General features: G+C 37.5%; 1 long non-coding RNA gene across 7 annotated transcripts; it reads left to right on the top strand.

Annotated features, from left to right (window-relative positions):
- Positions 1-26988: 26988 nt before the first annotated feature.
- On the top strand, positions 26989-143315 carry LOC149217029 (uncharacterized). Of its 7 annotated transcripts, none has more exons than XR_016251182.1 (6): positions 27042-27375; positions 37405-37777; positions 39024-39307; positions 91954-91997; positions 92094-92165; positions 143151-143315. It is a non-coding gene; the product is annotated as an uncharacterized LOC149217029 (long non-coding RNA). The 7 variants fall into 7 exon arrangements; XR_016251180.1 differs by lacking the exon at positions 143151-143315 and adding an exon at positions 133609-134090 and having other exon boundaries at positions 39024-39291; XR_016251179.1 differs by lacking the exon at positions 143151-143315 and adding an exon at positions 133609-134090.
- The last annotated feature ends 864 nt before the right edge of the window (positions 143316-144179 follow it).

The following is a 144179-nucleotide window of genomic DNA, read 5'->3' as shown; positions in this document are numbered from 1 at the left end:
TTACGATTGGATTTTGAATTTGTAAAAAACTTTGTATACTAATTCAAATTAGTATAAAAATTTTGTATGAAAACATATAATATTAAAAATAAAATAATTAAGAATGAAAGAAAAATATATAAATTTCAAATAATTTAATAAAAGTTTTACAAAATAAAGATAATTTATTAATTAAGTTATAGGAATATAATATTTTATTTTAGCTTTTACGTACTCTTCTAAATTTCTGTATGTGTGGGGACCTCGTCATGGAAACCATTACATACGTTATGTTATATTAATGACCCATATGATAGGATGTAGATTTCATCTACTTTGAGTTGTCATGTTGGTTCCTCATTGAGGGTCTTTTTGGTACGCACATCCCTTCCCTTATCAGATAATGGTGTCTCAAAGGAATTGAATGAGTACTTATCCCTATCACCAGTGGCCTTACTGATTAATGTGTCTGAAAACATAAATGTATTCAAATTATTATCATCTACCACTTAAAGGACTGGTTGATATGACTTTTCAACCCACTGGTTCTTTTTAGGTTTCTTGCCCATGTACAACATTCTTGCATAGCTAGTAGAATGAATTGACTGTAACAAGGAGGAAAACTGGAGTTATGGTAGAATTTAGCAATTTGGGACTTATTTAGAACTATGAAACGGGACAATTATTGAAACTAAGGCTGAAATGAAGGATATTAACTATAAGAAAGAAGTGGTTGTATGTAGGACGATACTGACATGGACGATGGATAAACTTAATTTAAGTTGAAATGACCTATATTTACTTATGGAGACATTGTTATTAAACAAAATATTCAAGTTAAACATTTGATTAATCATTCATTAAGATTAACCCTAATTTGTGTCATGGGAGTAAGGCCAGGTTTAGGTAATATGTTATAAGAAGGCCACGATGAGACAGAATTGTCTGTCGAGAATTTTAGCATATATGTACAAAGAATATGGCTATTTGTCATATATTGACGTGGCATAATGTGATAGATTGTAGCATCTGATAAGAGCATGTCTAAAGCATTCCGTGTAGAAACAATGGCCATGTCATCCCACGAAGGATTTCTCAAGTGGAAGTTAGGTTTCAACATCTAAAAAGGGCCTAGGTCAAAGAACTAACAGAGTCTAAGAGACAAAATGTTTTAAGAGATTTGTTAGAAAGTTTTGTCATCCTACCATGAGGCTCTGTGTAAGGTAAAACACTTGACAAATAAATGGCCTAGAATGAGATTGACATAAAATTTTCTGAGAAAATATCACTAATATGTCGGGAAATTTTGTGTCTTGCCATGCGATGATCAAGAAGTAAATGTGGAAGGGTCAGCTCAAGAAACAAGAGTCGGGATGGGAACAAATATTGTTAATTAAAAAACAAGGTTTTGTCACACCTCGGGGTTTGGCCAAAAGTATTCCAATAAAAGAGAGTGTGTTTCGAGATATTCATGTCTTGGGAGACAAGAAGAATTGTTTATTGATGGCACACTTAGGAACTTAGGCATTTTTTTTTTGAAAACTTTATAAGTGATTTGTCTATGAAATATGTACAAGGTGGAGAGCGATTGAGTTATATATATAAGTAGGATATAAAAACTTAAAAAGGTCCCCATTTTTTATGGATTAAGTACAAAATGGGGAATTGTTGTCTTACTACAACAAAACCCTAAACTATTTAAAGTATTAATCTCTTAATCTATCTATGTATTGTGCTTACCCAATGACGACCACCACTAGTATACCAACATAATATGTATTTAATATATGTTACTACTACATGAATGTTGGTATGTATACTACTATATATATAAACATAATATGTGAGTATATATTTGTATATATATGATGCAGGAGCAATCAACTCAACAATATCATTGTATTTTAGTAAGGCATAGGGGGTCTTGTGTTTCCAAGGAGGTTGGTTTCCTAAGTGTGAATTAATGTAATTATTTAGGCTTTTGAGTTATTTTAATGAGAATAGGATTTAATTGAATATTGTGAGACATATTTGTAAATATTCTCGAATGTAGGAGAATATGAGAGATTTAGGATAGTTGAGAGATTGAGGGATTTGAGAATTAATTGTAAAACTCAGATTAGGAGTTAGTTCATGATCTTGAGGATTGGAGAGGATCCTTAGGGATGAGGGAGAGATTTTAGGATTTCGTTGAGGATTTTATGGATCTAAACTGGGAATTGGTTTGAGAATCCCTTTGTATAAATGTAAGCCTAAAAGGCATAATCAGAGGTTAGAGAGATTGGATATGTTAGCTAGTTAGATAATAAAGCTACTTAGAGTGTGACTATAAGCCTACGGGTAGATTGTAAAACAGAGGCCATTGACATTAGAAGATCAGGCCAAAGATAGAGAAATTGTATAACTGTGTGTTTATATATATACAAAGGATTAATTCAAAACTGTATAGATGTGTGATTTGAGTATGGCATTATGAATTATGAATGAATCAGAATTCAGTACAATATATGTATGCAAGCAGAGTTCAACAAAATACACAATGAAGAAGAATTAGACAAAGGATCGTAATGGAGCGTGAACCGATTACAGGATCAAATTAATATCCAAGAATGACAGTGATTAAATAATATGTAGAGTTAAGCTCAGGAGGGATTCGTGCAGCGGGACAGTGGAAGGACGAAGAACCATTGAAATAACTGAAACCACAGAGAAACATTGGAGAAATGGCGTAAAACCCAATTGGAAATAAGAATGAAAGAATGAAGTGTTAATGCACAAGCACCGTTGGATCTACCAGATCAACGGATGGGATCAAATCGCATGGAAGGATCGTTGTTAAAATCCCGCATCGCAACATTTAAATGGTAGGGAATTAATCTTGGCCCACAAGGATTTGCGACATGCGACATCATTGTGAACCGTTGGATCATATGCCCTGATCAACAGTGGAGGAGCTTTAATAAATATCGCATCGCAATGTTTCATTGATTAGTGATTTAACCTCGGCCATAAGCGATTGCAATGTCCGATGCGATGGGAGATTTGATCGCATCGCAAATATCTATGGGAGATAGACCTTAGCCCTTAACCAATAAGACATGCGATATGCGTAGTGCGATAGAGCAGACCCAATAAGGAATAGACATAGTTGTATAGTATTTGAAGTCCGACTGTGTTATCGCATCTCGGATGTGATAAAGAGTCATGTGTTAGTATTACCCACGAAGAATTGCGATTGCGATAAAGGGAAACGTGAATTACTGTGCAAAGGTTGTGGAAAGTGCGGAAAAGGTATGGTTATGTATGCTTTGTTAATATTTCTATTATAAAAGGATTATAATAGATATAGAACCGATAGAAGGTTGTGAGGTTTAAGTCCGTGAATAACCAAAGAGTAAGAGTGGGGATTGGATATATGTGCGGCATAAGAATTAATGGGAGTTCATGAGGGTGCATTAGATAATAACGAAAAGTTAATGAAAACGATGTGAATGAGTCTGATGAAAGGATGAATGAAGGGCAGACTATGTTTAATTAATAAATCGTTCTACAAAAATTGATAAAGGGGGCCTTAAACCATTAAGAATTGATGATTTGACTCGGAAGAGAGTTAAAATTTCTAGGGAAAAATAGATATATGCATTTTACATGCATACTGTGGGTATACGCGGGTTATCCTGCGCCAATATACAACCATAATATGTTGATATATAACAAACGATATCTATATGATATTATTTTGGTGTATATATACCAGTTTATACATACTTTTACATATATTGGTATATATATGTTGGCATATATATGAACATAATATTGATGTATCTATGTGTATATATACACATATCCCTAAATTTGGCTATTAACCTAAGATTGCATGAGGACTTGCAAAGTCTCAAGCGTGAGGAAGACACTGGACTTTCATTTTTGAGGCCTTTAATACTATCAAAAGTGTGAGTTTTTCCCTTTAGACTCCCTCTTGTAGCCAATGATCATTCCTATTTTTTCATAATTACTATTATGGTCATGACATGCTAATGTGTGATGTTAAATTCAAAGCTCTTCCCTTATTTTTAATTGAGTTATTTGAGCTAGAGCTTGCCTTTTCTAATATGAGTATGAGATCTTATAACCCTAGTAAAGATCAAGTAACCAAAATCATTAGTTGTCATATATATGCATCCCTAGGGTGAAAATTTCCACGTGGTTTTCATTTTTAGGTAGCTTGAGATGGATCAATGTTGGTTGGATTTATCCTAGTTTAAACAAGAAAGGCGTTGACTTACAATTAATGCTCTAGTCAAACGCATGGTGGAAATGCATACAACACAAGCACAGTTGGATAATTAATCAATTTCAAGGTTTTGGAAAATGGCATAGATATTTTCATGCATGCCATGTCATGAAAATATCCTATGCCAAAATACAAGAAATTACCCACATTATTGAGAGCTATATTTGCCAATGGCATTACACCCTACTCTACTTTTGGGATGTAAACAATTAATAAGTATTTGTGTACTCTAGAGGTATTCATGGTTCAATACACCCTCCCTATGCTATATAACATCTATAATAATTAAAGTTCAAAGGTCGATGTTTATAATATTACAGGATTGGTCAAGAAAGCAATCAAATTGTGTATTGCAAAATTGTTCAAATGGTCCAATATGAAGCCCATATTTTGGTGTATATTGTGGTTCGATGAAAAGGCATATGTGGATCTATGCTAAGTATATGCAGATTGCCTTTAAAATTGTAATGTGAACTTGTGTATTCCTCTTTTAATATAAATGATGTTATTCTAAGTTTTATTTCATAGAAGCACTTAGACTATTGATCCAGAATGGATCTTGTTAAGTCAAGTCGAAGTTTTCTATATGTTTGAAGTCCAAGATGGACATACGTAGAAAAAATGTTCTTGACATGTGTAGAGTTTTAACATCCCAGTTGCTCACGGAATTAGTGCCAAGTCGAAGAGTTTGACGCACCGATTCTGGTGGTATCTCTGGATTCACATTCGGCCTCCGTATGAGGGGGAAAACAATCGTTGAAGTTTATGGTGAACAGGTGAAAAGGGGAATTGTTGACCATGCGGCATTCACGCAGTTTGACACGTGGCGATGGTCAATTCAACAAGTCAAAATTCATCTCTGGTGCATATCTCAAGGTGAATGGTGAGATTTTGGGTTTTGGTTGGTTAAAGATTCATATTATAATTCATGGGTGCATTAATAAGTTTATGGTGCAGTTGAAAACCTGTGGTTTCTAAACCATATGACATACCATATACGAAAATAAAGGTGCGCAATTTTTTTAATGTTAAAACATGCCTAAGGTTCAAACTATGTGTAAAAACCATGGTGGGCGCAAGGGATAGATATGTTTTACAAACCATATAGCTATATGATAGGTGGGCGCAAAGAATTATGTTATCAAACCATGGTGGTAGAATATGTAATGAACCTATGGAAAATACGCAATATGGCGGAGTAAATAAAAACTTATGGAAAAAAGGTTATAAACTATGGTGTAGAATTATAACAAGGTATAAACAAGTTCATACATGGCAGATCCCAGTCTAGTCACATGGCACGAAGGTCCAGTCACACGGTGGCAGAGTTAATGGCCATGACCATCGGAGAATGTGAAACTCGCCAAAAAAGTGCCGAAGATATGGTGTTAAACCATATTTCAAACATATATGTTAAATTCCGATGGAAAATATATATTAAAACAAAAACTATGGCTTTTATACAACGCGAAGGTGATAACCATGTGGCTCGGTGATATAGCATGACAAGGATGAGAACACATAATATGTGGTCCAGTCAACAAATCGGAGCAAGTCGAGACCACCGGGGTTAGATTCCAAGGGTTTGTGGTTCTATAGATCGTTGGGTATGCGGTTACATCAAGAGTTATCTGGCATGGAGATGTGTCACATGACACAGAGATGCGGGCACAATTAAAACAACACTGTTGAGTTGTTGCCATGACCATCAAAGGTTGTGAACATGGAGTACTGAGTCAACATTGCCATGGGATATGCCATCGAATCATCGGGAACAGGTAAGGAGTAGGTCCAATTCACGTGGAAAACGATGTACGACTATGTGGCATGGGGTTACCGCTGAAAGCAGTTCACATGGCTGTGGGTTGCCATAACACTTGACCACCACACCAACTGGAGCTGAGTTATGATATGGTCTTTCACCGAGTTATATGATAAAAATTTGGATTATAAGTGTAACAAAAGCCACCGGTCCAATCTATATGCACCATGAATAAACCTTAGGATAATACATTACATCAATGCGCGAAGGATATTGTATTCAGTCCAACCTTTGTAAACCATATGCATTATATGGTTAGACCATACTAAAACGAAATGCGCCAAAGTTAATAGTTGTTATAACTATAGTGCTAAGTGTAATTTTGTTATTGCACCGAGTATAGGTTTGTCCACCTAATTAAAAAAACTTGCCATGTATAGCCCAGTAGGTTCGAACCTAGAACCTGACCGAGGCATTATAAAAGGATTACCATTGCACCACTGCAGAGGAGGAGTTGAACAGTGAGCTCCATAACAGAGTCATATTGGTGCCTGTAATGTTCATTTGAGCATATGTTGGTCATCCTTGGGCCTTTTTGCGAATGGAGACAGGCGTTGGAAAGCTGAGATAGAGGCCTCCTTTTTGACAGTCACCAACAATGCTTGTGTGCATAGTTCAGCTGGGTGAAACTCTATGTAAAGAAGCAGTTCGAAATCATTTCAGAGGCAAGAATTTGTGAAGATTGTTTTTGGATTTATGGAAGCATTCGAAAGTTGATTTGGAAACTTGAAGAGCCGAAACAGGGGTTTTGACAGGTTCTGGATTCAACGAAAATACTTATTTGTTAGTAGCAGTAGTGAATTCCATAGAATTTTGTACCTGAATTGTGTCTCACTTAGACAAGTGGAGACGAGGTAAATAATCAATGTATTGATGACACTCGAATTCTCGATTTTAGTAGAGGTCAGAGTTATTGTTAGAGACTCTATGTTTTTGCTGCAAATGACAAGTCCTTTGAAGAATGTCAAGTGAAATTGCGAGATTTTGCTAAAGGAGAGCATTTCCATACTGGGGAAATAGCTGCAATTGTATCAACAATTTTGATGTACCTCTTCTTATTCATTGAAATACGAGTGGCCTAGCCTTTTAGAGTAGGGCCTAGAGAGGTAGCCCAAGGGGGGTGAACTCTGTCAACAATCTTGGTGTCTTTCTATTTGACATTGCATGCTTATGTGTGTCATGTCCTTTTTGGATAACTTGTTGAGATGTATTTAATTCCTGTTTCAAAAGGCCCATTTAAAACTTGCAAAGTGTCAGGTAGCGATCTAATTTCGCAATTTCATATCAACTATAGTTTTCTTTTGTGGCACAAATCAGTAGGTAAGGCTCCCTACCTAGTTTGCGTTGTGAATTCATTTATTTCTTAGTTAGGTTATCTAATTAGATAATTTGTATTTCTATTTATCTATAGATTAATATTTTAATTCTCTGTAATTTTAGTTCTTGAACTTTCATATGTTCTTTATTGAAAAAGTGTGGATTCCCTATAGAGGTTGGGCACTGAAGGTTGATGAAAAAAAGTGCTTTTTAAGGAATTGTAAAACTGTTTGATGCTTATGCAAAACAAAGTATTGTGATCAGAGATCATAAAATTGTTTTGTAAATGTAATCCTACTGATCACGCAAGCCTGTAGCATTTTACTTTCTTCCTGATTGAATTCTATCTTTCAAGTGTAAAGTGTGGATCCCCCCCTACAAAAGTTAGGCATTGAAGGTTGAAGAATGAAAGTGCTTCTTAATTAATCATAGAATCATTTTACGACAAAACATGGAATATGATTGGAGTCCACAAAGTTGTCTTGAAAACATAATCTCATTAATCCAACAAATCTTTTTATCCCTTTAATTTTCAGTCTGATAGTCCATTTTATTGCCAATGCATGCCTTGGAGCATTAGATTGTAAAAGTTCTTTCATAGCTTGAGAATATTTTATGTACTAGTTCCACACATACAATGTTATGTTTAAAAGTTTATGACCATAGATTGACAATTAAATATAATGGAATTTAAGTAGCTAAATTTGTTAACAATAACCTTCTCAAACTAAAGGTGGTTGTATACAGTCAATTTTGAGCAACCTCCTCAAGTCAAAATAGGTTAGTATAATGTAAATTTCCTCAAATTTGATGTGGAATCTAGGAACCCTCTCCAAATTTAACAATAGGGGATGACACCAAATCTATTTTAAATATCCTTCTCAAAAATCAATTTTGAACAACCTCCTTAAACACATTTTATGTGGATAAACTTTCGAAAATCTAGGAAACCGTTCAAATTTTAGGATATAATCTTAATATGAGGCATGTCTATCATAATAAACACATTTTAATTGAGAAAAAATACAAAAGGACTCATTCTTCCTATCGATTTCAAAAAATCTCAAGAAAGTCACATTAATTTTATATTAGGAATTGAACAAATTGCATATGTCTCTTTTTATTATTCTTATTAATAAATAACTAGTTTTTTCTTTATTTCAATTATTTATTTTCTTTATACATTTAAATAATTTACCTAAATCTTATATTGAAATATCTTTGTGAAGTATACTAATTGTATATCTTCCACACTCAATGAAATATGTTTACCACTTTTTTGAGCTGTAATGTCAATAATAAATGGCGCTAGCATAGTGAGAATAAGATTATTAATATTTTATATTATTATAATTAACCAAATTGATATATTCACTTTTATTTTTAATTATAGTTGGTATTTTCTTATTTAAAAAATATTTTATTTTTCTTCTAAAAGGTACATGTGTCAACTCGATACACATAATGTGTTTGTGAGCCTACTACTATTATTTTTTACTCTTAATTACTTTTATCCTTTTCAAGTTTGATATAAAGTTATATTATTTCACATGAACATTGAAATACTTTATTTATGTTTAAGAACAAGAATGAAATATTCTTACACACCTTATCTTTTGAGTAGTAATAATGCATTTAATTAAAATTAACTCCTAATATATATATATATATATATATATATAGTGAACATTTAAAAAAAATGAATTTTGTTTAAAAACACTCAACTAAAAAGTTTAACATTGAACACATTTACCTTATTAACTTTCTAAAAAATAAGAAAAAAATATTATAGAAATTTAATATTAGATTTTTTTTTTTCAAATATTAAAAACCTTCTCATAAAATTTCTAAAATAATTATTAACATATTAATAATAATTAAATTTATAAATAATATTAAACATGAGTTTTCCGTAAATCTAAACTAATCATTCTTTAAATTTGAAATAAAAAATTCCAATAATTAAATGTAAAATGGCTTCACATGAAGCCAACAATATATATTATTTTTTTACCCAAAATTACAGTTTTAAAAATTTCGCTATGCGATTATTTCTTTGCAGGTAGTAGGACACGCGGGACGCTGTAGCTCCTTAGGTTGAATTGATTTCCCTATGTTGAGTTTTCCACTAGACGGCCCAGAGACAATGACAGCCTGCGGATTCCGACCATCCGCAGTCTGGTCATCAACCTTCAGTGCCCAACCTCTATAGGGAATCCACACATTTTCAATAAAGAACGTATGAAAGTTCAAGAACTAAAATTACAGAGAATTAAAATATTAATCTATAGATAAATAGAAATACAAATTATCGAATTAGATAACCTAACTAAGAAATAAATGAATTCACAACGCAAACCAGGTAGGGAGCCTTACCTACTGATTTGCACCACAAAAGAAAACTACAGTTGATATGAAATTACAAAATTAGATCACTACCCGACACTTTGCAAGTTTTTAATGGGCCTTTTGAAACAGTAATTGAATACATCTCAACATGTTATCCAAAAAGGACATGACACACATAAGCATGCAATGTCAAATAGAAAGACACCAAGATTGTTGACAAAGTTCACCCCCCTTGGGCTACCTCTCTGGGCCCTACTCTAAAAGGCTAGGCCACTCGTATTTCAATGAATAAGAAGATGTACATCAAAATTGTTGATACAATTACAACTATTTCCGCAGTATGGAAATGCTCTCCTTTAGTGAAATCTCACAATTTCACTTGACATTCTTCAAAGGACTTGTCATTTGCAGCAAAAACATAGAGTCTCTAACAATAACTCTGACCTCTACTAAAATCGAGCATTTGAGTGTCATCAATACATTTATTATTTACCTCGTCTCCACTTGTCTAAGTGAGACACAATTCAGGTACAAAATTCTATGGAATTCACTGCTGCTACTAACAAACAAGTATTGTCGTTGAATCCAGAACCTGTAAAAACCCCTGTTTCGGCTCTTCACGTTTCCAAATCAGCTTTCGGATGCTTCCATAAATCCAAAAACAAACTTCACAAATTCTTGCCTCTGAAATGATTTCGAACTGCTTCTTTACATAGAGTTTCACCCAGCTGAACTATGCACGTAGGCATTGTTGGTGACTATAAAAAAGGAGGCCTCTATCTCAGCTTTCCAATGCCTGTCTCCATTCACAAAAAGGCCCAAGGATGACCAACATATGCTCAAATGAACATTATAGGCACCAATATGACTCTGTTATGGAGCTCACTGTTCAACTCCCCCTCTGCAGTGGTGCAATGTTAATCCTTTTATAATGCCTCTGTCTGGTTCTAGTTTCGAACCTACTGGGCTATACATGGCGATTTTTTTAATTAGGTGGACAAACCTATACTCGGTGCAATAAGAAAATTACACTTAGCACCATAGTTATAACAACTATTAACTTTGTCGCATTTCATTTTAGTATGGTCTAACCATATAATGCGTATGGTTTGCAAAGGGTGGACCGAATACAATATCCTTCGCGCATTGATGTAATGTATTTTCCTAAGGTTTATTCATGGCACATATAGATTGGACCGACGGCTTTTGTTACACTAATAATCAAAAATTTTATCATATAACTCGGTGAAAGACCATATCATAACTCAGCTCCGGTCTGTGTGGTGGTCAAGTGTTATGGCAACCCACAACCATGTGAACTGCTTTCAGCAATAACCCCATACCACATAGTCATACATCGTTTTCCACGTGAATTGGACCTACTCCTTACCTGTTCCCGATGATTCGATGGCATATCCCATGGCAATGTTGACTCAGTACTCCATGTTCACAACCTTTGATGGTCATGGCAACAAATCGACGATGTTGTTTTAATTGTGCTCGCATCTCTGTGTCATGTGACACATCTCCGCGCTGGATAACTCTTGATGTAACCGCATACCCGATGATCTATAGAACCACAAACCCCTGGCATCTAACCCCAGTGGTCTCGACCTGCTCTGACGTGTTGACTGGACCACATATTGTGTGTTCTCATCCTTGTCGTGCTATATCACCGAGCCACATGGTTGTCACCTTTGCGTTGTATAAAAGCCATAGTTTTTGTTTTAATATATATTTTCCATCGGACTTTAACATATATGTTTGAAATATGGTTTAACACCATATCTTCGGCACTTTTTTGGCGAGTTTCACATTCTCCGGTGGTCATGGCCATTAACTCTGCCACCGTGTGACTGGACCTTCGTGCCATGTGACTAGACTGGGATCTGCCATGTATGAACCTGTTTATACCTTGTTATAATTCTACACCATAGTTTATAACCTTTTTTCCATAGGTTTTTATTTACTCCGCCATATTGCGTATTTTCCATAGGTTCATTACATATTCTACCACCATGGTTTGATAACATAATTTTTTGTGCCCACCTATCATATAGCTATATGGTTTGTAAAACATATCTATCCCTTGCGCCCACCATGGTTTTTACACATAGTTTGAACCTTAAGCATGTTTTAACATTAAAAAAATTGCGCACCTTTATTTTCGTATATGGTATGTCATATGGTTTAGAAACCATAGGTTTTCAACTGCACCATAAACTTATTAATGCACCCATGAATTATAATATGAATCTTTAACCAACCAAAACCCAAAATATCACCATTCACCTTGAGATATGCACCAGAGATGAACCTTGACCTGTTGAATTGACCATCGCCACGTGTCGAACTGCGTGAATGCTGCATGGTCAACAATTCCCCTTTTCACCTATTCACCATAAACTTCAACAATCGTTTTCCTCCTCATACGGAGGTCGAATGTGAATCCAGAGATACCAACAGAATCAGCGCGTCAAACTCTTCGACTTGGCACTAATTCAGTGAGCAGCTGGGATGTTAAAACTCTACACATGTCAAGAACATTTTTTCTACGTGTGTCCATCTTGGACTTCAAACATATAGAAAACTTCGACTTGACTTAACAAGATCCATTCTGGATCAATAGTCTAAGTACTTCTATGAAATAAAACTTAGAATAACATCATTTATATTAAAAGAGGAATACACAAGTTCACATTACAATTTTAAAGGCAATCCGCATATACTTAGCATAGATCCACATATGCCTTTTCATCGAACCACAATATACACCAAAATATGGGCTTCATATTGGACCATTTGAACAATTTTTCAATACACAATTTGATTGCTTTCTCGACCAATCCTATAATATTATAAACATTGACCTTTGAACTTTACTTATTATAGATGTTATATAGCATAGGGAGGGTGTATTGAACCATGAATACCTCTAGAGTACACAAATACTTATTAATTGTTTACATCCCAAAAGTAGAGTAGGGTGTAATGCCATTGGCAAATATAGCTCTCAATAATGTGGGTAATTTCTTGTATTTTGGCATAGGATATTTTCATGACATGGCATGCATGAAAATATCCATGCCATTTTCCAAAACCTTGAAACTGATTAATTATCCAATTGTGCTTGTGTTGTATGCATTTCCACCATGCGTTTGACTAGAGCATTAATTGTAAGTCAACGGCTTTCTTGTTTAAACTAGGATAAATCCAACCAACATTGATCCATCTCAAGCTACCTAAAAATGAAAACCACATGGAAATTTTCACCCTAGGGATGTATATATATGACAACTAATGATTTTGGTTACTTGAGCTTTACTAGGGTTATAAGATCTGATACTCATATTAGAAAAGGCAAGCTCTAGCTCAAATAACTCAATTAAAAATAAGGGAAGAGCTTTGAATTTAACATTACACATTAGCATGTCATGACCATAATGCAAGTAATTATGAAAAAATAGGAATGATCATTGGCTGCAAGAGGGAGTCTAAAGGGAAAAACTCTCACTTTTGATAGTATTAAAGGCCTCAAAAATGAAAGTCCATTGTCTTCCTCATGCTTGAGACTTTGCAAGTCCTCATGCAATCTTAGGTCAATAGCCAAATTTAGGGATATGTGTATGTATATATACACATAGATATATCAATATTATGTTCATATATATGCCAACATATATATACCAATATATGTAAAAGTATGTATATACTGGTATATATACACCAAAATAATATCATATAAATATTGTTTGTTATATATCAACATATTATGGTTGTATATTGACGCAAGATAACCCGCGTATACCCACAGTATGCATATATCTGTTTTGCCCCAGAAATTTTAACTCTCTTCTGAGTCAAATCATTAATTCTTAATGGTTTAAGGCCCCCTTTATCAATCTCTGTAGAACGATTTATTAACTAAACACAGTCTGCCCTTCATTCATCCTTTCATCGAACTCATTCACATCATTTTCATTAACTTTTCATTATTATCTAATGCACCCTCATGAACTCCCATTAATTCTTATGCCGCACATATATCCAATCCCCACTCTTACTCTTTGGTTATTCACGGACTTAAACCTCACAACCTTCTATCGGTGCTATATCTATTATAATCCTTTTATAATAGAAATATTCACAAAGCATACATAACCATACCTTTTCCGCGCTTTCCACAGCCTTTGCACAGTTATCCACGTTTCCCTTTATCGCAATCGCAATTCTTCGTGGGTCATACTAACACATGACTCTTTATCACATTCGAGATGCGATAACACAGTCGGACTTCAAATACTATACAACTATGTCTATTCCTTATTGGGTCCACTCTATCGCACTTCGCATATCGCATGTCTTATTGGTTAAGGGCTAAGGTCTATCTCCCATAGATATTTGCGATGCAATCAAATCTCCCATCACATCAGACATCGCAATCGCTTGTGGCCGAGGTTAAATCACTAATCAATGAAACATTGCGATGCGATATTTATTAAATCTCCTCCACCGTTGATCAGGGCATATGATCCAACGGTTCACAATGATGTCGCAAATCCTTGTGGGCCAAGATTAATTCCCTACCATTTAAATGTTGCGATGCGGGATTTTAACAACGATCCTTCCATGCAATTTGATCCCATCCGTTGATCTGGCAGATCCAACGATGCTTGTGCATTAACACTTCATTCTTTCATTCTTATTTCCAATTGGGTTTTGTGCCATTTCTCCAATGTTTCTTTGTGGTTTCGATTATTTCGATGGTTCTTCATCTTTCCACTGTCCCGCTGCGTGACTCCCTCCTGAGCTTAACTCTACATATTATTTAATCACTGTCATTCTTGGATATTAATTTGATCCTGTAATCGGTTCACGCTCCATTACGATCCTTTGTTTAATTCTTCTTCATTGTGTATTATGTTGAACTCTGCCTGCATACATATATTGTACTGAATTCCGATTCATTCATAATTCATAATGCCATACTCAAATCACACATCTATACAGTTTTGAATTAATCCTTTGTATATATATAAACACACAGTTATACAATTTCTCTATCTTTGGCTTGGTCTTCTAATGTCAATGGCCTCTGTTTTACAATCTGCCCATAGGCTTGCAGTCACACTCTAAGTAGCTTTATTATCTACCTAGCTAACCTATCCAACCTCTCTAACCTCTGATTATGCCTTTTAGGCTTACATTTATACAAAGGGATTCTCAAACCAATTCCTGGTTTAGATCCATAAATTCCTCAACAAAATCCTAAAATATCTCCCTCATCCCTAAGGATCCTCTCCAATCATCAAAGTCATGAATTAACTCCTAATCTGAGTTTTGCAATTAATTCTCAAATCCCTCAATCTCTCAACTATCTTAAATCTCTCATATTCTCCTACATTCGAGAATATTTACAAATATGTCTCACAATATTCAATTAAATCCTATTCTCATTAAAATAACTCAAAAGCCTAAATAATTACATTAATTCACACTTAGGAAACCAACCTCCTTGGAAACACAAGACCCCCTATGCCTTACTAAAATACAATGATATTGTTGAGCTGATTGCTCCTGCATCATATATATACCAATATATATACTCACATATTATGTTTATGTATATAGTAGTATACATACCAACATTCATGCAGTAGTAATATATATTAAATACATATTATGTTGGTATACTAGTGGTGGTCGTCATTGGGTAAGCACAATACATAGATAGATTAAGAGATTAATACTTTAAATAGTTTAGGGTTTTGTTGTAGTAAGATAGCAACTCCCCATTTTGTACATATCGCTTTCCACCTTGTACATATTTCATAGACAAATCACTTATAAAGTTTTCAAAAAAAAATGTCTAAGTTCTTAAGTGTGCCATCAATAAACAATTCTTCTTGTCTCCCAAGACATGAATATCTCAAAACACGCTCTCTTTTATTGGAATACTTTTGGCAAAACCTCAAGCTGTGAAAAAACCTTGTTTTTTAATTAACAATATTTGTTCCTATCCCGACTCTTGTTTCTCGAGATGACCCTTCCACATTTACTTCTTGATCATCCCATGGCGGGACACAAAATTTCCTGACATATTACTGATATTTTCTCAGAAAATTTTATGTCAATCTCATTCTAGCCCATTTATTTGTCAAGTGTTTTACCTTACGTGAAGCCTCATGGTAGGATGACAAAATTTTCTAACAGATCTCTTAAAACATTTTGTCTCTTAGACTCTATTAGTTCTCAGACCTATGCCCCTTTTAAATGTTGAAACCTAAATTCCACTTGAGAAATCCTTCGTGGGATGACATGGCCATTGTTTCTACATGGAATGCTTTAGACATGCTCTTATCAGATGCTACCATCTGTCACATTACGCCTTGTCAATATATGAAAAATAGCCATATTCTTTGTACATATATGCTAAAATTCTCGACAGACAATTCTTTGTCTCATCGTGGCCTTCTTATAACATATTACCTAAACCTGGCCTTACTCCCATGACGCGAATTAGGGTTAATCTTAACGAATGATTAATCAAATGTTTAAATTTAATATTTTGTTTAATAACAATGTCTCCATAAGTAAATATAGGTCATTTCAACTTAAATTAAGTTTATCCATCATCCATGTCAGTATCGTCCTACATACAACCACTTCTTTTTTATAGTTAATATCCTTAATTTCAGCCTTAGTTTCAATAATTGTCCCGTTTCATAGTTCTAAATAAGTCCCAAACTGCTAAATTCTACCATAACTCCAATTTTCCTCCTTGTTACAGTCAATTCATTCTGCTAGCTATGCAAGAATGTTGTACATGGGCAAGAAACCTAAAAAGAACCAGTGGGTTGAAAAGTCATATCAACCAGTCCTTTAAGTGGTAGATGATAATAATTTGAATACATTTATGTTTTCAGACACATTAATCTGTAAGGTCACTGGTGATAGGGATAAGTACTCCTTCAATTCCTTTGAGACACCATTGTCTGATAAGGGAAGGGATGTGTGTACCAAAAAGACCCTCAATGAGGAACCAACATGACAACTCAAAGTAGATGAAATCTACATCCTATCATATGGTTCATTAATATAACATAATGTATGTAATGGTTTCCATGACGAGGACCACACACATACAAAAATATAGAAGAGTACGTAAAAGCCAAAATAAAATATTATATTCCTATAACTTAATTAATAAATTATCTTTATTTTGTAAAACTTTGATTAAATTATTTGAAATTTATATATTTTTCTTTCATTCTTAATTCTTTTATTTTTAGTATTATTTGTTTTCATACAAAATTTTTAAACTAATTTGAATTAGTATAATTTTTTTTTTTACAAATTTAAATCCAATCATAATACACGGTCCATTTTTTATTTATTTTTGAACAATATACTAAACTTGATTTAAATAATTCACTTTTTTTAAATGACAGAGAAAATTTAAAATAACGAATGAAAAAAATCCATTCCATCACCACATAAAACCTTACCATAATATATATCATATATTATCATATTGGATTGAGTTGTTGGCTTCCACACTCGCACATGTGATTTAAACCAATTTACATTTAATTATTGGAATTTTTTATTTAAAATTTAAAGAATGATTAGTTTAGATTTATGGAAAAGTCATATTTAGTATTATTTATATATTTAATTATTATTAATATGTTAATATTTGTTTTTTATATTTGAGAATTTATCAAAAAAATCAAATATTAATTTTTTATAATTTGATGACTACCCCTACGCCAGAATGGATTTCCGAGGAGATCCATATTTAGTATTACCACCACATGCAACATGGGGTGCTATAGGTAACCAATTTTTGATTTTTTGAATTCATTAAGATTTTTTGGATTTTTAATATAAATGAACTTAAATTTTTTTTTTTTTTTTTTTTTTTTTTTTTCCACAAAGAGAGTTCTCCATGCAGTTTAGAGGAACTTGGTGAGACTAACTCACCAAGTACCCATGATAGCCATAGAGGACTTACCCGAGGAGATGCAACGTCGCGTGGTAGGAGTACCACGGGACTGGGTGTGACTGTTCTGGCGTGTGGCCAATGCCGTTGTTTATTTTCTAGCTACTCATCCTAAGCCAGCCAGATAGATGATCAAATCTTTTTATGATTAGACAGGATGATGGGCATAAGCCCAAATTTTGTAAGGCATTTTGTCCCGATTTTTGTATATTATTTTGGACACAAACACTTTATCTATATACATGCAATTTTATGATGATCATATATACAGATGATACTTCGATTATTTTTTATGTTTTTCAATTTGATGAATGATTTATATGCCAGCCCAATGCTCGATTAGCAATAGAATTAGCTAAGGAATTTTCTGTCCGTGGAATGTGAACATATGTGATATAAATAAATGACCATTGCAACAATCGTACTCTCAGAAATTGGCGATACAAATAAGGATCTTGTACCTGATAAATGTTATTCAGTTGAGATACCACCAGTTGTGAGTCTAAATAAACCACTAACGAATCAATATCAAGAGATATCGCTTCAGATAGCAAATTAATAAGGACAATATATTCGACAATATTATTCGAAGCAGGACTGATACATACTCCTCTCTAAACCATCAACTGGCTAGATGGATAATAAATCACCCAAGCCACAGAAGCAAGGTTTTGGGTATGCCTACTCGCACCATCGACGAATCCTAAATATAATGAATCGTTCATCAATATCTGCCAAAGCAGATAAAAAATATTGACATCACTAAAACCGATAGATCGATATGTACAAGCATACAATATATACAAACAAATAAGTGCTCAGTTGAAGCCTAAGCAAAGTACTTCTTAAGGTAGAGCCCATTTCTGGGCTCTGCCAACTTGTTTCCTTAAAATTCAATTAATTCATAAGCTCCCTTTTTCAAAACTCGCTTGACTATGAAGGGACCATACCACATAGACTTAAACTTGCCTACCCCCAAGGCGTCTTTGTCTTGATCGTAGACTAGGACAAGGTCACCTTGAGAAAAACTTCTAGGATGGACAACTTTATTGTATTGATTTTTTACCATCTTTTTAAAGGGTTCGTTTATTGTGGCTACATCTCGACACTGCTCATCAAGATGCTCCAAATGGACGAGGTGCTCCTCAAGGCTAGAAGTCTTTGGTAGAAGTTCAACAACTAGTTTAAGGGAAGGAATTTCACATTCAATAGGAAAGATAGATTCCAACCCGTAAACCAGTTGAAAAGGAGTAAATCCAATGGCAGTCTTAACTGATGTTTGGTATGCCCAAAGTGCCGGATACAACATGATGTGCCGATTTGATCTAGCTTTGTTAATCATCCTTTGCAGGATGATTTTAAGGGATTTGTTCACGGCTTCAACTTTCCCATTGGCCTGAGGATAATACAAAGATGAATGCTCCTTCCGGAAACCCAACTTGATAGCCAATTCAGACATCAGTTGATTTTGGAAATGACTGCCATTATCAGTGACAATCTGACAATCTCTTTAGGGATACCAAACCGGGAAATAACTTGATTGAATAGAAACAAGGCTGCTATTTCATTATCATTCCTAAAAGTAGGCATGGCCTCAACGCACTTTGTAAAGAAAAATATTAGAACCACCTTTAAACCCATGAATACCATCAGCAGATACCTTAAATCGGTCAAAGACCCCGTTGATCCCAAATGCCATAGGATTTTACATAGTTCCTTGTTCATGTGGCAAAACCTACATGGGGGAAACCAGTCAGTCTATCCTAACTAGGATTCAAGAACATGCCCCTGACATAAAACACAACCACTCAAAAACCTCAGATTTGGTTGAACATTCAAGTAAAACCAATCATCATGTCTATATTGAGAACTCTAGCGTGGTGGCCAAAATTGATAATTATCACCATAGAAAATTTAGAGAAGCCATAGAAATAAACAAACACCCGAACAACCTCAATCGTGATGAAGGATGGAAAATAAGTGACAATTGGATTCCTACATTAACCTCCTGAATCACCCTCTCCTAACATATTCCCTGCCTCTTTTCAGTGGACCTTTCACCCTCATCTCTAACCTTACCCCTCTCTCTACACCCCACACTTAATTAATCACAACCCTAATTTTAATTTTTAATTTAATTAAAAAAAATTAAAATATTTATATATTCTTAAAAATTTCTATTTTTTTTTAAGAATTAAAAAAATAAAATAACGATATTCTTAATAAAAATTCTATATTTAAATTAATCATAATTATTTTACTTAATCTTAAATCCAAAATATATTTAATAATTTTAAGTAACATTAATATTAACATTAGCATTATTAAATTAAATTTGATTAGAATTATATATATATATATATATATATATATATATATATATATATATATTATTTTTTTTTTTATATTTTTTTTTTCCGGAGAAAAAATATGTAACCTTTTATTAAAAAATGAAAAGTTACAATTGCAGATGCATGATGCATTTCCATAAGCTGCCCAATGGACTCGAGTGCGATGGCACCCTTCGCAACGTTACAAAACTAACGTGCAAAAAATGATGAGCAAAGAAGAGAGAGAGAGAGGAGAGGAGTGAAAGTAAAAGAAAACTGAGAATCATATATGAGTAAGGCTCATGCTTCAGGTTTTCCTTCCTTTTTTCTTTTCGACCTTGCGCCACTCTCCTTGAGTGGGCTCGATTGAGGCTATGACTAGCTGCGTTTCTGCTTTCTGTGTGCCTAATTCCTTGTCTGAATCTGATGTGTCTGATTGATGGTGCCGCTTTATCCCTCCCATGATCTGGTCATCAGTAGTCTTCTCTGCCTGATTTGGGTAAAGCTGTGATGCCTTGGTATCTGATGTGGTTCCCTTCTGATTTCCCATTTCTTGGGAGACCTCCACTTTCTCTGTGGTGGTATCTTCTTCTTCGGCTTCTGATTCTTCATCTTCTGAGACCGGAGGGGAAAAGAACCATCCTTTCTTCTGTTTTCCTTTCTGCTTCCTTTTGCTGTTTACTTTTTTGGCTTCTAGACATGTGCTTTGCAGGTGCCCTGTTTGTCTACAGAGTCTGCACCTAAAAGCAGTATTTTCGTAGTCTAATACTTGCAACCAGTTTTGTTGTTTGTAGATCAGCCTTATGTTGTCCGGTAGCCCTTTGCTTAGATCCACTTCCACACAAATTCGTGCAAAAGTGAAAATCCTTTCGTCAATCCTTTCCGTATCTGTTTTGATGTATTTCCCTATGCTGTTCCCGATTCCTTCTAACACTCGTTCGCTCCAGAAATGTAGGGGAAGGTTGTGTAGGTGGACCCAGACCGGCATTTTGGAGACTGTCATTTTGTTTGGATCGAAATCTGTAAACCATGGGGTCATGAACAGCCCCGTCGTTCCCCAAAACCAAGGCCCAACATTGATGATTGTATCTCTGGCTTCCCTGGATGCAAATCTGACTATGAAGAAACCTTTGGAGCATAAGTGTATCTCGCATTCCATGGTCCAATTGACAAAGATCCAATGAAATAGCTTCGTAGGTGTTGGCCAAAAGCTGTTGAATCGACATATTAGGGCCTGCGATTCAAAAGTCTCAACATAGTTATCCAACCCTATGGAATCAAAATTAAGGGCTGGAGTTTGCCCTAGCTGGTCTACTATGTATGGTCGGGGTGTGTGTCCGCCTTGATCTGGGGAGGATCCCGATTCTCTGTTGCCTTGGAGAATATTTTTATAGGATGGAGCTCCTTTAGATTTATGCTGGGGTGCTGTTTTCCCCTTTTCCCCTCCTGTGCTGCTTGACTGTCCCTGGAATGGTGCCCCTCCTCTCAGCCTGAGATTCAAAGCAATGGTTTCTCCTGGGCTGATCTCGTAGCTTCCCAAGGTTCTGTTGTCCTAGAGAGACCACCTGCCACTGACTAAATGTTGGATCTGGCTAGGATAGCCAGTCAAAGCACAGATTTGCTGCTTTAACAGCGAAACATAGCTATCTCCACTTACCCAGATTAAGATAGATTTCTTTTCAGGGGTTTTAATGAAAATCTGGAAACGATTATTGGTTACCTGATGTCTGCTGTTTATCTGAGCTCTGCCTGAACCGGTGTCTGTGCTGGTTGCCAGATGGTCCAGTTGTGTGTGTTCTTCCAGGTCGTGCCTCTTATTGGGTCGATCTGCCTTCAGGGAAGCGTGCCCTCCGCTCATTTGATGCCTAATCCGGCCGATCTGGTTCCTTGGTTCTGAATAGACTTGTAACTTGCTCCGATCTGTTAGATCCGACCTGGATATGTGAAATTTAGGCCGAGCATTTGTGAGGTGGGTTGGATCTGTTGCATGCAGTCCCCCATCATTACATGCAAGGTATGGCAATGAGGCGATTGGCCTGAAGAACGGCCTACTGGCTAGATCTGCATAGATCGGCCCAAGCCCTAACGATTCTCCGCCCCCGAGTAGGATTCTGAGCGAAAAAGTAAAAATTGTTTGCCGGCCTCTGTCCTCGCTCGGTTTCCCGGTCTCTTCCTTCCGATCTACCTTTGTTTTGTTCAAACCTTCCAATATATCTGCTGTACCCAGAGCATCGTGATCTTTCCTGGCGATGGACTGAGTGAAAGCGTCCTTGCAGGTTATTCGAAGGGGTTTCGGGGGTTTCGTCACCGCGCGTTGAAGACCAGATCTGCGAAGGCCAGAGACTATGGCCGTCCCTTCTGCTTCGCCTCCAACATTCACCCAAACGATAGCTCCAATTCCGGCACAGGGGAGGCTCGCTGCCATAGCCATCTTCCAGTTTCAGAGCCGAGCGTCGTCCTATATATATATATATATATATAAATCTTAAATTCTATTAATTCCATCGAAAAATTGGATTAAATACTAATATTGTAGGAATTTTAATAATATTCTTAATAAAACTCTTAATTATAATTAAATTAAAATTAAAATTAAAATTAATTATAATTAAAATCATTTCAATCTGAAATTAAAAATTCGATTATTTTAATAAAATTATTAATTATTAAACTAATGCCAAAATTATTAATAATATTCCTAATAAAAATATTATAATTGAATAAAACCAATTATAGTTATAATTAATTATTTTTTTTTTTCAATCCTAAATTCAATTAATTCTATTAGAATTATTTAAAAAAATTAAGAATTTTATATATTTCTAAGAATTTTAACCATATAGTAAAATTAATAAAAAATGGAACAAAAATTTTGGATTAAATATTAATATTATAATTTTTTTAATAAAATTCTATATTATAATTAAATAAAATTATAATTAAAATTAATTATAATTAAAATCATTTCAAGATTAATTTAAAATTCAATTATTCTTATAAAATTACTAACTGTAATAATTATTAAGTTTTATTAATTATTAATTAACCTGACCTAAGGCATGTTGGCTAACATCATTCCTATTCCATCACTATCTCACACCTCTATTTATCCATTCCATTGAGATCTAGTTGATATACTTTTTTATCTATTCTGATGATGAGCCACGGTGGATGGCTCAAAACATCGATACAAATAATTATGGATGTTATAATCCTGGAAGAAAACTCTACACACTATGATATACTTGTGATTTCCTGCCGAAGGCGAATTATGAGTAGTACAATCAATGCCCCACTTCATGAAAGGACCGATGGTGATAATAGGGAAAAGTGGAGCTAGATGTGCACGCATTTTCCGAGTATAGACTTGACAAGGATGGCATCTTTTGACTGCTTCAATAAAATCTTTGAAGATCGAAGGCCAAAAGTAGCCTACTCGCAAATTTTTTTAGGCTGTTGCAAACCCAGATAGATGACCACCGCAAGCTCCACTGTGGAAATCATTAAGAACTGACTCGACTTCTTCCAAGGTTAAACAATGTCTAAGGATTGAAAAAACCCCGCGATGATATAATGTGTTACCTATAATAACATAATTCTTAGTGAGGTGACGCACCTTTCTACACTCATCTTTGAAAAAAGTGGGTGGGAACTTTGAAGTCTGGAGATATATAATGATATCCCCATACCAAGGATCTTGTGAAGAAATAAGAAATAAGTGTTCATCACGAAAACTTTCCTCGTGAATAATTTCTTCCTCACAAGGCAACTCTGATATCAACTCTGCAAATACTAAGGATTTCTTAGATTTGGCCGATATGAATTCGAGATCAAATTCTTGCAAAATGAAAATCCATCTATTATATTTGCCCCCAATCACTCGCCTACTGAGAAAAAACTGAAATGGATTGACGATTGCTAAGACGAACATTTTTCGAAGTAGAATGTAATGCCGAAGCTGTTGGACAACATGGACATCTACCAAAGCTAATTTCTTGATGGGAGAATAGCGTAGTTCAAGACCTACCAAGCCTTAACTTAGATAGTAGATTACATGCTCACATAAGGCATCATATTCCTGAACCAGAACCATACCAATGGTTGATTCTACTGCAGCGAGATACAAGAGGAAATATTTTTTATAATCAGGTGGACTCAACAATGGAGCAGAGGTTTATGCTTTTTTCAAAGCATCAAAATATTGTTGCGTGAAATCACCCCATAAAAATGGGACTCCTTTTTTGAGCAAACGCATAAATCCTTTTGTGATCTCAACGTAATTGGCTATAAATCTCCTCAAGAAATTTTCTTTTCCTTGGAGACATTGAAGTTGACATATGGAGGAAAGGGAGGCAATTGAAGTATTGCCTCAACCTTGAAGGGATCAACACGAATCCCCTCTGTTGACACGATGAATCCTAACAATCGACCGGATGTGACTTCGAACATGTAGTTATTTAGTATGAGTTACATCTGAGACCTGTGATGTGCTTACTCCTTTGTCCTATTCTGTGCTCTGCTGATTGAGTTTTACTAGCTTTGTGGACAAGTGGGAGATCATTTTAGTCCCGTATTGATTGAATTAAATTAATTCTTTGGGGCTGAACTGCGCTAATGTGTCTCTCTCAACCTTTGCATAGTTGGAAGTTGACTCAAATAGGTCATCAAACTTATCATGCTCATTTGTGAACTACTTGAGTTTTGCCTGAGTGTTAACATTCTTGGCAGTATCAATGGGGTCGAACTGCTGATTCAGAATGGTTTGAAAGTTCATAAGCTGGATTTCGTCCATTTCCTTAACAACATGCTTGAAATTCTCAAGAGAATAGGCACCACAACGAAAGGGAAAGACATGCCACATTATCTTTTTGTTATCTTTCATGACCTTAGATATGCCATTTCCTAGAATGTGATAGGCTATTTCCTGGGCGAGGAGCTTGTCAGGAATATATAGGGGTAATACACGTGGCTATGCAAGGCTGCCAAAAAACTGAACATAGATAAAGGACTCTTCTTCAAACCATCTGCCAACTGATAAGAGGTGGTTGTTGGCTTCAGGTGAGATTCTAGGGCATTTTTCATTAAACACAAACTACTGGATTGGAAGCACAACTCCATGACAAATTTTGTAGAAATGGGGCTGATATTTTGACTCCCAGAGAATACTATGATAAACGTGGATAGACATAGGGTCCTGTATGGTCCATTTCCATCCCATGGATGGGAAATCAGAAGTAAAGCAAATAACATCCATTACATAGGCACCCATGTAAAATGGGGGAACAATGTTTTCTAGAAAAAACTACATTTCTTCCTATAATCTAGGATTTGGATACTTAAATTATTGGATAGAACAGTGCCCCAGTCCATAACATAGCTATCACAGGCTACATCAATCAAGGGTACCCAATGGTCTGAAAACTTTTGGGTATTGTGATAACCAAATAATCTACATATCGTGGTGGCAGCGTAACAATATGGACCGACAAGAGAAGCTATAGAATACATACCCTTATTCTCTCGCTTGTGCTTGCTGACATCTCTTCTCCATCCTTTGATGACTTCAGATTGATCATGATTTTCCTTCATGAATTTCTCAATGAAGTCTTTATCATATTTCTTCTGAGGTGTCGACAACTGGTACATTTGAGTCAAATCTTTGCTGGTGAAAGAGCCGATGATTGTGTTCCTCTTGGTCATAAAGTTTCTGTCAACGATGTTTAGATGGTCAACAACCCATTTGATCATATGCATGTAAGGAAGGATGTTCGGCCGAGCAACAATTCTATGGAGGAATGAATTGGCCAGATCACTATATGTAGTATCAGAAACCGGGTATGAATCTTCGACTATGACTACTCTTTCTGTGACTTTCGGCTCTTGATTTTCAAAAAGTTGATACGTGGCCTCCCAGGTAGATGTTCCAATGTTTGAGGTGCATGTGGTATCGGTAAATAATGCAGGTAATTCTGCAACGTCAGGGGGAAGAGCAACTGATTGTTGTTGAACAACAGGGTTCTTCCCGGGTTTGGTCGACCGAGACATTTTTGTTGAATTATGCTTGTCGGGACTGACCTGTTAAGAGAAACACAAGGGTGAGAGAACTAACATTCAGAGCGAATAACTTAGCAAATAACCGATTACGTAATAATCCAAGACTTTTATGAGCGAAATCTCAGGAAACCGTTAGTAATAATGAATGCATTTATTATATCAAAAACCATTAATTCTCCACATTTGGCCATTAATATCGCATTCGCCATATCTAAACTTTTGAAGCCTTGTCACTTTGAAACCTCCGATTGCAATACGTGTTGCGGACCCGACTGCTCCATCATAGCAGACCTTAATATAATATCACATCTGCCACGTCACACCCTTCATATCACAAGTTTTAAAGCCGTGTGTTTGGTCATGGGCATTAAAAGTCGCAATGGTTATGGTGTAAATAATTAAATTGAATAGATATGGTGTAAATAAAGTCACAAGTCAGAGGCTTCGGAAGTCTGGTCATGGACAATAAAATTAAAACACCCCTTGCGAGATCCCAATATGCTATGTGGCAGTGTTATGGGGTTAACCTCTTTATTACTATTTACATATATATGCCGGCTTTTATTATATTTAAGCTTTAAACCTTTAAAATTTATTTGGGAAAGGTTTTAATCCCCATTTTTTTTAAATTTTTTTTTAAGGATATTTTGACATAAGAGCGTTGAGGCTTTAAAATTAAACCTAAAATTTATCCCTCTTTTCAAACTAATATTACCCGTTAATTTTTTAATCATATCCTAAATTTTAAAACGATAGCCATTCTCTATTATTAACTATATAATAAAATTATTAAATCATATCCCCACTGCTCCTATCACGTTGCACCGGTTGGTGCAAATGCTAGTTTTATATACGATCTAGGGTTTCAGGGTCTTTTAACTTTTTAAAACATTATAATCATAAAATGGGTTGTTATATCGGATGTAGGGTTTTAGGTCCGCAGATATATCCTTCTACGAGGGGTTTCAGGAGAGCCTCTTACGCCGCGCCCCCTTTTCAGGTAGGCGCATTTGCAAATATTTGCATCGTGCTATTTTTCTTTCCAGGCGGCGGATTGACTTGATCGGTGCTGGTGCTAAGATGCCTCTGGATCCGCTTGAAGAAGAAGAAGATTAACACTGTGCTCCAAATTGAATTCCCAGATTCCGTAATGTATACGGACAAAGGTGCATTTGTGGATAATCCGATGCGGCTGGTTCAGATCCTCATATGCAATCGGATTGAGGTGAGTCTAAGCCTTGATTTATTTTGTCTCTCTCATCCCATATTCTCTTATCACGATGTCTTTTTTGTTTTGTATTTCTGCTTCACATTTTCCAGAAGAGGTACTGCTTATATTTGCTTTCACAGACTCACAGCAGGCATATTTTTTCAATCTGTGTTTCTTTGGTGCATTTATTGGCTTACATATCGATTGATATTGATATATTTTCCCTCAATTTTTCTAATCTTTTATTTCATCCGAGTATAAAGAGATACATCCTGTAAATGCTTGAAGCTTCGAGAAATATCAGAACGAAAATATACATTCTTTGCTAAGCCTGAAGAAGGCATTGATATTGATTGAAGGGTCATCTTCAGAATACTGACTGTCATAAGAGTCCCCATTCGAGGATGGAGAAATATGTTACTGTGAGATATGACAATCCTTGATTTCCCTCCATAACCTTGAACCCTCAGCCAACTGTAGTCCTTCCTTCCTCAAGGTGTGTCTTCACCATTTAATTCTTTGTAGACATGTTCAAAGCACTCTGAAATAAAAACGGACAGAACGTTTGATTTCATCTTCTACTACTGCCATTCATCCAATTAATTACTAACAACAGATGAAATTTAGTAACACTTGTTTAACAGATTCTTCTCCTACAGGAAAGTAGCACAGTCTGAATTTAAAGGCTAATCGAAACTGTAATCTGAATCTCGTTTGAGCCTATAAACGGACACAGTTAGAAAACATACACAGAACATGTAGATCACTGTCGAGAACCCTTGTTAATGCTATTCCATTATCATTGAATAAAAAGCTGCATCACTAACATATCTCAGTGCAAAATGCACTGCCCCCTTCCAAGTATTAGAGCTTGTGTTTTGTGGCAACCTGATGAACTTGCCTAGGCTGCACCATGTACTGAAAGTGTTGACTGCAAAACAAATGTTACGCCTTGTGTTAACTAAGTACGTGAGGAAACCTATCAATTCCCTGTATACAGATGTTCATCAAATCTGAATTAGAATCAACAAAGTACAACGGATTTACTACCAGAGGGGAGTAGCCATGGGTTTGCAGTACATCATTTGAAATCTCATCAGAATTTCAATTGCATACAGGGGAGTAGCCATGGGTTTGCAGTCCATCATTTGAAATCTTCTAAGAATTTCAATTACATACTTATTCTGTCCATGGAACACTTCACTTGCACTTTGCTACACCCCTAGAGCCAGCAAGTAGTGCTTCAAGTCATGACAAATTCTCTTGCCAATTTTGCCCTCCACCATTTTGTGGATTCCTTTTAACTTCCTGTGAGTGTAAGATTGTCTACATATAGGACTAAAACAAGCAGATTAGAATGATCTACCAAATAGTAAAAATTAGAATCTGCATCTGTCTTAGTGAAACCCAAATCTGAAAGTTACTCATCGATCTTGGAGTGCCATGCAAATGGTGCCTGTTTCAACTCATAAAGGGCCTTCTTCAACTTGTAAATATGGGTCTCAAGCCTATTTACCTAAAAGCCTCTCGGTTGGTTTATTCATATAACTCCTTAATCAACCTATTAAGAAATGTTGTCTTTACATAAATTTGATATAAAATCCAATGGAAGATTGTTGTGAAAGACATAGTAAATCTGATAGAGGTATATTTAGTAACAAGAGCAAAAGTCTTCTCATAGTCAATTCCTTTTTAATGGGAGAACCGTCCAGCCACAAACCGAGCTTTGCAGTTTTCTATGCTGCTATCTGCTGCATGCTTAACCATGCATGATTGTTGTAAGACAAACTAGAGTCAAACACTGACTTCTCCACTAGTCTAGGCACTATCTCCTACCCATCATTCTTTAGGAGGAGATGTATTCCTCCATCATGGCATTTTGCAGTACTTGCTTCCTTACTGCCGTTACTAGAAGGTTTTGTTTCAATAATGGAAGATATCAGCGCAACATAACTAGGGAACTTTTTAGGAGGGTGGCTTACTTGAAGGGAAGTAGTTGGAGCACCAACTTACTCTGTTGCCTCTTGTAATGTCTAGACTAGCCATCTAGGCTTTCTAGCTGAACTTGAAGGTAAAGAGGCACCCCTTGCACTTCCAAAAGTTTGCTGATCTAAGTCTGCTTTTCATGATCTTTTTGATTTCTGCAGATCTGTTTTTGGGATACCAAGCTCTTCTGCCTCCATGGTCACTATTGGAGGTTCTTGAGAGTTAGAGGACCATGCATTTTCTTCAAACTTGGTATCTTTGCTCACAACTACTTTATGTTGAGATGGAATGTATATTTCATAAGTTTTTGAGGTTTCACTCTAACCTACAAAAATGCCCTTCAAACTAGAAGGTTCCAACTTGGTCCCTTTCTCATCTGGAATATGAATGTAGATAGGACAACTGAAAAACTCAAAGATGTGTTACTTGAGGTTTCTGAATTCCTCCATTGATGTCTTATCCTTCAAAATTCTGTGAGGATACCTATTCAAAATATAGACAATGATAAGACATATTTATACACAGAGACACATGAGCGGAACTAGATCATGAATCAAGGATTTGACTGTTTTATGATAGATCTGTTCATCCTCTTTGCAACCCCAATCTACTGAGGGTTGTAGGGAACTATCAACGTTTTCTTGATTCTTGATTTCATGCAAAAGGTATCAAACTCCTTTGGGGTATACTCCTCTCCATTGTTGGACCTTAAAACTTTAATCTTTATACTTATTTGATTTTCTATAAGACCCTTAAACTCTTGAAACTTCTCAAAGTCTTCATCCTTGGTTTTTGTGAAGTAAGTCTAGGACTTCCTAGAAGAATCATCAATGAAATATTCATAGTAAATGTTACTTGATAAGGAAGTTGAAGAGATGGGCCCACATACATTTGAGTTGATTAGGTCAGAAACCCCTCTTGACCTATGTTCACTGCCAGGAAAACATCCTTCACATGCTGGCCAAGTGCACAACCTTTGCACACTCCTTTCTTCTCAGCCTTGAAGATTGGCAATCCCCACACCATGTTTTTCAAGATTGGCAACATTCACTAGTGCAAGTGACCTAGTGTCTTTTGTCAAAAAGCTCACACATGTTGTCACTATCATACCCTAAAGTTCTTAAAGGATTCCCTTGCAATTTAGGATGAGGACTTGTTGATCTTCAAAGTTAGCCATATATGTAGGATCTATCATCATTGAAATTGGAAAGAGATTTTTAGTTAAGCTAGGTACATACAAAACATCAGTAACTTAGTAAGCTTAAGGATATCACTTGATGGATCCCACTCTTGCAACTGGATATGTGGCATCATCACCAAGTTCTACTAAAGGTACTCTTGTTAGAGGTTGTATGTTTGCAGGCTCCGCTGTCCACATACCAGTCCACATCAGATATGATGTTAGATGACAGGCATGAGACCACTGAGAAGTGTATCTCGAGATTGGATGAAAGCTCATCCACTTGAGCTGATGCTTTTGTACTCTTTACAAGTTGCTTCCCCTTCCCCTTCTTTTGATGACATTGGAAGCAAAGTGCCCAAACATTTGACACTTGAAGCACACGATGTGGCTCAAGTCCTTCTTTCCCTGGTTACAAGAACCTGGCTTCTCTTTCTTCCCTTTTTAAGTTTTAACCCTTCTTAGTTCCTCTTTTCTTGTTTCCCTTCTTCGTCTTACTAATGAGGACAACATTCTGCTCCTTCTAGTTGAAGTATTTCTATAGCCTCTTCAAAATGGGATGTTTTAACTTCTTTTTGGCCTAGATGTCATAGCCAAAATGTTTCCAAAAAGAACAGGACCTATTTAATGCATTGAGTACTAGCTTTTCACCCTTCACCTCCTCTCAATTGCTGCAAGCTGATCATGGAGATCAATAATCTTCATTAAGTATGCAACTACAATATCCTTTTACTCATTTGCAGGGATTAAGCTTATTTCTTAACAATGTCTTCTGTTTGTTGTTCTCACTCTGATAGAGTGACTAGAGCATCAAACATGTACTTTATTGTGGTCTTTTTGGTGACGCGAGGGATCTAATGATCCTTCATAGATTCAAGTATGACTCACTTGACCTTGGCCATCTTCTTTTTATGATTTACCAATTACACAGGTCTGGGAGGCTCTACTACCAGTTTCTCCAGCCTGGTATGGAAGAGATGTTGTAATGTCGAGTCCTGTTATGTAAACGTTTTGACTCGGTCAAATTGCATAAAATAGAAATGAAACAAAATAAAAAATAAAATTAATAATTAAAATAAAATTGAGGTAAAATAGTCAATTTATTGTTGGTGGTTTTTGGGCTCCAGGTTTTGACAACCCATGGTTTTATCAATGGTATTCTTATGTAAGAAAAATTTCTCCCACTCTAGATCCATCTCAACTCCAGATCTATCGAGTGTCGAGAGGGATCAAATCTATTGAGGTGCAAACCTCTTTTAGAGTGAAAAGAAATTTGATCCTGCCAAGTGCTTGGTAGATCTGGAGTTAAGATGGATGTAGGCTGGTTACCTGAGACTTCCCTGGGATGAAGTTTAAGAGGGACCTTCCAATCTGTCCTTGTATTTGAGATTGACTGTAGCCATACTAGTGCATTGGAATATCGCCTAAACGAAAGTTAAAACAGATTAGCAGCCTAACAAAGAACTCGACAACCTGAAACTTCACTGTGCTTTTCTCAAGCATGGATCACAGCATCCGATCCTTGGAGCCTCGTGACAGCTCCCTTTCATAGGTAGCAGTCCTACTATCTATTCAAGGATTTTTAGAATGTTTCAATAAACCTCTCTGATACCATTATGAATTTGTCTAACGCATTGTAAACAGATTCTTCTTCTAGTGGAAACTAACACTGTCTAAATTTAAAGGCTAATCAAAACTGCAATCTGAATCTCACTAAAATCTAGAAACACAGCTGGAATACATACATTGGAACACATAGATCAATGTCAAAAACCCCTGTTATTGCTATTCCAATACTGCTGAATAAAAATCTGCTAGAAAGGATTTTGTGTAAGAACTGAAACTAACCCTATTACAGATCCATACTCTCACTCTCTTATAAGTGACACCTAGGGTTTATAAAAATAGATTTATTGCTTAGATCTCTGGATCTGCGCTCTATCTAATTGATAAAAAATGAATTCAGAAAGACTGTGAAAAATAAAGCAGAACTGACTCATCTAACCTTAGCACTTTATCTTTAACCTGAAGTCTAATGAAAAATTATCTTATTCTATTTATGGCTGGTGCATACATGCATGCGTGTGCCCTTATTGCTGGAATACTAAAATTTGTGATGTGCTCCTACTGTCTATTTATTGCTGCATTCTCACCAACAGATCATTATTCTGTTTGGAATTTAATGCTGCATGGATTTGTGTAATGCTGCTGTAAGGTGCCCAGATCTGCCATGTGTGCTCCAACCTAGTAGAAGATGATCTGGGGTACACTATCTAACAACAATGAGCGACCAAACACTGGTATTTTTTTAAATGCCACTGTGGGCTGCTAGTTTTAAGAAGTATTGTTAGGGAAATAAGCTTGGTGTAGTTATTTGATCCTCACCTAAATCTATTTTAAATCTGATACAGTGAGAGTTATTGAGATATAGAACACCTATGGCTTCCCATTTTTGGGGGGTACCTTGACTAGGTCCATCAAAGTAATGCCCATGTTCCAGATTTGTCCATAGGAACACGAATCAACTTTTTCTGTGTTGGGGTTGATGAAAAAGCTTTGAAGTTTGAGAAGATTGACTGACCTTGGAACGCACATTGAAAGAGTTATATAGCTGTCTTCAAAGATTTCAACATTTCTATCTTTCTAGATTCCCCATGATACTATTAGAGGAAGGCCTTTGAGGACTGAGTTTTGCTACCTCTTTTTAGAGCACTCTTCAGCATAACCTCCTTGTCCACATTCCTTTATCCTTGTCAAACCATCCAGATTCCCTTTAGTAAGGACAAAATATCGGTAAGTGGTCTATGTTCTTTTCAACTCTTTTACACATGATTTCCAGATGTGCTTCCACCATGAGAGTGTGCATTCTGGTCTGTCCAGGGTACACGATTCTTATCCTAAGTTTGGAGTGTAAATCCCTAAGGCTGGATTTTAGACCAGGCATGTTCATCATCAGAGTCTTTTATATAGGCATGGCACACTTTTGATTTGTTTATAAATCCTTTCGATTGAATATTTTCTTGGCCTTTGAGTCGTCTCTCTGTTCAGCGCTATTCCAATCCTGTTGCCAAATGGATAAGTTTCCTGGTCCAGCTGCCTGGTCTAGATTGAAGAGAGTTTATCACTGCTTCTGGCAGCTTGTACTCAGCTCCACTGCTTATCCATGGGTCTACACTGATATTCGCCTTAGCATCATTGCGAACCTTCCATGCCAGCAATTTTTCTATTAAAGGGAAAGTTATAGTCAGTACTCTCAATAATATGGATGCATTGTTGATTGACTTGTTTGGGTTTCCAATCCTGTCTTCTGCGGAATTGGGCTCAATATATCTCTGAATGTGAATATGATTTCAGAGGTCCTCTTTTGATGTTAGTCTCCACACACACTTGGCTTTTAGGGGTTTCCCGAAGGAATGATATTCGATATGTAACGCATGTGGGCTTTTTTTGTATACCTTTGTTTTTTTAGCAAAATATAGTCTTATATTATAAAAAACTGATCAAGTACTGTAATTGCTTTCTCTTTGCATCCATGCTAGAAGAGGCAACATATCAGATTGGGCATCGTATTTGGAATGTCTCGTGTCATTCTAAGGACAAAATCCACAACAGTGATAAGATTCAATGTTTGCTTTTATTTTTATTGTGCTCTTTCCAACTTTGTGGCTGGAATGAGTTGTAGGTCCAATTGAATCTGTATTGAGTTCAACCTGATTGTAATTTTCTAACTTTTTGCAAACGTGTTGTTTATATCTAGCATATGCAGATGGGGGATAAACTCATAGAGTACTAGGCTTGTGCAGTTACATCCTGTAATTAATCTATTAAGATTGGTTCTGATCTCCTTAAGTCCATATCTAGATGGGTCATGAGGGGAATGCAGAAGTTGATTATGTATTCTTATCGGCACTCGGTCATAGATCCCATGATCCTTCATTTAATGTCTAGTTTTTGTCAATAATTAGGTTTTGTTCTTTAGATACTCCAATCTTTAGTTTTAACTTTTAATGTTTAGTGTTCTTTTATGGTGATTATTTTTTAGTATTTAGATCCTGTAATGATCCTTCTACTATGATTGGTTCTTTTTAAATTCTTTTCTAAATCCTTGATGTCAAAGGAACATAATTTCTTTATCGAGTCAGGCAAGTCTTTGTTCATTGGAATTAAAAAACATTTTACGGAAATGAGAGTGCTACCAGGAAAAAATTTAGATAATATAGTTCTGTAGTTTGATGCTACAACAAACTTTGTTTGTGCAGTCACTGCCTTGTTTGGTTATTAGTATCAATTTTACTTTGGTACTGCATTTAGATACTTTAAGCTACATCATTTCCACATAAGATTGATAGGAATTCGACTCTGTAGTGATTATAAAAAACACTGTTGTTTATCTATCCTATTTTAGTACTACCACACGACTTGCAATTGTGCTAAACATAAAATACGAAATAGTTAAAATTTTGATCCATTTTTTGCTTTTGAAAGAAAGCAATAGTTTATTTTAACCAGTGTTCCATGAGGATGTGTCCCCTATGGTGGGGTGCACGCACCCATGCTTCCCACACACCTAGGATGGGAAGATGCTCAGGGAAACGTTTCCCCACACCCCCTTTTAGGGAGACACGGGGAGACGCAGGGGGAAACGTTTCCCTAGTGTGGGGATGTGTTTCCCCAAAAGTGGTGCTTGTGGGCAGCTCCCCTAAAAAAGGGCTAGGTGCTCCCCCTTAATTTTGGTTGAAACAATAATTTATGAGTGGGAAAGCTTAACATTCAACCCTAGGGCCCTATTAATTGACTTAGGATGTTTGAGAGTGGTTCTGACCTCATTTTATTTCATATGGAGAAAGTTAATTTTAGATTCCACTCAAAATATATCAGACATAACAATTTTTAGGATTTCAGGAATGAGGGGATTGAGATGTTTCTATTGGGCTGTATTATATATAAGGGTTTGGAACTAGCATTTAATCAAGAGCACCAAGCCCAGAAACACCCCTTTTGACGGGGGCCGTGTTCTGCTTAATTTTTTTCTAGTAACTGTTGTAATATAGAAATTAAAAAAAATTATAAAAAAACTATAAAAGAATTAAAACTAAAAAGAAAAACACATAACAAATATCAAAACCTAAACTAATTTGCACTCTCTAACTCACTCATTCGAGTTACCAAGCTTATGTCTACTCAGCTTACTGCGCAGCACTATTTGACTTACCAGTTAACTGTTGCACCTCCTCCTCCATGGCACTCCTTCAATGCTCATTGGCCATTTTTAATTGTCACTTTTAACTTTCGAGTCTTGACTTTAGATATGGATGACCTTAGACTGATTCTTTGACTCTCACTCTCTTTACTTTTTTTGAGTTTGAGTTATATCAATTTACTATTCCAATCTTCAGGCTTAAGTATCTACTACAGTCTATTTTGCTTAGTACTAATTAGATTCTAGAATCATGAATTTAAATTTTAAATCAATTTAGAATCTAGAATGATGAATGATGAATTTAATTTTTAAATCAATTTAGATTCTAGAATGTTGAATATGGATCAATCTAGTTCATTATTGAATCTCGTTGTGTATGAATGAATGATGTATGTATTAGTATGAATGATGAGTATGGATCAGTGTATTTCATTATTTAATTCAAACATGTACGGATCAATGTATTTATGCTTTCATTATTGAAGATATATATATTAAAAAAATTATATAACCCCCATATCCCCCTGCCCCCCCTAATTTTCCCTAAAATTTGAGGGTACTCCCACACGCCCCCCCTGTGCATCACCCGAAACATGCGTCTCCCTATCCCAGAGTCTTGGTGGAACATTAGTTTTAACTTGCCAACATAGAAGGGTTGAAAATATAGTATGACTTCATATTGAAATACGACCATTTTTAATTTTCTGTTTTAACTTTCGAGTCTTGACTTTAGATATGGATGACCTTAGATTGATACTTTGACTCTCACTCTTTACTTTTTTTGAGTTTGAGTTATATCAATTTACTATTCCAATCTTCAGGCTTAAGCATAACACTCCGCCAGCCTGTATGGATTCTCTCTTTAACACTATAGTCTATTTTGCTTAGTACTAATTAGATTCTAGAATCATGAATTTAAATTTTAAATCAATTTAGAATCTAGAATGATGAATGATGAATTTAATTTTTAAATCAATTTAGATTCTAGAATGTTGAATATGGATCAATCTAGTTCATTATTGAATCTCGTGGTGTATGAATGAATGATGTATGTATTAGTATGAATGATGTGTATGGATCAGTGTATTTCATTATTTAATTCAAACATGTACGGATCAATGTATTTATGCTTTCATTATTGAAAATATATATATTAAAAAAATTATATAACTCCCATATCCCCCTGCCCCCCTAATTTTCCCTAAAATTTGAGGGTACTCCCACACGCCCCCCCTGTGCATCACCCCAAACATGCATCTCCCTATCCCGGAGTCTTGGTGGAACATAGGTTTTAACTTGCCAACATAGAAGGGTTGAAAATATAGTATGACTTCATATTGAAATACGACCATGCCCTTCAAATTTGATCCCAGGTGGAAGAAGTAGTTTAGGAAAAGTATTATTTTGAAGTGTGTTCTAGTGTTTGGCTTTTAGAAAATGTTAATATTTTTTCAAGCTTTCTTTTCAGTTCTTATAACTGATTTGTTTGTTTTACTCTAGTGGTTTGTTTATAATAGTTAAAAAGGCTTACGAGATTTAATGGAAACCTTTTACACCCACACCAGATATGCCAAAAAGGCCTTAGACGTGTGAATGGCAATTTGGATGCACCATTCATATTGTGCAGTTGTGATGTTTTTTGTTAACGATTGTGCTGAATAGCTGTCGAATGATGCAGGTACCTTCAAGACAATTTATACCACATACGGGAATCACATGAGATGGATCTGGATTTGAAGATAGAATTCTTCAAACATGTTAACTAATGCATTCAACTGTCCAATGTTCTTAGGTAGCGGTTTTGTAAGATTTCTTCTGACAATTTCTGGTAACAAGAGTATTATTGTAATCTCTTAAGATGTTGTAAGAGCTAGTCCTAAGAGCTTATGATAACCCTTTTGTTGTCAGAAATGTGTGAGGAGTGAATGTCACAGGGTTGGCATTTAGTATATTGAACAGTTGAATGATAGTTAACATGTAAGCAGAGTTCAGTTCTGTATGGGAATCAGATGAGATGGGTTGAGAATGGAGATATGGGTACAGATTCAATGGTAAAATTCTACAAACATGTTAACTGATTCATTCAGCTCTCCAATGCTTTCAGGGACTGATCCTGTAACTTTTATGTTGACAATTTCTCGAAACAATAGAATATTTCTAAGCTCTCAAGATTTCACATAAAGTCCAACTCTTAAGAGCTTATGATAATCCTTTTGTTGTGAGAAATTTGTGAGGAATGAATGCTAACAGGATCAACACTTGAGAGCATTGAACAGTTGAATGATTAGTCAATGTGTAAGCTCAGTACAGTTCAGTATATTCCTTTATGTAACCCTCTGAAAAGGTATAGCAAACACACATGGTGAATATAGAATGTCCCCATGTTTTGCGTTGTGAAATTAGTCATGTTTTAGGGTTAAAATATTGGTGAGCATTGTCATCGTTTGTTTATATTATTTTTAGTGGACTCATAAGTCTTGCTAGTCTTGATTATGATACTGAAGTGGCAGTCATCTGTTATTGTGTGGATTGTCATGTTACTTGACAATAATCATCTGAACAGGCTGTTTGCAAATTGCTTCAGTTTACCAAATGAAATGATCTTTTTATGCAGTATCTTGGAAATATCTAGGTTAGTCACCTTCAAGTGCACCTATTATCATTGCATTTCTTACCAGTGGCTTTTAGGTTTGTTTTGTATTGTAAGCAGAGTCTGTCTTTGCATATATTTTGACATGCATGTGGTACCTGGCAAATGATCCTGGTTTTATATATTTTGGCAATCATACAATACCTTGCAATTGATCCTGCTTTTTTATATATTTTGGCCAGAATATGATACCTTGCAACTGGTATTTTGTACAAAAGGAAATTTGGGGGGGGGGTGTATAAATCTGGAAAGGGAAGGTTGAATTGATAATCTGATATGTTTTAGTGTTCTTGTTTTACTGGGGTAGAGCTAAGGTAAGACCATTGAATCTAATAATCCATGCAGCAAGATGTGAACATCATTTCAATATTGGCGAGATGGTTTCCTGGCTGGATAATTCTGTTCATTTATGCCTTGTAGTTTTTCAAGAGTCTGTGCAAAATATGAAGAGAATGCGCTAATGTTAGCTAGAGAAACCCTTCTACTAAGCCACCAATGATTCCCCCATCACTAGGCCTGACAAAATTAAATACTACACTTGCAAAGTGCATGTATATTCTAGATATTTTCAATGGCAATGCGTATGAATCACCATTTTCAAAACTCCATAAGCTCATGGCAAATAATTCTCACCTGTTTTTTGACAGGCTACTCCAAATCCAGTTAACACAGTTGCTTTCTCAAGGGATCTACACAAGAGCAGAACCATACCCATCATCTTCTGAGTTACAAGAGCAGAACCATATCCATCATTTTCTGAGCTGCAGGAGCAAAACCATACCTGTTGTCTTCTGAGTTGTAAGAGCAGATTTATTACATACAAATGGATGTATGTCAAGTTCATACACTTCCAGAGCTTTAACATAATGGAGATTAGAAAACCAAGGACAAAGCATGCATGCACAGACCAGGATGGTAAGCCAACAAGGAGGTACAGCAAAGTTGCACAGTAAAGCATTATCTCATAAAATAGAAAATTTGTAAATGTCAGCTTTTTCTGTAGTTTGGATAGGCCATTTCAAACACACACACACACACATGCTTAATTGGTATTGCCATGTGTACAGAATTTGTAGTGTCCTCTTCAAATTAATTGCTTGAGGGAGGACACAATAGCCTACTTAACCTCGTAGGCTAGAGTCATTCGTAAAGGGGGACTATTATTTGATGTTACTTGGGTAATATTGGATAATGATAGTCAATTTGGGGCAAATGTAGGGAAACATTTTAGCCACTCAAAATTAAAATTAGGAGGGAAAAACTACAAAGGGATATATGAAAAGGAAAGAGGACAATGATAGTTAATTGGGGAACTATTATTTGATGTTACTTGTGTAACATTGGATAATGATAGTTAATTTGGGGCAAATGTGGGGAAACTTGTTAGCCACTCAAAATTAAAATTAGGAGGGAAAAACCACAAAGGTTTATATGAAAAGGAGAGGATATTCATTGTGATCATCATGGTTTTGTAACCTTTCTGATTTTGAGCTGAAGTTCTTGGATGGTTTAAGACCCCTTTTTTCTTTTGGTTTCAGTGGTGAAAGATTCCACCTTGGACAATCCCTCTATGTCATCTCGCTACAAGATTGAATTCTGGTTGGATGATAATCTATCCGTGGCAGTAAACTATCTTTCTAAGGCAAGTATGGACTGATATCTTAATTTTGTGGCAGTGAGGGATAAGACCTAGTTTCAGTGGTAGTGATGGTAGAACGATGAGTAGCGAGTTATTATCTGTGGTTAGCGAAGGTTGTAGGTTTCTTGTTGATGGGCATTAACCTGCAACAAAGTTGGAACCAAACATTTATGTGCAGCAATTAGTGTAAGACCAACTTCCCAAGGCCAACAAAGTGTGGAGCCGAACGTTTTGAGTCCGCGAGGGCTGGAAGGAAGGTTGTGGGTTAGCTGGCAAAGAGCGGCGGGTTGCTTGAGACTGGTTCAACCTACAACGAGTGGGCATTGGGCAAATCTGATACACCCAATGGCTAAGGAGGCTAAATTTAAGAGTCTAAGATTGCGGTTGGCTGAAAACAAGAATCTACAGGTTAATTTACGGTGCCGATTGAGATAGTAGGGGTAGATTGACATCATAGTATAGCAAGCAAGGTCTGCGGGTGTGATTTTGTGGCAATAGGGGGATAGCTACATTTTTGGAAGACTAAACACTACATTGATGTTGATATCCTTGTTGGGAAATTGTGGAATTTGCAAGTTTGTTATTTGTTGATGAATTGGACCTACTTCGTAGCATTTGCTGGTGGAATTAACTGTTGTTTGAGTTCTTGTTTATACTTCTTATGCAATCAATAAAAGATCATCATTATTTTATAGATTGAAGAAGCATTATATTACTGTAACCCTAATGCATAAATAAATCCCGACGATAATCTCTTTGAGAGGGATACCGTAGTGGTATTAGAGCTGTGCAACCTGCCAGCTTATGAGCATATGAACTCTAGATGCTTCTGGAAGATAGGGAAAACGTTACAACAAGGAAAAAGAAGGGTACACACAACTGAGTCATGGCAAACAGGGAAGAGAAACCACTAGAAACTAACCCTTTTGACATCTTAGGGGAGTTAGTTAGCAAGAGGGCAACAATAGTTAACTTGATAGATGGCACAAGGACAACAACAGATAACTCAACTGTTGACATCAAGGTAGCAATAGATAGCCCAATTTTTTTCCCATGTTGCGGCAAATTAGAATAATGCAGACAACAATGTTGGTAATAGATCTAATGAAGGTAGTAGGAGTTTTGCAGAAGGAAGCAACAATCCTGCCCCCTTTAACATCTCTACACCAACTAACATAGTGGCAATCAGTAAAAAGAACCCTAGACCTCTACTACCCTAGTTTCTAGATGGTTCGGGAGCTGTAAACCAAGGACTTGTAGAACAAAATAAAGCTTTTTTCAGAATATTTCAGGGAGTATGCATCATTAGCAGAGGATGTTCGAGCAACCTTGACCTTTATTGAGTTCAGTAATGTTAAGTACAAAAATAGGACTAGGGGCACACAACCGAACTATGACCTACTATGTAAGGTTTAACAATTGTTGACGGGTCATCCAAGTGTTTCGCAAGGTGTTTAGTACAAAAGTTAGATACCTACGTCCAACTTAACCCAATGTTGATAGTAGAGGTTATCAAATTCGCCACCTTGCATTTGGAAGCACAAAGGCATGAATGGTGGCACCACAAATTGGTTACCTTGGGACATTCCCCCGCGATCCTGGGTTGGATCAAGCCTGCAAACCCACCACTCTATAAGATGCCATCACCAAGATGTACAACATGGAAGATGCAAAACCTAAAGCTAAATTTCCATCCAAACCACTCATTCGTTAGAAAAATAGAGATAAGAAGCCATTTCAGAGAGAATGAACTAGGAAGGATAGGTTGGATGATGAAACTTGGAGTGAGATGAGAAGGAAGAAACTTTGCTTCACTTGCAAGGAGCCATGGGGACCTAGTAAAAAATTGCTTGGGCAAGGGGAAGGTCCACTATATTGAGGTGATCTTAGACAATGATGACGAAGAGGATATAATGCTAACACCTAACGGTGAGCCTAATAGTTCATAGGTGGAGCACTCCCATGAGGAGGTTAAAGGGGATGAGAGACCTTGTACGAGAATTAGGGGTGGCACTATCAACACTATTTCTAGAGTCTCTAAGTATTACACTTTCAGGATCAGGTGGTCATATAGGGACAATGAATCACAACTTCGGTCGAAGGCAGGGAAATACACAATTTCATTGATGCAACTTTAGTGGCAATGAGAGGTATTCCCACATAAGAGTTTGAGGGCTTTAGTGTTGTAGTGGTTGATGGGTACAACATGACATGCTTACAAAGGATTCCTCGCTTGAGTGTGACAATATGCAATTACACAATCATCGATGACATCTATGTAGATCTTGCGAACACCAATGTAGTATTGGGGCTATAACAATTATACTTGTTGGGAAAGTTCTTAATGAACTACCAGGTAATGTAAATGGAATTCAGGGCATCAAATTGTAGCAGGGTACTGTTGAGAGATATGTCCAATGGCAGTCCTCGAACTGTGTAATCTAAGATAATGGAGGCTCTACTTAGGCATGGGATGTGGCTTATGCAGTGAAAAGTTTGATTACGAGTTAGAAGTTGTCAAATAGCAACCAACAATATCAGGTTAATATTCAGTTATTGCTAAATAAGCATGATTAGGTTGTTGGAGAGATTCCCCCATGGAGACCTCCTGATAGGGGTTTTGAGCACACCATAATGCTAAAGGGGGCCAGGTTAATGATAACGACACCTTACAGGCATCTGAAGAAATTCAATGATGAGATAGAAAAGGCCATCATAGAACTGCTACCATGGGCCACATCAGACATAGTTTGAATCCATTTGCCTCATTAATAGTTTTGTGAAGAAAAAGGATGACACATGGAGGATGTGTATTGACTACTGAGCACTGAACAAGAAGACTATCAAAATAAGGTACCCCATCCCTAGGATCTGTTCTAACACAAAATTACTCAACCAAAATTAATTGGAAAATACAAGTAGTTTTAATCCCCACCCAAACATGCCAAAATAAACTTGATTGGTTTGCAGGTCAAATGGGTAGTATCACCTTGTTGGATGCAAGCAGGGAAGTAATGAGTGTGTATCTTATCAATTCGAAATTATTATTGATCTTTAGATATGAAACAACATTTTTGAACCTAAAAAGATTTTCACAGGTATTGTTGATCATCCTTGAGCTGAACCTCTCATGATGATCATTTGATACTAGGCTTAATGTTTGAAACAATGCACACAACTTAACTGTTGCTATTATATAACATTATTATGGGGTGATCAAATCATATTCGTAACCCTCACAACATTCATCATTATGTAATTGTGTCGCCCGAAACTAATACAATTTATTTTAATTGATGTGGACACTATGGGCTAGAATGCAGGTTTGAGACTCCGTTGCATAGTTTTAGGTTGTTTTTGTAAATGTTGGTGATCTGGGTCACAACTTTATCAAATATGTGGGCAAACCAAATATCTCTATTACTAGTTCAGAAATGAAAGGTCCTATAATCAATGATTCATCAAACATTTTTGGTAAATAATAATGCCGAGGGATTTCCCATTGAAACCCATATCTTCTTCAACCAATTGCATGGTACCAAATTCAACCCCTGAGTTTGCGCAAAAATATACGAAGCAAGCTTAGCAACAACACACTTCATGCAATAGTAAGGATGATCCAGTCGTGGTGGACATTAAAGGTAGGGATGTTTTGAAAGAGTTGAAGGAAAACTCATTAGGAGCACGACTGCAATGAAATCTGTTGCTCCCCGAGTGGTACCTGAAGATTTTTGACGACTTCAGTCGTCAGATTCCGCAGCCATACAGGGATATTGTATAAATGTCACTAGCATGGTGAATAAAGCCATGTAAAAGCTGTGGTGACGACTTGAAGGTTGAGCCCCTAATGCATCTTAGTGTCTAGACTTAATGTATGTTACCATGCTAGGTCATCTTTGAAATTCACGGAATTTGACTAGGACTAAGTAGGATTTTTTAATAATTAAATATTCCCGCAAAATGAGACTTTTTAATTAATTTCCATGTAATGATGTAAATAAGTGGTCTTGAGAAATGTTTAGGTTCAACTAATCTGGAAAAGATATTGAGCTGATTGTGAAAATTGAAATAAATTGCTGTAGCATAGAACATACCTAAACTTAACATGGTATCAGATCTGAGGTGAAGACAAAGCCTAAGCAAGAGTGAAAGAGCAATCATCAAAGACAATTGGGAAAGGAAAAAAGGATCCTCATCCCTCTTCTAATTCACCAAGGGTGAAGTCGAAGCAGAGAAAATTATCAGAATGACGCAACAGAAGTTTCTGATGGCCTACCTGAAGATCACTTCTATGCGAAGTCCGGATCTAAGGATGGAAGGAAAGGCAGCTCGATCATTATGCGAAGGAGTGTCCGACTGGCAGGGACACATCACTTGATGATGATAACAATCATTCCAGGGACATCTTCAATGATCAGAGGAATGACAGGTAATGCAGGTCATCAAGGATACAACCGACTCTTCAATGAAAGCAAGGAACCCCAGGTATGAAGAATCAAATGTTGTTTTTGATAAGATAAAGAAGCGTTATCTTGTATTGGGCCTATCCTATAGATTCTTTGGGAATCTGGCTTATTGATTGTAGTGATTCAAGGCACCTCATCGGATAAAGGGTGCTGTCTCGAATTTGGTAGAGATGGAAACTATCGTGGGATTATACTTGGAGCCGATGCCACCTATTCCGAAAAGGGTGTAGGATGTTACTCCTCAATTGAATGAGGGTAACTTGATTCATTTACAGAATCTCTTTTTTGTACCTGATTGTAAGAAGAACCTGGTGTCCATTTCGGCAATGGATGTCAAAGGTTTCGGGGTGGCATTCATCGATGGAAAGGTATGTGTTTGAAAATAGATTTTTCAAAGATGCTTTTACTTGTGGATTCAAGGTTGCCAATTTATATCAAATTGTAGAAAGTCCATTGGGGACCATGTCGGTTGACACATAAGCACCGGAGGTCTGTGAGTCAAATGATGACAGGGATGCTTGAATTCAAAACGAGCATGAAGGTACATGTTAGAGATGTACTGAAGGAAAATCTCACAAGGGGACCATTCCCCTCATGTAGCAGGTCCATAGGTTTGGAACAACCTGTGGGGTTTGAGATTCATTAGGAATTCATTAGGAAATCCCTCTATGGCTTGAAGCTAACCACCCCAGGTTTGATATGAGAGGATTGATATCTGTTAGATGAAGTTGAGATTCATTGAGAGTGAAGTTGATCCAAACCATTGTTTAAAGGTTGTGGATGATAGACCTCTCATACTGACACCTTCTGAGGACGACCTATTTCTGACAGGTGCAGACCCTCTCACTTGTAGAAGTAAGAGGGAGTTGGATTTTGATTGTGGAATGGTAAACTACAAGCCAATGACTACCTCGAGGATCTTAACTTTCAGATGTTATATGGTGGTGATGACGGACCAGATTTGGGAAATGCCTCCGAGTTTCATAAACTCATTTGCATTGATGTTCTTGGTGAATTTCCGTCCGGATATATGTTTTGTAGTTTAGCATGGTGAGCTCATATTTGGTTGAGCCTCATTCGATTGGTGCCAAGAATTTTCTGAGATATCTTCAGGGCACAATCTCTCATGGATTGAGATACATTGTCGGAAATATGAAGCTGCATGATTATTCGAATGCTGACTGGGCAGGCAGTGTGGAGGATCACTAGAGCACTTCTTAGTGCTGGTTGTCTTTGGATTCTGCTTCGATATCATGGATGAGCAGGAAGCAGAAGTCGGTTGCTATAAGCATCGCCGAGACCGAATACATAGCTACGAGTATGATCTCGTTTACAGTTGCCTAGTTGTGGAACCTCTTCAGTGAGCTATTTGTACACATGATGAATACAACTGTGATTCTCTGTGACAACCAGGGGGGATTCGATTGTTGAGGAATCCTGTATTCGATGATTGCTCCAACATATAGACATCAGAGACTACCTTATCTGGGATATGGTACGTCGATGAGCAAGGAGGCTCCATCGCATTGAGACTGATGTACATGTTGCAGACATTTTGTCAAAGCGTCGGGGACAGGTCAAATCTGTGTCTTTCCTGAAGGACTTGGAGTCGTTGAGAGACCTTCTTATAAGGGTCTTGCATGTTGCATGCATTGAGCTCTGGGAGCTCTGGAGGGGGCTTGGGGTACTTACTGGAGCAACACACAACCATAGGGCGACTCGCTCTCCATTAATGGTGCGCTGTGTATAGGGTGAATGGCTTAGCCTTGCCCTGTGATACCTCGTGGCGACTTTGGGACATGATGATTCGTTCTCTTGTGGGACAAGATGATTAGTTCTCCTGTGGGACAAGATGATTAGTTCTCCTATCGAGGCATCCTACCCATGCAGTCTGGGACTCATGGGAAGTACCTCTCATCTGATCAATGAGCAGGGAAATGGGGTTAGGGACCATAGTAGTACTATTGATGGACACATCGTTGTATCTACCGTACTCCCTATGTTAGGATGACCTCTGTTGAGCTGGGATCAAAGAAACTGATCTGGGATTAGTATGAGTGGTTTGAGACACTCTCTTGCGATATTGATTTGGGATCAATAGAACTGACTTCGGGTCAGTAAGAGTGATATGACACACTCTCTTCATATGGAACTGACTTTGGGTTAGTAGAGAATGGTATGAGACATTCTCAATCAATTCTTCTTGTTCATGGTTCAACAGAGCAGAGCAGTGCAAGGCACTGATGGCAGAGATATAATACAATCGGACATATGGATCATTGGATGGAGTTCTCCCTAGTTGAGAGGGATTGTTAAAATTGGCAACTAGGGCCAAATTCCATGTGGATCATCTTATTAATGGCAGTTGATATTTTTCTTGGATCCCTCTCATCGAGAGGTGTAGGATTGATCTAAAGATCATCCGATTCTGATAATTATTCATGGAGATATGAATTTATTTGTGTTATGGGACAATTTGTCAAAGTCGGCCAACAACCAAATAAACCCCACTTGTGCTCAACGTTTTAGTATAAATGGAGGTGGCCTTCATGTCATTTCGACACACTTGGGATCTCTTCCTCTCTACTTGTCTTTGGGTTTTAATAGGAGGAGAGATCCTAAGGGATAACACTGCCCTAATCTAGGGGGAGTGACCTAGGCTCTATGCTGCCCTATTGAAGAAGCCTTAGACGTAGGAGGAAAGGGAGATTTAGCACGGTGAAGGAGGCCTAACATCAAGCCCTAACGCTGCCCTATGGAGAAGCCCTAACGCTACCCTATAGAGAAGCCCTAACGCTGCCCTATGAAGAAGTAATAATACGCAACTATGGAAATGAAGGCAGAAACCCTAGTCGCAGGTCTAAGGAGAAGAGATGCCCTAAACCTAGTTGCTACGCTGCTTAATGGAGATGGCACCTAAACGCTTTCCTAGAAGAAGTGCTCTACACATGGAATGCCCTTGCTATCATGAAAGGAAAAGCCCTTATCCTATACGCAGTCATGAAAGGAATACCATTGTTGTCATGGAAGGAATGCTCTCACATGTAAACGCTGAGATAGAGAAGCCACACCTTCAGCTATCCTTAATGCTGTTCTAAATAAGGATGCTTTATCTGTCGTTTGGATTGAATCACAGTCATGAATGATAGATCCAAGTCTTATGATGAATACTGTAACATTATAGATAACATTGTATATGACAACAAGATGTATGGTGCAACAATGGTGCAGCAGTATGGAAAACAAGAAGTATGGTGCAACAGTGGGACAACAATGCTACATGGTGTTGCAATGATAAGCAATTGGACAACAAAGGCAACTTGGTGCAGTATGGCGCAGCATATGGGACAACAATCGGACAACAATGGTCAATGGCATATAGTGCACAACGAAACAACAATGGTACAACATGGGACAACTAGTATTTAGTGCAACAAATTCATGGTGCTGTTATGGTATGGCAAAGCACAACGAGACAACCATGACATTGTGTAGCAGTGGCATAATGGTACAACAATGTGCAAGGGACAACAAACTAACATTGGGACAACTGTATGGTACTTAGCAGCAAGTACGCCAAGCATGCAATGGTACAAGCATGCAAGGGACAACAAACAAGCAATGGGACAACTAACATGGACAACATGGCTCAATCATTGACACATGGGACAACAGTACAACATTAGGTGCAATAGTCATAAGGTCCAGCATTGTGATGATGGGTGCAGCATGGTGCAGCACGGTGAAGTGCAACACCATGATGAGATGCAACACGATGATAGGTGAAGGAGCCACCTTGGAGAATCAGTTGAAGCAGCATGTCTTCAACTGATCTCATGTATCATCTTCTTAGAGATGATCTATGCTCTCATTTAGATAAGTCAAAGTGTTGACTTCAGTTGTAAATGCACTATCTCTCTCTGCTAAACTAGCAAAGGGTGGGATGACCCTTGACATTCTCCTTTGACTCTTGGACTACCCTCATGACTCTTCACATTACAATAATGATTGTTCACATTCCAATAATGACACTTGGAATTTCACTTACAACATATTTACAATAATAGAATTTCCAGATATACCCATGTGGGATAAAAATAGGCTTTTGTCAGCTTGAGAAGACAAACAACATCACTCAGGGTCTTGTAAAAAGCCCAACTTGGTAACCTCCTCGCGATGGTCTTTGGTGATGAACTAATACCAAGCTTGGTACTGCGCTATTGTGTCCCCGTACTATTTGATGACATCTTTGTCGAAGCAAACTATTGCATCCATGGCTTCAATGTAGACACTCACAGCAAGCAAATGTTAGTTAAAAACACAAGGCACTTCAAGGATCAATCATGCAACAAACTGGGTGACTGCTAGGCAAGATTGTGTAGTAGTGACTCTAAGAGATTGGACACTGTTAGCTAGAATTGCGCGTTGCGTAGTCTCAGGTGCCAGTGAGACTTCCTGCTGACTAGAACTGCGCAATGCACAGTTCCACTATGGCTTAACTGCTGGCTGAGACTTCACATTGCGCAAACCTAGTGGGCAAGACTGGGCACTGTCTCCCAGAATCGTGTAGAGCATAGTTGGAGGCCAGTGACAAGCAACCTTTGCTCAATTCCTAGGGGCCAAGGCAGAGCCTTGAGTTCTGAGAATGCGCAGTGGATGTCGGGCAAAGCAAGATTTGAGCCAAGGCATCCCAGATCTGCCCAAGGGCAACTTGAAAACGAGTATATTTGAATGCATGAGCGAAGGATGGTGCAGATAGGAGTGAATGATCATGCATGCAATCAAAACCAATGCAGGAATCAGTTAAACGGACGAACAACGAAGCTAGTGGAGAGGGTGTCCGTAACGATGACCGCTAGTGCAAAAACAATGTTATGCATGCGATGCTTAAGAAATACAATGCGAAACTTGAAACAACACTTCTACAAGTTAAAACAAATCGAAACGCCAACGTTCGTTCAATAAACATGCAAAACAACACTCGCATAAGCCAAGGAAATAAAAGCGATAGAAAAAACAACAACAGGATTAAAAACAAAACTTACCTGAAAAAGCTGTGCCGATTATGCCGAAGGTTCCTAGATTCCTTAGGAATGCTAGAGCTTTAAGATCGGATGTGTGGAATGAGCTCTGGGTGTCGTTTAAATAGATTTGGTCGATTTAGGGTTTATGATGCGCATGGCAAAAATCTAGGAAGAAATGACAAGTGGCGGGAAGTTTTAAAAATCAACTTGAATGTGACTCCTAGTGCTAAAAAGTGATCCCTATTTTTTAGGGATGCTTTTTTCGCTTTTTTTCCTTTTCAGGAAAGGTTGCCATGCATGCATAGGTAGATTGCACAATGCTTCTGTAGGGAACCGGGCAACTTGCCAGCACATGCATCAGACAACAGCTGAGGGAATGATTTTTGCGCAATTCTTGGGCTGAGTGGTTCTGGTTACCTCTTATGCTCTGCACGATTTCCTAGCTGAAGACAAGCTGCCAGCTGGGTATGCGTAATCCTTGAGATGAAGCCCAGTATACATGCTTAGCTTTACACATATACATGCTTAGCTTTACACATAGCATTTCCATAATAATTAGTACAACTTATCAACCATTAACGTTTATCACTACTTAGTAATGGGAACAACTGAGGTACATAAGATACGTGATGTCATATTAGTACTACTCGTATCAATGTTAGAACTAGGCAATGGGTAAGCTCTTACATATCGTATACGTGCTCTATTCACATGTCACTACTATAAAAGCTTGTATCATATTACAGATATAAAGCAGGTTGTATATTGGTATTCAACTTATTACGTTTATCCTTATCATATCAACATATGTGTATTCAATGCTAATTACCTGTGTTTCCCTAATTGATAATGTGATTCCCATTGTTTAACCCATAAGCTGTGGTTAACTATGCTATAGTGTTCAAGCGTTGTTCAAAGGCTTTGTCAGCTTACTTAACCCAGAGCTAATCCCATATATTATGTACATACCTATACTTGATGTAATCGTAATCAGTTAACTCGTTATGTGCATTGATTTGACCTAATTGATAGCTTACATAGGTTTTATTATTAGTAGTATTATGGTTCAATTCCATATGTATCACTATTGCTTATACTAAGGCTATACTTTCTTATCCATATTCAATGGGTGTAATTAGGCTGTGTATGGAATATGCTTGATTGAACAAGGGGATCAAATACCGTATAATGATAAAGGTAACATGATGTAACAGAATAGAACGGGTATGTACTGTATTCAAGCATGATACTTAGAACTAATACCATATCCATTACAAATTCCAGGTTACAGTGTAATATAGGTTAAGAATGATTACTGGTACTTAATGCTTATCATTGATTATGTAATGATAGTGATAACCAAAACCCCATATAAGGTGTAAAGCACACTAAACACACTTATACTACTCATATTACGATACAAGTTATGCTTAGTTCATACACTGTGTTAGTACTGATATTGAATATGTACTATTAGTAATACTACATACTCTATTAGTCTTGTTAAGCTTTGAGAACTAGTTTGAATACCATTTCTGTACTCTCATAAGAGGTTTGATAGGAGAACATGTTATTAGCTGTATTAAGCTTAATGGGCACTATTACTTACCTGTATCAAGTAGCCTCTTGCTTCATTAGTAGTATTACATTTATATCGATGGAATAGGGTGTGATATGTGTTATGACTTTAATGTCACACTTGTACCATGATATTAGTATGATCTCCATTTCATTGTATAAGCTCAACTACTGTGCTTTCTTGTTATTACTATAAGCTTAGTAAGTATGAGTCATTCTACATAGATATGGTGTTACTTACCTCATGATGGTACGAAGATCATGTTTAAGCTGGTCATATGATATGTGTAATAGCTTCTACCTTATCCTATTCAACCAATGTGAATAGAGCTCGAATCTCATTATGGAAATTCTGAAAGGTACGATATTATTAATAGTGATAATCTGTAAGCATAGTGTGATAACTTAAGCATAGTCTGTATATGTTGATTACTAGTGCAGTATTAGTAATAAGCTTTATTTGATTAGGGGATCACTTAAGCATTATCCGTATATGTTGATTACTAGTCTAAGCTTTGTCATATGTTTTATTACAGTAGTGGTTTTATTACTTACATACAATGAGAGTAACCTTACTATATCATATGAAGCTATGACTAAGGTTGATCTTATGCTTATTCCCCTAATGTGTCATGTTTATGTTCCCTTTATTCCCATTGTTATGGAAATACGGTAATCATACAATACCCAATATGGTTATGTTGCACTATTCCACACTATCTATCATTACAAGTACAATATTCCCATATGGAAAAGAGGCTTCTATTACCATTACTTACTTATTATAGGGAAAGTTGTATGGAGTATTACTAAGAACTATCACATTATCCTACATGAAGCTCGTACTAGTTGAGTGATTAGTGCTAGTAGTGTTTCCATTACTTCTATAAGCTTATATCATGAGGTTAGCTCGAATCAGTAGAGTGATCATACCAGCCTAAGGATTACCCTAATGATCATGCTATTATGGTAAGTATTATATATCAGTGTTTCATATTAACTGTAAGGGTGATATAAGGATATAGCACAACTTAACTAGTACCAGTGTAAGCAAAGGTTGAGATAATTGCTTGATTAAGCTCATATCACATTCTTTTTATAAGTATGAAGAGGTAGTGTAATGGAAAGGCTCGTATCATATTCAATATTCAGGTTACTTATTGTGATTCAACCCCTATGAAATGTATAATAGCTTGAATACATCTCTTTCCATATTCAATGCTTGTTTCAATGGTTATCATACTATCATGTCTTGTTCTATCATTACCATTCGTTTTCACTGCTAACTTGTGATCACATGTTACTTATACGTATTGGATTAATCATACTAGTATCAATACCATTAAAGCTTGATCAATACTGCTTATGTGTTCTATGTTTATGCTTTGACTATGTTTATTGAGATAGTAGCTATCATGATGCTTTCATTTCCATAACATATGTCATACGTAAATCACATATTGCTACCAGGTGTAATCACGGTAATCTAGTATTCATACATCATTAGGTTAAATACGGTCATGTTTACCCATTGCATTCAGATTCAATACCTATTGTAAGCTGATCCTTACATTAGTCTAACCACCATCATTATTGGTCCCTAGCTAAGCAGTGGAAGTGTAAGCTCTTGGTATATCATAGCCCATCATATTCATGGAATAGAGATTATGGAATATACTATCATTATGAACCGTATCAAGCTTATGGATCTCTTGTTAAGCTTGTGTTAGAAAGGGTAAAGCACATACCACATCACTTAGTATTAGTTCCATAAGTAAGCATGAAGCTTAGTTTGAACACTCTCATATATGTAACCCTAATTGTCACTAGCCTTATATGATTACTAGCATAGGTCAAATAATCCCCTTGAATCATATCCTAGCTTAGTGGAATGGTAATAGCTCGTTATAGAGTATATAAGGCATATGGAATAACTAGCCTTTGTGATAAGATCATCCTTGTCGTGCTTGTTACTATGATTATAGTATGTTTGATCCATAGATACCACTCAAAGCATATGAAACGTTTGACTATTACATGTGTCGTATATCATTCATAAACCTTATAACATGATTTAGTAATCCAGTGTATTATGTGATTGATTACCCTTATGATCATAGTTAACATCATATCAATGGTTATACTAGTATCAATGAACAAGAGGTATTACTCTGAATATTGGTTAGCTGTATGCCCTAATCATGCCCCTGACATGAAAACGGATATCACTGCTATATCAACTTGTTAGAAAGTTGGAATCAAAATCAACACATGGAATTAGATCATCTAGAGTCATGTTTCACCACCATATTGGCATTATGTAATATGGAGCTTACATTTCCATTACTTAGATATCGTAAGTGTTACCCTATCTTATTAAGCAGTACCAGTATTAGCTTTATCTCACTCGTATCTAAGAATTCTATTCCATGATTCTGTGTATGCTATTATCTCAACATCATTCATTACTATTACTTAGGGATGATACGTACTTACTGAGTGCATTACCTGTATAAGCTTTATCTTGGATAGTTGCTGCTATAGTCATCATTAGATTAGGGTTCAATCTATTTTAACTAGACATACCGTATTTGATCTAAGTAAGTTGTTGTTTCTGCTACATGAGCTTACACTTGCTTGCCTTTGTTCACTATGCTCACTAGTCAATCTATGTAATGTATGTGAACAAACTAGGGATATAGAATACACCCTACTTATAATGTTTCCATAATGATTCAATCTATATTATACATAAACCTTACTAATCATGTTTCCATAATGATTACATCTATATTATATATAGGCCTTAGTTCTAGTAGCATGATGTGATAGACCATACGAGTAAGCAATACGAGCAAAGGGATAGCTACAACATGGCCTACTACATAAGGTTATCAATGATTATACTATGATGATAGTGTTACGTATTCTGCCTATTCATTAATAGAGAGTAACTATCAATACAAGCTGGACTCAAAGCTAGAGATCAGACTAGTATCACCTTGATTCCTTATACCAATACATGAGCTTATTAGTAAGGATGTAATCCCATTGATTTATTCTTATTATAAGCTATGATATAGAGTTATAATGTTACCTTATACATGCTTGATTCATAAGGGTTATTGATTACATAATAGACGTAATAACCACATAGATGTCATTGTATGCTTTATCCCAATGAGTTACCCTTTCCTGTTTATTGTAATCCCATTCAATATGATGTAATTAGGGCGATACTGTACTCATTATCCACATTGTTACTTTGATGATAACATTTGTGTAAGTTAAAGTAGATGCATGGTATTCATTCAATGGTGTACAATATCCTCATTAGCTAATCTAAGCATGGTTTAGCTCAGTCTTCATAGTTATGGAAACTAAGCATGTATCGATATTAGTATAAGTCAGATCCATCATGTAATCTGGAATCAATATAGCTTAACAAGCTCAGTGGATTGGTTATATAGAAATGACCGTAATCATCAAGTTATAAGTATAATGTAAACGTAACCAAACCCATTGATCTATAGGACATATTGCCTCATTATAACAGTTGGTTTTTTATTATTATATAAGCGTGAATATACACTGTTTCATTAATGTGATAAGATGTTGAATAAGATGGTACTCATAGTAAGCTTCTTATTATTGAATGACTTTAAGCTTTATTGTATGGCTTATGATATCGCAACTCTATTCATTACATAAATACATTATACCTAAGAGTCAAGGTAATGGTGATTTGTTCACTAATCTAACAAGCTTACTACAGGTTTATGTTTCGATAACAATCACTAGTATGTATACCCTTATTACTAGTTGAAAGAGGTAAAGAGCTGTGATCAGTATGAATTTCATGTAAAGCACGTAATACTCGTGTTTCTTACTCAGCTTGTTTGGCTTCTATGGAGTTTAATCACACATATATCTCTCTAATTAGTACAATCGTTTGTTCACATGAAGTAAGGTCTAAAGTACAGGCAAGTGCTATAGGCTCTTTCACACTACTCTAATTAGCTCTATTCCACAGTGTTTACATAATTAGTGGATACTTGTTCTCCATAAGTATGGTTTACTTGTTACCAGTAGTCTCCATGATAAGTTGAGCTATTGTCACTAGTCTAATCATGAAGCTTGATTACTCTATTCTACTAGTCTGATGGTTACTTGTTCTGATTAACTTAATGGAATTGATCAGGTTAGGATTGTGAACAAAGCTTGATTATGCAAATAAGGGTATAGTAATAACCATAATGAATATGGACTCTACAAGCTTGTACTATTCATATATAATAACAACAGGATGTTTCCTGTATTACTAAGCTTCTAGCGTTTAGCTAGCAATAACCTTTATGGGATTCACAGTATTCCAACATCAACTTATGTGTGATCCTAGTTATAGTATAATTCCCATTAAGATAGAATATGGTACAACAATGTTTACAGCCTATACAAGTGTTATGCTAAGCTATGGTTCTTATCCATCTTCAGTAATATCGTAATAAATACACCTCTATGAGAGTGATAAGTAAGAATGGTCACTACCACTTGCATGGTTCATATTCATAATAGTGATACAAGTATCTATCTGACTAATCATGATACTTTTGTCCCTTAATCAATGTGATGCTCTGTATATTCAAATGAATATGAAAGATAGATGGCTATGGGTAAGCGTAGAGGTTGGGCAAGTTAGGAGACCATCACCCACTGTGTAATTACTGCTCAATGGAATCTTAAGAGCCAAGTATTATTATTGTAGGCAATCCCCATAAAAGCATACAACAGATTGGATTCTTTCTACACACACTGAATAGCACTAGTAGGGTAGAGTACTCCGAGGGAGTGTTGAGCAGATAACTTCCTTGTGTTGTGTAGGGAAGTGGAAGTGAGTGCCATGGCATCATTTTGATGACTAGTAGTTATGCCTGTAATTCCCTGTAGTGAGTGGACTGGCCAAGCATGAGAGCAGGTGGGTTTGGTTGAGAGAGATAGAAGCCTGTGTCTTGGTAGCTTTGCCCTGGTGGCCTCATAGCCTGGCTTGGGGTTGGTATTTGCACTGGATACCTATGGTTGTGTGGAAAATTGCTCATACGTAGCCAGTTTCTAGACCAATTTCTATGAAAAGAGAAGTGGTCAATTGTTATTGATGAATATACAAAATGAATGTTGTTTTATGTTATGAAAATCTTTGTATTTGCATGTTACGTGTGATTATACTTGAATCTGGTCATGGGGATTTTATTTCCATGAATTTATGTTAATCCATGCTAGTTTATTTCCATAGTATTTTCAATTTTGCACCCGTGCATGCATTTTTTTCATTCTAGTCCTCCCTAGGATACTTGATCTCTTGGTATTGGGGAGATTTGGTCTGTGAGGGTCATAATTTGAAAGCCTGGTATGGTGGCTACCCGTCCCACGACTGGGAGTGCTGGGTGGGGATGTCACAAAATCCATGCAAAGATGACTTCTAGTTTCGTTCAAGACTGTCGCCAAGACTCAAGTTCGTGGAATGAATTCATAGCTTAAGATTATTCATAAGTCTTTATTTATTGCATTATGAAAAAACTGCGAATAAATAAGTAAATGCCAGAGGGAGGGAGTAACAGAATCTTATTTAGATTAAATAACGGAAATTGAAAGCTCTCCGAGCCGATACAATTAAGTAGATAAGTAAGCCTCGATCCCCTTTTCAAATAGAGAGGGGCCTCTTAAATGAAAAGGGGCCGATATTTGAATTTGAGATCAAATCATTTCAAACTACTAGATCATAACTACTGCATTCTGCACGCAAGTTAAATAAAGGTAAAGGCCGGACCAGAGATTGGAAAAACTTGGAGAAGGAAGAAGCTGTCGCTAATCGTCGAACCCTTAAAATTTATCCGTGCGTGAAGGTGACAACGTAAATAATTAGTGCGTTTTGCTCTTCGTGCAATGCTCTCTTACTGTTTTCGAGAGAGCATATATTATGCTGCAGATTCAGCATACGCTCTGATCAAATTTGGTTCAACAAGAGGCAGATGCTCCCAAAACACGGCCAAAAGCTCCCTGCATTCACGTAGATCGTTCTCCACGCGCGGGATTTCTTGTCTAACGTTCAAGAGCCCGTTAATCAAATCCTCCATGATGAAATGAATTAAGCGGGGTTGAGACGAGACAGAGACTATTTGATTCACTAACTAAACGGAATTCGACTGAAAATAGAGAACTAAATGAGCCTCTATTTATAGTCATTTTGGGGCCCTGGTACTTATAAGTCATGGGGGTGAGGATGCGTAAGCAGGCTCGACTATAAAGGAGAAGGGAGAGGTGGTACTCAAAGAGTAAAAAGGACCCATGACATGTATGGCTTGACATGAGTACTTTGGTCCGCCAAATCGTTGGCCAGATTCAATTCGATTCGATAGGATCACCTAAAAGACAATACTCTTCATCGAATTGCATGAGGGCATTGCTAGATCCGTGGTATGTGGAACCCCAATTACCCAATCATGAATATCAAATAATAGAAAGCGACTACTTTATGCATTCTTTTTCCGATGCATGCTAAGTACACCTGTAAAGAGTTGACGATTGACTCCCTTAATGCGGCTACGGTAGGCAGCGCTGGGGCATGCTGTCAATGCTTTTGATGCCACCTAGCCCATGCTCGAGCCAATCATGTCGCATTTATGGTCTAGAAAAGCCTGAAAAAAGGGAATGTCATATCTTGTAATGATGACTAGATCCAGGAGGGAAAGATCGATGGCTCCTATGTCACGTGCTTCAGGTTGCATCCATCCCGAGGAATACACTAAATCATATATTGAAGTCCGGCCTGTTAACAAATTGTTGCGGTCACTACCTAGAGAGTTTCATTCCCCTTGTTATCTTAGGTTAACTCCATGTTGAAACATGTGTACTAGTTATTGTTTTACAGAGAGCTCGAGAAAACATGAATGCAGTGTAATTACATAAGATAAAGCTATGTGATCTACAACTAACACGATAACATAAGTCTATATGTACTGATTAGTAATGCCGACGTTTTCAATGGTTCAGAGTACAAAACAAGACATGATTCTTATGTATATATGATAGATTAGTCTTAAACCTTGAACACGTTCGAGGTTGATCCTTAGTCTTATAATTCTCATTCCCATTGGTTATGTGTGCTTACTCTTATTGATATGAGAACATAGCCATTACATAGCTTAACTGTCAACATAGAGCTGGACCCCACAGGGTTGTACATACAGAACAATGGTTTTTACTTGCTCCACACTGAACCTACGTAACCTTAGTTTTATTTCGATCGGATGACATGAACGATACATTCATTACTTACTATGCACCTGTTGATAATAACATAGTAAGTAATGAATGTATGTACAATTATGCACCCGTTGAGGAGAACATAGTAAGTAATGAATGTATCGTTCATGTCATTTGATCGAGATAGTACTAAGGTTCTGTAGGTTCAGTGTGGAGCAGGTAGGAACCATTGTTTTGTATGTACAACCCTGTGGGGTTCAACTCTGTGTTGATAGTTAAGCTATGTAAGGGCTATGTTCTCATATCAATAAGAGTAATCACACATAACCAATGAGAATGAGAGTTATAAGACTAAGGATCAAGCTCGAACATGTTCAAGGTTTAAGATCATATATATATAAGAAATCATGTCTTGTTTCCTACTCTGAACCATTGAAAGCTTCGACATTACTAATTAGTACATATGGACTTATGTTATCGTGTTAGTTGTAGATCACATAGCTTTATCTTATGTAATTACATTGCATTCATGTTTTCTTGAGTTCTCTGTAATAGAGTAACTAGTACACATGTTTCAACATGGAGTTAACCAAAGATAGCAAGGGGAATGAAATTCTCTAGGTAGTGACCGCAACAGTTTGTTAACAGGCCGGACTTCAATATATGATTTAGTGTATTCCTTGGAATGGATGCGCCTTGAAGCACGTGACATCCAAGCTATCGATCTTTCCCTCCCAGCTAGCAGACATAAACCCCCCCTACAAATATTCATGGATCTGGTCATCATTACAAGATAAGACATTTCCTTTTTTTCGGGTTTTTTTGGACCATAATGCGACATGACTGGCTCGAGCGTGGGTTAGGTGGCATCAAAATCATTGTCAGCATGCCCTAGCGCTGCCTACTGTAACCGCATTAATGGAGCCAATCCTCGACTCTTTACAGGTGTACTTAGCATGCATCGGAAAAAAATGCATAAAGTAGTCACTTTCTATTATTTGATATTCACGATTGGGTAATTAGGGTTCCACATGCCACGGATTTGGCAGTGCCCTCATGCGATTCGTTGAAGAGTACTGGCTTTTAGGTGATCCTATCGAATCGAACTGAACCTGGCCGATGATTTGGCGGACCAAAGTACTCATGTCAAGCCAGACATGTCATGGGTCCTTTTTACTCTTTGAAAACCACCTCTCCCCTCTCCTTTATAGTCGAGCCTGCTTGGCCATCTTCACCCCCGTGACTTATAAGTACCAGGGCCCTAAAATGACTATAAATAGAGGCTCATTTAGCTCTCTATTTTCAGTTGAATTTCGTTTAGTTAGTGAATCAAATAGTCTCCGTCTCGTCTCAGCCCCGCTTAGTTCATTTCATCATGGAGGATTTGATTAGCGGGCTCTTGAACGTTGGACAGGAGATCCCGCGTGTGGAGAATGATTTGCACGAATGCAAGGAGCTTCTGGCCGCGTTTTGGGAGCATCTGCCTCCTGTTGACCAGATTTGATCAGATAGCGTATGCTGACTCTGCAACATAATATACACTCTCTCAAAAACAGGGAGAGAGCGCTGCACGAAGAGCAGAAAGCACTAATTATTCAGGCTATCACCTTCGCGTGTGGATAAACTTTAAGGGTTCGACGATTAGTGACAACTTCTTCCTTCTCCAAGTTTTTCCAATCTGAAGGCCGACCATTACCTTTATTTAAGTTGCGTGCACGATGTAGTAGTTTGAAATGATTTGATCTCAAATTCAAATATCGGCCCCTTTTCTTTTAAGAGGCCCCTCTCTATTTGAAAAGGGGATCGAGGCTTACTTATCTACTTAATTGTATCGGGTCAGAGGGCTTTTTTTACGCTGGCTTCCTCATGTACTAGGAAATTGATGTTGAACCGATGCTGAAGATTCCCCTTGATGTACTCTTTCTGTCTGATGGACTTCCCACCCAATCTGCATCTTTGAAGCCTTCCAACCTCACTCCTTTCTGTTTGTATGAAAGAAGAATCTGAGTGGTTCCTTTGAGGTCTCTCAACACATGTTTAGTTGCCATCTAATAGAGTTTGGTTGGTTTAAGCATTGCTTGACTAAGATGGTTAACCCCAAAACACATGTATGCTCGTGTGTTCACCAAGTACATAAGAGAACCCACGAGCTTCCTAGATACATGGAACTAGTCCTGAATCGTCGGTTCAACGAAGCCTGTTTAGTACCGAACCGATCGGTACCATTACAAAACCGGCCGGTTCGGTATCCAACAAGCTTATTCCGATTCAGAGGCCTGGTTTGAACCAATTTTGGTCCAAAAATGGTCGAACTGGCTGGTAACATTGGTTCCGGTCTGGTTTTGATAACATTGCTCTAGAGTTTACATTGTTGTTGGGAGTGAAGAACAATGCATCCATGTAGTTCACTGACTGTGGCAAGTGATACATCTGATGATAGTTTTCCGCCCTAAAGGTGGCACGCTGTGTCCCACTGGTGCTACTCAATGTCATCGTCTCGGGATCGGTATGTGAGACAACCCACTGAATGATATTCACGCATGGGAATGCGGGGTACCTTCATGCAACCCATAGTATTCAAAACCGGCCCAGCTAATCGGTTACCGGTCCAGCTAATCCGTTACCGGTCTAACCGGTCGGTTAGCAAGCCCATCGGTTGGAATCGGTCAAAAAACTTGGTCAGACATCCTATTTGGCCAAAAATTGGAGCTAACCGGTCCTAACCGGTCGGTTTAGGACGGAATCGGCGGGTTTGTGGTCAAACCGACCAGTTTATTTCCAGGGCAAGTATAACCCCCACAAAATGCATTTTTGTGAGTTTTGAAGCTGTTGTGAGGGAAATTTGGGGTTGTTTTCCTCCAAAAATAGTCCCTCCAAGAAAAACATGCCTACCCTCTCATTTTCCTGACACATTTCAACCCTAACAATGTTGGCAATTAATGGTAATGTTAAATTCTTAAAGTAAAAGGATGAAAATGAAAATTAAAGGAAATGTCACTTTTACTTAAATTTTTAACATTACCATGAAATGACTCAGGATGTTTGAGAGTGGTTTCGACCTCATTGGATTTCATATGGAGAAACTAGAATTTTAGATTTCACTCAAAATTCAATAGACTCAATGGTTTTCAGGATTTCATGGTTTGGGGGTAAACAATAAATGCAATCGGAGCTCCAAATGATGAGCAAAACTCCTGATCTAGATCCCATTGTGTTGGACGATTTTGATCCAACATCAGAATGGGTGGAGGAGATTGAAGAACCTCTGTTTGAGTCTGATTTTGATATCGACATGGCTTTAGCAGGGGATGAAGAGGATTAGTAGCGGCATCAGAACCAGGATTAGTAGCGGCATCAAGGAAAAGCAAAGAACCAATGGAAGGCACTAGTCATGCAGGTCGACAAACTCGTGCTTCCAGTAGGTCCACTTCTATTGTTATTGGTGGCATTGATACTGAGGTTGCAAATCAGGCTGAGGCATCCTCAGACTCTAAACCAGATGATGTCTATGTAGCTCCTAATGATGATCTTGTCACTAGTAGTGGTGATGAACTTGATGATTGATCATGTGTACATTGTAGACTTGTAGTAGGCCAATGGCCTCATAGCTTGCAACATTGTTTTTGGACTTTATAGGCCATTTAGAGCCTCATTGATTATGTATTTTGCTATTTTGTCGATCATACCTATTGCACTCGGTGCCATTTTGATATATTGACCTTTACATGGTATATAAATGAGCAAACTTTGCATATTTTGTCTCTATTGGCTTGGAATCATGGTTTTAAATCTTAAAAATAGTTTTGTTTCATTAAAAATTAATTATTTAATGTATTTTTCTAAAACCGGTTTGTTTAGACCAAACCAGTCCTGGTTAGACCGGTTTCGGTCGGTAAACCGGTTCATTAGGTGGACCGGTCTGGTCACTGGTTCCGGTTTTAATAACTATGATGCAACCTTGTACAAGCTTGACCTGTGAATGTTGACATAGACTTGTTGATCTTCCAGATCTTTCTTGAAACTACTTCCAAATATGTCCTTTATTTCTTGCCATGTGATCTTCATGTCTTTCTCTACGAACAACTTCGTGTTTGCATAGATGGGCAAGTTCATTGGCACCTGTTCAACTACATCTCCAGTGCTGCTCTGTATAGTGTCCTTTGATCAAGCTCTCTTGGAAACCATGATGCCTGTACTACTGAGAGATTGCTCAACTACTGATGTACCTGGAGACAGAGCAGACACTCACAACAAACAAATGTCAGTTAAAAACACAAAGCACTTCAAGGATCAATCATGCGACAAACTGGGTCACTGTTGGCAAGATTGCGCAGTAGTGAATCTCAGAGGCGGGACAATGTCAACTAGAACACATTGCGCAATCCCAGCTGCCAGTGAGACCTACTATTGACTGGAACTGCGCAGAGCGCAGTCAGTGAGGCTCACTGTGGAGTGGAACTGCGCAATGCGCAACTCAGTCCAACTTGACTGCTGGCTGGGACTGCACATTGCACAATCCCAGTGGACAAGATTGGGCACTGTTTCCCATAACTGTGCACAACATAGCTGGAGGCAAGTGACAAGTAGCCTCTGCGCAATTCCTGGGGTCAAGGCAAAGCCTTGAGTTCCGGGAATGCGCAGTGCATGTCGGGCCAACCTAGATCTGCCCAAGGGCAACTTGAAAGCGAGTATATCTAAATGCATGAGCGAAGGATGGTGCAGATAGGAGTGGATGATCATGCATGCAATTAAAACCAATGCAGGAATCAGGCAAACAAAAGAACAACAAAGCTGGTGGAGAGGGTTGCCGCAACGACGATTGCTGGTGCAAAAACAATGTTGTGTGTTCGATGCTTAAGAAAGAGAATGAAAAACTTGAAACAACACATCTACAAATTAAAACAAACTAAAACGTTAGTGTTCGTTCAATAAAACTTGCAAAAGAACACTCGCACAAGCCAAGGAAATAAAAGCGACAAAAAAAGCAGTAAAAGGCTTGAAAAGAATAACTTACCCGGAAAAGCATTCCGACTGTGCCGAATGGTTCCTAGATGCCTTGGGAATGCCATAAGTCCGAGATTGAATGTGTGGAATGAGCTCTTCGACATTGTTTAAATAGATTTGGTCGATTTAGGGTTTATGATGTGAATGCCAAAAATCTAGGAAAAGGCGGTAAGTTTCTAAAATCAACTTGAATGTGATTGCCAGTGCTAAAAATAGGTCCCTATTTTTTTGTTGTTGTTGTTGTTGGGAAATGTTGCCATGCATGCATGGGAAGATTGCACAGTTTGTGAGGGAAGTGGGCAACTTGCTAGCACATGCATTGGACAACAGCTGAGGGAATGCTTTTGCGCAATTCCAGGGCTTTGCGTAATTTCCTAGCTGAAGGCAAGCTGGCAGCTGGGTCTACAGAATTCCTGAGCTGAAGCCCAATGTCGAGATGTTCTGCGCAATTTTGTCTGAGCAAAGATGCCTGTCGGATTGCTTTGCGCATTTCTGGAGAGCAGAGCTGACTGCCCGGCTGCTTTTCAATTCCTGAGAGCAATGTTTGGTTCCTTGTAGGATTGCGCAGTTTGCCAATACAGCGCAAGAATTGGATGTAAACCAAGTCATGGGGTCAGCTCGTGGTTGGTTAGCAAAACAAGTTAGCAAACACAAGTTGCAAAGAGAAAGATAAACTTTAACGAAACACAAGTACTTGAGCAGTGCAAGACAAGCTGCTAAGATTTTGAGGGAGGCTCCAAAACAAAGCGAAGGCAAAATTTTGGTGGGTAGTTGTGGTCGCTACAACAGACTCCAACAAATATGCAAGGTCGACTTGTACAACTGTCCAAAAACACAAGCCTACATGACTTGTCACCCACAAAACCCACTAGCAACTTCAAAAATTAATCTCTCTTTAGACAACTCGGATATCGATGATTCTCGATGCGTTGGATTCGTCTTGTCATCCTCTACCATCTCCATCCATCACATGTCCAAAAGGCTCCATGGTTTTGGTCAAACATTGATGGGTGCAAAACCCCAAGCTTGGGTTTCTAGCCCACAAGGCCACTTGTGGAGCTCTTTCCTCCAAACCCTCGATCCTCAGGTCTTGGGGTACCTCCCAAGCTCGAAATGTCAACACTCCCTCTTAACGACACTAGCCCATCTGGCGTCCATCATTGCAACATACTCTATAGTATGAACCTTGTAATCTCGGTAGTGCCTCTGCCTCATCATATATGAACGTGAAGATCCCAAACCTCCATAAGGCTGCTGCCTTTGAGGCTAGACTCCCTCTGAGTCTACACGATCTCCACTGGCTCAATCTTGCAAGCACTCATCCTCCTGGATCAAATACTACTCATGCAAATCCCTCCAATCTCGGATGCAACATCACGATCCGATGAAGATTGTAGCCCGCCAATATCTAGACCATCACATGAAGCATTCTCGATCATGCTGATCTCGTCCATGCCAAAGCAATCCTCGAGTTGTCCCAACCATCCATGACAAGTCATGGGAAGTCCATGATCAACAACTTGTACTACAAGAAATTATTGTTCGCCAGGCTCTCCACCAATCCACTAGAACTCCAAGCCAATCTCGCTGCCAAGTCAGTCAAGATCACATGTCCATGTCTTCAGCTGAACCCTTTGCTTCATGATCTAGACACTTACACCTCCTCCCAAGTTGCTTCACTGTGCACACTTTGATTCACTGCCTCTCAAAGTAGCTCAGACACGCTTTGATACCATGCTTTTTTTCCACGACGCTAGTGTTTGTGATAGAATCTTAGATCACTGACGCTACCAAACCAAGAATCACAACGAAGCTACTTTGCATAGCAGGATATAAACAACAGTAATTCTACTAGTCCACAAAATATGCACAACTTTTTACACAAATCTGTACAATAACCAACTTCGTTATATTAATCCAACTGCATAATACAACTGTATAGGGCTCCCGTACCAGGGATAATGGCCTTCATACATCCACTAGTACAAGAATACAAAATCGTGGCTTGGTGTCATTCCATCGATAACCAATCTACCCTCAACAAGATACTCTGACCAGCTAGCTGTAGCACGCTCTCTCAGCTCCTCTTGGTCGTACCTTGTACGTGCCTGATCCTTTGGCTCTTGATCTGTAACACTGCCTCTATCAACAATTCAAGTCCATCTGGCCACTAAACTTCGACTATCCAATTTGCTCACTAGTTGTGCCTTAGTCCATGAAGGGCACAACACATCGAGACTCCTGTTGAGTTGTTCACAACTCCACTTGTGAACAAATCCAAACTGCCCATTGCTGCTCCTCAACTGCCTAGGGACATCAACCCTCTATTGTCTTCTTGCGTTGCTCCAATGAAGACTCACATAGGGCATGGAGGGCTGCCACCTATCATTGCAAAATGTCCATCTCCCACAAATTGTTATTTTGGCTGATTAGACCGATGAGCTCCACACTACCTCCTCTAGTAGCATCCTTTGTCCATAAAGTAGCTACTCATAGGATTAATAATTTACCCAACACAGAGTTGTCCAATGTCCTTGTGCACTTGTTCTAGGGCTACTTTGGACACCAACACGTTACCCTCCAACAATCGAAAGTTGACCAATACCAATACCAAATACCCACTGTAGAATCTGCTCCTAGTTAGGGCTTTTAACCACCCAAGTCAACGCTTCCACTTGGCTTCTACAGGTTGCAAACAAATCCCATCATAAATGGCAAATGAACCAACTTAAAGCATACTTCTAGGCTGATGTGTCACTGCTGAAGGGTTTTGCTGTTGGTTAGGGCTACTGACAGTCCACGTAAGCTGTTACTCTAAGCTCCAAGAACCTCCTTTCAACTGCGGCCTACCTTCTTTAGAAATTTGTTGCCATCACTGCCATTCTAGGAGGAGATTAGCCTTGGTTTAGACCTTGCTACCCTCTCTAACCCACTCGGCCCTTCTCCAAGGCAACCTACATGTTTGTAGCTACTTTCACGAGGTTGTCCACACACATTTCCACATCAATCTGCCTAGAATTACTTTAGTCTGCACATGGAGAACTCGGCTCCTCAAAACAAGAATTTTGCCCTCAAATCCATGCACAAATAGTCCTCAACTTGTCCCTCAAGTCTTGACCTGGTTAGGGCATTTTGTGCTACTGCAACAACCTTCTAACTTGCTTGTTGTCCCTTACTAATAGGCTCTCTAGCCTTCCTTGAAGCTTGGTCCCTTGTTTGGACATGTGGCAGTTTGAACAAGCCTGCAAACTAGCTCTCGGCCTCCCAAAACATGCCACCTCAAACCTCGGTCCCTACTTGTAATCAACAGAGACTTTGACACCTTGTTTATGAAGGAAATCTGAACTAAACAAGCCCAAATCCACCCCTAAACAATCGAGCCCCTGCATCTGATCATCTCGCCTCCGAAACAGTCACCAAGAGGTGCTCCAACAACCCTCTTCTTCCTTTGCTGGGGTCTGCCTCTAATTTGTCGCCAAGCAGAGAACTTGCTTGTTGTCCCTTCCTAATAGGCTGTCTAGTGTTCCTTTAAGCTCGGTCCCTTGTCTGGACATGTGGCGTTTGAACAAAAACTCAAACTAGCCCTCGACCTCCCAAAACATGCCACCTCAGACCTCGGCCCCTACTTGTAATCAACAGAGACTTTGACACCTTGTTTATAAAGGAAATCTGAACTAAACAAACCCAAATCCACCCTTAAACAACCGAGCCCCTGCATCTGATCATCTCGCCCCCCAAGCAGTCACCAAGAGGTGCTCCAACAACCCTCTTCTTCCTTCGGTGGGGTCTGCCTCTAATTTGCCGCCAAGCAGAGATATCCTTCACCTAATGGGAGCTCCTTTTTGATGCTCAAGGATATCTAAAATCTCCTCCATATGACTTTAATATATAGCCTTCTCAAGGGATCCAACGGATATGCAAGGTGGGCTTGTACAACTGTTCAAAAACACAAGCGTACATGACTTGTCACCCACAAAACCCAGTAGCAACTTCAAAAATTAATCTCTCTTTAGACAACTCGGATTTCGATGATTCTCGATGTGTTGGATTCGTCTCGTCATACTATATCATCTCCATCCATCACATGTCCAAAAAGCTCCATGGTATTCGCCCAAACGTCGATGGGTGGAAAACCCCAAGCTTGGGTTTCAAGCCCACAAGGCCACTTGTGGAGCTCCTTCCTCCAAACCCTCAATCCTCAAGGCTTGGAGTACCTCCGAAGCCAAAAGTCTCAACAAAAGACCCCATCAAGCACATTGTAATTTATAAAAATAATTATTTTTGTATTTAAAAGTGTCAAAATACGCTCCAAGTCCAAAAAGTCTACCTCAATTAGGGCATTTCGTCCTCCTTGGAAGCTTATATATAAGACGAAAGTCGACTTCCTATGGACATCATTCATTCTCTCATCATTCAAGCGAAGGATAAGAAGAAGAAGGCTAGCGAAGAAGGACGAAGGACAAGTGTTTGGGTTATTTGTCTCTCTTTTGACACGTGCAAAGGAAGGAGGCTAGGGTTTTGTTGCTGCAAGATCAAACTTGGAGAAATTGCAGAAAGAAGGTTGAATGAAGGTCTATTAGGTCATCCTCAGGCCGTAGAAGAAAGAGAAACTCAAGCGAAGGTTAGAGGAAGCCTTGGAAGCCCTAGATTTGCTCACACGTGTGGAGGCAATAGTTGTTGTGGGGTCGAAAATTTTAACCCTGCAGTAGAGGTCGAAACTCTATAGCTGGGGATCGAAGTTGTGCTGGAAAAGATTTGACTGAGTTTGACTTGGACAAAGGAAGCACATCATCAAGAACGCCGGACTTGGTCTTGGTGTTGAAAAATGTGTAACTAGGTTCGGTCTTCATGTGTGAAATGTATTCTTGTAAATATAAAACGAAAAGAAATTATTATTATTGGAGCATGGGTTTCATGCTCAAGTTCTTTTATTTTATAGGTCAAGCACCCATTGAGTGCTTCTAGGGTTTGTCTTAGGTATAAGAGTCATTGTCATATATTGAAGACCCTATGGGCACATTGTAAAGAAAAAATTATTGTCTTTAAAGTGTCAAAATACCTCCAAGATCAAGTCGGCTTAAAGAGCTGTCAAGTCGGCCTCCATGAAGAGCCACGTCCACCCTTGAAGAAGCCTATCTATAAAGGAATTCGTCCTCCATTTGGATCACTCACTCATCTCTCATGCGAAGAAGCATAAGAAGAAGAAGTCGAAGAAGGAAGTGCGAAGAAGTCGAAGTGTTTTTGGGGCTTATCTATCTCTCTTGGGAAGATCAAAGTTAGGGTTTCTGCGTTAGGATCTCTTGTGGTTCGATCTTGGAAGCAAAAAAGAAGGGAAGGCAAGCGAAGGTCTCTTAGGGCATCTTATTAGCCCTAAGACTCAAGACAAGGCAAGCGAATTCAAGAGGAAGGCTATTAGAGGGAGGTTGAAGTTTCCTAGAGAAGCAGCAGTTGCTGGGGAGCAAAATTTCGGATCTACTGGGAGGTTGAAGATATTGCAGTGGGAGGCTGTGGTAGACTTGATCTTCGAGGGTATTTCTTTGAGTCTCTTTACGTCATTGTATTCGTCAATTGAAAGATCTTAAGCAAAGAAGAGATTTACGCGTTTTCCCCTCAAGAGGAGGGGTTTTGGCTCTGGCTTGCAGCCTATATATTGTGTCATTGTTCTTATTGTTTTGGAAGTTGTTTGATGTATTGCATATTGGAATAATAACTAACAAAGCTAATAAGTAAAAGATAACACACACAATTATTAAGTTAAGAGAATTAACATATTCATTGCCCTACTGAATTCTCAACATTTGGAAGGGTATTGGCCTTGGTCTAGAGGTCTTGGAATTCACCTTTTGAAGAATCTATAAGAAGAGAAGAGAAGAGATTTGTGGGTTTTCCTCTGAAGTGGAGAGGTGTTAGCCTTGGTTTGATGCCTATATCCCGTGTTCTTGAGTATTGTTGATCTTCTTGTTTTGGTAGTTGTTTGATGATAAGAATAACATAATAACAAGAGAAGAAGCTAATAAGTAAGGGAAGTAAAAAGACATCACAAGTAGTTATAAAGTTTAAGAGAAATCATCCTAATTTTAGGCCCTATTGGTTTCTCAACATGGTATCAAGGCTAAGGTTGGCTAAGGGCATGATGAACATCATTACATCCTTGAAGTAGTGTTCTATGGTAGCAAGACATCTCAAGAAAGGTATGAAGGCATTGTGGAATCTTTTATTATCCATCAAGAATAGTATGGCCAAGACTTCTACAAAGGGCGAAGGGTTATTTTCAACATTTACATGCACATTTGAAGATGAGAATATTTGTGTAATCGATAGGGGAACATCAAGACATATGACATGTGAACACAAGCAACTAAAGACCTCATCAAGAGGAAAATCTTCCTACTCCATTGAACTTGGTGACAAGAAGAGCTATCTTGTAAGGGGAACTGGATCAACCTTGCTGGAGCTAAAGAGTGGAGGAAATATACATCTTAACAACATCCTGTTTGTTCCAGGTTTGCAAAAGAATCTACTTTCCATTTCATGTTTAGAAGACAAGGGAGATAGAGTTGCTTTTATAGATGGAAAGGTTGTAGTATGGGATAAAAGCTTTAGCATAAAAAATGCAAAGATCATTGGGATTCATGAAGGAAGACTCTATAAATTGTTGAATCCTCTCTCTCAAGCTTTGGTTCACATTGAACTAAGTCCATTTGAACTGTGGCATAGAAGGTTTGGTCACCTTCACCTACAAAATCTTACCAACTCTAAATTCAATGGTGAATGGCATCCTTGAACTCAAGGAGGATCATGAAGGAGTATGCAAGGGATGTGCATTAGGTAAAAATGTTAAGAGACCGTTTGGAAGCAGTTCTTCAAGGTCAAAAGAAATCCTGGGTCTCATTCATTCTAATGTCTGTGGTCCTATGTCTACGAAGTCTCTTGGAGGTCATTTATATTATGTAACATTCATTGATGACCACTCAAGGAAAACTTGGATCTATTTGCTGAAGTCCAAGGATGAAGTATTCGACAAATTTCAAGAATTCAAAGCTGAAGTAGAGAACCTTACAAAAAGGAGGATAAAGACACTAAGATCCGACAATGGAGGAGAATACACTTCAAAGGAACTCGTAGCTTTTTGTAAGGCTGCTGTGATAAAGAGGGAGTTGATAGTCCCATATAAACCTGAACAAAATTGATTTGTTGAACGAAAGAATCGATCAATTGAAGAAAGTGTTGGAGCCATGTTACATGATCAAGACCTGCCAAAATTTCTGCGGGGTGAAGCAACAAAGACTAATTTATATGTTCAAAATTGAAGTCCTCACAGATCACTTGACAACATGACTCCTGAAGAAGCATTCACTGGGAAGAAACCAAGTGTGGGCCATTTATGAATATTTGGCTGTCTTGTCTATATTCACATTTCGAAGGAGAAGAGAAAGAAGTTGGATCCTACAAGTATGAAAGATATGTTTGTTCGCTATAGTAATACTTCAAAGGCATATAGGATCTAGTATCTACATAAAGGAAGGACACCAAATAGAAATATGCCAAGATGTGATCTTTGATGAAAGTATTGCATTTAAGAAATCAAGGGATTTCCCGATTGACTTTGATGATGAAGAACTTCCAATATTTGAAGAAGAGTGCACAAGGGAGAAAGAAGATTCAAATCATGAAGAGATAGGTCCCACTGAACTTGTGTAAGAAGTCATCATCCCTGAAAGTAGAAAGAGACCTAATTGGTTAAAGTTTACTCTCCTAGATATCGAGGGACATGGAGCTGCCAAAGGCACATCAAGGGGAAGTAAGAAGTCCGAAAGATATTTAGGATATGTAGCCTATATGATGAAGTTAATAGAAGCAGAACCATCTACCTTTGAAGAAGCTGCCAAACATCGAGAATGGAAAGATACCATGAATGAAGAGTATCGATCAATAATGAAAAATGGAGTTTGGGAGATCGTACCTAGGCTTGAAGAAAAATTCTGTGGTAACTTCCAAGTGGCTCTACAAGATTAAACATGCAACAGGATGAGCTTGTAATCATTCTTCTATATGTTGTTGAGCTTCTCATGACAGGTGTGGAAGGTCGTATTCAAGAGTGCAAGAAGCAATTGGCAACAAAATTCGATACGAAGGATCTAGGGTTGATGCACTATTATTTGGGGTTGGAAGTCTGGCAAAGACCTGGTGAGATTTATCTAGGTCAAGGAATGTGATTGAGATGCTGAAAAGGTTTGACATGATGGATTGCAAACCTATGACCATCCCTTTGATCACAAACTTTAAAATGCTAAGAAGTTCCAAATCAAGCCTAGTGGATCCGACAACGTTAGACAATTTATTGGCTCACTGATGTATTTGGTAAATACTTGACCAAACATTTGTTTTGGACTCTACCTTAAACTGACTGAGAACATTCAGTTTCAGTGAATATTCTCAGTCAGTTTCAGGTAGAGTCCAAGCATGATCATTGGATATCAACCAAGCATATATTGAGATATCTACAAGGAACAACCCACTACTGCTTGAAGTATGATAAAAGGAATGATGTCTACTTGATTGGATATACAAATTGTGACTAGGAAGGCAGTGAGATGGATGGGAGAGGCACTACTGTAGGATGTTTTAGTTTGGGATCCTCCATGATATCCTAGATGATTAGAAAACAAGAATCGATTGCTTTGAGTAGTGCTAAGGTTGAATATGTTGCAGCCTATGAAGTAAGCAAAGAAACTGTTTGGCTAAGGAAGCTACTGTCCGACTTGTTTGAAGGACTAATGGACCTTAGGTGATACATTGTGACAACACCAACTGTATAAGGTTGTCTGAAGGCTCAGTGGTTCATTGAAAGACAAAACACATAAATAACAAGTATCACTACATTAAAAAGTTGGTACAGGATGGAGTGTTGCAACTACGTTATATCTCTATTGATGAAGATGTGGCTGACATCTGGACAAAATCTCCCTAATAAGAAGCTTGTGTATTTGAGAGACAAGCTTGGACTAGATGATATATCCTCCCTAGTTGGGAGGGAGAGATTGACACATCATTCTTGTCTTCACTTAGTGAAGAAAGAATGGAGGATTGGGTAAGCATCTGGCATTCGATACTCTTTGAGGATGAGGTAGGGCATCCATCATAAGAGTAGACGAAGCGGAAATTCCTTGAGGATGTGTTATTCCAAGATAGGAATTGTCCTAAAAGGACATATCATGTGAACGCCTGGGTGGGGTATGTGCCTTGACAGACAACAATGATGATGTCTATCAATCATTGGTCTTGCTAGCATTGTGCTTCGATCTTGTGGAGAGATAGAGTTGCTAGTCAAGGCCTTGCTATGTGACAATGTTGGTTGGTATGATGCAAAGAGATGGCTTACCAATCCAACTCTTCTTATGAGATATCCTCAGTTTGAGAATGTCCATGTACCATTTATGAATACCTCCCTAGTTAAGAGGGAATGTTGAAAAATGTGTGACTACGTTCAGGGTTCCTAAATATGAAATGTACTTTTGAGTCTTGTATTTTGTAAAATGAAAGTAAAATTATTATTGTTATTTTTAACATGGGTTTCTACTCAAGGTCATTTTTATTTAGAGTTCAAGCACCCATTGAGTGCTTCTAGGATATGTCCCAGGGTCAAGAAGTCAAAAGAGTCATTGTCATGTGAAGAAGACCCCATCAGGGATATTGTAACTTGTAAAAAGAATTATTTTTGTATCTAAAAGTGTCAAACTACCCTCGAAGACCAAGTTGACTTGGAAACTAAGCAGTGTGCCTCAACTAGGGCATTTTGTCCTCCTTGGAAGCCTATATATAGGAAGGAACTCAACCTCCTATGGACATCATTCATTCTCTCATCATTCAAGTGAAGGAGAAGAAGAAGAAGGCTAGCGAAGAAGGAAGAAGGACGAAGGACAAGTGTTTGGGTTATTTATCTCTCTCTTTTCACATGTGCGAAGGAAGGAGGCTAGGGTTTTGTTGCTGCAAGATCAAACTTGGAGAAATTGTAGAAAGAAGGTCGAAGGAAAGTCTATTAGGTCATCCTCAAGCCCTAGAAGAAGGAGAAACTCAAGCGAAGGTCAGAGCCTTACACAATATCATGCATCAAAAGGTTCAATGTGTGAATTAGGCACCCAAACCAAAAGATGCGTGGATGAGTACGCTCAATATCTTTTCCTGCTGCCTTACAATTTGCTGCATTATCTGTGATCACTTGAACCACATTATTTGGACCAACATCTCTGAGTGATTGCAATAGGAGATCTACAATGTTTTGGGAAGATGCACTGATGGAGGAGGAGTCATGACATGTAATAAACACTGCGCCACTAGCAGAAACACCAAGAACATTTATCAAATGTTGGTTTCTAATATTTGTCCACCCATCTGATACAATGGATACCCCACAATCAAGCCGTTCATTTGTAAAATGTGTCAAAGCTCTTTGAGCCTTTGCTTTTTCTCTTTCTAATAACATTGTTCTAGCTTTATCATAGTTGGGGGACTTGTATCATTTTGGGGCTTCATTGATGGCCTTTAGCATTATGTGCCAACAGGGAGAGTGAGGCACATTGAATGGTACATCGCAAGCACAAAGAAATCAGACTATCTTTCCATCCACATCATCCCTCCCAGCAACATTCAGGAAATCCCCTATTGTTCTTCTACCTCCAAAACTTGTAGAAGTACCATGAGGAGATGAGCTACCAAATCTAGAGGTTGCACTTGATTCAGAATGAGTTTTTTTGTTTCTTGCGTTTTTGTTGTGCAACCTCCTCTATTTTGATGTATTTTCTTCTTTGTTCAACTGAAATGTTTGGGCAAATTTGTATCCCCACAACACCTTTTTTATCATCACTGTCCATCACCCCACAAATATGCCTCCTCACATGGGTATATGAACCACTAAATGGTTTTCTTCCATGACAACCATGAGGGCACAAAAAATTGTAGCTTCCACCACCCTCTCCCCCCTCATGTTTGGTCACATAGTTCCACAAGGGTGTTAATGCAACTTTCCCCTCTAGTGTTTCAGTGTTCCCTTCAGATTATCCCCTTCCTCCTCAGACCCTTCCTCCTCATCATACATTAGGACACTCATATGGGGACCACTATCTTCTTGTTCTTTTTCCCTTCTATTCCTACTCCCCCTTGCCATCATTAAAACCAAAAGTGGAATGATACGTAGAAGCCAAAAGAACACCATCTTGGAATATGGATATAGGTGGTGGACAAGCTGCAATTAAATGAGCAAGTAGAAAGTGTAGAAATTTCTCATTTCCCACTCCGGTTTTCAGTTTCTCCTTATTTCTCCCATATAGTTAAATGCCCTTTCCCATAACCATACATTCAACAAGCTGGAAAAAATAAATATTGCTGAAAACACAAATTCTGGAAATTTTACAGAATGCTGGAAATTGCAGAAATAAAAATCAGCAGTAATAAACAGCCATTAAAACACATTTGAACACTGATATTTTTGGTCAATGTGACCCTGGAAAAACCCCCTACAACTCTTGGGGAAAACCAGTTTGAGAGCTCTTCTTTATTTATGGAAAATGCCTTTTTACAGTGAGAGAAAATGTTCAGCAAAAATCAACAAACAGACTTTTACAACTTATCTCAGCCTTGCTGAAACACCGCTGCTGATACTCCGCAGCTGTTGCTGTTACACCGCTGCTGTTGCTGTTACACCGCTGCTGTTGCTGTTACACCGCGGCTGTTGCTGTTACACCGCGGCTGTTGCTGTTACTCCGCTTTCAGCTTTGCTGTTACACCGCTTTCAGCTTTGCTGTTACTCCGCTTTCAGCTTTGCTGTTACTCCGCCTTCAGCTTTGCTGTTACTCCGCTTTCAGCTTTGCTGTTACACCGCTTTCAGCTTTGCTGTTACTCCGCTTTCAGCTTTGCTGTTACACCGCTTTCAGCTTTGCTGTTACACCGCTTTCAGCTATCCAGAAATCTCCCTTGCTCTCTTGCTCTCCTTCTCTCAATCTGCTCATGAAAGAATTAATGATCTTTTCCTCCTTTTCCTCCCTTAACCCAACCCTAAGTGACTTTTGGGTGATCCCTAAATCCAATGGCTGAAATAGATTTAGATCAATGGCTGAGATTAAATGCTCATTTAAATCTCACTTTCTATTTTTTAATTCACCCCACTTTAATAAAGACCCACTTAGTCATTTATTTCCAAAGTCACTTTTCCTTTCTAATTTTTCATTGACTTTATAAAAGTCACTTTAAAATTAGATTTAGTAACTTTATCACTTAAAGTCACTTTTAAATTAGATTTAACTTTACAAAAATTAAAAAGTTACTTTAGGAGAAAAATTAAATTCTTTTGGACACTTTTCTCTAGGCCAAAGATCAAAGCCTAAGGGAACCACCTGTCCTCCGGTACCAAATTTCAACACTCCCTCTTACCGAGGAAGGTGTTCCTCACCACACCCATCTTGTCTCTGAAGTAGACATGCTTGCCCCGTGGTAAGGCTTTGGTAAGAATATCTGCAACCTGCTCATCAGTGGAAATATACTCAAGCTTCACAGCTCCCTTCTGAACATAGTCTCTGATGAAATGATATCTGATCTCGATATGCTTTGACCTGTCATGAAATACTGGATTCTCCGTGAGTTTAATGCAACTCTGATTATCACAGTAAATCACTGAAGGTCTCAACGGCTGACCAAATAAGCCAAACAACATCTTGCGAAGCCAGATGGCCTCACAACTAGCTAGACTGGCTGCCATATACTCTGCTTCCGCTGAACTCAGTGCTACTGACTGCTGCTTCCGGCTGAACCATGACACTACTGCTGAACCCAACCCAAAACAACACCCTGAAGTGCTCTTCCTATCAGAAACACAACCTGCCCAATCAGAATCAGTGTATCCTGCCAATCTCACTCCATCTCCCTGCCTGTAGTCCAGACCATAATCCACTGTCCCCTGCAAGTACCGCAAAATGTGTTTTGCAGCCACCCAGTGAACCTTCCTAGGCTCACACATAAACTGACTCATCGTGTTGACTGCAAAACAGATATCTGGTCTAGTGTTGACCAAATACATCAAGGAACCAATCAGCTGCCTGTACAATGTGGGATCCACCAACTCGGAATCCGAAGCATGAAGCTTCTTCCAGTTGGTGATCATCGGTGTCGACATGGGTCTACAATCCTCCATGTGGAATCTGCTAAGGATGTCCACAATATACTTCCCCTGCCCCAGGAAGAAATGCCCTTCCTCCTGCCACACCTCCAAACCCAAAAAGTAATGCATCAAGCCGATGTCCTTCATCTCAAACTCCGCCGAAAGATCTCTCTTGCAGTGCTCTATGAGTCTCTCTGCACCTGTAATGACCAAGTCATCCACATACAACACCAGAATGAGAGGCTCCTCACCAATCATAATAAAGTAAAGGTTCGGATCTGCCTCACTCTTTGTGAAACCCATACCCTGCAAGTATGCATCTATCCTGGAGTACCAAGCTCTGGGAGCTTGCTTCAGGCCATAAAGGGCCTTCTTCAGTCTGCACACATGGGACTCCTTCCCATGCACCTCAAAGCCCTGTGGCTGCTCAATGTACACCTCCTCCTGTATGAAGCCATTGAGAAATGCGGTTTTCACATCCATCTGGTGGATCTTCCAACCCATCTCTGCTGCTATCGATATAATGGAGCGTATCGAAGTATATCGAGGCACGGGAGCGAAGGTCTCCTCATAATCAACTCCCTCTACCTGGGAGAACCCTCTAGCCACAAACCTTGCTTTGAATTTCTCAATGCTGCCATCTGCAGCATGCTTTACCTTGTAAAGCCATCTGGAAGTAACCACGGATTTGCCCTCAGGGCTCGGCACCACCTCCCAAACATCATTCTTCATGATAGAAGAATACTCCTCCTGCATGGCCTCTCTCCAGACCTGCTGGCTAGCTGCCTCCTCATAGCTAGAAGGCTCAGAGTCAAGGATGCTGGTAACCATCGCCATATAACTACAAAACCTCTCAGGTGGTCTACTCTCTCTGACAGGCCTCTTCGGCTCAGCAACAGATGTGGCATCTCTCAAGGTGTCCTGAAGCCACTTGGGCTTCCTCTTCCCTGAGCATGCTTCTCCCATAGGAGAATGAAACTCCTCCTCCTCATCACCATCAGTAGCCTGAACTCCTGACTGTCTGTCTGCTGTCCTCCTGCCTGCACCTGAACCTGTAGAAGCTGAGGTACCGTGTGAACTGTCCATCAGTGGACTCCCTAGTGAACTGCTCTGCATGCTGCCCGGAGCACCACCCCTCTGGCTCGGCGAGCCACTGCTCACTGATGGACCTGACATCCTCATAGATGTACCTCCGGATCCTCCTGATCCCTGCCCACTGGATCCCTGCGACTAACTCAACTGCTGTTGAGGGTCTGGCTGATCCAGATACTCTAACTCCCGTGACCTCCTAAAGGCCCTGTCCTCCTCGAACTTCACATCCCGTCTGACAACAACTCTCCTCTGTGCAGGAATGTAAATCCGAAAGGCCTTTGAGGTCTCACTATAGCCCACAAAGATACCCTTCTCTGCGGTGGGATCTAGTTTGGTCCTCTTCTCCTTGGGTATATAGGAGTATGTAATGCATCCAAAGATATGAAGATGACCAAGATCAGGCTTCTTCCCAGAGAAAGCCTCCTCCAGAGTCATGTGCCCCAAGGCACGATGCGGACTCCTGTTCTGCAAGTAAACAGCTGTGTTGCAGGCCTCTGTCCACAAGAACAATGGTAACCCCTGATCATGTAACATGGCTTTGGCAACCCCTATGATGGATCTGTTCTTCCTCTCCGCAACCCCGTTCTGCTGGGGGTTGTAAGGAACAGTGAACTCCCTCCTAATGCCTGCCTCCGCACAATAGTCAACAAACTCTCCAAGGGTGTACTCTCCTCCATTGTCCGACCTCAGGGACTTGATCTTCCGACCTGTCTGTGTCTCCACAAGAGCTCTAAACTCCTGAAACCGCTTGAAGACCTCACTCTTGGTCTTCAAGAAATAAATCCAGGTCCTCCTGGAGTGATCATCAATGAATAAAACATAGTACTCATATCCACTCAAGGAAACATGAGACATCCGACCGCTCACATCGGAATGAATCAAATCAAGTATCCCCGTCGCTCTGCTGTCACTGCTGGGAAAAGGGGATTTGGCAAACTTGCCCATAGCACAACCTCTGCAAGTATCAAAGTGATCAGTACTGAAATCTGGCACACCTGTAGTGATCTCCCGCAATGTCCTCAAGGCTCCATGATACATATGTCCCATCCTGCGGTGCCAAATCTCACACAGCTCAGAACTGCTAGCTCTGCTGTCGGTACTACTGCTCAATGCCAAAAGGGGCTGGAATGCAAACTTGTACACCTTTGCATGGTGTACACCTATCACTCTAGCTGAATCAGCTGGAGTGCCCCTGGGATACATCAACACCTGTCCTTCCCTGAACAGTACCTCATATCCTCTGTCCTCCAAAGCTGAGACGGATATGAGGTTCTTCCTCATCCCTGGCACATAAAGAACCTCTGACACCTTCAAGGGAGGTTTGGACTCCCTCTGAAATGTCACTGTCCCTACCCCGACTGCTCTAACAACTTTGTCATCACCGAGTACTACCTCAATATCAGTGCCACTCTCTGAAAGCTCTGAGAAGTACTCACGGACTCCTGTCATATGACGTGAAGCCCCACTGTCCACATACCAGATACCTGAAGATGCTCCACTAGTCGAGGGAAAAGCATGCTCCCTCTGAACCTGTGTGGCAGGTGATCCTGCACTAGAGGACTCACACGTAGTGAACGCAAACTCTCGGTCAAAACGACCTGCAAAGTCCTCAATCTCTGCTGAAGCTGCCACGTCCTGGTTCTTCCCCTTCTTCTTCTTCTTCTCCGGACACACAACTGCATAGTGTCCCATCTTCTGACAATTCCAACACTTCACCTTGGAATAGTCCTTCTGTGTGTTCCCCTGTTTACCTTTACCTTTGCCTTTGCCCCCACCACCGCTTGTGGAAGCCTGCTTCTTCCCTTTGCCTTTCTTGCCTCCTGCCACCAGTGCTACGTCCTCATCCTGCTCAACTGGCTTGGCTGCCCCAAGCTGACCTTTCCTGATCTCTGTCTGAATGCAATCATCCCAAAACCTCTCCCATGTGGGAAGGGTCTCACGTGCACAAACCCCATCAGCAAAGTTCAACCATGAACGGGGGAGGCCATTCACTGCAATCCGCACCAACTCAGTGGGTGGACTGGCCTCTCCAATCCCTGCCAACTCATCTCTCACATTGGTAATCTTTGTGAGATATCCAGCTGCACTATCATTACCCATCTTAATGTTCTTCAGCTTCTCCTTCAGGACCATCTTCTGGTTCTCATTGGTACTCTGGTAGAGATTGGACAATGCTGTCCACATCTCATGGGCATTGCTCTTTCCTCTCACATGAGGAATGCAATGGTCTTTGATTTCGTCTAGAATCAACCTCTTACCCTTGTTGTTCTTTCTATTATAAGCTGTCAACTGAGTTGCATCAGTAGGCACAACAACAGGGTGCTGTGCTGTATGCACCATGATATCCCAGACTTCTTCCTCCTCAAAGATACTCTGCATTCTCTCCTTCCAAACGCTGTAATTTGTATGCCCATCCAACCTATCCTCCACCCTCAATCCCAATGACATCTTGCTGTCCTAAAACTGAAAAATAGCACTGCTGTGGTAAAGATAAAACTGCTGTTTATAAAAAAATCAGCTTGCTGGAATTTTCTGAGTGAAAAATCAGCAACTGTAATTTTTTCTTTTGCTGTCCCAAACTGCCCTTCAGCACTCAAGCTCTGATACCATGTAGAAATTTCTCATTTCCCACCCCGGTTTTCAGTTTCTCCTTATTTCTCCCATATAGTTAAATGCCCTTTCCCATAACCATACATTCAACAAGCTGGAAAAAATAAATATTGCTGAAAACACAAATTCTGGAAATTTTACAGAATGCTGGAAATTGCAGAAATAAAAATCAGCAGTAATAAACAGCCATTAAAACACATTTGAACACTGATATTTTTGGTCAATGTGACCCTGGAAAAACCCCCTACAACTCTTGGGGAAAACCAGTTTGAGAGCTCTTCTTTATTTCTGGAAAATGCCTTTTTACAGTGAGAGAAAATGTTCAGCAAAAATCAACAAACAGACTTTTACAACTTATCTCAGCCTTGCTGAAACACCGCTGCTGATACTCCGCAGCTGTTGCTGTTACACCGCTGCTGTTGCTGTTACACCGCTGCTGTTGCTGTTACACCGCGGCTGTTGCTGTTACACCGCTTTCAGCTTTGCTGTTACACCGCTTTCAGCTTTGCTGTTACTCCGCTTTCAGCTTTGCTGTTACACCGCTTTCAGCTTTGCTGTTACTCCGCTTTCAGCTTTGCTGTTACTCCGCTTTCAGCTTTGCTGTTACACCGCTTTCAGCTATCCAGAAATCTCCCTTGCTCTCCTTCTCTCAATCTGCTCATGAAAGAATTAATGATCTTTTCCTCCTTTTCCTCCCTTAACCCAACCCTAAGTGACTTTTGGGTGATCCCTAAATCCAATGGCTGAAATAGATTTAGATCAATGGCTGAGATTAAATGCTCATTTAAATCTCACTTTCTATTTTTTAATTCACCCCACTTTAATAAAGACCCACTTAGTCATTTATTTCCAAAGTCACTTTTCCTTTCTAATTTTTCATTGATTTTATAAAAGTCACTTTAAAATTAGACTTAGTAACTTTATCACTTAAAGTCACTTTTAAATTAGATTTAACTTTATAAAAATTATAAAGATACTTTAGGAGAAAAATTAAATTCTTTTGGACACTTTTCCCTAGGCCAAAGATCAAAGCCTAAGGGAACCACCTGTCCTCCGGTACCAAATTTCAACAGAAAGAATGGGAATGAGTAGGAAAAGGAGGAGAAAAATACAAAAAACAATGTCAAAAAAATGAGGGAGTTTGGGATTTGCACTTACCTCATTAGCTCTTATAGATGGAAGTACTCCAAGCTCCTCCTCTTTCTCCTAGCTCATCCTCCTTCACACCTCCAAGCTCTCCTCTCTTTCTTCTCTTTTCTCTTCTTCTCTCTTCTCCAAGCTCTTGTAAAATAAAAGTGAGCAAATGAGTGATGAAAGGGTCTTTAATCCCTTCACTCCTCACCCTAACCTAAGGTGGACCCACCCCCAACAAACAAAAACAAAAAAAGGAAAAATAAAATAAAGAATGCACCACTTTGTGGCTCGTGTGGCGGAAATGGTCGCTTGCCCGGCGAAGCGGTTGCGATTCGTATGGATCCGAGCTGGAAATGACGTGGATCGTACGATTGATTTGCCATATGAAACACTTTTTGGAAAAACCGAAACGCGGATCAGGCTGTATGGTTCCAAAATGGCAGGGACTGTATTTCTTAGCTTGATCTGCGTTTCGGTTTTTCCGAAATGTGTTTCGGAGGGCGGATCGCGTTTTGGGCTTTTGATCTTGGGGCGGGGTGCGTTTCCTACAACATTAGTCAGAGGAAGTCTTGGAAGCCCTAGATTTGCTCACACGTGTGGAGGCAACAACTGTTGCAAGGGCTGAAAGTTTTAGACCTGCAGTAGAGGCCAAAGTTTTGTAACGGGGGGTCAAAGTTGCACTGGAAGAGATTTGATTGTGTTTGACTTGGACGACGGAAGCACATCATCAAGAAGGCCAGACTTGGTCTTGGTCTAGAGGTGTTGGAATTCGTCATTTGAAGAATCTATAAGAAGAGAAGAGATGTGGGTTTTCCTCTCAGGTGGAGAGGTTTTGGCTCTGGCTTGTTGTCCATATCCTATGTTCCTGAGAATTGTTGATCTTCTTGTTTTGGTAGTTGTTTGATGATAAAAATAACATAATAACAAGAGAAGAAGCTAATAAGTAAGGAAAGTAAAAAGACATCACAAGCAGTTATCAAGTTTAAGAGAAATCATCCTAATTGTAGCCCTATAGATTTCTCAACAATTTTCACACCATAGTCTCAACTTGCACTTGTTGCAGTGATTTCTAATGGTCAAATTGAAGATAGATGGAAGAAACATGCAAACAAAATGACAAAAATACAATGGACAAAGAGATCTGTCAGTGTACCAAAGAGCCACCGGGGGGAAACAAATAAAATGCAAATTCCAGCGTCTGAACAATGCAACTCTGTACAAACACCAATGGTTGCTGAAAGGTTATTTGAGCTTTCTTTGGAAAAGGGAGTGGACGACAAGGATAAATCCATTTTTGATAAGCCACGAGAAATTACTGCAATACCTTTTGAAAAGGCTCCCACAGAAATGGTGCATGCCACAAGACTGATAAGGTCTCAATCAGTCAAGTTGACAAATTCCAACGATTGTTTTCCCAAATTTAGTTGAAAAAACTTCTTTGGAGTAAACTGACTCATTTGTACTTGATGCATCCATGAAAGGCTCCCTTTCATCTACTGGGGATTCTCTCATTGAGAGGTTTTCCTTTAGGTGTAAAAGTGCCCAAACAATTGTAGAGGACTTATTTAAAACAATGAATGGAAATTCTAAATCTCATCTAACCAAGGAAGATAATCTTCACATTAAGAAGTCTTTTAATTGGGAAGCTAATGTTGAAGATGAAGACAGAGTTGGAGGTGTCATTGAAGTTTCCCTAACAAATGAATTTGTAGATCCCGATACTTGTTCCACTGAAGAAGAATCATCCTCATTGAAATTGGTCAAGGATTCTCCTCCAAGAACTCTGGTGCCTACCTTACCTTAGAGTATCATAAGAGAGTTAATGAGAATATATGAGGAACCTTGGACCCCATTTCTCAAATAGGGAGAACTAGAAAAACATTATCTAGTTTGAGACAAAAGAAAGAGAATAGAAATAGGCTTAACATGTGGCTTGAAGACTATGTAAAGGTTGTAATTGATGATAAAGAGTTGGAACATGGTCAATTATTTTTGGAGGAGATTGACTTAAGAAAACCATACGGTGGTCCAAACCAGAAAGGGGGTCCTAAAAAGACAGATATCAACTTAGAGCTATTGCAACAAAAAGTTAGAAACTAAGTCACCTGACATGGGGATTCGACACATAGGATTTGAGATTCGTGGTGTCGGATTCGGACACGCTGACCCCCCGGAACAGGACACGTTATATATTATTTTATTAAAAATATATATATATATTTAAAAATATACATATATATTAAAAATTAGATATTATCATATTTGTTACACAAATTTTAATTAATGATACAAATTTATTGATTTCAAACATAGATCTTCATCTATAGCTGTTAGCATGCATAGTACATACAAAATTCAAATAAATGTCAGTGGTACTGGTCACATAAATGATAAATTTATTAAAAATTTAAATCATGATTCATAATTCATAACTGAAAGACAACTTACAACTACAAGATAGTAAGATAAACACATTGACAATTGTAGTTTTCTCATTAAGTCATCAAATCAAAATGTGTTACATAGGTAGTGTTGGTGCAATGCCAATGGCAAACAGAAATATAAAATATAAAACAACTACAGGTATACAAGCCTCAAGGCATCAATCAGCATCAGAATCAGCATCACTGTCCCCATCATCATGGTCCCCACTGCTCGCCTCTACATCCTCCTACTCCGCTGTATCCATAGTCGCCTCTGCATCTGTTGGTATGGAGGTTGACCCCTCTAAGTCATCAAATCCAACAGGCTCTAGCATTGGATCATTGAGATCCATGTTGGCCAATGCCAATTCAACAGTGGTGTCCAGACCCATATCATCAGGAACAATGTTACTTGGGAGCGGGAGCGAAAACGGGAGCGGGAGCGACATATTCAGAAGCTCTTGGTTTGGTGCTCTTGATTAAATACGAGTTCCATACCCTAATACATGACAAAATTCAATGGAAACATTGCAATCCCCCAATCCTAAAATCCTGAAAAACTGATAAGTCTGCTGGATTTTGAATGAAATCTAAAATTCTACTTTCTCCATATGAAATCCAATGAGGCCGGAACCACTCTCAAACATCCTGAGTCATTTCATGGTAATGTTAAAAATTGAAGTAAAAGGATGAAAATGAAGATTAAGGAGAATGTCACTTTTACTTTAAGAATTTAACATTACCATGAATAGCATATCAATACTAGGGCCTAGACTTGATCATGAAGCTGCCAAAATGCTTTACTCCTTGCTCCAACAGCACAAATCACTTGCCAAATGACAATTTTAATGAGCAAACACGCCCTTTTCATTCCCGCGCTGAGCATAGCAAGTCCTGGAAACCGGACACGTGTCCTAAAATCGCGACACGCCCTCGGACACGACGTGTCCTGTGATTTGGACACGAATCTGGACCGAATCGTGTCGGATTCGCCGGATTCAGGATTCGCAGGGGGTTTAGGACGAATCTGGTGACTTAGGTTAAAAAGCTTTACCAAGAAAAAATAAATTTTGCTTGAGGTTGCTTGTGAATTACAAAACAAAATGGCAGAAAGATATGTTGCAAATGAAACACCTAAGTTGATTAAAGGAAGAAATAGAATATTGTGTGAAGATTGGTAGAGAAAGACAAGAATGTTTTGCAGTCAACTTTGGAAAAAGAGTTAGATAGAAGGTCAAGCAAATGGGAAAATAAGCTAGAGAAAATCAAGTTGGAGGGAAAGCGACAGAGAGATGTAGTGAGGCAACTTGTAGAACATAATATTGCTTTATAAAGAGATGTTTCAGATTTTAATAATAAGGGTTTAACTATACATGGATGGGTTTAACACAAGGTTAAAGATGTTGAGAATGAAATTGCACAACTAAGACAATCTTTGACAGAGTCACATAGACAGACTAAGTAGAGCATAGTCTACCGTCCATCAAGAATCATTATGATGCAAAAGTAAAGGAGAAACTTGAGAAATTTCATAAGGAAATCCTCACTAACCTTTGTGATGAACTTGAGAAATTTCATAAGGAAATCCTCACTAACCTCTGTGATGTTTTGGATTTTCATGTTTCTAAAGTTGCAACTAAAAACGAAGAGTTGGTTTCAAAACTAATAGACATTTTGCTTGAAGAGACACAACTTCAACGCAAAAAGCATAATGCTCAAAAGAGGCAGAAAAATGATGACGAATTTGTGTTGAAGTGGAGGTAATGAACAAGGAAATTGTAAATCCCCTCTTGAAAATAACCAAGGCTACCACTGTGTTTTCTGAGTTTAATATAGGTTTCCCAGTGAAGACTTTTGTCAAACAGTTTGTATGAATACTGCTATAGGTGGAGTTTTCTTGTTTTTAATTTAGTCAGGCCTTTAAAATCAAACATATATACTCATAAATATCTCACTATAGTGATGTATTCACTCATTAAACTCAGCGATACCAATATCATTCAATAAACATCATGCCATAACAAAATTTGCCACTTACCATCAACATATTCAGTTCATAATTGTACAATGAAATACCATTTATTATGAGACTAAACAAAGAGCTGATACAATAGATGAGAAGTAGGGAACTTGGTTGCTTTCATATGATATGGTGGCAACATCCTTTTTTAGCAGTAGTGATGGCTCTCCTTGGTGTCTAGCTTTGAAATAAATGCCAAACAACCACCCAATAAAACACTGAGGAGATTTGGTCTCCTTGAGTAGCACACAGCCTAGAGAACAAGTCTGATATTAATATATGGTATGTCCGACACTTGATAGAAAGCTCAACCTCAATAAGATGTCCAACCTTCATACACTTCAACATGTTGGAAATACTGAGAGGGTGGGTGAATCAGTGTTTCTTTTTCAACTATTATTTTACCAGTTAAAACATTTATATTCAGAACAAAAGATGAGCAACAAGAATTGATCCGAATTGGATCCTAAACACTCTCTAAGTTTTCATAAACTCTTTCAAATTATGCCAAAAGATTCAAGTCTTAGAAAGATCAGGCTATCAGAAAGAATCCTTGTGACAGTTGCAATTGTGATCAGTGCGGAGCAACGAGGATCCTCGGTCGAGCGCCCAGACCGTTGGCCCATGGTAACCCGCGCTGGCGCAAATTGGAAAAACCAGGGGCTAATTCAAGAAACGGGGGTAGTTTCTGATACGCGATTAGCGCTAATCGCGTATCATAGGGCGTCCCCCTTAGTGAAGGAAAACCCCGAGCGCCCAGACCCGAAATTACTATGAAATGCGGAAAGTAATTAATTCGGTTCCAAAGAGTGGGATTCCACAAAACCGGCAGGATATCGGTAGGCCTCGAGGCGGTAAGCAGTTTCAACTGAGTCCCACCTGATGCCACAAATTGAGTGACACGCGTCTGACGGAAGAGAGAGAAAACCGCTCACATCGGATGGGTAAACATTATGCTACTTCCCGTCGGATATGACCGACAACCGTAGGATTTTGGGGGCCCAGATCAATGGCTGAGTCGCGTCCCGATAAATGATTGGATTTGACAAGGTTATAAAGCAATATTACATGGGATTTGAAGTCTAACGTGGACAATGAGTTGGCAAAAGATTCATGTTTCGCGGGTGATCTTGGAGCAAACGGAAATAACGATCGTTCAAATGTGTCCAAGGAACCTGACACACTCACCCGTTGCAGAATAGGTGGCCACCTCCCTGTGAGGCGTTATAGAGTGATGATGACGCAGAACAGGGGAATTCGAACAGACAGAGGTAGGGAAACCAGAAAGCCGGGAAGTGGAAACGAACAATGAAAGAACAGACTGTCTTTAAAGTCATGAACTGACAGAAGCAGAGACAAAGAAGAGTTAATTAGACAGAGAAGCTAAGAGCAAAGAACAGAGAGAAGCCGAGCTGCCTGAAGGCAACATTGAGCCAGACAGAGCCAGAGAGAGTCTGAGAGTCTGTGTACTTCAGAGAACGCTTGAGAGGTTCAAGTGAACTCCTCAGCATATAGGCCTGTGATGTATGAGTCTCAGATTGGGCTCATACTACTATGACCAATAGAGGTCGAGTTTCAATAAGGGAGATTCTGTGTACTCCAGAGACTTGGGGGATCCAAGTCCAATCCTACTGATTTTTATCTGTTTAGTGAGACTCGAATTGAGCTCACTGTTGTAAAAAAAAACTCTGCTTTGAAAACATAATAGAGAGGCCACCACTGAAGGCTGGACCAAGAGATGTAGCCCAGGAACATTGGGTGAACTCCTTATTAAACTTGTGTGTTTATATGTTTGCCTGTTATGTTTTCTCTAACTTCCTCAGTGTCTGTATTTCGCAATTTTATCGATCCATTGCATAAAGTAACATAGGCACACCCATGCACATGACTTTGTAATACCTTTAATTCTTTGTCTTGGATAAATTCCAGATCAAGTGGTATCAGAGCTCTAGGTTATTAAGGTCAGACAGCTTGTGCTAGATTTTGTTGTTGAATGCTAACTAGATCAAAGCTTAAATTAGGAGAAGGAGAGTTGGTTGAAGCTAACTCTGAAATTGGAAGAGTCTACCCTGAGAGGAAAATTTCAGAGGAAAACCCCTTGGAATCAGACTCCCAATTCATGAATGGTTTTCTGACCATGAAAGACATTGTGGAGGAAATGTATAGGGAATTTATGAAAGGTAGAGTTGAAGATTCATCAAACTCCAAACAAGACAAAGGAGTATAAGAATCTCTCCTCCATGACCACTCTAAAGGCAAAGGGAAAGAAGAAAAATTTCCCACACCTCCTAGTAGCCCTGAAAATAAAAAGAAAACATATTTGATTAAATTAGATGTTAAATTTGATTTGCCAATATATGATGGAGAGCTGAATGCAGAGAAGCTGGATAATTGGATTAAACAGATTGATATTTATTGCAGAGTGCAGAGCATTGATTCAGACAAGAGTAAGATTCAGTTGGCCAGCCTACACCTTGGAGGCACTGCCTTGGTATGGTGGGAAGACAAGACACAAGCTGACATGAAGAAACATGGTAAGATTCTTTCTGTCTGGAGTGAATTTGTTTCTGCAATCAAAAAGCAATTCTATCCACTAGCCGATATGCAGCAAGCCATGATGAGTTGACAAACTCTTCGCCAATTAAACGGGCAAAGTGTACAAAGTTACACCCAAGAATTTAGGAATAGAGCTTTGATTCTAGGAATTTCTTTAGACTCACCTGAAACTCTGCTGAAGTATATAAGTGGTCTGCACAACTACATAAGGCACACTATTCTCATGTTTAATCCCACTAGCATAGATGAGGTATCCGTTCAGGCTACACATCTAGAGGCTAGAGGAAAGAATGTGAACCCAGAAGTTGGGGGATCCTCAAAACCCACTACAAGCAAGAATAAGGAGAAAAAAAAACAGAAATGGAAAGAGAGGAAGACAAATACTGTACAAAAGAGGAAGTCTTCATGCACTCACTATAAGAAGGATGGGCATGATGATGAAGACTGCTGGATTCTACATCCGGAGCTGAAACCCAAGAAATATGAGGGCAAGAAGAAGAAGACTGCTGCATCTATTCAAAAGGATTTGGGGTCAGACTCAGGATATGAAACAACACTCGCAGCCACAGGTATAAAAGGTAAAAATTCTGAAGCATCTACTAGTAATTTGCACAATCTATTGATAATGAAGAAAATGAGAGGAAAAGACATGAGATTTTTCATATTTGAGTTATTTCCAAATGGCTCACAAGTAAATTTAATTTCTGAAGCAAATTGTAAAGAAGTTGGGATTACTAACCACACCTCACAAGAAACCATATCCATTAGGTTGGCTATGTGATAAAACAAAGCTAAAAGTGACTAGACAATGTAAACTTAAGTTTTCTTTTGGGTCAGCATTTGTAGATGAGATTGAGTTAGATATAGTTCCTTTGAATATATGTGGAATTGTTTTAGGAAGTCCTTACTTGTATGATAGCAAAGCTATTTTTAGGCCGATAGGCCTTTCTTATGCATCAACTTTTAGTCAACACTTTTATCCTGATCCGTTGGATCAGGTGAGACACTTTCAACTGTTGATTTGAAGTGTGCCTGCCTTTTCCAAATATCAGTTGAGTTGCCTTACTGCTTTTTCTCATTCTTTTATGTCACTCTTCAAGATATTTTTATTGCTTTTTCCTTGCCAATTGTTGTTGCTGTTTTTCTTCCCTTGCTTTTGGCATGCACTGATTAGAATTAACCATCTCACGGAGAGGAAATCACGTATGGTTGATATACAAATGTTCAGCATGCAATATAATCAACGGGACAGAGTTGGACAGCCGGCCCTGGTGACCGCCTTTGCTGTCTCGATGATCCGAGGTGAACAACCACTCGCTTTCCACAGCAGTCGGTTAACAGTCATGTCGACTGGCAATTGCCAGTGCCTGTACTTTTATTAAGGATCGTAGGTTGGACATTCACTCATTTGTCGCATCATTTGTTTTAGTTTGTCGATCGACCTGTCGAGTCTGCCACCCACACCCATTTAAGAACCTCAAGAACCACTCACCGTTTGAATGGCAGAAGGTGGTTTCGTGGCACCGAGGTGTATAAGCTAATCGTGAAGCAGGCCGGTATATTTTTTTTACCCCTGAGCTTTTTTATTGGTCCGGTTTGCATGTGGGAACGGCCTAGATTTTGAGTCCACTAGCTGGCAGGCTTGTTTGTACCTGACTTGCAATTTTGGAGGAATTTGTCATCTTTCTGCAAGGCTGAAGCGCTGGAGGACCGTCCATTTTGAAGTTTAAAGAGAACCGCAAGGATTCAGCTTTTTTTCAGAGAATCTCAGCACAAATTTCTTAATTGACTGCAAATTTGCAAAAAGATTTTCGTTAAATTCTAGGATATTCGATCTGTCTAAGTATATACTCTCGACTTGCACAATTCTAGAATGCAAGGGAAGACAAAGAAGCAAATAAAAGCAAAACAGAGCGATTGTAAGAGCTTTCTATTTCCTTTCTGTCGAAATTCAGTTTCTTTGAGCTTTCCCATGCATTATTTTGATGACACCGTAGTTTTTTCTTTTAGAATTCTGATGTCTATCCTGCAAGTTACACTGATATTCTGTTTAGAAAGTTAAGCTTTATAGCAATCTCTCCGTTTCTTTATGTCTGTCAGTAATTTAAGCTTGATAACTCTTATTGATTTCTTTCCTGATTCTTTTCTAGATAGAAATTTAAGCTTTAAAGCTTTATAAATTTCTTCTCTGTTTCTAGTGTATTCCAAAAGTATTGAATCTATGCCGTTAAAACCATATTTTTAAGTTTTACAGCTGCTGAATCTATATAAATAATTAAAAATTCCAAAAGTATTGAATCTATGCCGTTAAAACCATATTTATAGTATATAATTGGACCAAAATTATTTTAAAAAATTTCAGGTGAAAACTCCAAAAGCTAGAAGAGTTATCCAACAACTCTATTAATTCAAATTCCTATTAAGCCAGCAGCCGAAGACGACGAAAGACGCAGAGACGTCAGGATCTGAATGAGAACAAAGAATGATAGAAACACGTAATTCAAAGAACTTCACGGTTGGACGTGACACGGAGGCTGTGTTGTTGGCTATCAAATTCCACAGTAGGAGCGAGTTTCGGGTGTAGAAAAGTCTTCTGAAAAGATGTTTAATAATACGTCCAATAAAGAATAAAGTATGAGAACAGTCACATCATCCTCGGCTACTAAATTCATATATCATAGCATTTTCAAAGTTTAAATGCACGCTTCACTTTACTTCCTTTCTTTTACCAATCATCAACCCATTAAAGATCTCAATCGTTAGCTCGTGATGGCTCTGGTTGTAACGCTCAATAAATTAAAGAAATATAAAATTCTGAATTTGATGATGCCATTGATTTTGATAATCATTAGTTGATAAGCTTGTCTTATGGCTCTAATTGTCACGATTTCCCATTTGCCATAAATAAATCTAAGTCGAGTGATACCACCGTTAAAATAGCTAATTGTTTTTTATTGAAGAGTTATTTAAGATTAGAGAATCAGTTAATTGAATTAAGTAGAATTAAGTTAATTTAGTGTGGTTTACAGCTTTATATAATGCTTCTTTGTTTCTTGCGTCTGTTAAAGTTTAAGCTTTAAAGCTTTATCGATTGCTACTCTGTTTTTTATGTCCGTGGTGTACGGAAGTTGACTGGGATGAATTTCACAAATTTTACTAGTACATTTGTTATTTGAACAGGTTTATACGGTGCTCCATTTTGATTTCTGATCGTTTTTAGTTCACATGTGCTGCCTCTTTATTTCGAAAGAATCTGTGTGTTTTGTTAGTTTTTGAGATTGGATATCAATGATTTTCTTTCAGTCCTCAGCTTTCTCCCATTTTTGTGGGGGGAATAAAACTCTGAAGGTTTCAGTTAGTAGAATTTTAAGTATCCAGGTGTCTAAGGACAGTTCGATGGTTAAACAACTGTATTTTTAAGTGCTGCCTAATTTGATCCTTTATCCTAACATTTAAGGAGCACAACCTTTTAATATTAATGTCAGTGATTGACTATTCCATATATGTAAAATGTTCATGTTTAAATAAATAGTGTAGACTCTGATTTGTGGTCTGGTTATGCAAGATCAAGGTCTAACCAATATATTAATGAATCAACGTCTGCATGCACATATTCAACAGGCTTTCGAGTAATGTAAAGCCTATTTCCTTCGAAGAACAGTGAGGTACTGTGATCAATATTTTCATAATTCAGGTTTGAAGCTCGTTTGGTTGGACTTTTATTGGTTAACAAGTAACTGTGAGCACTTCCAATCAAACAGGCGTTATCTTTGTGACTTGAGAAGGAACTGCAAATTCCATTAATACTTGCAGAAATGTGGAACTCGATCTAGGTATTTTTCGTTCTTTTCCATGGATAAGCAAACACAACTTTTTCTCATGAATAATATGCTATTCATTAATTTGTTCATAGCTTATCTTCCATTGTCTGAAATATCAGTCATGAATGACCAAAATGTAGAAGAGTTGTGTACCATACAAAATAATACTCTGTAATTTGATTTTGTATTTGAAATTTACTGCAAGAGGAAATTTATGGAAATTTGAAAACAATATTCTAATTATTTTATCAAATGACAAAGAGCGTTTAGAAGGGTAATTGCACAATGATCCAGTGCAAGAAAACAAGGTTTTCCACAAACCAATTAACTCTTCTAGAAAAATACAACAATTCCAATTTAATAATCCTATCGGCCTCTCTTTGTACCTTTAGGGACAATTGCTAGTCTATAGAGTTGAGAACAAGTATCAACTCGTTAAATATGGAATCGAATATATTGTAAGAACTCATAAGCTCAAGAATAATTATACTCTCATAAACTCAGGGCAGATGAAAAGAATTGTAAATTTATGCAAACAATTTTTACTGATGATTGTAAAGGAAAAGAAACCTGATAAAACCAATGTATTTGAGGGCTGTAATGCTAAACAGCAAGCTGATTTAGAAAAAGTTGTTTTCAGAATATGATATATTATTTTAGGAACCTAAAGGTCTGCCACGTAAAAAGGAAATAGTACATGATATTAATTTGCAGCAAGATGCTTCATTGCCTATCATCGGAATGTATAGGTTGTCCGCTTTAGAGAATGCAGAAATCAAGAAGCAGGTATAGGAGCTGCTCGAGAAAGGGTTCATAAGACCTAGCACATCGCCATGTGAGTCTATAATTGTCTTGGTGAGAAAGAAAGATGGCTCATGGAGAATGTGCATTGATTACCGAGCACTGAATAAGATAACGATAAAAAATTGTTATCCCCTTCCTCGTATAGATGATCTATTAGATCAGTTGAAAGAAGCTGTTTATTTTTCTAAGTTGGACTTGCATAGTGGATATCATCAGGTCAGAGTTGCAGAGCAAGATGCATGGAAGATTGCTTTCAAAACAAAGCAGGGATTGTATGAGTGGTTGGTTATGCCTTTTGGCTTATTAATGCTCCTGCTACTTTCATGAGAGTAATGAATGATGTACTTTGACCTTTTATTGATGATTTTGCCATTGTATATTTGGATGACATTCTTATATTCAACAAAACATGGGAAGAACATTTAAAGCATGTTAAGCATACTCTGGATGTTTTGAAAAGAGAAAATCTTTATGTTAAACTCTCAAAATGTGAATTTGGCAAAACATCTTTGAATTATTTGGGTCATATTGTAGGAGGTGGTGAATTGAAGATAGATCCTTTCAAGGTTGTAGTCAATGTAAACTGGCCTAAACCCAAATCTGCTACAGAAGTTAGAAGCTTTCTAGGAGCAACACAATATTGGAGAAAGTTTATTTCTTACTTTTTCTTAATTGCAACTCCCTTACATGCTTTAACAGGATTGAGCAAGGTGTTTCAGTGGGGAGGCAAACAGCAGAAAGCCTTCGACACCTTGAAATAAAAGATTAGTACAAGACCAGTACTAGCACTTCCTGATCTTCGAAGACCATTTGAGATTGAAGCAGATGCCAGTGACTATGCCATGGGAGCAGTGTTGATGCATCACGGTAAACCCATATGTTATCATTCTGAGACATTTAATTCTGCAGTAGTTAATTATCCCACATATGATAAATAATTGTATGCACTAGTACATAGTGTGAAAAAGTGGAAACATTACTTAATGGGCAAAAGAGACAGTTATACACACTGATCATCAACCACTTCAATATTTACACTCCCAAACTAAGTTGCAGCAATCAAGACACTATAGGTGGATGAGTTTTCTACAACAGTTTCATCTTGTCATCAGATATAAAAAGGGCATACACAATAAAGTTGCAGACATGTCCAGACCAATCATAAATGCATCTACTATACTTGAGCATATTTCAGTATTGCATGAAAGCTACATTGAACAATATGCTCAAGATATAGATTTTAAAGATGTATATGCAACTTTAAGTCAAGGCAAACAAGTAGGAGAATTGGATTATCATGTTAAGGACCAGCTCTTGTATCATTTTGGGAGGCTATGCATTCCACAAACTGAAAGAGTATAGAGAATTCGAGAGGCACACACTTCTCTAAAATCAGGGCACTTTGGTGTAGGTAAAACAGTTGCACAGTTGCAAAGATTTTGTTATTGGCCAAAAATGAATGAGACAGTTTCTAGATATGTAAAAGGGTGTACCATGTGTGTTAAAAGCAAGCCTAGTAACATAAAACTAGGCTTGTACACTCCACTACCAGTTCGTTCTCTTCTTTGGGAAAGTGTTTCCATGGACTTTGTTGGGGGATTGCCTAAATCTAGGAAAGGTCATGACTATTTATATGTTGTTGTGGATAGGTTCAACAAAATGTGTATTTTAATACCTTGTAACAAACAGATTATAGCTGAACAAACTGCAGTAGATTTTAAGGATGTATATGCAACTTTAAGTCAAGGCAAACAAGTAGGAGAATTGGATTATCATGTTAAGGACCAGCTCTTGTATCATTTTGGGAGGCTATGCATTCCACAAACTGAAAGAGTATAGATAATTCGAGAGGCACACACTTCTCTAATATCAGGTCACTTTGGTGTAGGTAAAATAGTTGCACAGTTGCAAAGATTTTGTTATTGGCCAAAAATGAATGAGACAGTTTCTAGATATGTAAGAGGGTGTACCATGTGTGTTAAAAGCAAGCCTAGTAACAGAAAACTAGGCTTGTACACTCCACTACCAGTTCCTTCTCTTCCTTGGGAAAGTGTTTCCATGGACTTTGTTGGGGGATTGCCTAAATCTAGGAAAGGTCATGACTATTTATATGTTATTGTGGATAGGTTCAACAAAATGTGTATTTTAATACCTTGTAACAAACAGATTACAGTTGAACAAACTGCAAAGTTCTTTCAGCATGTATGGGTTCATTTTGGATTACCCACTTTCATTATATCTAATCGTGATACCCGATTTGTTGGGAAATTTTGGTCGAGTTTGTGGGAATTGATGGACACCAGACTGAAAAAGAGCATAGCTTTTCATCCGCAAACAGATGGCGAAACAAAAGTGGTCAACAGGACAGTGATCCAGTTGCTCAGATGCTATTGCAGCAAGCATCCCAAGCTTTGGGATGAACAATTATGTTATGTGCAACATGCTTACAACCGAGCTTAACATTCTTCTACACAGAGATCTCCTTTTGAGACTTGTTTTGGTTTCACACCAAGGTCTCCCTTGGATTTTGTCTTTGGTAAAAACATAGTAGTTGATGGACACAATGATGTGGACAAGGCAACCAATTTTATTGAACAAATCCAAGAGATTCACCAGGCAGTATAGGAACAGCTGGAAAAGAGCCAAGGCAAGTGCAAGGCAAGGGATGACAAGCATCGAATGAAGCATAGTTTCGAAGTTGGTGATCAAGTCTGGCTGTATATTACCAAAGATAGAATGCAAGGTGAAGGTAAGAAGCTGAAGCCATTAAGGTATGGACCTTTCAAAATACTTAAGAAAATTAGTGAGAATGATTTTCGCCTTGATTTACCAGCCTACATGCACATCTACTCAGTTGTTAATGCAGACAGATTGAGATTATTTGAACCTTCATTAATTGAAGATCCCGAAGAGCAGAGTCAGTTGCCTTTTATTGATGATCTGTTGCCTGAATATCTTAATGAGTTGTAAGAAGATACAGTTTTGGACATGAAGATGAGAACCACGCATAGAGGGGATGTTGAGTACCTCAGAGTTGGACTGAAAGGTTTAAAACCAAGTAGTGCGAAATGGACAGAAATTGGGCAAGCGAGGAATCTATACCTTCACTTGATTGATGCTTAAAAACCAACTTTTGGTGGTCCAAAAGCTTTTTCAATGGGAAGTCTGTGATCCAAATTGGATCCTAAACACTCGTAAGTTTTCATAAACTCATTCAAATTATGCCAAAAGATTCAAGTCTTAGAAAGATCAAGCTATCAGAAGGAATCCTCGTGATAGTTGCAATTGTGATCAGTGCGGAGCAACGAGGACCCTCGGTCGAGTGCGCAGACCATTGGTCCATGGTAACGCGCGCTGGCGCAAATTGACAAAACCAGAGGCTAATTGGAAAAACCAGGGCGTCCCCCTCAGTGAAGGAAAACCACAAGTGCCCAGACCCGAAATGACTATGAAATGCGGGAAAGTAATTAATTCGGTTAAAAAGAGTGGGATTCCACAAAACCGGTAGGATATCGAAAGGCCTCGAGGCGGTAAGCAGTTTCAACCGAGACCGCCCGATGCCACACATTGAGTGACACGCGTCCGGCGGAAGAGAGAGAAAACCGCTCACATCGGATGGGTAAACGTTATGCTACTTACCCGCCCGATATGAACGACGACCGTAGGTATTGGGGGGCCCAGATCAACGGCGGAGGCATGTCTCGATAAATGACCGGATTTGACAAGGTTATAAAGCAAGATTACATAGGATTTGAAGTCCAACGTTGACGATGAGTTGGCAAAAGATTCGTGTTTCGCAGGCGATCTTGGAGCAAACGTAGATAATGTCCGTTCAAATGTGTCCAAGGAACCTGACACACTCACCCGTTGTAGAATAGGTGGCCAACTCCCTGTGAGGCGTTATAGAGTGATGATGACGCAAAACAGGTGTATTCGAACGGACAAAGGCAGGGAAACCAGAAAGCCTGGAAGCGGAAACAAACAGTGAAAGAACATATTGGCTTTAAAGCCATGAACTGACAGAAGTAGAGACAAAGGAGAGTTAATTAGACACAGAAGCTAAGAGCAGAGAACAGAGAGAAGAAGCCGAGCTGCCTGAAGGCAGCATTGAGCCAGACAGAGCCAGAGAGAGTCCGAGAGTCTGTGTAATCCAGGGAAGGCTTGAGAGGTTCAAGTGAACTCCCCAGCATATAGGCCTGTGATGTAGAGTCTCAGATTGGGCTCATACCACTGTGACCAATAGAGGTCGAGTTTCAGTAAGGGAGAGTCTGTGTACTCCAGAGACTTGGGGGATCCAAGTCCAATCCTACTGATTTTTATATGTTTAGTGAGACTCGAATTGAGCTCACTGTTGTAAAACAAAAACTCTGCTTTGAAAACATAATAGAGAGGCCACCACTGAAGGCTGGACCAAGAGATGTAGCCCAAGAACATTGGGTGAACTCCTTATTAAACTTGTGTGTTTACATGTTTGCCTGTTATGTTTTCTCTAACTGCCTCAGTGTCTATGTATTTCACAATCTTATGAATCCATTGCATAAAGTAACATAGGCACATCTGTGCACATGAGTCTGTAATACTTTTAATTCTTTTTCTTGGGTAAATTCCAGATCAAGAATAAATTCTTTTATTAATATAATCTTCGCAATAAAGTAGATACAATATATATATATATATATATATATAATATATATATATATAACTACACACATATATATATATATATATATATGTAGTTATATATATATATATATATATAACTACACACACATATATATATGTGTGTGTGTAGTTATATAACTACACACACATATATATATATATGTGTGTGTGTGTATATATATATATATATATAATTCCAATCTGTTGCCAAGCACCAACTTGGACTTTTGTGAGGCTCCAACCTCCAGAGCACCAACTCTATTTTTGTCAAGGCACCAACCTTGGACTTAGGAGCACCAACTCCCAAGACATCAATCCTTCCAGTTCTGAGGCACCAACCTCAAAGACACCAATCCTTCCAGTTTCTGAGGCACCAATCCCAAGGACACCAATCCTTCCAACTTCTGAGGCACCAACCCCAAGGACACCAATCCTTCCAGCTTCTGAGGCACCAACCCCAAGGGTTCCGACCCAATCTTGTCAAGGCATGTTTGATAGTAATGTTCTGCTCTCAGAATTCTTCTTTACTGAGTTCTGTCTGTTTACAACTTCACTGTAGTCTCCATGCTACAACATCAATGGCAACCAGTCTTCTTATGAAGGAGTTTTTACAACTCTTCATACTGTCCACACAGAGTCTGCAATAGCCATTATGATCTTTGATAATGTCTCCACACAACTTTAGTGAGTCTACTATTAGCTGCACTAAGCTCTTCACAAGAACCAACTTTCTGTTCAAGCATCTGTTCTTACTGTCACAGTAAATGCTTCAGCATGACCGCTTCTCTGTTGGCTACTTCTCCCTTCAAACAATGTCAGATAAAACTTTATTTATTACATCACAATTGTTTTACAGACTTCATTGTGTACCTGATTAATTTATCACATGTCTGAGTCTTTCACAGGGTAACACAATCAGCAGAGATGCTCGTCCTCCGAATGCCTCTTGTTCTGTTGGACCATCAACCCTTTTCTGTCCTGCTGGACCTATGACTGCCTCTGTTTCTTCCAGTTTTTCAACCACCTTACACTTTCCTTGTTCTCTGTTTTTATATGCCTGATGTGCCTAACCGTTGGTTTCCTCTTTTCATTGGCTCTTCGACTTTCTCAATGCTCGCTTGATCCTTCGGCTTCCCTCCTTCGGTCACTGTAGTTTCCTTTGCGGTCGCTTGCTTCTTCGGCTTCCCGATCCTTTGGTCGCTTTAGCTTCCTCTGCCTATTCGAATTAACCAATGCTTCACGGACACGTTAATTCAAAAGAGAGGGCCGAATTACAAAGAAAAAATGTTGCATATAAAAACTATAACAGAGAGGCCCTTTTTTCAATAATAATATTCATACACTAGACTTTATTGTTTACGGAGGATTTCATTTGAGAGACAGTACCAACAAGGAGGCCCCACATGCCACGTCACCATCGCAATTGCAATCGTAATCATTCAGGCCCACTAAACTATCAGAATCGTTATTTGAAGCTTTTGGCCTTAAAAACCCCGAGCAATACAATTATTGAAATACACAGGAATATATGGTCAAAAACCTGACTGAATGCTTAAGGCCGGACTTCAAATGCATTACGGCCACATCTATAACTACATCGGGTCCGCTCCTCCACAACGTTATTGCAATCGACAATCGCGGCTTCCGGAAGTCTTTTATAAGTCGAGCCCATAACATTGCCGATGGCCGATGGTCGATTCCCCCGTTGGATGCGATATTTTATAAACTGTTGTTGATGAATCCATCGGGTCCACAACGTATATCGCAATCGGCGCTTTCCATGTAGCAAGGCCTTAAACACTTGCGATATGGCAGATGCGATATAGTACTAAGCCATATTGCAATGTTGCAGTGGGTCCGCATACTTTATCGCAATCGGCGCTTTCAGGGGTGACAACGCTTTGTATATTGCGATATGCAAGTTCCGATAGGTGGATGCGATATAACAATAGAGCATTTCATAATGTTGCAGCGGGTCCGCAACGTATCACAATTATATATATATATATATATTGCAATTCGCATGTTTTAATGTGGCAAGGCTTAGAGCCCGAATATATAAAATGCATTGAAAAACATGCTTCGAAACATTTAGCGGACTTCACCTGTTTATACACCCAAACATATATATCATCGGGTCCGCACATGTATATCGTGCAGTGGGTCCGCATACTTTATCGCAATCGGCGCTTTCAGGGGTGACAACGCTTTGTATATTGCGATATGCAAGTTCCGATAGGTGGATGCGATATAACAATAGAGCATTTCATAATGTTGCAGCGGGTCCTCAACGTATCACAATTATATATATATATATATATATATATTGCAATTCGCATGTTTTAATGTGGCAAGGCTTAGAGCCCGAATATATAAAATGCATTGAAAAACATGCTTCGAAACATTTAGCGGACTTCACCTGTTTATACACCCAGACATATATATCATCGGGTCCGCACATGTATATCGCAGTCGGGGGTTTCGGGTAGTGGCACATAATAGAACCCCCCGATATGATTTCTCCAATATATATATTCTGCCTCCGATAGTGTATATTGCATATATATATATACACTGCTCCGCCTCTGCCTTTATGTCCTCCGCTCTTTGTACTCTTCTGCTCTTCCTCTATGCTCCTCTGATTGGTCTTCCTTTGGATTCCGATAGTTCTTTTGTGGCATATATTACTCCCGATACTCCTGATATGGCTCCTCCTGTAGCTTCGATAGCTCTTTTTATGATATTCTGCAATACTCCTCTGATACGTTAACTCCTCTTTTGATGAATTCTTCCTCTCGGTTCTTCTTAGGCATGTATTACATGCGATGCTCCTCCGATGTGGCTCCTCTTGCTCCAGTGTCTTCCTTTGGCTTTGCAATTTCTTTCAACGACCTTCTCTGATACTTTCATACCTTGATGGCTTTTGTCTTTTCCGATATGCCTCTCTTTGTTAACTCCTCCGTTAACAAACTCTTACTCATGGCTTGGCTTTCCTGATGGCCTTGCTCCTGTTTCTTCATGGATCTGCTCTGCTTCCCCTTGGCTTCATATCGTCATCTAGTATCTAGAATATTGCCATATTGACATCAATGACAACCTAGGTCAACACAACAAGAGTAAATTTCAGGGAGCAACCTCGTCATTTCTTTGCGTTACATACTCTCCTACAACCATTTGAAGCTACAAGACCACACACAGGAAAGTATACAAGCCCAACAAACAAATAATCAGGCACTCAACCTCCACTAGCTTGGGAAAACAACTTCCACACACAAATCGACCTCCAACAAGTGTATATATGCTTATCAAGCCACCAAAATGAATGCAAACTCCTTTTAATGGGAAACTCGACCTCTACTCTGTTCATAGAAATTGACCCACCAGACTGAGAATGATCTTTAATCTGAGAGCAATGTGATTCATCCTTCTTGAGCTTGGAGTCTTCAATCTTTAATGGGTATGCACAGCCTGTCCAAAAGACGAAGATAAACTCATATTAAATAGAAATCAACTTATAACACCTCTTCCAGCTCAAAATATCTCCTGCAAATCATTTTCCCCATGAAAGCACAATGGTGAAATCTGAGTGATTTCACCCTTGGAACTGACTAGGGTGTCTAGTTTCAACGTTGAAACTAGCTATGGTGGCTAGGGTTTCTCAAACCCAAGCTTCTTTCCAAAAATTTGTGGCCACTTGTGCTGCCATTTTACCCTTTTAAGTTTTAACTTTTATAAAGTCACTTTATAATCTTTTCACTTGCTTAGGAAGTGTCCCCCTTCTTAACCCTTAGACTTTTATAATGTTTCATTCGGTGAATTAAGTCTCCTTATTAATTTTACTTGCCTTAGCCTACGGGAGCCATGTTAGGCTAGTAGAGTCCATCATATGCTTCCTAAGTGGTTAGGGACATTACAGTCCTCCTTGTCCAAGATTTCTTGTCCTCAAGCAATTTTAACTTAGGATGTTTGAGCACCTGCTCACCTTCCTAGGTGGCATCCTCCATAGGTAAATCCTTCCATTTTACCAGGTACGCCTTAGTTGTCTTACTTCGCAACTTCCTATCCACGGTTTCTAGGATTTTCTTTGGGACTAAGATCAACTCTCTTTCCTCATCCAACTGTGGGAGTTCTACGGAAGTGACAACATGTTGGCCTAGTGTCTTTTTAAGGCACGAGACATGAAAGACGTTGTGAATCTTACATTCTTTAGGAAGCTCAAGTGCATAGGCCACTTATCCTACTCATCTCGTGATTCTGTATGGCTTTTATAACCTAGGTTTCAACTTTTTCGTCCCTTTGTTTTGAGTGACACGACTATTTGTGGGGTTGAAGATGGAGGTACACTATATCTCCCACTTCAACACTGCGCTCCACTCTGTGCTTGTCAGCGTATAATTTCTGTTGATTTTGATCAATCTGCAAATTGTCCTTGAGGACCTTTAAAATATGTTGCCTTTCCTAAATCCAATCCTTGGCTAGAGGTGCCCCACCATTCCCAAATATCCTATCTGCAAATGTTGGGGCGTCATACCCATATAACACTTTGAAAGGTGTCATGTTGATGGACATGTGGAAAGTTGTGTTGTAGCAATACTCCCTTAGATGCAACCACTTTACCCATGCCTTTTGTTGGCCAGTTACATGATTAAGGAGATGGCCCTCCAACCATTTGTTGACTATGCTTGTTTGTCCATTAGTTTGTGGGTGGTAGCTGGTGCTCGAAGCCAGGTGCGTCCCCACAAGCCTGAATGGCTCGTGTCAGAAGCCACCCATGAATCTACTATCCTTGTCACCGACGATGGTCGTCGACAACCCATGCAACCTGAAGACCTTCTTAAAGAACAACTCGGTGACGTGCGATGTTGAGTATTTTTATGTTGTGGCAAAGAAATGAACGAATTTTGTGAGTTGATCTAGCACCACATATATACAGTCTTTGCCTTGCGTCGAAGGTAGCCCATTGATAAATTCCATGGAAATGCTCTCCCACTTCTACTCTGAAATAGGGAGTGGTTGTAGTAAACTTGTTGGAAGAGTGCGTTCTGCTTTTTTTTGCTGGCACGTGTTCCATTCCTTCATGAACCTCGACACATCCATCTTGAGGCCCTTCCAAGCGAACCTTTCCCTGATTTGTTTGTAGGTCTTAATGTACCCGGGTGCGCCGTTAAGAGTGAGCTGTGAGTTGTCTGCATAATTTCCTCCTTGAGCAGTGATTTTGGCACTAGATAGATATGGTTTTTGTAGTAAATGATATCATCCACAACCTAGTACCTATCATCATGAATCAACCCCTTCAGAATCTCACAAGCAACAACAATATGCAATCATTTACCATCTCTATGAGTGAGAGTGCGTGGCATCCTTGAAAGAGCATTGGCCACTACATTGTTTTTGCCTTTCAAAGTCGTAGGCCTGCAATTTGTTGATCCACTTTTGTTGCCTTTCACTCAGTTCCTTATGTTCCATGAGGAATCTCTGGCTGTTATGATCTGTCTTTACTTTGAACTTGTTTCCCACCAGATATTGCTTGAATTTGGCCAATGCACGCATGATGGTCAACATCTCCTTGTTGTAGATCAAATAGTGTCGCTATTTGCGGTTCTTGAAAGCTATGGGGTGATGACCCTGCATAAGAACTGCTCCTATCCTCGTCCCTGAAGCGTAGCATTCCGACATAAATGGCTAGGTGAAATCCAGTAGTGCAAGCACAAGGCAAGTACTCATTACTTCCTCCATCTTCTCAAATGTTTCATGTGCTTTCTTTGTCCAGCTAAAGGCTTCCTTCTTGGTGAGGTCTGTAAGAGATGATGTTAATTGAGAGAACCCCTTAACAAACTTCCTATAGTAGGTGTAGAGACCAAGGAAGCTCTTCAGATCTGTTACGTTCTTTGGGCTGGGCCACATGATGATTGTCTTTCTCATGGTGGACCTGAACCCCATTATACCCAATTACATGCCCTAAGTAGAGCATCTCTGTCATGCCAAACTCACATTTGGACTACTTTGCATATAACTCCTATTCCTCTAGAATCCCCAAAACCTCGTCTAAGTGCATGAGATGGTCCTCCCAAGTCTTCTTGTATACCAATATATCATCAAAGAGAACTAGCAAGTACTTCCACGATTGTTTATTGAACACATGGTTCATACATGACTGGAAAGTTGTAGGGGCGTTGGTTAGCCCAAATGGCATAGCCAAGAACTCATAGTGCCCATAGTGGCACCTGAAAGCTGCCTTTGGGATGTTCTGCTCCAAAACCTGAATATGATGATAGGTTGAATGAAGATCAATCTTCAAAAAAGATTTGGCCCCTCTTAGTTCATCCATCAACTCGTCTATCTTGGAGATAGGATACTGGTTCTTGATTGCCCTCTTATTGAGAGCCCGATAGTTTGTGCACATCCACAAGGTGCCATCCTTCTTAGCCATCACTACCAAAGAAGTGATCAGACTAGAGTTAGGCCTAATATGACACAACCTTAACAACTCCTTAATGGCCCTCTCTAGCTCATCTTTGTAGACCTTGGGATGTCTGTGAGGACTGGTAATTACTGCCTGTACACCCTCCTCTAATCCTTTAACATGCTCAAATACCCTGTTGGGTAGTCTACTTGGAGGAATGTGCGAAAAAAACTTATGGTGTTTATAAAGCAATACCAGAATGTTGTCGGGATGTTGTTGCGGCTAGTCCAATTGTCGGTTGTTTGTAATAAGGCACTCAACCCCCCACTCGATATCGCCTCGCCTTAATACTGCTTCCATACTGTGGGATGATACTATCCTTGGTGGGTACTGATGCATGGCCCTCAAAACTACCCTTCTGCCATTACTAGATCTTTGAATTCCATCTCCATGTTCTGCTGATCCGTAGTATACTTCCCAATATAGTAGAGCCACTGACATCCTAACAACACATTAGTATCCGACACAACCACCATGAAGAAGTCCTCAATCACTATGTAGCTCCCCATAGTTAGCTGCAACTTGGGTATGTATCTATTGCAGTCCATCTGGTGGCCACCAGGGATTGAAACCACAAAACCATCAAACTCCTTAGTAGGAATCCCTCTCTGTTCTACCATGGCCACATCTATGAAATTGTGGGAAGCTCCACTATCGATCAATATTGTCACCATGTGTCTTGCTATAACCCCTATGACTCTGAAGGTATGATACTTGAGGAATCTTGACATGTATGCAATGATAGGGCTTTGCCCTCTGCTTGTGAAGTCTCACCCCCTATTGTTTGATGATTTGTCCCTGAACCTGTCCCTGCACCTGCACCGATGCCTCATCTCCATCATCACTGTTGCTTTTAGAGTACATCTCAATATAGTGGGCCTTGCCCACCTTGCCCTTTCTTGCGCACCTGTGCCCTGGCGCCCAAGGCTCCTGATAGCTGAAATAGGGTTTCTTCTTTCTTAACTCCTTCTGGGTATCCTCATCCAACTTTGATTTCCCGACCCACTCCTTTTGGAAAGGTTTGATCTTTTTGCTCTTCTGCGGGAAGGAAGGCTTAGGTGTGAATTTATTCTTAGAAGCGACATCCTGCATATCCCTTGTCTTATTAATCGCTGCACGAAGTGTGGTGGGTTCAAAGCCTTTGACCCATCCATGTAGAGGCTCCCACAACCCCTTTATAAATAACTTCACCAATCTAGCCTCTGAGATATCCGTGACCATAACTGCTAGTCTTTGAAACTCCGGAATGTAGGCCTCCGGATTGGCAGTCTATCTAAGTTGGGCCAGTTCCCTGAAATGAAGCTTTGGGTCCTCCCTGTCAAGTCGCTCAATGAGCCTTTGAGTGAACTCAGTATATGATGCTGTTGTAAGCCATTGTCAGCACCCCATGGTACCACCACTCATGGGGATCACCCTCCAAGTGTAAGGTGGCTAGCTTGATAGCCGCCTCCTTTGTCATCTGATGCAACTGGAAATATGTATCCAGTTTCTGTACCCATGACTGAGCCGAGCATTTGGATGACCCATCAAAGCAAGGGATGGTCACCTTCCCCTATGTCTTTTGTAGCTCGAGATTCTGCCTCAAAGTCTTTTGAAATGTTTTGTGCCTACTCTTCAACTAAAGGTGGTAGAAATCAATGAAACTCATGACAACCTGGAACTCCCGCCCCAATGCTCTGTATTCCCCCAAATAATTTGCATAAGAAATCCCTTGACTAGACTCCTCTGTTTGGTCTGCTGTCTCATGTAAGAACTGACACATGTCGGGTCAGAGTGTTTTGCTAAATGAGCGTAAATGGCTCTGTGTAGTAGTATGGGCATGACTGCCCTATGTATTCTCCATTTATTGGTTCTCTTCCAGTGGACATTCCTTTGTTTGTCAACCCCCTCATTATCAGGAATATATTCTTCTCTAGTAGGAGTGGGCCTAAGTCACCTGACACGGGGATTCGGGATTCGTAGTGTTGGATTTGGACACGTTGACCCCCCTGGAATAAGACACGTAGGATTCGTTATCTATTATTTTATTATATTTATTCTTCTCTAGTAGGAGTGGGCCTAAGTCACCTGACACGGGGATTCGGGATTCGTAGTGTCGGATTCTGACACGTTGACCCCCCCGGAATAAGACACGTAGGATTCGTTATATATTATTTTATTAAATATATATATATATATATATATATATATATTAAAAATTAGATATTTCTTACACAAATTTTAATTAATGATACAAATTTATTGATTTCAAACATAGATCTTCATTTATAGCATGCATAGTACATACAAAATTCAAATACATGTCAGTGGTCACATAAATCATGATTCATAATTCATAAATGAAAGACAACTTACAACTACAACCTAGTGAATCTCCTTGCCAAACATTCTATCCTTCAATTAGTCTCCACTAGCTGGTAGTGCAAGGTGGCCCTTAATCTATTAACAATGCCCTGCCCCAAAAATCTTCAAAATACAGAAGGTGAGCCTCATTGAATTCCAGTTTGATTGGAAACATTAATCAACGATTCAACACACAGTGCACAAAATAGAATTGTTTGGATAAAGGGCAGCCCAAACTGAAGATATACTTCCATTAATCTTTACTGTCTAGCAATGCAAACTAGCTCTTAATGTGAATTAACAATGCCCTGACAAAAATTCAAAAGACAAAAAGCAAGCCCAACAGAATTGCAATGTGACTGGAAACATTAATGAACACAAAGTGCACAATATCTAGAAATGTTTGGATGAGAAACAAACCCAAACCAGGTGATTAATTGCTAGTATCCATCTCATTTTGTTTATGCATAAAAAGATTGATGCACATAATATACCGGAGCTTTTACTCTAGACAAGATGATGGCATCCAAACAGTGTTTAGCTGATAGGTCTAGTTTATTTATGTATCAGTTCATGTGTATGGTAAATATCCACTTGCAAACAGCTCAAACAATGCTTGCCAAATGATAAACAGCATGACTGTAATGAGGAAATGCGGCCTTTTCTAACCCGCGGGAGTCCCTTTTCCGCTAAACGAATCCCGGAAAGCAGGACACACAATAAAAAATTGGGACACATTGGTGAATTTCGGGACACGTTTGGGATTCGACAAATCCTGTTTTTGGGACACGTTTTTTGGACAGATCGTGTCTGACATGCCGGATTCGGACACGTGGCCCCTATATAACGAATCCGGTTACTTAGGAGTGGGCACTCTATGTGTGTACTTCCTCCTATAGGTTACCCCTCTGAAAGGACTTTCCTCTGTCATGACATCATTAAAAAGCTGCGCTTAGACTAGACAGCTGTCCAAGAACATGCTCCGATACTACTGTAAAATCCCCTGTTCAAAATGACCAGGACTACTACTGTGTTTTTTGGGTTTAATATAGGTTTCCCGAAGACTTTTGTCAAATCGTTTGTAGGAGTACTGCTGTAGGTGGAGTTTTCTTGTTTTTAATTCAGATAGGTTTTTAAAATCAAACGTATATACTCATAAATACCTCACTACTGTGACGTATTCACACAGTAAGCCCAACCATACTTTCCATCAACATATTCAGTTCAGATTTATACAGTGAAATACCATTTATTATGAGACTAAACAAAGGGCTGATATAATAGATGAGAAGCAGGGAACCTGGTTGCTTTCATATGATATTGTGGCAACGTCCTTTTTCAACAATCTTGATGGTACTCCTTGGTGTCCAACACTGAAATAAATGCCCAACAACCGCCCATTCAAACGCTGAGGCTAGACTCTTGGTCTCCCTGAGGAAGCATGCAACCCAGAATGGAAGTCTGATATAAATATATGGTACATCCAGCACTTGGTAGAAAGCTCGGCCTCCATAAGATGTCCAGCCTTCATACACTTGAACAAGAGTAAATTTCAGGGAGCAACCTCTTCATTTCTCTGCGTTACATACTCTACTACAACCATTTGAAGCTACAGGACCACGCACAGGAAAGTATACACACCCAACAAACAAATAATAAGGCACTCGGCCTCCTAGCTTGGGAACACAACTTCCAAAAAAAATCTGTCATATGCTTACTGTAAATCTAACCCAGAATATCATCCCAAGGGTAATCACTACATTAATGTTGATATCCCTGTTGGGAAACACTGGAATTTTGAAGTCTGTTATTTGTTGATGAGTTGGATGTACTTCATAGTGTTAGCTGGTGAAATTAATTGCTGTTTGAGTTCTTGTGTATACTTGTACAATCAATAAAAGATCATCACTATTTTGTAGACTGAAGAAGCCTTATAATACTATTATAATAAATAAATCCGTCATATGCTTATTGTAACCCTAACCGAGAATTTCATCCCAAGGATATTCTCTTTGAGAGGGATACAACAGAATTACCTGCTTGGGCTCGATATGCCTTACACTCTGGGTGATCTATCTTTATGTCTTTTGAGCTTTCTGCATTGACAATGAATCCTAAAGAGATCAATTTAGATTCATTAAAGTTAAGCTTCCCTGCAATGCTTGCCACTCCTGTAGTAAGCTGTTTTGCATTGACTGATAAAATAACATAATTTCAAACTTTATGTTTCATCTATTGAACTATAGACAAATCCCCTAGTGTGCTTTCTTCTAGGCAATTCATTTGCTAGTCCTTAATGTAACTTATGCTGAAGAGGGTTTTGTTGTGTATCTTCTTGCTTAGTCTTGAGAGAAATTAGTCTGCTAAATGTAAGACATTGGATTTCTTCAGGCCTCTACATTGCCATTGATGCCCCTTACCAGTGCCATAATTACTGTTTTGTAGCATCTGGGGAGTGCCAAAAAATATTTAATACCAGAAAAAGGTGTCAATGTCACATAGCCTTCATTGATGATAATATATCAGCCTTTTGAGGGTCAGAGCCACCCACCAAAATTCCATCCTTGCCGTGTTTTTCCACACCAAATAGCATTTCTCAAGAGGTAATGAGGCCAAGTGCAAGATCCAAATTTTCCCTAGCAATTTGTGAAAAATGCAAGCACATTGCATTGAATAGGATCAAGGAAAGATGCTTATTTCAACTTAATTTGTAGTATGTACACATCTACAACAGATGATGGAATTGTTTTAAAAAATAAGAATTTAGTTGGTTGTGGGTTCAGAATAATCCTTATTAAAATTTGAGTCTGTTGTTACTTGTTCTTAACATGCATATCAATTTCACTTTTAACATGTTGGCTACTGTCTATGTGCTTTCAAACATGCAGTGAGATTCAATGTTCTCAAAGTCAACAACAATATCTGGAACCATCTTCTTGTTAGAGATAGCAATTGACACCTTGGTATCACACCAGTGAGATTTCCAATCATGAAAAGGACATGTAGTTTCAAGCTAGGTTTGAACCAGTAAGAATGCCCATCGTGAAAAGGGCATGTAGCTTCAAGCTAGGTTTGAAATCATAAGCATGGTTGAATAAAATAACCAAACTCTGATCCTTGAATTTCCTGAAGTAGACTCCACATTAGAGTCTACTGTTCAAAAAATGTTCTCAAAGAGATCTCGAAGAAAATAAAAGAGGATTGCACTTCAGAATCCCCTAATGCTTTCTGGCATAGAGAGCAATATTTTGTAAATCTTCCATATGACCCTTTGGAAAAAATAATTCCCCAGAAGGCTTCTGCAGGCTTAATGAGTCCTTGAAGAATCAAAATATGCCAAGAAGATAAAAGATCTTTTAACAAAAGGTCTTATTGAGCCATCCAAGGGTGCTTGGGTTTGCAGAGGATTTTATATCAACAAGCACTCATAACAAAAGAGAGGAAAACCAAGATTAGTGGTGAACTATAAGCCTTAAAATAAAGCTCTCCAGCCAATTAGGTATCCATTATCTAACAAAGCCTCTTTGCTACAAAAAATTGAAGGAAAGGTAATATTTAGTAAGTTTGATTTAAAGTTTGGATTTTATCAAATCAGCATAACACCACAAGACCGGCATAAAACAACTTTTGTTGTGCCCCATGGACAATACCATGGACAGTAATGCCATTTGTATTGCAGAATACCTCAAGAGAATTTCAAAAGAGGATGGGAAGATATTTTCAGAGATTATCCATGGATAATAGTTTATATTGATAACATTCTAATCTGCTCCAAAAATCACCAAGGACATCTCAAACATTTGCAAAAAAATTATGATCTTGTATATCAACATGGCATGTTACTTTCTGCAACAAAAATGGAGATAGGAAAGACAAATTGAATTCTTGGGAAACAAAATATCTAAAGGGCATATTCTTCAAAAACATGTCCTGAAAATCTTCAAGAACTATCCAGACAAGATATTAGATAACACACAGTTACAGAGGTTTCTAGGAAGCTTGAATTATATCAGACCTTTTTATAAAGGGCAAGCCTCTGACATACACATTTTGCAGCGGCGACTCAAGAAAAATCCTCCATCATGGTCAGAAGAAATGACAGTAGCAGTCAAGAATATTAAGCAAAAAGTCCAGTCTTTGGCTCCTCTTTCTCGACCAACTCTAAATGGTAGATATATAATAGAGACTGATGCCTCACAAGATGCACAGGGAGGAGTACTGCTAGAAGAGCTTGAAGGAAAAGAAGAAATTTGTGGATATGCCTCTGGAACTTTCAGAGGAGCAGAATTAAATTATGCTTATAGCCACAGACAATTGTTAGCTTTCAAGAAGAACATTTTACATTTCAAGCTGTACCTAAAGTTTGTTAAATTTACAATTAGAACAAATTTAAAGATTTTGGCAGGAATGTTAAAAAACGTCTTGCGAACAGACAACCATACCCGTGTACAAAAATGGGTTGTTTGGTTAGAGAATTTTGATTTTGATATTGTACATAAGCTAGGATATTTGAATTGTATCACAGACATGTTGTCTAGAGAAGCTCAAGATAAATCTGACATATATTTGTTCATGCTATCCAGTGCAGAGATGAAAAAGGTAAAAGAAGAAGATTTTAAACGTAGAAAACAATTTGTTTTCTCTGCTGCAGAATCTACAACAAAAGAATATATGGACTTTAAGCTTGTTTGAGAAATCCTTTCTAACGTAGAAAACAATTTGTTTTCTCTGCTCCAGAATCTACAACAAAAGAATATATGGACTTTAAGCTTGTTTGAGAAATCCTTTCTAGTCCCTTAAAGATAAGTATTTTAGAGAAATGGGAAAGAAAGACATTTTGGCAGATGAATAATACCTATAGCCGATTGGTAAGAGAAAAACATGGAGTTTGGATTGATGAAGGAGATAATCAGTGTTACTGTGATCTTGGTTTTGGATGAATTGGACCACTTAATCTCTAATTCTGCAAATGGTAAGAGAGAAAGGTAAGGTTATAATTTGTGCAGACCCTGGTAATATGGTAAGGCATACATGGACAGGGTGGACTGAAGAAGTTCTTGATAAATTTTGTCTGAGAAAAGATTGGGTGCAGAGACACAACAATTTAATCTTACACTTGTAGGCAGACATGAAGCCAATTGCCCCAAAAGAATTTTGGTTTAAATTCATACTTAAGCATCTTGGCGGGAAAATCACATCGCTAGAGCCTTTGAAATATATCCAATATAAAAACCATATCATAAATGTGAAAGGAAAAGTGGTTGGGACTCTAACAAAGGTAGAAGACCTAAATCTCCATTGTCCTACTATAGGTTCCATGGGATTCCTCAAATCTCCACTGTGTAAGATGGTTACGTGGGATTCCTCAAATCTCCACTATGTAAGATTTTCCTTGTCAACTTTCAACAAAAGTATCCATTATAGGTTTTGTTGGATTCCTAAAAGTCTCCATTGTTTAAAATTTTCACGGATGAATCTTTGAGACTTGGACTTCTCTGACTTTTGGTGAGGATTGCAAACTCCTTTTAATGGGAAACTCGACCTCTACTCTATTCATAGAAATTGACCCACCAGACCGAGAATGATCTTTAATCTGAGAGTAATGTGATTCGTCCTTCTTGAGCTTGGAGTCTTCAATCTTTAATGGGTATATGTAGCCTGTCCAAAAGACGAAGATAAACTCATATTAAACAGAAATCAACTGTTAACACCTCTTCTAGCTCAAAATATCTCCTACAAATCATTTTCCTCATGAAAGCACAATGGTGAAATAACCACTTTCAAGATGATTCTCACGTAAAACCCCGAGGAGATGCCTTAATGCGTCTTGAGTAAATTCAAAATCAAGTCTTAGTTCAAAGTTCAACAAGCCTACCTCTCTGCATGAGAGTGCATTTGTGAACCTAAAGTAGTGGGGCTCTTACGTTATTGAGTTTGTTTTGGTTTCCTATCGATTATGTAATGTTAGTGTTCAGTTGCGATGGTTGCAAAGTCTGTAAGCCAATCGAGTGAGCATAAGCAAATGATCTCGTGATTGAGTGTTACTCTTATGAGCATAAACAATATAAATGCAAGATAGAGAGGGGAGGATAAGCGTAGGCCCAAGAATTTCAAAGGATAAAAAAAAACCCAAAACATAAAGATGAAAACCCTAAACATTTTTAGGGTAAGGATAATTAAGAGGAAAGTTAATGTGATAAAATTTTGATTAACATAATATATAAGTTAATAATTAAGATAAGTTAATATATAAAATAAAGGGAGTATAATATATGAAATAATAAAATTATATAAATCAATATATAAATTAAGAATAACATAATAAATATAAATTAATATATAAGATAATAATATAATAATTAGTAATAAATGTACGTGGGGTACAGGCTAAAGCCACTAGGGTACAAGATTGCGGACTGGGTCTAGCTAATAGTCAAATTGGAAAAGAGATTAAACATTGGGTACCACAAATTCCTCTCAAGGGCGGGCAGACTTATGCTCATCAAGGCTGTCTTGGAGGCCACCCTGGTATATTGGATGTCGCTGGCTTGGATACCTAGGGGTATCCTTAATAGAATAGAGGCCATTTTTTGCAGATTCATCTGGAAAGGGAAACAAACAGGAAGAATCTTCGCATGGGTAAATTGGGAGGCTATATCTTTACCCAAGAAATGGGGTGGCTGGGGCATTAAGAAACTCGAAGATTTTTCCTCAGCCCTGGCAGCAAAATTGGGATGGGGATTACTCACATGAAACAACTTATGGACCAGGGAGGCATATTCTAAATACATCGCCCTTGTTCCTCTGATGGATTGGGTCTCCCATCCTCCTAATGCACTCCCTGGGATCTCCACGATATGGAAGGCGGTATTCAAATCCCTCAACATCGTCAGGGAGGGCCTCACATGGAAAATTCTATCATGTATGAGACTAAGAATTGGACGCTACCCTTGGATAGGATGTGGAGACCTTCACAGGCTCCCATAGGACCTCCTTTCCTTTCTCAGGGGCAAAAATGTTTCATATGTTGGTCAAATAGCAGATATGGAGCGCTCAACCCCTTTTCAGCAAGCTTGGAAGTCAACGCGTGATCTATCCATCCCCCCTCAATGGTCCCACTTCTGGAAGGACTACACTTGGGCCCTATCTGAGGCTCAGATCAGGATCAAGGATGAAGAAGATGAACTAGTTTGGGCACTCTCGAAAGCAGGAAGATATGTGCCAAAGGAGGGTTATATGGTACTTGCTGAGGAGCGCCGACCATAGGAGATCGAACCATGGTGGAAGTTTCTATGGAAACTCAAAGCCCCCCTAGGAGCAAACTTCTAATGTGGACCATCCTAAAGAACAAAATCCCCACAGGGGATAACCTATTAAAACGAGCTCATCATGGCCCCTTTTGGTGTCACCTCTGTAAATGCAATAATGAATCTGTTTTTCACCTCTTTCTGGATTGCAAGGCTGCCTGCGACCTCTGGCATTTAATACTTGCAAAAATCCCCTTCCTTATTAGATGGCAGGGAGCCTCGGTAACAAAAGCATGATCAGTATGGTGGATTATAGCCACCCCTCCAAAGCTTAGGAACCTTCCCCTTTTGGTCTGTTGGGGCCTTTGGATAGCTAGGAACGATCTCATTTTCCAAAACTCCCTGCCGAATTGGCCTTCCATCGCTGCCCGTGTCATCTTTGATTACTCCCTCATCCCTGAAGATGAAGATATTCCCCGACCCAGGATTCTCTCTCCTGAAACCATAGACCGCTCCAAGCCTTGGGCCTATTTTGATGGTTCTGCCCAGGTGGAAGGATGCGGGGGAGGAGCCATTTTAAACCTCTCTGCTTCCCATTCCTTTCACATAAAAATGGGACTTTGTGTGTGGGGGGGGGGGGTTACAAACAACTTCGCTAAGCTGTCCACAACAAAATTCCTCATCCAATTTGCCCTCTAATCACAGTGCCGAGACCTTCAACTGTTTGGTGACTCCAAAATTACCTGTGATTGGATCAATAAAAAGACCAGATGCTCGACTCTCTCTATTTCACATTCTGGATGAGGCCCATCATCTTATCAATGCTTTTGACTCATTTACTTGTCATCACATTTACAGGGAGTGAAATGCGGATGCTGACAACTTATCCAAAGAAGCTGCGCATAGGCCTCCCGGCTCTTGGCTGATTAATGAACATAGAGAAGGACAACACTTCCAGTTTTACCATAGACCTTTCATGGACATAGATGATGCAACAAGCTCTCTGGGAGCTTAGTTTTTTCACTAGCTATGTTTTTTCACATTTTCCGTATGTAAATATTCATATGAACTATTTATTTTCTGGCTACTTCAAGGACTCTTTTTGTGGACAAACTGTAAAATTGGCAGCCTCTACGCCAGTTCTCTTATATTCTGAGAAATAGCAAAATCATTATCTAGCGCTGAATGCCTCCCTACATGGTAGAAAGGCAAATTTTTGCTCCTATTTTGAAACAGATCGGCATAGCCTTTAACAACATATGCTTAAGCATATACAACATGTATATTTATACCTCAATGAAAATTATGTTTTTTCCATGGGAAAAATAAATAATTATTAATAAATATATGATTTAATATTATAATAAATTATTATTTAAATTAATTAATTAATAATTAGCTAAATAGTTATATTTTATTTTAATTAAATTAATTATTATTATTAATAAATAAGTGGAATATCATAGAGGAGAAAGATGAGGAGAAGAAGGAAGCCAGAAAATAAGGAGGGGCATAAGATGGGTTAGGAAAAGGAGGAAGAAGAAGAGGAAAGAGGACAAAGGTAAACAAGCAAGGAGGGAAAGGAGAGGAGAGGGAACGGGGAAAAACCAAAGAACACAAGGGAAACTAGGAAGGAAAATAGAGAGATCAGGTTTGAACTCAACTTTGTTACCAGTCTAAACTTATTATTACCCTACTTAAACTTATTATTTCCTTGCTTTCAAAGCATGTAAATTCCTTATGAATTCTTTTTAGATTTACAAATATCAAATATCAAGTCTATCTAAATGGTAATGTTCCCTAATGTCCAATGCGCCTTGTGATATTAAATATTTTTTTCTTTTTGAGAGGGTTCACATATGGATCTCTAACATTGTTCAACAGTGTCAGGGTTAGAATGTAATGGTCATGTTGATGGGTGGAGTTTCAATGCTTTGCCTACAATATTTTCAAATCTCATAGGACTAAGTGAGATAGTGGGAACTGAGCCTGTTGCTTATAGCCCTACCTAATTTCTATCAGTGTATGATACAAATTTACAAGCATTTACAACAAAAATGTAAACTTTAAATTGGCGTTGTACAAAATAAATGTTTTACAATTATGTGAATAGAATAAAATTCATTGTGGTCGCAGGAAAATATTGACAATTATAGGCAGATTTTAAATAAACACCAGAAGTCTAGAAATAATGTGCATGTAAAAAATGTGGCATATGGCAGCCAACAGTTAGGCAACATACGTTTAGAATCTGCTCAATATATTACAAAGTGATCCTTAAAAGATAAAGAGATGCCAAATAAAAAGAGGCCAAAACACTGATTTTATTAATCAAAGTGAGTATACAACTATCTTTTCAATATTTTGTCAAAACTTGGACCAGAAGTAACTTTGGAAGCCAAAGATGTTAAATCTCCATTCAAAGGCAACTTGGTGCCATGAAAGAAGCAAAAAGAATGAAAGTTTCCTGACTTGGACCCTTTTGATAAGATTGTCATGATCAAATCTTTTAAGGAAACAAGTGTTGATGAGATTCATTCCTTCCTTATCACTCTTCAAGGGATTTCTCTCTTTGATTTTTCCCCCACCTTTTCTTCGTAGACCTCATGCTCTCTTTGTAACCTCCTTCAAGTGGTTACAATGTAACTACCTTAATTTCAAATAATTTATTTAATCAATCTTTTTCTTTTAGTTTCGGGAGAAGAGGATTATTTGAAGGAAATTATATAATTTTAATTGTATTTATGAGTAGATAGGGCCCCACTAGGCTCATATCCACAACACATCATTAGACATCACCTTGTGACTCCCTCAAATATCTCATAAAAATGCTAGCATGGTGTAAATGTAATGTAATGTCATCAATCATAATTTACTATATTATCAAATATTCCACACACACACACATCAAAAACATTATAGGAATTCATCAAAAATGAAAAGCATAATACCATCCTTGTGCCTCCCACATGTCCATAAAGCCTCATAATAAAAAAGAAATATTGTTGTCATGGTGTAAATATATTTCCTTGCCTGAAAAGTAAATAAACATGCTAAATTACATTCCCAATCATGACAATTCTGGATCCTTGCATGAAATAAACACTTTTTTCTTTTCATCAATCCCAATCCTAGTTCCTTCATCTATTTCAAGATGCAAATCTAGAAAAGATAGCTCTCTTTTCCCCTCATCATTAGTCTTGGGAGTGCTAGTGCAAGAATGGGTTGAAGTGGCCTGGGTGGAGGAGAACACTGACATAAGGATCATAGGATTTTTTCTTCTATCTGTCTGCATAGGGGAAATCTGAGTTTCTCACAAATGAAAATATTCAACATGAGAAATGATAGATGGAATTTGAGGGATAAAAACAGGTGGGACCATATCATGATGAGAAGCAGAGGGCCAATTAGCAATTCCAGAGGCTAGTCTAGTAGGGTTGGGCTCCCATCCATTATGGTATTAATGTTGTTGCTACGGAGGAGGATGAGGCTAAGGTATCTCCATGATATTGGGGTGTGGTTGTGGAGAATTTATGAGATACAAGAGGAGAAGGAGGAGGTCCTCCTTGATATAAGTGGCTGATCTGGTTAGTTGACTAAACTCATGAGAATCTGCATCAAAATGAATAAAGAATTTGATTCTTTTGTTTCTGTTTTTCAGGTAAAGTCACATTAGCTCTTTTGCCTTTCCTTTTGCAGTTCCCCCAGGGACCTCTGCTAAAGAAAATCATATATGTAGAAATAATAAATTTAGTCATGACAACATACATCTCATTCACATGATAACTAAACAAATTAATTACTTACACAACTTTGCTTAATGCAATAGTTCAAATAATTGTAAACACCATATAGTTGATGAAGAGAAAGGGAAGGGAAGGGAAGTGGAATAATATATTTTATCCATGCATGTGAGGGCATATAGGTTCTTTGGGTGTTACTTGAATGGAGAGCACAACTGCGACATGAACTGAGCGAAATAGTGTATGGATAGCTGAAAAAGTCTGGAACGTTCAAGCCACTGCAATCAATATATACATGTTGAAACTTAGAGAATAAAATAATTCTATTACATGTGGAGAAAAATATGATATGTTCCCTAAAAGGAAAAAACATTGCCATATATGAAACATGACTTGGTGCTCCTTCGTTTTTGTATGAAAACTGTAAGAAGAATGAAAGGGTGAAGGGTGTAGACATGGCTGAGCGATATGGGATCGAGGGCTATTAGTATTATTTTTTAAAAGAAAATCTTTTCCCAGGTGTATCAAATATTGGTCATTAATAAGATGCTGCGACCAACAACCATAATGAGGTTGAAATGATAAACATAACTAACATTTTTTTAATATCAACTCTTTGTGTGACAACATGGAAACCTTGAGTGGAATTTACCATGGGAATTGTCAATGAAATGGATATTGCTTTACAGAGAAGCTACACGACATATGCCAGCCATGAGGATTTTTGATAAGAATGTGCTACCCAAGTAACAATCTTTTCTTTTTAATGTATGCATGGTCGAGTAAGCCCTGTCGGTTTGAGTAACTTTACTGCTTGTAGTGAAAAAACCCATGTAACAATAATAATGAGGGTTGAAGCAATAACATTGTGATAAATCTCATAGCAATCAGAGGTTACAATGAGGCCAAAATGACTAGCATTATTTTTCAAAATAAATTCTTTAGCATGATAGCATGAAAACCATAAAATATAACAACAAAGTCATAATGAGACGAATAGTGAAGAAAATGCTTGGCATATGTCGGTTGTGAGGCATTTTCAGTGGAAACATGAAACTTTTGGATGGAAAATGGCATGTGTCATAAAGGAAATGAGCATGATTTGCAAAGAAAATGCATGGCATAAGCCAACCACGACAACATAGGCCCATAATATGAATTTCCTCCCTTCAATACATGCATGGATGAGTGAGGCCAACATATTTGAGTTGGTCTTGAAGTTAAGTGTTGGTGTTAATGTGAGTCATGGGTCAATATAAGCCATGGGGCTTAGCCCATGTCAGTTGGAAAGAAAGACGTGTAGGCCTCTTTGGTAGACAATAATTGCATGCAATGGCAAGAAGCTCATAATGGTAGCTAGAATTCGAATAGGGGCTTGAGGAAATAAATGCAATGGGTTTGATGGTTTAACAACTGAGAGGGGTTATGGAGCTGCTGCATGTAGTTCTTTCTCAAACAAGAGAGGCCTTGCATGTTACCAATGTGTAATTTCAGGGAGAAATGCATATTGTTCCTCTTTAATAACATTGTGTGCGTCAACTATGAATAAAACATAGCTAAAATGAGCACAGGAGATGTGAAATGGAGAGAAATTTGAGCTAAGTGAGGGGATTAACTCAAACTTATACACAAACAAAGACATACAAGCAAGCATTCAATGAGCTAGCTACACAAAGAAAATTCTCTTCAACAAAGACAAAAGCTTGGCATACTTGTGCAATTGAAGCTTTAAATTGATTGATAGCAATTCAAGCACTGTTACTACCCATTCCATGGCTAGCCAAATGGTCTCGTGTTTGTTTTCTTTGTGAACTAGGGTTTGTATAAGAGCTGGAGGGTGAGGTGAGTGAGCAAAGAGTGGAGTGAAAGCTTGTTGGGTGGAGAGTGAATGCAAATGGCGGGTTGGTGGTTGACCTTGATGGCTTACTACTTGTGGTACATGGGAGAAGCATCTTGATGCATGCCTCAGGGTGGGCATTATTCATTATAACCATTTTAATCCATCACCGAGGCGTGTTACAACTATTGGTTATGTTAATGTGCTAAGGTGTAATGCCACCAAAATGATATCAATGCCAATAAACCATATAATGAGCCACCCAAATGTTGTATTGTGCCATCGAATGTGCCATGGATATCAAATTTATTATTTATGCCCCCAAACATAATAACATGCCATTGAGTATGATGTCAAGAGATAGGATATGGTGCTTCATTTGTTTATGCCCCAAACTTTGCAAAGTATTCATTATGTCCCATGAATGTGTATAACACATGAATTAGGTCATGTAGTGTGTGTGTGTGTGTGTGTGAAGTAGGGTTACCTTAACCTAAGGGTGGGGTTCTCGTCCCTGTACCCGATTTGCACACCTAAGCTCCAAAAACCAGTGCGGGCTCTTCGCAAACACACCATTTTAAACCCGGTTCGGGTATGGAGAACCCAATACTCTTGAAAATTAGAAATGGGTTTTTTCTTTGTGACGGGTACTCGGTACCCCATAAAAGGGTGCGTGGTTCCCCAATTTTCACATGGTCAAGATGTCTTTGGTTCACATGATTCTTTGGCTGATAGGCGCAAGAAGGATTTGATTGATTGGTGGTGGTTTCATGGTGTTGAAGCTCCTGAGTTGCAACAATTTGTGATACGATTAGTCAGAGATGTAGCTAGTTTGTCATATTGTTTATGTATTAAATTAGTAATTAATTAATAATATAACTTACATACATAAAATTCAACATTGCCTTCTCCTAACAATTTTGAAAATTTTCATTAATGGTTTTCCATACGATTACTTGGGTAGGTAGCTAGTTCCTCAACTTGTGAGAGGAATTGGAGCACATATGCTTTCATCCATTCAGTGAAGAGAAACAGGTTGGGATCGAAGAAGGCTGAGAACTTAGTCTACATTCATAGCACACTTTGTCTCACATCTCAGAAAGACCCATGGTACAGTGAGGGTCCTTTCAAGAGATGGGAGCAATACATAGATGATGTTGCATGTGTGGATGAGGAGATACAACCAAATGGTCTTATTGAGCTACGTCCAATTGTTGTGGATGAGCAGGAGCCTCCAGATGAGAGTGATCCCTCTCTAGAGAGCCTACTAACTGATGAGGTTAGTGATGTTGACCATGATGACATGGATGTCGATGAGTGATGACATGGCTTGTAAATTCGAAGATTTAAAAATTGAAAATTGAAAATTTGAATTTTTTAATTCAAATTTCATATATATATAAACTATAATATAGTATATGTCCTCGACGAACCCACACACTCCGTTTCAAAAAGTGACGTACTCGTCGAAACGCGGGTTCGAGTACGGGTACAGGGACGGGTATATATATAACGACATCTTGATATTTAGAGCCATTATGAAATCCACAAGAGGACGTTGTTGACAAACACAATATTTAGAGCATCATGTTTCAGAACCATTAAATAGAGAACTATATCATGCTATCATATGTTAGAGGTACCAAAATATATCATGTGTATACAAATAACCAAACATAAGGGTCGTGTTAATGATTTCCCATGCAAAATTAAAGCCATTTCTCAAGAGTTGAGCTTTTCCTTTTCCATTTTCGGTCATCAACATCATGAAACAAACACATGCCACCAACTATAATAATCATGAAGCCATAAAATATAAAATAAGATATGAGAGCCAATATATTGTTATTTCTCTTAGGGACCCCATCTACTCAAAATGATCTTGCTTGTTATATTATATTTTTCAGAGGAGAGAGGGGTTGCAATGGATTGCACAATTTTTGTATGGTGAGTGACTCATGAGTCAATAGGTCACCTACCAAGTGTGGGTATTGTATTAACTTTAGTGAGTACCTCATTTATAAATGGTCAAGAGATTTCTAAACAAATGGTCAAGAGATCTAATATCGTTCCAATTAGTATTTGAGTGATCATGGGCACAAAAGCATTATGAATGAGTTTTTTAGATGGTCATTTGGAGGTCTAAAACAAAGGGCTAAATGCTTTTGTGCCCATGATCAATTGAACACCAATTGGGACAATACTTGGATAAATTGCAAATAAATGAACATGAAAGAATGGCACTGGAGTACCAACATCTATAATATCGATGATAGATAATGAAATACACAAACTATTGAAGAAGCTTATTTATAACAGTGTGAGGCATAAATCCTAACCCTAGCCATATGTCTCTTGTCTAAATCTTTATCATATAAAGGAGGCCTATGTACACATATGACCTTTCTATAAAGATACTATCTATGTTGTGATCAGGTACACAACATGATGTCACCTTTCGAAAGCTTTGCCCTCAAAGCTTTAAAACACAACCAAGGGGGTGCATTTTATAATGCTAGTGATGAACATTTTATACCTCAAGTCACTTTATAAACTAAGTGCCATAAAATTTACTTCTTATAGTTCAAAAGTGATTTTGTAATTTAAGCGTCTTACAATTTCCACCTCTATGCAGTATATAATTTAAAAGTCACTTCATAAGTTGATTGACATACAATTTGCTCCTCTTATCATGTTATAACTTAAAAGTTACTTTATAATTTAGGTGACATGCATTATACAATAAAGTTGTTTCAATTAGAGAGTAATATTTGAACCCTTCACTACTTATTACCATAAAGCACAACCTAACCAAGTGGGCTAAAGTAAAATTAGATATAATGCACGAGAAGGGAAAAGTGGTTTATTGATTTTGGTCTCCTAGTGAATTAGGGTTTGTATGTTTCCCAATGTCTGGCCTCATGCAATCTTTGATGTTGTCTTGCCCCTTCACCCTTCAACTTGTCCCACATCAAACTTGCCATGCAATCTTCCATTTTAGCTTTCCCCACCCCCTTAGGAAACTTAAGAAAGGCCACTTTTGTGCCATCTATGCCTTTAACCTTGCTATAATTGGGGGATCATCTGCCATGGCCTGCAATGTTACCATCTCGCTCATTGGATTTTCCCTTTCATTATCAAGAGGGAGTGTCCTCCCCTTTGAGGGTTTTGAAATTGTGTTGATGCTCTACTTTCTTTAGTACATCTACTTGTTCAACATTGTAATTAATAGCCATGTCACTGACTCCCTTAACCTCTACCTTCCCATGCACAATGGTTTTCCTCTATCAAGTCTAGGTTATCAATGTTTCTCTCTTTTTTGGTAACTTCTTCCTTGACCTCATGGACCATTTCTTCCTTCTTGACATTTTCTTTGGTAGGATCCGCATCCCAATAGACTGTGGATACCTTGTCACCATCTTCGAGAGCTTCACCTTAGACCACTTGTAACACTTCACTATTAAATGAGCGTTGTGTGTGTGCAGAATCCATGTGCCTTTTGTGCTCCAATTTTGGTCGCAACCTCCGTTTTATTTATTTGGTGAAGATATGGAAATGCTCTTGAAACTCGACCTTGGCTACACACAGAAAATGGCTCCCCATCATTTTGTCTCTCGTTCTCTCTCAAAGAATCAACTTATAGCACCAATGAGTTGCATACCACCAAATGAATCTGCACTTGCATAAATTGGAAATAACATAAATAATAATAGTGGGGGCCTTTGCAGACCCAAGGGTTTGGTAGCACTCTCTAGTTCAGATAATTGGATGAAGACATCTACATGAATATTAACTTGAAGCTAGTTATCATATTGATAATAGATAATGAGATACACACAGAAAATGGCTCCCCATCATTTTGTCTCTCGTTCTCTCTCAAAGAATCAACTTATAGCACCAATGAGTTGCATACCACCAAATGAATCTGCACTTGCATAAATTGGAAATAACATAAATAATAATAGTGGGGGCCTTTGCAGACCCAAGGGTTTGGTAGCACTCTCTAGTTCAGATAATTGGATGAAGACATCTACATGAATATTAACTTGAAGCTAGTTATCACATTGATAATAGATAATGAGATACAAAGATAGAGAATGGAAACGCCTATTTTTAATGTGATTCATAGACTCAAACTCTAACTTTTTGTCACATGTCTATGCCATTATTATATAAAGGAGCTTTGTACAATATGACCTTATTACAAAGATACTACCTATGTTGTGACTAGGTACATAACAAATGCATCAAAGACAAAATTTAGCTTGTAAATGACATTTTGGTTGGAAATATGACACAATCTTTAAGCCTTTTCTTCGAAATCAATATAATGATGAAATAATTTTCATATTCTTTCAAGTCAAATGTTCCAAAGTACATGCTTATGTAAGGCTATATGGTAGCAGTGCATTAAAAATATTTTTTCTATATTACAAATAATAAGCTTTTTTTACATAAACTATAACTAGCTAAATGTTGCCAATCCTAATTTTTTCACAATCACCAATGTTTCAATGGTTAATATTTGACACGAATGTGCTAAATTGAAATTCATTGAATACGAGTTAATTCAGTGGTTGTGGATGCAAAATTTTTAGAACACTGGTGTTATAATTGTGACATCTATAGACTTTAGATGTGATTGAAATTTATTTTTCAATGTTTTTAGACATGAGCACATGGTATCAATCTAGAGGCACCTCTCATGGTCGAGCCTTATTAACTCTATTCTTATGGTAGTTGATATTTAACTATCATTCAGAGCTCATGCTCGAGGAAGTAGTAAATATCCTATCTGCCATTTGAATTCCTTGCCTTGTGTTTTAACAAAAGAAGTTGTAAACCCACTTTTTTAGAAACAAAACCTTGTGAGTAAACCCAATGGATGCTTCCTTGTGTTCATGGATGGCATTTCTATTAAACTTGTTGGGCAGACTAGTGTGCCTAATCTAGGGGGGATTGGAATTGGGCACTTATTGCCATGGAGCTAACCAAGTACCCACATTGGAGGCAACCAATTGATCTAACAAACCCTTTTCTTAAATGGAGTAAAAAATATACCAAATGAAGGTGTTATTGGTCAACCCTAACAAACCCTTTTCTTAAATGGAGTAAAAAATATACCAAATGAAGGTGTTATTGGTCAACCCTAGTTATATACAGAATTACCTTCTAACACAACATTGGTAAAATACATAGTTTTGACATGGTTCTTGATTTTTTCGAGTGTCAAAACCATCCCTGGATGTTTTCACATCCTCTAAACCCCAAATAGTGATCTGATGATGAATAATTTTGAGAAAATTAAGGGTTAGATGTTCAAATAATCTGTTGTTTGATTTATCATGTTGAGGTTTGGGAAAAAAATTTAATGACACTTGGCAAGTTTTATTGGTGTTGAGGTGTGCTAGCAACGATTCTTTGTGTAAAATCAATCATGATCGTTGCAAATGGGTGATTATTTCATATTTACGAGTTGTTATTGGAGACTTTCCTTGTGTGTAATGTGCTTTGATCCTAATTGTCTACATGCATTGATTTTGAAAGGGTATCCATTAACCTCAATCATTCAATCAATTGATTTATTTAACCCTATTTTTTTTATCATTATTTTGGATCTTAGTAGGAAACGAACAAAACAAAGTTTCTATTATATCTAAATGGGCTGTAGATGCTAATGATTCCTTTTCATGATAGCTTGGGTTATGTTTTAAAATAGTATTGTAGAAGTAAGGGTTTTAATCAATAGCGTTTCACTGAAAATAGGATGAGATTTGTAAATCTCATTCAAAATGATTCTTTAACCTTATAGTTTTAATAATTATTTTAGGTTTCATAAGAAACAGATAAAATAAACAATGTTATACCTAAATGGGTAACCTATGGTAATGATTCATTCTCATGTATTTTATAAATGATATGGATTATTCTTTAAAATAATCCAGTAGAAGGGAAGGGTCTTATTCAATGGCTTTTCACTGAAAATGATCGTGTTAGAGAAGGTGATATTGATTGGATTAAGGGTTGACTGTACATGGTTTATGGTGACACATGGTCTCCCTAACCGTTGGTATTTGTATGTGTGAAGTCTAATTTATGGGTTTGTGTCTCCATTGTAAGACACTCGAAAAGTGTTTGTAGGTGTTGGCTTGATGCCAAGACTAAGAATGAAGATATATTTGAAGTTGGTTTCCTTTGTTTAAGGTTTTTGGCGGAAAAATTTTTGTGCATGCTTCTTGTGCTTTGCTTTGTCCAAGTCATGATTCTAGTGAGAGTGTTTTAATGATGGGAGACATGAAGTTTTTGCGGGTAAAATTTTTATGCATTTTGCTAATGTTTAGATTTGACTATCCCCTATAGGATTTTGTGCATTATGCTTGTATTTTGCGTTGACTCTCCTCTATAGAATCTTAATATGGTATCAGAGCTAGATTGTCTTGGACTTTAATGAGTGGTTTGTTACTAGGAAACATGAAGGTAAGGTCGTGTGATGTCACTGCCGGAACAGGGCAGTGAGCCTGTAGGATGGGTGCAGTGAATGAAGCAAGAGAGGGCAAGAGGAACTTCATTTGAATTTAATGAAGTGGATTCCATGGCATCAAGGGGATGATGCTCTCGCTGTTGTGAGAAAACTTAGATTCTTGCGTTGGGAAGACTCCTTGGGTTTCGTAAAGGGAGAAAGTAGATGCTCCAGTTAATTGATTAGGTGTTTTCAAGGGTATTGTGAGTGTTGAATCAGCTACTGGCTATTTGAGGCCAGATCTATTGATGCCTGTGATGTATTGTTGATATGTTCATCATAGGCCATGTTCTTGTTGCATGTACTAAAGGAGCAGTTCTTGTAGTCCTTGGCATCTATAGATGGACAGTTTGCACAAGCAATCCTTCTATAGGTGTAATTGTTTGCAAGGTTGTTTGAATGGTGATGGACCCCATACACTACTCGACTCCACCAAATAGTTATTGAGTAGAGGAATGAGATAACGATGACTTGTTTGTCTCGTGGTGTGTTGTGTATTGTGCAATAGGTTCTGGTCTTTAGATCCTCCCACCCTTAGTTTTAATGTATAATGTTTTTTTACGGTACTTGGTTTTAAGTATTTAGATCCTGTAATGATCCTTCAACTAGTATCAGTTCTTTTTAAATTCTCTCCTAAATCCTTGATCCGATGACAAAGGAACACTTTTTTTTTTTAATTTATTGGCTCAGACAAGGCTTTGTTGATTGGAATTGAAAACACTACAGAAATGCGTAGTGCTCTTAGCAAAACTTTAGATAATATAATTTGGTATTTGGATGCTACAAGAAGCATATTGTTTGTGGAGTCACTACCTGGTTTGTGTTGCGAAATCTCGGGCATAGTAATTATGTGATTTCTCTTCTATTAGTAACTGCTTGTGAGTGCTTTTTACTTCTTTAGATTAGGATCTTCTTTTACTTAAGTTATTAGTGTTTTTTTTCATCAAACAACTACCAATGCATACACCATAAAGAGACAAGAGACACAAAATATAGGCTATTAGCCAGGGCCAAAACCTCTCAGTCTTTGAGAGAAAACCCAAACAAATTTGTCTCCTTACGGAGATTCCAATTGACGAATACCAAGACCAAGACCCTTGACCTATTAGACCTCTCTAAGACCAAGACACCAAGCTTCTTATCTTGCCCTCTTGAATCAACGATGCTCAACTGCCTGCTTCTTCCTTCTGCTTCGATTTTCTTTCAGATCTCGGCTTCTTTTCCTCTATTTTAGGCTTGCAACATTTCATCCCTAAATCAAAACCCTTGCACATGTAGATGAGAGTCCTCGATTTCCTTCACTTGAGGTGGAGGATACTTCTTCAGGAACTCGACCTTCTTTATGACTTCAATTTGATCTATTTTGAAACTCAGCCTTATTGCAACTGATGGTTACCATTTTCTTCGAACACATGACAACTACAACACCCTAAAACGGACCCAAGACTTTAAGTTTAGACCTTCGCTGATCCTTTTGACTTCCTTGCTATACTTCGCACTTTTCTGCTTCAAACTTGATCACTGAAAATTTTGTCCTGAAATGAAGACGCGTTGCACTATATATAGTTGTTTCCCAAGGTAATTAGCTGACCTATCATGTAGGTGAGACGATGTGACCGTTGGAGGAGACAATTAATTCCATTTTGAAGCCGACTTGAGGTTAATGCTTGTGCTCGGTCTTGGAGGGCTACTTGAAATTTCTATTGACTCATACACAAGTGTAATATGCCCAAGAAGGGTGCTTCATACATGACATAGATTCAAATTGACTTTTATGACTTGATGACAAATCCTAAAGGCTCACAATGGGAGCCATCACTAAAATAAAATTCCTTTCTCATGAAACTCATGAGACAAGGACTACAATAGTAATTGTATTCTTCTTCTTTTCATCAATTACATAAAACTAGAATTAGATATGTCATTATGAGGACCGAACCTAGTTACTTTTAAACACTCCCTCTTAACTAGGGAGGTATTCATAATGGTACTTGGTCGTTTTCAATATGAAAAATTCCTCAAAAGAAGAGTAGGATTGGTAACCCATTTGTATAACATCATACCAACCAGCATTGTCATATAGCAAGGCCTTGACTAACAACTCTATATATCTAGGAGATCTGAGCACAATGCTGGTAAGACCAATGATATATAGACACCCTCATCATTGTCTCTCTCGGAACATACCCCAACCGGGTTCTCAGGGTGTGTTCCACCGGACTATTCTTATCTTGGGTTCCCAGTCCTCAAAGAATATTGGTCCTTTACGACTACTCTTACTTTAGATGCCCTAATAAGTCCTCAAAGAGCATCGAATGCCAGATGTTTACCCAATCCTCCATTATGTCTTCCCAAGTGAAGACAAGAATGATGTGTCTATCTCTCCTTCTTAATTAGGGAGGACATATCTATTCCAATAAAGGAATGTACTCATTCCTACGGAATGAATGTACCTAAGCTCCCTCTTGGCTTAGGAATTTCCAAGTTTCTTCCAAGTAAGAAACTTGTTTCCAGGCTCCCTCTTAATTAGGGACCTACAACAACTCCTCGGGTGGAGATAATGGGACAACCAACTGCTTGAAGAACTCCTCACGAGGTCATGAACTTCTTTTCGTTATCTAGGAGTATTCATGTTTGGGACTTCTACATAGGGCACCAACCATTCATCACATTCATCCATGAGTCAACCATGTCATCATCAGAAAGTGATCCATCAGTGCATATCTAGCCTTCCTTCATGCCATGTTTACTTAATCATCTTTCATCCTACTACATGTGCATCGGTGGTGGAAGATATCCATAGTTATTCCTTCGGCAACCTTGCATAAACCCATCTAGCTATTTGTTCAAAAATAAAGGAATGAATATTAAAATCAACATTACCTTTGTGATGGTATTTCATCATGTCATCTTTCAGTTTGCATCAACATCCTGCATACATATCGACACATCTCCCAAATTTATATATTTTCAAGGGTCTCTTTCTTTTTCAGACTCCATCAGAGTCTTCATATCTTTCATGGAGATATCCTAGTCAAATCTTCTTGGTCTTTCGAATGTTGATTTCTTTTAACATGGTTACATACTCCACGATATCTTCCTTTTTTCACACGTAACATTCCCAGGAGTTTCCAATCAGAGTTCCTCAATTGCTTTCAACCACCTCATACTTTATATGAGGACATATTATGTTGATTTCATCTTGTGAATGTGTGACCCATGCATTCGTGCATCCTTCGAGGGAGGAGATCCTTTCTTTTGATTATGCTTCTCGAGATAGAGCATTGATCCATGTTACCTGTAACCATATGCATGACTTCCACAATATCAAATGCAAGCGTACATACCTCATTTTTGTTGCAATATGACTTCCAGATCCATCACATTCATATATGTTAGGAGATCCTTTCTTTTGATTATGCTTCTCAAGATAGAGCATTGATCCATGTTACCTATAACGATATGCATGACTTCCACAATATCAAATGCAAGCATACATACCTCATTTTTGTTGCAATATGACTTTCGGATCCATCACATTCATATATGTTTTAATCGATGTTTCAAACCCACCACTGGGTTCGAAACATTGATTAAAACATATAAGGCATCTTGATGATGAACCATAGTGGTGGGTTCGAAATGTCGATTAAAACATATATGAATGCATCGGATCTGGAAGTCATATTGCAACAAAAATCTAGTCCCAGAAGTCTAAAGTCAGAAATACCTCATTTTTCCTTTGGGTCATCCAGACTTCTTGCAACTCCCTTGATTGCAAGAGCTTCAATCCCTTGATCTGCTTCACTTTTACGTCATCATACCATCATCCCATGAATTCCACAAGTTTGGAATTATTGATGAAGCACTTGTTTTTCCTCGTGATTGGTGAACCTTTCGATGAAGATTCCTAAGAGCTATATCTTTGACTTCTAAACCCTATAACTTGTTTCTTTATGATGACATCCCGAGCTCTAGCTTTGAATGCTTCTATGATGCCTTAATACATCCCATTTAGTAAATCATGATAACCATATCTTACAATAGAAGACTTAGGAATTTGAGAAGAACATAGGTTAGAAAGACTATCTCAGTAATAGAGATCTCTTACTTCCTCTTTCTTAGACTTCTTTTCAGCTTCCTCTATTTCTTTGGCAATATGGGCTTCTTCTCTTCCTCTTTTGTTGTCCTTCTTGACCTTAGGACAATCTCTTTTGTAGTGCCCATATCCCTGACACCCATAGCATTGAATCTAAGACATGTCCCTTTTATTTTTCCAAGAACTAGACTTTCGAAATTTTCCTTTTCTTTTTGTCATAGCAACAGAAGCTTGATTTTGGTCACTTGTTCCTACATCAAATTTGGCCTTTAGTCTAGATTTTTCAATTTTGCATAGTGAGCATAGGTCCTGAAATGGAGTAGCTTTTTTCTTCCCATAAATACTTTAAGTAAGGTTACCCCACTCCTCTGATAGTGCATTTAATACAATTGTAGTCATTTCACTACCAAACATGACTTCTCCCAGACCTTGTAGTTGATCCCGGATCTCATATCCTCATAAAGTATGAAGCTATTCCATCTTCCCTTGACATCTTTAGCTTGTAGAGTTCTTGCCTTAATGATATGACTTCTCCAGTAGTGCTTACAGAATATATCTCTACCAGTAGTATGAGGCTATTCCATCTTCCCTTGACATCTTCAGCTTGTAGAGTTCTTGCCTTAATGAGATGACTTCTCCAGTAGTGCTTACAGAATATAACTCTACCAATTTTTCATAGGTTTCTTTTGAAGTTTTGAGTTTAGATACATATGGGATGAGGGGATCCTTGATAGATTCTATGAGAATCCTTTGATCCCTAACTTCCCCTTTCATATACTTGGCAAGAGCTTGAGCATCTTCCTCTCCTGGTTTTGTGATAGATCTTTTGACATGTTCCATCACCTCATTTTCAATGAGATTTAGATCTGTCATTTTCTTCCATGCAAGATAGTTTGAACCCCCAACCAATTTGTTGCTTTCCTTGCAAAGAGACATTTTGACAGATATACTTGATAGAATGCTCCTTCTTCTTGTTGCTTCCTTGATGTTGATGATGATATAGAGAATATAAAACATCCTTTTGATGAAGATAATTTTCTTCAATAGCGATCCTTGATTCCACAGAGAAGGAGATCCCTTGGATCTTTGGATGATGACGATGTCTTCAATGGTAGGGATCTTGCTTGAGAGAGACCGCCTTAGAGTCTTGATGACAATGCCTCTAGATTCCTTTGGATGAATAGACTTCAAAACACTTCAACTTGATTTGTAGATCCTTTCAATTTGAGTAGACATAGGGTTTTGGCCTTCTTTTCTTTGATGATGATCCTAATATTTCTTTGTAAACTTTTTGACTTCAAGATGATCTTTGCTTTGATGGCTTTCTTGAGATTTGATCTTGATTGCCCCTTGATAAGATGCCCTCCCTTGACTTAGTCACCTTAGCTTTGATGGCATGTTGGGCAATATAGGGCACAATAATTATGTGATTTTTTTTTCTATTAGTAATTGGTAGTGAGTGATTTTTACTTCTTTAGATTAGGATTTTATTTTACTTAGGTTATTAGTGTTCTTCTTCATCAAACAACTACTAATGCATACACCATAAAGAGACAAGAGACACAAAATATAAGCTATCAACCAGAGCCAAAACCTCTCACTCTTTGAGAGGAAAACCTAAACAAATTCTTGTTCTTATAGAGATTCCAATTGACGAATGCCAAGAACAAGACCCTTGACCTATTAGACCTCTCTAAGACCAAGACACCAAGCTTTCTATCTTGCCCTCTTGAATCAACGATGGTCAACTGCCTACTCCTTCCTTCTGCTTCAATTTTCTTTCAGATCTCGACTTCTTTTCCTCTGTTTCAGCCCTGTAACATTTCGGCCCTAAATTAGAACCCTTGCACCTGTAGATGATAATCCTTGATTTCCTTCGCTTGAGGTGGAGGATACTTCTTTGGTAACTCGTCCTTCCTTATGACTTCAATCTGATATCTTTTGAAACTTAACCTTATTGCAGCAGATGGTTACCCTTTTCTTCGCACCTATGACAGCTACAACACCCTGAAACAGACCCAAGACTTGAAGTTTAGACCTTCGCTGATCCTCCTTCCTTCACAAATCCGTTTGACTTCCTTGTTGTACTTCACACTTTTCTGCTTCAGACTTGATCACCGAAAATTTTGTCCTGAAATGAAGACGCACTGCACTATATATAATTGTTGACCAAGGTAATTAGCTAACCTGCCATGTAGGTGAGCTGACATCACTGTTGGAGGAGACAATTAATTCCATTTTGAAGTCAACTAGTTTGTAAACGATATTCCTTTGAAGTCTAATCATTTATGTCCCCTGGTTTAAAAATGCATAAATGTACAATACTCATTTTGTAATTAAACTAGTTCAATAATGCATTTATTTTAAATATTAATCCCTAGTTAGTTATCACTAACATTTTTTATTTTTTACTTATGCAGCGAAATCATGAAGCATCATGATTTCAGTGATTTACTCCAATTTTCAAATAAATTACTAATCTCGGAAACCCAAAATGTCAAACTGGCCTAGTTTAAATAGGCAAATTATGCCTTAGGTAATTTCATAATTTAATTAAACATTATTAAAATCAAACAAAAACCAAAAACTGATATTTAATATTAAATTTTAAATTAATTAATATATAATATAATTAATTTAATTAAATTAAAATTTAATATATATATATATAAAATTTAACGCGCTACATCGCATCGCGAGTTCTCAATCGCAACACTGTTAGCAAACCTCGTTAGTTCCGATTGCGAAAAGTATCGGAAAAATCAAGGGCACGTGGTATTACTTAAACCTCTTTAAGTAATTTGGTTTTTGGTTTTTAGTTTAAGTCACTCATCCGTGAGTGAAATAATGGAAGTAGGATAGTTATAGTATTAGTATGGTTCTAATATAATATTAGAATTAATATTTAATATTTAAAATAATTAAATTATTTAATATAATTAATTAAATTAAATTATAATAAATTATTATTTAAATTAATATTAAATAGTTTATAAACAGTTAATTATATATTAGTTAGTTAGATTAATATTCATTAATAAATAGTTTATTAATTAATTAGTTTAATTTATGATTAACCATTAAATTAATATTAATTATCAGATATTTAAAGTTTAATTTAGGATTAAATGTTTTAATATATATTAGTTAGTTAGATTTATATTCATTAATAAATAGTTTAGTAATTAATTAGTTTAATTTATGATTAATCATTAAATTAATATTAATTATCAGACATTTAAAGTTTAATTTAGGATTAAATGTTTTAATTAAAACTCTGATTTTTTTAGCCAAGCAACAGAAATTCCAGAATTATGCCAGATTTCACCCATCAAGTTTGGAAGCTCATAGGTTGAGTTATACTTGGCCAAATGAGGCCCAAGATGGCTCATTTCAAAGATAAAATGAAGGAGAATATTTCTGAGGAGGTTTCACTAACAGATTTGGTCATTTATTGGGTCGAAAATCAGGGAGAAGATCAAGCTCCGAATTTTTAAAACAAATTCAATTTTCTGAATTTTATTTTCTGCATTTTTATTTGTCCAAGCCTCTTCTGAATGCAGATCCATTCGTCAATGATATCTTTGGCCAATTAAACCATCCCAGACAGCAATATAAAACTTATATTTTATTTTCAATTATTTAATTAATTGCATTTGATTGGATTTGTTTTAATGCCAGAAATGACATTTTGATTTTATTATTGTATCTTAATTTATTTCGATTTCTTTTTGCAGAAAAATAGTAGAAGAGATATGGAGAAAAAAATCTCAATCAATGAGAATGCTCTAGCAATTAAAAATGAGAATTTTGAGCAAATAAAATTGATTGGACAATTTTTTCTTCAACAAACTTTCCTCTCAAGAATATCTTTGGAAATATTATAAATGACAGATTGCAAAATGTACAAACGGCTTCTCTCCTCTGCAATTCTAGAATTCTAAAAGCACTTTTGTAATAAGGATTGAGAGTTGTAGGTGGAAGGAGTGAAATCTTAGATCTGGAGATTATTGAGGTTTTTCTTTCACTCTGAGTTATGTATAATGAACAAAGTTTGCACTATTGTAGCTCTGCTTTTGAAAGCAGAAGCTCAGACATTGTAAAGGACTATTAGAGACCAGAGCTGGAGAAATGAATTCAATAAATTGGTATTTCGAATTCTATTATTTTAAATGCTGGTTTCATTTTATGATAACAAGAATGTCTCAATTTACTTTCATATTTGTGCACTTTTGTCGGTATGGGTAATTTGTCTCTATTTTATGTTATTATTATATCTACTCTTATGTATTAAATTCTGATTTTTGAGTAATTATTCACTCAAAAATCTGTCTTATAAAATTGATTTGTTGAATAGTGATATGTTGAGAACTTCTTCCGCATATTATTGTTTAATAATTCAAGTTACCGATTAAATGATCAATATCATTTTGTGAACTTCTTCTTGAGTGTTGTTGATTGAATATTTCAGTTAAAAGATCTCAATAGGATGTGTGCGGTATCCATAATGTCAGTTAATTGAACTACTTCATTAACTTGATATTCATTATAAACAAGACATTTGAATTCCATACTTTAAATATCTTGCTCTTGGTTGGGTTAGAACTATATCTGCTTAATTGAGATAGGATTAAAATAGTTTCTTTTGCTTGCATCTTAGAATAAGTTTGCATTTAGATTAATTTCTACATTCTTTTAAATCCTATTCCCAAAGAGGCAAACTCTAGTAATGGACTGGCTGAGCTTTAAATCAACTTAAGGATTACTTTCTTCCCTGATCAGCAAGAGGGTTGATCTGATCTCTCTTCTCCATTAGTGAATGAAAGTCATATTTTAAAGCCATTGGAGAATGAGAAAATGTAACTGGACCTATTTAAACCAGTGGGAACCACTACTCCAAACGGAAAAGGAGTTGCTTTAAGGTCCGGACTGGGTGGTCATCCCCCATGTTGTTGCAGCTATTTTCGAGGCTTCAACATAATGGCACTAGAAGGAGGGCCTGAAACTTGTTGTCTGTTGGAGTTTTTTCAATTTTAACATTTTATTTAATCACGATGACTCCTCTTAAACTTTCAATTTGGAGTTGTATCCATGGACGTACATCTTCCAATACTCCACCCGAAGTGGTAAGACTCTTGTCTCAGGTAAAGTTCAATGGTAAGAAAAATTCTTTTGCTTTCAATCATGTCTTTCAATTTATTAAAAAAGTTTCAAATTATGACTTTCAAGGAATTGATGAAGGCATTTTATGCGGTTTTTTACTTTCACATTTGCGGAAAAATCCAGAAACTGGTGTAGAAGTTTTCCAGTGGCTTCAATTCACAACTAGGATCAATTTGTTACAATTTTCATTTTACAAATTTGACGGCTATGATTATGAACATGTATGTAATGAAATTGAATATTTGTGAAGATTTGAAAATGAATTTGTTAAAGATTTTAATATTCAATTTCATTTTAATTGTTTAAGATTTAAAGTTGAAGATAAACCTATGGAAGAAGAATCACTAGATTGGTTTGAATATATTTGTTCTCTTCCTCCCATTCCCAATCCATATGAAATTAGTTCAAACTTTGTTCCATCCCCTTCCAACATAAATGAGAATTCCAATATGGATGTGAAAATAAATTATGACGAAGTGGTTTCACAAAGCTTGGAAAATATTTCTATAAAAATGCAAGAAGACAACAACAACAATTTTGGAGAAAGCACTGCCTTGAAATCTGAAAATTACTTTGTATTAAATTCAGAAAATCAGATCGCAAATCCACAAGTGCAAGCAGAAATCAAAGTAAATAATAAAATGCAAACTGCTTTACAAATTTCTGAATTTTTCCATGATGAACAAATGCCGAAATCAGAGCAGCAAAGCAGCCTTCTTCAAGAAAGCGGGAGTAGACAAAGGAATGATCTACAATTTGAAATTTACAATGAGCATAATGTACAAGAGTTCTCAAACAGAGACATTTTTAATTGCATTATTTTAGATTCACATTTTTCCTTTTATCCTGATATTTTTAATGATGGTAATTTTTCCCCTCTTGGTATTAATGATATTTCAAAAAATAAAGAGGATGATCTAAATGAATTACCAATAAGTTTTTATCAAGATAGAGAAACAATTATTGATCATTCTTTTGCCATTAATGAACATGAAATTTTTATTCTTCCTTGTTTTGATATATTGGACAAGATCGAAGAGAATTCTAGAAAATATTGTGAAGTCGTTTATGATAATTACTCTGACATTGAGGATATTGATTTCTATCCTCATGATAAAATTCAAATAACATCTGAGAATGAGGAACATTTCAATTTAGAAATTATTCCAACTAATCTTCATTCTAGAGCAACAAATTATCTTCATGATTTCACTATTCGAGAAAACATTCTAATTTATGATTCATATCATGATCAAACTCTCATTCCTACTCATAATGATAATTCTCTTTCTAATTCACAAGTTGGAATTGTCAATTATTTAAATTCCATGACTCTGGCCAATCCTTGTGAAAAAGAAATTATTTCAAAACAATCTCATTTGTGCTGTAACATTAGTTGTACCATTAGTGATTTTATTTTATTTTTGTTTCCTCACTTATTTTGTTTAAAATCATATTTTATTTTTCATATTTTTGATACTTTACGCTGGCATATTTAGCCCTTTAATAGTGAACATTCAATTTATGCATTGCCCTATTGAGAAATTGAAGTTTCATATTATAATCATAAACATCAAAAGCTAGTAATATCTCAATTTCAATCAACGCTAATGTTTTATCAAAGGCTTAATAGTGAATACTCAATTGATGCATTGCCCTATTGGGAAATTGAAGTTTCATATTATAATCATAAACATTAAAAGCTATCAATATCTCAATTTCAATCAACGCTAATGTTTTATCAAAAGCTTTTATCTTCTCAAAGGCAGTGTCAACAAGAGAATGTATTTTTACAATCTGGCCAACAATCTAATCCAATTAATAATTTTCCATTTTATTTGACATATTTCCATCCATTTTTCATTAGTCTATTTGAAAACTATTTGGAAATTTTTCGTTCAAGGAAGATTGTTAATAGCTTAACATTTGTACATAACATTAACAATTTTTTCAAGACCTTTGAATTTAAAAACTCACATCCACAATCTGGCCTGCCATCTCCTCTTTTGAACATTTTTTAATTCTTAATGGAAACCCATCCAGATTTTTATGATCCAATTGGAAATTAGTTGGAAAAGACATTTCAAAATAAGGTGATTATAAATAAGCCGCTAACAATAACTGTACATTATGATTACAGATTTAATTTTCTTAGTTTAATTAGATTTGTATTTCTATTACTAATGTCTGAACTGTACCTATATGCAAAAATTAAAATGAGAGAATGGTGACACTAGAAATATGACTATACCTAGTCATTTTTATGTACATGGTTAGAATAGCAGTAGAATTAATTTAGTTAGTTTGTTTTATGTAGTTAATTTATTCTTAATAGTTTCTACAGATAAAAAATAAAGCGAACAATTAGCCATTTTCATACATGTTTAGCGAAACATTTTCTTCTCATCGGAAACTTTTTGATTCTTGCTTCCCATTTTTAAATCAAAAAATTTCTTGCAGCAATACCTCTACTCTGCCTATTTTGAATAATGTCTTGACTAAATTCAATTGAGGTTGCACTTGGCACCAATTACCTCAAAGCCAATTTTCTCCATTTCGAGATGTCCTTACATTATTTTCTTCTGAAATTTATTTGTTAAAGGTTTCAATGATACAAAGCTTCATGATCTCATTGTCCCATGAAATGTATGACTGTGTATTATGAACTTAATTCCAATTCAATCATTATTAGTCAGTCTAACCTTTTGCTGTAATCACATGAAGTTCATATTATCTTCCTCAAAATTTGTTAAAATGACCTTAAGAGTGTCCATTTTGCTGTGTGCACACATTTAAATATGTGTTGATATTTTTCCACAATTAATGGCTTTATTCCATTCTAATCTTTAGTTTATTATCTGATGTTGCAATTTGTATCATATTTATTTACTAAAGGCATTATTCAACAGTCACTATAACAATACAAATTTTTCTCAAATTAATTCGGAATGAGCAGAGGTAATAAATTGTTGTTGCAATTCAAAGGGAAGCATCTTTTCATATTATTTCTGGTGAATTTTATGAATTTTAGATTTCCTGAACATGAATAAACAAATTTTATTCAGCTTGATTGACAATTCTAATTTAGAATAAACAATGAGATGATTTTGAACAAAGTCCGAATTTTGATAAATCCAAGGAAGGATTAGAAAATTCATGATGTAAAATTCACAGACAATTTCATTCCAGATACACATTTACAAGTTCATTTTTATCTATTAGTTTCTTTTTTCCTTAGTTTATTTTTTATTCCTGTTCTATTTTATTTGCAGGTTTTCATTTGTTTTCAAAACTTGAAGCAACGAACCCATTTCAAATTTGCAACAGGTTCAAGGAAATTTAATTTGTGATTCATTATAATTTGAGCATTCTTTAACTTTGCTTTCATTCATTAGAAAAGCCAATTGAAATTTAAAACAACATCGCAAGATTCATGTCTGAAACATTTCAACTTGATTTTCATATTGTTGATACTACAGTGGATATATATTTGCAATATTCCCATCCCGCTCATCTTCGTCAATTATTTCATTCTGATACTACATCATCCATATCACAAATATCTGTATCACAATATCCCATCGGAAGCGACTCTTAGTGTTTACCGATAAAAAATTGCTGATACAAGACCTCCGATGTGTTACCTCATTCAGTTTCTCATAAAATGCTATATCGCATTTCGCATATCAGAGGTTTTCAGTTGAATATACGTCCATTATCTTGAATCATCGATCTTTGATAAAATCGACTTTACCAATATTGTGATGTTCAATCGCAATAATGGTAGGGGAATAATTTTAAAAGTACCGATGTCTCGGATTCGATATGATATTAAATGGTCATAATAAATCCATCGGGTCCATTTTTCATTGCATATCGGCGTATCAAAATTGTTACATCGTGTACTTAAAGATTTCCGATCGCCCATTTCTTTTGAGGTCTCACGCCGGTCCCACTTAAGAGCCACGTCATCCATCGCATTCTTGCTATCGCAAGAATCATTTGGCATTTCCAACATGACTATTTTCCAATATTCCAATATGCCGATATCGCAATCGTTTCATCGCATTTTTATTATTATTATATATGCTCATATCACAATTCTGAATCTGTGATGTACGATGTGCGATGTGTGAAGTACAAAGTACGACATGACCATTCCTTGATCTTCGATATAACATTTCTTCAATAGTGTGATCGCTCCATCTCATCGCATATATTCTCTTCGCATGTTCTCATATCGGCAATTTGTCATTTCAACCTCTGATGCGATAGAATTCAACGCATGTTTCAATGCCATTAACATTTAATCAATATATGGCATATCAACAAAGGTGAAATTTTGCAGATTGAACTTTAAGCATAGTGAAAAACATGCAATGCGAATCATCTGATAAGGCGTTGTGTTATTTTAAAAGCAATCTTGGGTTACCACTATGGTATTAAAGCAATTGATAACAAATTTGCAGTATATTTAAATCATTTCGATTTCTCATATATTTCAGTTTTAAATATATAATTCCATAATTAAATATGAAATTCAAAAAACCTATGTATCCTCACATTTAAAGTTCGTTATCTTGGATTTGGTCTTAATTCTGGACAATTTATGAAGTCATGGAATTTATATAAAACTTATAATATTTTGAGAACATTCATTACTGCAAATTCTCATTCTCATTTCTGATGCATTTGTTTTAATGTCGATTCCCTTCAACACAAAGCATTCACTTTTTGCATTTTACTGCTTGCTTTAGTTTAAATAAAATAAATAATGATTTTGGGTTATAAGATTTTGGTTATTTTGACTTCATGTCTTAATGTTAACTAAAAGAAGAAGTCAGCTAGTATTGGAGAAACTGATACCTTTCAGGTAAGATCAAATGCAATCATTCAATGCTCTTCATAAAAGCTTTCAATCATCTGCCAGATCATATTTTGGAAGTCCTATACTCTTCTCCTGGTTTTATTTCAAGAAACAACGATAATGTTTGTTGAAAACCACACTAGGAAGTTTCTGAACCTTTAATTTGTTTCTTTAAGCATTTATGTTATTAGAAAATGATTAAAATGATGCTTTAAAACAAGAATATTGACGTCAAACAGAGAGTTCTCATTGTGGCCGAATTTTATCATCACTGCTATCTAAAGCCTAAAACATTTATAACCCTACAAGGTGTAATTTATCTGAATCTCGACATAAGAAGGAATGATTACATGATTATTTTCTTTTACTTCATTTTGTTGAGAGATTGGTATAAACATTCTTGTTAGAGTTTATCTTTCAAAACTTGGATTTTCTTTTCTACTTTTAAATTTATTCATTTTTATTTTAGTTCGCTGATTTCTTTTCTCACTTTAGCTTAAGAATTCTTTTCCTTTGGTTTTCTGTTTTAATTTTGGTGACTCTGCTATGATTTATATGGAAGGCCTTCTTGTTACCTAATAATGGTCGACATACATAGGAAAAAAATGTTAATAGTCTCTATTAGCTTTTTCTTTAAATCTCTTAATAAAATTTGTTTTTCTTATTATAAAGATAGACATACTTAAGGAAGAGATTACAAAAAGAGAAATTGACAAAGTATCATAAAATCTGAGAAATTTTTTTCCTATCAAGATTGTAATTATTTTGAGGTTTCAAAATTTTATTAAAATCTTTCATAGTTCTATTATCAGTCAAGAAAAGTTATTTTTAACTAAGTAAAGACATTTTACAGCAAAGCACCTTTAACTCTGAAATTTTCATTCTAAACTCTTAAGGAGTCCATGATTCTCCCTGTCCAAAAGAGTCTTATTTTTCTAGAGTGTAATTCAAAAATATATTTAAACTTAAAAGATAAGAGGTCTCATCATGAGCTTGCTTACCATGATCATAGGGGAAAAATAGGCTGACATTACCAATACTGCTAAACAAACCAGGGTAATAGCTTATGATTGCAAATAATTATAAGACAAGGGGTCTCATCACGAGTGAGCTTGTTTAGTTCAATTATAACTAGTGAATGACATTGTCAACTATCTGGCTACCAAATCAGGATAATGGCTTTTAAGAACAAAAAAAATAAGAAATAAAAAATACAAAGAAAAGAAACATATATAAATGGATTTATCTCTAGGTCAATAATTCTTAAATAGATGAGATTCTGAATCATTGATGATTAAAAGGTAACCCTGTCGAGACTATAGATATTTGCTGGCAGTAGTGACTCTACCTATGACAAATGAGTATATTTTAAAAACTAAGCTGTAAAGTGACCCCTTCTGTATCTCTACAACTAATTAAGGACTGATATAGAGTTTTGAAATATTTTAATTTATGAGGAATTCTAAGAAAAATTACAATAAGATAATTCTTGCTTTTATTCAGATTAATGAATCTAGTCAAGCATTCCAAAAAATAATTTTCTCTTCTTTAATTATTTTTACTTTGATTTTAGGAAAATCTCATTTATATCAAATAGAGATCACTGGTTCTTGTTCCGTGTGTTGCCATTGTTGTGATAAAACACAACCCCCCATTTTTGACTTGTTCACTTCAAATAATGGGGACCATTTCTATAAATTTTTGGCTAAATGCTTTTTAGGATTTTTATTAAGTTGATTATCCTACAATTTTGTTAATTTTTCATTTTCTTTAGATTCTTGTTTTGATTGCTTTGTTAAACTCAATTTTTTATAAGTTTTCCGTTGATGCTGTTTTGCTTCACTTGGTCAACTAGTTTGTAAACGATACCCTTTTGAAGTCTAATCATCTATGTCGCCTGGGTTAAAAATGCATAAAATTTACAATATTCCATTTTTGTAATTAAACTAGTTCAATAATGCATTTATTTTAAATATTAACCCCTAGTTGGTTATCACTAACATTTTTCATTTTTTACTTATACAACAAAATCATGAAGCATCGGGATTTCAATAATTTATTCCAATTTTCAAATAAATTACTAATCCCAAAAATCCAAAATGTCAAAGTAATTGTAGTTTATTTTTATTTTCAAAGTTGTTATAGTTTAAATAAACAAATTACGCCTTAAGTAATTTCATAATTTAATTGAATATCATTAAAAATGATATTTAATACTAAATTTTAAAATAATTAATATATAATATAATTAATTAAATTAAATTAAAATTTAATATATATAAATTTAAATATATATATATATATATATATATATATATATATATATTAAAAAAAATTTAACGCGATCACTACATCACATCGCAAGTTCTCAATCGCAACATTGTTAGCGAACCTCGATAGTTCCATTTTTGCAATCTCCTGATCGTGAAAAGTCAAGGGCACGTGCTATTACTTAAACCTCTTTATGTAATTTGGTTTTAGTTTCAAGTTACTGATACGTGAGTGAAATAATGGAAGTAGGATAGTTTTAATATTAGTATAGTTATAATATAATATTAGAATTAATATTTAATATTTTAAATAATTAATTTTAAATAAATTAAATTATAATAAATTATTATTTAGATTAATATTAAATAGTTTATAAACAGTGAATTATATTAGTTAGTTAGATTTATATTCATTAATAAATAGTTTATTAATTAATTAGTTTAATTTATGATTAACCATTAAATTAGTATTAATTATTAAATATTTAGAGTCTAATTTAGGATTAAATTTTTTAATTAAAATTTTGATTTTTTAGTCCAATAATAAAATTTTTAGATACTAGATTTTACCCATTAAGTTTGGAAGCTTATAGGTTGAGTTATACTTGGCCAAATGAGGCCCAAGACGGTTCATTAGAAAGATAAAATCAATGAGAACATTTTTGAGGAGGTTTCACTAACAGATTTGGTCATTTGTTGGGTCGAAAATCAGGGAGAAGATCAAACTCCGAATTCTTAAAACAAAATCAATTTTCTTAGTTTTATTTCCTGCATTTTCATTTGTCCAAGCCTCTTCTGAATGTAGATCCATTCGTCAATGATATCCTTGGCCAATTAAACCATCCCAGGCAGCAATAGAAAGCTTATATTTTATTTTCAATTATTTAGTTAATTGCATTTGATTAGATTTGTTTTAATGCCAGAAATGACATTTTGATTTTATTATCGCATCTTGATTTATTTTGATTTTTCTTTGCAGGAAAACAATAGAAGAGATATGGGGAAAAGATCTCAATCAATGAGAATGCTCCAGCAATTAAAAATGAGAATTTTGAGCAAATAAAATTGATTGGACAAATTTTTCTTCAACAAACTTTTCTCTCAAGAATACTTTTGGAAATATTATAAATGGCAGATTGCAGAATGTACAAAGGGCTTCTCTCCTCTGCAATTTTAGAATTCTAAAAGCACTTTTGTAATAAGAATTGAGAGTTGTAGGTGGGAGGAGTGGAATCTCAGATATGGAGATTATTGAGGTTTTTCTTTTACATTCTGGGTTATGTATAATGAACAGAGTTTGCACTATTGTAGCTCTACTTTTGAAAGCAAAAGCTCAGGCATTGTAAAGAACTATTAGAGACTGGAGCTGGAGAAATGGATTCAATAAATTGGTATTTCGAATTCTATTATTTTAAATGCTGGTTTCATTTTATGATAACAAGAATGTCTCAATTTACTTTCACATTTGTGCACTTTTGTTGGTATGGGTAATTTGTCTCTATTTTATGTTATTATTATCTCTACTCTTATGTATTAAATTCTGATTTCTGAGTAACTATTTACTCAAAAATCTGTCTTATAAAACTGATTTTTTGAATAGTGATATGTTGAGAACTTTTTCCGCTTATTATTGTTTAATAATTCAAGTTATTGATTAAATGATCGATATCATTTTGTGAACTTCTTCTTGAGTGTTGTTGATCGATTATTTCAGTTAAAAGGTCTCAATAGGATGTGTGCGGTATCCATAATCTCAGTTAATTGAACTACTTCATTAACTTGATATTCATTATAAACAAGAGATTTGAATTCCAATACTTTAAATATCTTGCTCTTGGTTGGATTAGAACTATATCTGCTTAATTGAGATAGGATTAAGATAGTTTCTTTTGCTTGCATCTTAGAATAAGTTTGCATTTAGATTAATTTCTACATTTTTTTAAGTCCTCTTCCCAAAGAGGCAAACTCTAGTAGTGGATTGGCTGAGCCCTAAATCAGCTTAAGGATC

This window comes from Pinus tabuliformis, chromosome 1_1 (assembly GCF_031772625.1).
Source record: "Pinus tabuliformis cultivar Carrire ecotype Pingquan chromosome 1_1, CPIR1, whole genome shotgun sequence".
Lineage (NCBI taxonomy): Eukaryota > Viridiplantae > Streptophyta > Pinopsida > Pinales > Pinaceae > Pinus > Pinus tabuliformis.
This window is presented reverse-complemented; position numbering and strand designations above follow the sequence as displayed.